Source organism: Hemitrygon akajei, chromosome 5 (genome assembly GCF_048418815.1).
Source record: "Hemitrygon akajei chromosome 5, sHemAka1.3, whole genome shotgun sequence".
NCBI lineage: Eukaryota > Metazoa > Chordata > Chondrichthyes > Myliobatiformes > Dasyatidae > Hemitrygon > Hemitrygon akajei.
In genome coordinates, this window is record NC_133128.1 from 83,206,179 (window position 1) to 83,350,357 (window position 144,179).

A 144,179-nucleotide genomic window follows, 5' to 3' on the forward strand; every position below is an offset into this window, starting at 1 on the left:
ATGTAAGGGATGTCCACAAGTCAGATGTTTAAAACTCGGGGAGAACCTGTAAGCAACATGGTATCTTCTTATTCCATAAACTACTACTTCTATCGAGTTTGAAACCCAGGATTTTGGTGCAATGTGGAAAAAAGGGATTGTTATATTTTGTGGGTACTTTAGGCCTGTGGAATGTATTGTTTGAATCCCTGAGTTCTGAGTTTTGGAGTTTGACCAACAGGTATTTTATGGGTAGCACATTTCAAAAGGCTGTCACTCCACGGCTCTAGAATAGGGCTGGAGGATCACAGGAGCACTAATTCTATGCTGTTGAGTAAGAAGGAAGCACAGATCAGGTAATTACAGACCAGTTGGTTTGATATTAGTGGTGGAGACATTATTGAAATGCATTTTATGGAATGATACAAACCTTCACCTCTTAGATGGATGTGGAGTTGGACTTAAATGCAGACAATGACATTTGTAGATGATACAATATTTGCCCATGTAGTTGATGATAAGGTGGAAAGTATTAGGCTTCAGAATGATATGGATGGTCTAGTCAACTGGGTGTAAAAGTAGAAAATTCAATCCAGAGACATGTAGGAAAATACCTTCAGGTAGCTGCAACAAAGCACGGGAACATTCAAAAATAAGGCAGGATTTTGAAAGGTAAGGGAGACTTTGAGAGGTACTAAGTAACCTTGGTGACAAGCACACCTTTCAGTAATTGGAAATAAGTGATCATTATTTTGAAATAGAACTTAGGATAAAGTTCAGCCCCCCCCCGCACAATTACTAAGTAAATTCAATCCAGACTTATTTTAGATCTGAACCTGGCCCCTGGAAGGTACAAAACTTCCTTTGGGACATTTTGCTTTAGGCAATCAATCCCCACTTGTTCCAATATTGTGCAGTATGCTCCCCAGAGTCTTGCTCTATTTTGTTTTCTTTTCCATCTATTAGCCTTTTCTGGTTTTGTGCTGATAATCACCAGTAAGATGGGAAGAACAGCATGCTGAACTGTAAACACAATTTGTGCAGCCAGGTCTACAACTATGTAAAAGGCAGTATAGACACAACCTCCATCCCTGATGTTTTCCCACACAAGACCTGAAAACACAGGAGCATAATTAGGCCATTCAGCCCATTGTGTCTGTTCCATTATTCCCTCATGGCTTTTTATTATTCCCCTCAATCCCATTCTCCTGCTTTCACCCCATAACCTTTGATACCCTTACTAATCAAGAACTTATCAATCTCTGCTTTAAATATACCCATTGATTTTGCCTTCACAGCCGCCTGTTGCAATGAATTCCACAGATTCACCATCCTCTCGCTAAAGAAATTCATCCTCATCTCTGTTTTAAAGTGGAGTCTTTCTATTCTGAGGCTGTGCCCTCTGGTCCTAGACACCCGCACAATAAAAACACTCTCTCCACATCCACTCTATCGAGGCCTTTTAATGATCAATAGGTTTCAATGAGATTTCCCCCCATCCCCCATTTTTTTGAGCTCCAGTGAGGACAGGTTCAGAACCATCAAGTGCAACTCATAAGTTAACTCTTTCATTCCCGAGACCATTCACATGAATATCGTCTGGATCTTCTCCAAATACCAACACATCCTTCCTCAGATAAAGGGCCCAAAGCTGCTCATAATCCCCCAAGTGTGGTCTGACCAATGCCTTATAAAGCCCTAGCATTACATCCTTGCTTTTATATTCTAGACGTCTTGAAATGAATGCTAACATTGCATTTGCCTTCCTTACCACCAACTGAGTCTGCAAGATAACCTTTAGGGATTCTCCAGGAAGACCCCCAAGTCCCTTTGCAACTGTGATTTCTGAATTTTCTCCCCATTTAGAAATAGTTTTTGACTCTATATCTTTATTCCTTTTGCCGAAGTGTATGACCATACACTATATTCCATCTGTCACCTTTTTGCCCATTCTCCCAATCAGTCCAGGTTCTTCTGCACTGCCTGTCCCTCCATGGAAGTGTTCAGCGGAATAACGAGACTTGCACATACATTCTGGAGAAGCTAGTCAACCTGCTTCTCCATTCAGTCTATGGTTGATCTGCATCTCAATTTTATTGCATTTCTCCACTGATACATGGAAACATCATGCATCTCAGCTCTGAACATTTCAGTAACACCCTGCCTAGACTAGCTAGGAGTGTGTGATAGAACTCAATGATAATCCCCACCCACCCACAGCCTCCAACCCCATTGTTGACTAACTCAGAACACAGTAGGAGACAGCTCATAAAGGCTGCAGAATAACTGTTTACAAACATCAACACTGAGAACTTAGTTTTCTTTGTGCTCTGAATACCGAATCTTATTACATTTCTGTCTGCTTAGATTCTTTGCTATAAACCTCTTTGTGTTAAAACAGCTGGCTGAAATTGTACAGATTTATACTCACATTGATGCAGGTTTATGGTCCTGCTTTAGAAGACCATGTCACACCATCAGAAACAAAGGTTACTTTATGCTGGAAGACATCAGCAGATGCATCTGTCCAAGCCTATCACACGGCAGCAAAGACAGCACAAGATGGTAACCATCCATGCTAAATGAGGACAGATGAGTTAGGAGGCTAAATGAGTTAAAGCAGTTAACTACACACTGGTGTCCTGATGTGTGATTAACACACCCTGGTTTGATCTGGTGCAAGTTGCGTACAATTTTTCTGCTGGCTCTTTATTTGCTACTGAGCACTAACTGTGTCTCAGCACAGAGGCTAACTTTGTCAGAGGTTAGCACTGGTTGAAGGTAGTTAGCACTGAAAAGGCCTACCTCCACTTCCGGATATCTCAGTTATAGCTAGAAGCAGTGGAGGGAATTGTTCCAGAGATCCGCCAGCAGAGGTGAGAGCAATCACACTGATTTTCAGGTCCAGTTTTGGACACCTTGGTCCCTGAAGCCAGATGAGGAGAGAGAGAAACCTTTCAATCAAATGCAATTGCAGCAGTGGAGAAATAGACGCTGAGGTGAATGGAACAATGTTCCAGACCCAATACCACTAATTGTTCAGTGATATCACGTGTGTGGTCAAGATCAGTGAATTCAGGTTTAGAGAAGATATCCCACGAGCTGTGTCCATTTCTCAGGCACTGCTCAGTGCATCATAGACCTATCACTCACTGAAAGGCAAACTCTATCAATCAGCACCAGGGCAGAACAGTACAGCCTACCACACCCTTACACACTACTACTCCACAGGGCACAAATCTCAGAATACTCTATTACAGTCAGCCAGCCAGGAGATCAGCAGATTTCAGCTCTATTCGGATGGTGCAGTCCCCAGCCAAGCTTTTTAGGCCCATGGATCAAAGGGATCTGTAGCCTCCATCAATCATGCTACAGACATTTGGGTAGCTGAATAAATTCATGGTAAAGGCTTTTTAAAATTCAAGCTTCGTGATTCAGGATTCAAGTTTACTTGTCACGTGGTCATTGGAACATACAGTGAAATAAAACATAATAGTGAAATGTTTAGATTTTAAGGGAATGATGAGGTAGAGTTAGTGCAGGAAAGTGACACTGAATAGATCGGCCCGAAACGTCGTCACTACCTCCTCCCATGGGTGCTGTCTGGCCTGCTGAGTTCTGCCAGCATTTTGTGTTTTTATTTATTTCCAGCATTTGCAGATTCACTCGTGTTGCCTCTGAATAGATCACTATCATTGTACTGATTAGAGTTGGCGCACAGGGCTGGATGGCCCACTTCATGGTCCTATTTCATGTCTGTTATTAATATCCACAAAATGCTGGAGGAACTCAACAGGCCAGGCAGCATGGGTCTTGCCCCAAAATCTTTGCTCTTTTCCACAGATGTTGCCTGGCCTGCTGAGTTCCTCCGACATTTTGTGCGTGTTGCTTGAATTTCCATCATCTGCAGATTTTCTCATCTCTATTATTAATATCCTCCAGTTAGCTTTGCAATCTTCCTTAGTGTTGACTATCTCCAAATTCTACTCTCAGTTGTTCAAAAGCAGATTTTCTCCAAACTTTTTACCTTTGCACCATAGTAATGCCCTTTCAGGTGACACTATTAGATGAAGTGTTAAACTCCAAAATGGCAGTCAGGACTACTTCCTTCTGCTAACACCATACCAATACTGTGTCCAACATCACATGTCTTAAGAAGATAAAAATAGGAGCAGAAGGGAATTGAATTTATGCTCAAAAAGCATTCTGAGTGTTTGGGGATAGGGTGTAGAAAGACTAATTGGTAAAATCTTTTAAAGGCGAAATAAAAACAGAAAATGCAAGGAACACTCGGCAGGAAGCATCTATGAAAAAGCAAATAGAGTTAACTATCCAGATTAAAGCCCTTTCGTCAGCTGAGCTTTTTAATTTTATTTTCAAAGCATCAGCAGTTACAAAGGATGTGTACAAATGATTTGACTTGTGCAAGAGTCTCTTAAACAGAGCCTGAGGTGAGGTTTCACTTGCTGACAGTGATCACATATAACAATGGTGAATGACGGCGGATGCTCTGAAAACCCTTAGAGATTGTGTGCACACATACATTTCATAACAAATGTAAACCTCCAGAGTTGTATAGTCTGAAAGCCGAGTTAAACAATGTGCCAGACATCTATAAAAAGCTTGGACAGATTTTTGGACATAGTGACTTGAGTTCTCTATTTTTGCCTCTATCTATTTCAGGCAACAAATTCCATATTGTAACATCTCAGTGCATGAAAGTGTTTCTCGTTTCACCCCTTAGAATTAAACTTCAACAGCTTTTATTTAAAGCAAGCATACAAGAAGATTTACAAAATATATGTTCTCTAAAAATTATCCAGGGAATTAAAATAAACAGAGGATATTCAGTCCATCTAAAACCAATAACATTTCCAGTCATATTCATCTTTACTTAGACTGTCACAAATATACAGTATATGCTTTCAAACATCACATCAGTTACTTATTAAAAGCTCTTCTAAATTCTACTTAGTGTTTTGACAAATAAGTTTCAGGCATAATATTACATATTACAGTTGCTTCAATTACATCAGTAAAGATGAAAACCTTGTAAACATTGAAAAGCAAAGAGATGTAGCAAAGAGGAGGAGTGGTTGGCTGGCTTAATAAAGATGTACCAAACTTTTTTTTCCCATTCTTAGTTATCTTGTAATAAAGCCCATGATCACATGAGCTGCACTGAAGGAAATGACCAGTTTTCAGAGGGGGTGTAAGGGAATTTTTAGTCATAGTTGTGTTAGGATATTAGGGAGAAATTGTTACAAACATAGGGCAAAGATAATGACTCATTAAACAAGGTTAACAAGTCCAATGTTCATCATTGGTACACGTCAGAGTGTACTGTGAGGAAATCATTGCCAGAGGTGGGGGTGGAATTGAAGGAGACATTGGATGTGGCGAAGGACGCAAGGGAGTTAACATTGGTACTGCCATTGAATGTCAAGATGATTGGGTGCTATCTTGTCTGAGACTATATTGTCTCCCACTTCTGCGGCACAAGTGTTACTTGCCATTTATCAGCCCAAGTGTGAATGATGTTTGGGTCTTGCTGTGTTTGGACTTCAACTACTGCACTACGTAAGGCAAAGGACTGGGCACTCTGCAATTATCACAGACCTTATGATGGAGGGATTGCTATTGATTAAATATTTGAAGAGGTTGGGTCTTAAGACACTGCCATGAAGAACTCCTCTAGTGATATTCTACAGCTCTAAAAATCACAACTAACTTTTTTTTTGTGCCAGGTGTGGCTCCATCCAGCCAAGAGATTCTCTCTCATTTTATACTAACTTGAATTTTACTAGCGGTTCTTAGTGCCTCACTTGTCCAAATCCGCTTTGACATCAAGGTCAGTTACATATATTGCATGCCTAGAATTCAGCTCTTTCACCATGTGTAGTGAGTTTTGGAGGTGAGTAACCCTGGTAAAATCCCAATCAAAGCATTTGTGGGCAAGTTATTGATAGACAATAGACAATAGGTGCAGGAGTAGGCCATTCGGGCCTTCGAGCCAGCACCACCATCACTGTGATCATGGCTGATCATCCACAATCTCCATATCCCTTGACTCCACTATCTTTAAGAGCTCTATCTAACTCTTTCTTGAAAGCATCCAGAGAATTGGCCTCCACTGCCTTCTGAGGCAGAGCATTCCACAGATCCAAAACTCTCTGGGTGAAAAAGTTTTTCCTCAACTCCGTTCTAAATGGCCTACCCCTTATTCTTAAACTGTGGCCTCTGGTTCTGGACTCGCCCAACATCGGGAGCGTTTCCTGCCTCTAGTGTGTCCAATCCCTTAATGAACTTATATGTTTCAATCAGATTCCCTCTCATCCTTCTAAATTCCAGTGTATACAAGCCCAGTCGCTCCACTCTTTCAACATATGACAGTCCCGCCATCCCGGGAATTAACCTCGTGAACCTATGCTGCACTCCCTCAATAGCAAGAATGACCTTCTTCAAATTTGGAGACCAAAACTGAACACAATACTCCAGGTGTGGTCTCACCAGGGCCCTGTACAACTGCAAAAGGACCTCTTTGCTCTTATACTCAACTCCCCTTGTTATGAAGGCCAACATGCCATTAGCTTTCTTCACCAGCCTGATCAAGTAAGAAGCATTTAATAGTGCTGTTGAAGGCTCCTTCCATCACTTTGCAGATGATTTTGCATAGGCAAATATTGCAGTATATGATCAGAACAGATTAGACCTTATTGTGAAGAGGCCATTCCTCAGTAACTTTCCGCATTGTTGGATAGATGGCACTGTTGCGGTTGTACTGGAAAAGCTCCTCCACGAAATTGATCAACACCTTGATGTCCTGTGGAGGTTTGAGTGCTTCAAGGACTCCATCAGGCATTGCCAACTCAGGGCCACCCATGTTGGAATGGCTGTGGACAAGATGCCAGACGAAGATCAATCTAACCCTGGCCTCCGAATGGGCAGGCTCATGCCTGCTCCACCTGGGTCACACTTCAATCAGAAGTGTGAACAACTGCCATACGAAACAAAAACACTGCAAAAGTTGATGGCATGGCTAGCTATTGAGCACAAGTCTTCACCACTGCAGCTGGGGTGTTGATCTATTCTATAGTCATTGCTAATTTTAGTTTCTTGATATTACACGGAGTGAAACATGATGGTAGGAATCTCACGAAGAATCCGAATGGATCAACACTTCTGATTGAGGTTGGTTGCAAACAGTTCAGCATTGTCTTTTGCACTTACATGCTGGACTCCATCGTTTTGAGCACAGGAGCTATGTCTGTTCATAGTTTGTATAAATGTCCACCATCATTTCATTACAGAATGCAGAACTATTATCTGGTCCACAAATTATATTATTTAGTTCTGTCTGTGGCATGCTGTGTTAGTGCTGCACTTATAACCCATCACCAGGTGGGGGCTTCAATTTCAAGCTTACTGAGTAGTGCTCCCATCATCTGCTTTTACACACCCAGTTGAATCAAGGTTGATCCCGACTTGGTTATGGCAGAGTAAAGTTAAAACAGGATATAAAGCGGCATGCAGGTTGTTGTGGAATACTGTTCTGATTCTAATGCTCCTGCTTGGTATATATAGCCTGGACGTCTGGTTTTGAGCTGCGAGTTTTTTAAAATCTATTCCATTTAACACTCTGGAATTACTGAATAGCATGATGAGAATTGTCTTCAGTGTGAAGCTGACTTTCATTTCCTCAGGACAGTGCCATAATCACTTCTACCAGTATTATTAATGGGCAGATGCATCTACAATAGATAGGCTGGTGAGGAGAGAATCAATTTGTTTTCAGTAACTGTCAAATGCTGATAATGGCAACAGTGTCACTGAGTCATAAGGAGGTACCGAACGGAAACAGGTCCATAAGCCTACCATCTGCTCTGACCATCAAGCACCTGTTTTCAAACACTGAACCCTGCCCTAATCCATTTTATTACATAGGACAGTACAGCACAGTACAGGCCATTCAGCCCATGATGTTGTGCTGAACTTTTAAGTTACTCCAAGATCAATCTAACCCTTCCCTCCTACTGTCCTCCATTTCTGTCTTATCAATGTGCCTATCTAAGTCTCTTAAATGTCCTTAATGCATCTGCCTCTGCCAACACCACTGGCAGCGTGTTCCATGCACTCACCATTACCTTTGTAAAAAACCAACCTCTGACCTCCTCCCCACACCTTCCTCCAAACACCTTAAAATTATGCCCTCTTATTTTAGCCATTTCTGCCCTGGGAAAAGGTCTTTGGCTGTCCAATCTATCAATGGCTTCTATCATACTATACACCTCTATCAAGTCACTGCACTTAACCAAAGAGAAAAGCCCTAGCACACTCAACCTATCCTCATAAGATATGCTCTCTAATCCAGGCAGTATCCTGGTAAATCTTCTCCGCTCCCTCTCTAAAACTTCCTTCCGATAATGAGGCAACCAAAACTGAGTAAAATACTCCAATTATCTTTTTCCATATTACCATCAATTAGCCCCACAATATCTACTACTCACTTACATACTAGGGGCTATTTGTAACAATCAGCTAACCAGCCAAACAGCATACGTGTGGGTTGTGAGAGGAAGCTGGAACACCTAGTGGAAAGCCATGTGGTCAGAGAGAGTATGTGCAAAATCCTTAAGACAGCACCAGAGGTCAGGCTTGAACCTACTAGAGCTGAGGCAGCAGTTCAATCTGTACCACTGTGCCTTCACGGTTCAGTCAGATAAGCAGTTGGATAGTAAAGATCCCCACCCAGGGTATCTAATCTTAGTGCTTCTTCAAACTGGTATTGAAACTGGAGTGCAAGTTCATCGCCTGAATGAGTATAGCACATTGCAATTAACAGGTTTCCTTGCCTGAAGCTGGCCTCGAGTTAATGCCACATGTCTTCACAGGAGTTGCTTCAAGAACACAAAAGACCAATCCCTTTTGGCTAAGTCCTCTAGAACCATTTCTAGTTGGCTTTCCCAGCTCTCGAAACATACCCAAGTCTGCCATTAGAGCAGTTTGGGACATCAGCTTTTCATTGTGATTGCTTTTAATTTTGACACGATTCTCTCAAGTTTGGCATGTCAACAGATGTAGGCAAGGTTGACTTTATGAAGTTAACTGGGGAAAAGGAATGCATAAATCAGATAGGTCTACTAAAAGTGGGCGATATTTGAAGTAAATGTTGAAATAATAATCAATGTTCATACCCTCATTTATTTTGTTAATTATACAGGCTTTTTGATAGGAAAACTGGGGAATTGATATTGGTGTGTTCTGCATTTGGAAATATGGACTAGGAGTCTCATACATGCTTAGATAATTCGGAAATGACAGAGCCCTCTGAGTGTGTCAAGTGTTTAAAAAGAATACTTGTTCTGTATTACCACAGGTAGTAATTTTCCATGCTGCCAACTGCACCCAAGGTCTCATTTGAAAGATCAAAAAATGAAGTAGCTTAAAGAGTATTGCATCTAGAACCCAGCACCCCACAGCCACAGCTCATAATGGTGAAGGATATCAATGAAAGGGAAATGCAGAAATAAATCTGACAGCAGTTTAAATCTGTTAGACCAAATTCCACAACATCACTCACTGAATTGGATTAAAATCAACACTTCAGGTCATCTTTGCACACTTGTTTTCTTGCGAGTGCGTTGCTGGGCTGCCACCTGGAGGGCGATAGGTAACAAATTGGACAGAGGTTACCAAATGATCACTTAATATTTTTTTAAACGAGCCAAAGAAATGCATTTTCCATGAATTTTTAATCACAATCTTAAAAGTATGAGAAGAATCCACATTGTGTCTAACACTGTAAAATGTTGCACGGTGATTCATGGGAGTGAAATCAAAACAAGATTGACAATAGTTGCCATCGTGAGACACAAATAAAGCTGGCGAAGGTGGTTATTTTTAAGGATGATCTTGGAAGAGTACAGTGAATTGCAGAGGTTTAGCAATCTTAAATCTCAGGCAGCTAAATGTATAACTGAATATTAATACTTATGCCAATATTTAATACATGAAGTAAATTGGTTTCCAGGTATCCTTAAATTTGCATTAGTGTTTAGAGTTTCCAGCAATGCTAGGAAAAATGTTTCCCTTTGGGTTTGTAGTAGCATTTGGTTTAGGGTTCAAATCCGTGGGGAGCAGAACAATTGTCTCTCATGTCTATATTCTTATCCTGAGTTTATTCACTTGTTGGTATTTGTCCTGTTTACTTGGGTTATGCCCAAGATTCTTTTTTTATCCACTTTTACTTGCTATTATCCATCCAACTGGGGTCATGTTAGTTGGTTCAAGCCAAGTATCTAGTTCACAAAAGCATGACTAAAATTAGGTCAAGAACAAGAACCCTGGGAATGCTGTGGGTAGATTAATATGTTACGTTTGGGTTCTAGACTTCTCAGCCAAGGGAAATATTCTTGCAACCAGCCTGTTGAACCCTAATCTGTCAAGTTTCAATGAGATCTCAATCTTCTCTAGAGAATATTGGCCTAGTCTTTTCTGTTTTATGCAAGTGATGACCATACATTTTTCAAATTATTTTCCTGTGGTATGGACTTGTCCACTCACTCAACTCGTCTGCATCCTCGTGATGCTTCATATATCCTCTTCCCTATTCATAATCCCATCTATTGTTATATCATCAGCATACTCTGAAATATAAACTTGGGCCCCTCAGCCAAATCATTGACATAGATTATTAATTTATTCACACTTGTTGCTTTCTGACCGTCAATTAATTCGTAGACCACAACAGTACATTACCCCAATTCCACATGCTTGAACTTGCTGACCAATCTCCTGTGTGGGACACTATTTAAAGCTTTCTGAAAATATCAATACGTTACATCTGCTGGTTCCCCCTGGTTATTTGAGTGCTCGCAACTTCAAACCACAGCAGCTTAGGAACTTGCTCAGAGATAAAATTTTCTGCTAACTTCTTATCCCAAAGTCAATTAAAGTGACTTCTTAGACCAAACACATACTAAATGGCAGTGATCTACATAGACTGCATTTTCTTTAAGCAGAGGGATTACGAAGGACTGTTTGCATTCTGAACAAATGCCTTCATGAATTGGTGCAGTTCACGTGGTAACAGATTTGGCAGTTATGATAAAGTAATGCTGACTCAATTTTCTTGCCAGCCTGCAGTACTTGCAAAGTAGACTTCCAGATGACCTAATCTAGTCTGCTTATTAAAGTAATGAGTGACCATCTTCACTGAATTAGACTCAATCACATAAAGGCTTCCAGGCATCCCTTCAGCTTGCACTTTACCACCCTGAGCTGATACTACCTTACACAGTTGCCTTGGCCTATCAAGAAGTATCATTCGAGTATATTTGTTCTATTCTTTTCACTACCAATCAATGTGGCAAATTTCACACCTGCTTGATTGTGTTTCCAGGGAGAAAAATCATTTTTTCTTAATTCAATGCATTGTTGTAGTAGTGCCATCATTGTCTTGTACACTGGTGCTACCCCATTTTGTACACTGAGCTAGTGCAGGGCCTGGCAACACCATATTTCAATAACTGTTTGTATTAAATCAGTAGGACAGTGGATTCAGGTCCCAATTGAAGGACAAGCTTGAAATTTACCTGATGCATTGGTGTTTCACTGTTAGAGGCATTTGCCTACCACTGCAGCATTATTTGAAGGGCAGAGTTTTCTCCAGTGTGCAGGGCAACAATTTTAACTCACTTTAACTCAACCAGCATAGCTAACCACCAATGGAAACTGGCTCTTGTACATCTTACCACACCAAGTACACTGACTGTAAGGTGCACTCATAATCAGGAGATTATGAAAACTGATTTGTACCCATCAAATCCCATCTACCAGTTATTTAATGGGCACTTGGAACCTTGGTTAGTTCTGCTCATTTAAAATGTACATAATTGCTTGAATACTTCCCAGAAACTTATGCTCCTTCAACCAGAACAACTCAGAAAAGGTAACACAAAATGGATTTGGTTAAAAGGAAATTCCTGAGCCTTGTAATATTGCTAATGTTTTGTTTTTTGTAGAAATGACAAATTCTCAGAAGCTCTTTCTCACAACCAACCCACCCTGATAACTCCATGTTTATCTTAGCAGTACTTGTTCTCTGTAGAACCTTTGAGCAGAATTGCAAGGACAGTATAGGATCAATGCCTACACTTTGTAACCAAGGTAACAGTGTACCATGCTTTTGTGAAGAACAGTTATCAATCTGAAACATTAATTCCATTTCTCTTTCTACAATGCTGTCTAACCTTCTAAGTATTTCCAGCATTTTCTATTCTTGTATAATTTTGAAGCCAAATTTACAAACAGGTTTATGATTTCTTTTAAAAAGGAAGTTTCCACATGGAAAATGTTATTCTTACATAGACTATAACAAAATTCCTGATATAATAAACATTTAACTAACATAGGAGGAAATTGATGAGGTCAACATTAATTGAAGAGTAAGAGTTTTCCACGTAAACATTATTTTTGAGTGCATCCAGTGGACAGGAATCTGGAAGAAACTGTTAGTGACACTTGGAATTTTCTTGAAAATAATAGTGAAATCAATGTCTGCTTCAGGAACTACTGACTCAAAAGTTGAAAATGGATAAGCAAACTGACAATCTATGGCAACGTTGGCTGACCACAAAATGTTAGAAGTAGAGGCAAAGCCTAATTGTACAGAAATGCTTTCAAACAACTTACAAAGAAACAAATTTGTTTAATGATATTCAAATACAAACAATATGATTCTTGAATTACAACCCTCCTGTTAAGGAATATAATGAGATATAACAAAAGCAGATAAACTCATTTATTTTAATCTGCAGCACTAATGCAACAGCAAAATATTTAACTCAGCATTTTTAAAAATAAAAAATAATCCATCAAAAATTATGGTATCTTGTTTGTTCCTTTGTTCTTTGATGTAAAAAAAGCAGATATATTTTTCATTCCACTTTTGTCAACCTTGGACAAGGATTTCTGAGCAGCTGTCATCTTGGTGGGCTAAAAGGGAGAAAGCAGCAGTCAACATTTTTTCAAGAAATTTAACTGGTTAAAGCTTTCATAATAAGTTTTCTGTTTAATTGACATAAATGAGTTACTTCATAGTATGAACTAATATACTGCATCAATTAAAAGGCTTTAAATAATATAATTCTTGGAAATACCAGTTAAGAATTTACACGACACAACTGACTGTTCTCCTGGTTTACTATTTAACATTATTTACATTTTATTTTCAAGAAATTACACAACACTTTTCAGTAACTACAGTACATTTTACCAACCTTGGTTGCAAATGGAAAACACTTCTAGCTAATCCTGGTATTCACTATGCTACTATGTTTATAAGCAATGGGGAAAACAACCCATTACTTGGCTTCTTCCAATCATTTAAGTGTGTTTTTTAAAAAATCCGATTAATAAATCTTTTAACTATCTACCTTAATAAACAAGTCCCTTTTTGGATTTAAAACAAAATTGAAATTATTTTTCCCATTTATTCCAAGGAATCAGTTGCTTATCCAAAACATTCCTTCTTTACATAGAAACATAGAAAACTTACAGCACAATAGAGGCCCTTTGGCCCACAAAGCTGTGCTGAACATGTCCTGACCTTAGAAATTACCTAGGGTTACCCATAGCCCTCTATTTTTCTAAGCTCCATGTACCTATCCAAGAGACTCTTAAAAGGCTCTATCGTTTCCAGTTCCACCACTGTTGATGGCAGCCCATTCCACGTTCTCACCACACCAATCTCTGCGTAAAAAACTTACCTCTGACAACTCCTCTGTACCTACTTCCAAGCATCTTAAAACTGTGCCCTCTTGTGCTAGCCATTTCAGCCCTGGGAAAAAGCCTCTGACTATCCACACGATCAATGCCTCTCATTATCTTGTACACCTCTATCAGGTCACTTCTCATCCTCTGTCACTCCAAGGAGAAAAGGCCAAGTTCACTCAACCTATTCTCATAAGGCATGCTCCCCCAATCCAAGCAACATCCTTGTAAATCTCCTCTGCACCCCTTCTATGGTTTTCACATCCTTCCTGTAGTGAGGTGACTAGAACTCAGCACAGTACTCCAAGTGGTGTCTGACCCGGGTCCTATATAGCTGCAATATTACCTCTCAGCTCTTAAATTCAATCCCACGATTGATTAATGCCAATACACTGTATGCCTTCTTAACCACAGAGTCAACATGCGCAGCTGCTTTGAGCGTCCTATGGACTCGGACCCCAAGATCCCTCTGATCCTCCACACTGCCAAGAGTCTTACCATTAATACTATATTCTGCCATCATATTTGACCTACCAAAATGAACCACCTCACACTTATCTGGGTTGAATTCCATCTGCCACTTCTCAGCCCAGTTTTGCATCCTATCAATGTCACACTGAAACCTCTGACAGCCCTGCACACTATCCGCAACACCCCCAACCTTTGTGACATCTGCAAATTTACTAACCCATCCCTCCACTTCCTCATCTGGGTCATTTATAAAAATCATGAACAGTAGGGGTCCCAGAACAGATCCCTGAGAAACACCGCTGGTTACCTACCTCCATGCAGAATATGACCCATCTACTGTGCCTTCTGTGGGCAAGCCAGTTGTGGATCCACAAAGCAATATCCCCTTGGATCCTATGCCTCCTTACTTTCTCAATAAGCCTTGCATGTCCTTTTCCATAGTGAATACAAAAGCAGTATTCATCAAGTATCTCTGCTATCTCCTCTGGTTCCATACATACTTTTCCATTGTCACACTTGATTGGTCCTATTCTCTCACATCTTATCCTCTTGTTCTTCACATATTTGGAGAATGCCTTGGGGTTTTCCTTAATCCTGCTCGCCAAGGCCTTCTCATGGCCCCTTCTGGCTCTCTAATTTCCTTCTTAAGCTTCTTTCCTGCTAGCCTTATAGTTTTCTAGATCTCTATCATTACCTAATTTTTTGAATCTTTCTTAAGCTTTTGCTTTCTTCTTGACTAGATTTTCAACAGCATTTGTACACCACGGTTCCTATAGCCCACCATCCTTTCCTTGTCTCATTGGAACGTACCTATGCAGAACTCCACGCAAATATCCCCTGAACATTTGCCACATTTCCTCCATACATTTCCCTGAGAACATCTGTTCCCAATTTATCTGGCATGTTAGCTTCATATTTCCCCCTTACTCCAATTAAAGGCTTTCCTAACTTGTCTGTTCCTATCCCTCTCCAATGCTATGGCAAAGGAGATAGAGTTGTAATCAATATCTCTAAAATGCTCTCCCACTGAGAGACCTGACACCTGACCAGGTTTATTTCCTAATATCAAATCAAGTACAGCCTCTCCTCTTGTAGCTTATCTACATATTCTGGTCAGGAAACCTTCTTGAACACATCTAACAAACTCTGCCCCATCTAAACCCCTTGCTCTAGGAAGATGCCAATCAATATTGGGAAATTAAAATCTCCCACCACCACGACCCTGTTATTATTACACTTTTCTAGAATTTGTCTCCCTATCTGCTCCTCGATGTCCCCGTTACTATTGGGTGGTCTATAAAAAAAACCCCCAGAAGAGTTTTTGACCCCTTCCTGTTCCTAACTTCTACCTACAGAGACTCAGTAGATAATCCCTCCATGACTTCCTCGTTTTCTGCAGCCATGACACTATCTCTGATCAGTAGTGTCACGCCCCACCTCTTTTGCCTCCCTCCCTGTCCTTTCCGAAGCATCTGAAGCCTGGCACTCTAAGTAACCATTTGTGCCCTTGAGCCATCCAAGTCTCTGTAATGGCCACAACATCATAGCTCCAAGTACTGATCCACGCTCTAAGCTCATCCGCTTTGTTCGTAATGCTTCTTGCATTAAGGGACACATCTCAAACCATCAGTCTGAGCACATCCCTTCTCTATCACCTCTCCTTCTAACAATCACCTAGTTACCTGTGTCCTGCAACCTAGGGTGACTACCTCCCTGTAGCTCCTGTCTATGACCTCCTCATTCTCCCATACAAGTCGAAGGTCATTGAGCTGCAGTTTCAGTTCCTTAATACGTTCTCTTGGGAGCTGCAACTTTATCTGGGAGAATGGAGGTTCTCTCAGACTTCCCACATCCCATGCACTGCACAAAACACTGCCCCTGGAGCCATTCTCACTAAATTACTATGCCCTAACAGACAACGAATGAACAAATAAGAACAGAAAGAGTGTAGCTTACAAGATGTTTTATCTCACCCCAGCTTGATTTTGCCTACGCTTGATGACCAAAGCCACTCTAAACACTGGCAGACTTAAAAGAACCACTCCACTTGCATCTGTGCTATTGTCATTGGCCCTTTCTAATGAATCCCCCTTGCTGATTAACCCTAGGTAATCTCTGAAGTAAGGACATGTTCGGCACAGCATTGTGGGCCGAAGGGCCTGTATTGTGCTGTAGGTTTTCTATGTTTCTAAATCTATCATCATTAACTCCAAGTCCTGAATTAATTTTGGTGCAGTTGTGTACCATTCCAAGTATACATTTACTTGTTCAAATGCAGCGACAAGAATCAACTGCAATCTATACTACTTCACCCCCATTTATCACATCTGTGACCTATTTAGAAAAAAAATCCAAGGTTATTCAGAAAGATCTTTATCCTACCAAACACCCGCTCTTTGGTCATGTGATCATTTTATACCCAATTTACAGTTTCAAATACCTCTTTACCAATAGGGTGACACTATAGTTTTGCCAGTTGAAGATTTACCCCCTTTGAAAACAAAAGGCCATGGTTCACTTTCAACCTGTCTAATGTTAGACAGTTCAAATGCATTGTGGAAGATCAGTTTGGTGACTGGAATTTTTAATACATTGCGATTGGCCCAAATTAAGGACAAAACACAGAATTAAAGAACAATACAGCACATAAGAATAAATAAATTACTGTTAATATCAATGGCAGTTCTTTGATAAGTCTGCCAAATAGAACCACTCCCAACTCATCTCCACTACCTGCAGTTTATCCAACTCACCAGTGACAGCTGCTTCCATCACCTTTCCAGGCAGTGGATTCCAAAATATAACAACTCTGGAGTGAACAATTTTGCTTCCCTTTTGCTTCCAACTCATCCTGCTTTCTGGTTGAAGACCACTGGAAGAAGTTTATTCTTACTTTTTAAGATCAGTTTATTTCCCCAAGTAAATAGAGGGCTACGTGAGAGGGAAGGGTTTAGATTGATATTAAAGTAGATTAAAGGGTCGGCACAATATTGTGGGCCAAAGAGCCTGTACTGTGCTCTCCTATCTATGTTTTAAAATGGCCTTGGTATCTCTGAATCACTTAGAACTGTTTTTATAAATCTCTTCTTTATCCCCTCTTACTAAACTGTGGTGCCCAGAATAGTACACAATAGCCCACTTCAGTTAAGGTTTACCATAACTTTTATTTTGTACTCAGTACAAATATTTATAAAGCCATGAATCCAATGTGTTTTAAAAATAGCTTTTTTTTCTTATATATACAATTGTCCTGCCACTTCAGAAAAGTAATAATACAAGAAAAAGCTGCAGAATATAACCTCTGAAACCTATTCTGCCATTGATCTTGGTCTCATTTCCACTTTTCATACAGTTTCCTATAATGATCAAATCCTTATACACAAAAAAGTTACTTGGCATATAAAATACTCTCCAAGATGCAGAATCCCAAAAATACACATTCTCACATAGAAAACACTTCTTAGAAAAAAAACTTACTTTATACTCATCTCTTTTGCAATAAAGTCAACATTCCACTTGCCTTTCCAATTACTTAATGTACCATCTCTTTAACAGTGTTTAATTTACGAGGACACCCAGGTCTAGCCTGTGGAAACTGGAGTGACAATTTGGCAAGCAAAACTATAAAAAGGATGATGGAAGGTCGCAGATGTTTCAGCTGCAGTCTGTATTTTCCCATGAAGGAGAAGGGGAGGGGATTAAAGTCAGAATTTCGTGGATGACCAGAAAGAGAGAAAAACAGAGCTTATGAGTACAAGAAAGATGTTAGTTTACTAATGCAAATGAGAAACAAGCTGATTACAAAAAGTTCAAAGGAAAGAGAAAACGGAATTAGAAGAGAAAAAGAGAGCATGAGACATTACCGATGAATAACATCAAAAAGCAATCCGAAATACTCTAAAGGCATGTGAACAGGGAATGATTCATATGTGACATGAGAGTGATTAAATATCAATAAGGAAATCTATTCAAAAGGCAGACAGATGTGACTGAGGTATGATACAAAATCAAAAAGTCTTTAAAAGGTCCTGCTGGAGTCTCAGCAAAAGCAGTAGAGAGTTTGGATGGCTAAAACTGAATAAGTCAACATTAGAAAGGCCAACTGCATTAAAAGTAGAAAAGTCAAAACAGTCCAGAAGGGATGCAAACTAGACCACTGCAGGAAACAATGGAGAAAATTACAGCCGGAAATTGCTGAAATCTTCTAAATGTCTACAGATTCATGGTTGAAAAACTGAAGGTGTTCCCAAAAAGTGAATAGTCAAACTCCAGAACCAGAAAGGGTTGTGAGAAGAAAGCCAGAATAGATTTGTTGAGGCAAAATGAGCCCACCTAAATAACAGAAAAAGTTTTTTTTTAAAAAAAGCAGCTGATGTAATACATAAGAAACATACAAAACAGGATACAGAGTAGGCCATCTGTCCCATTGAGTCTGCTCCACCATTCAATAAGTTCACAGCTGATCTGGCCGTGGATTCAGTTCCACCTACCTACCTTTTCCCCATAACTCTTAATTCTCCTGCTATGCAAAAATCTGTGCCTTAAATATATTTAATGAGGCAACCTCTACAGCTTCCCTGGGCAAAGAATTCCACAGATCCACTACTACTCTCTAGAAAAAGCAGTTTACGCCCACCTCCATCTATACCACCACCACCCCCTCGATCTATCATATATAGACTTCCAAAAGGCATTTGATAAAGTGCCACGTAATAGGGTGTTCATTTTGACTGAAGCCCTTTGAATAAATGGGATTATTGCAGTATGGAGAGAAAGTTGGTGTAGTAACATTAAACAGGTTTTTGGAATTCACTGCATGAAATAGGTTAAACAGTAGCTTTCAAAAATAAATTGGATTAATTACAAATCTGAGGACCTAGACCACAAGACACTGGGGCAGAACCAGGCTCCACCATTCTATCATGACTGATTTATTATCCCTCTCAAACCCATTCTCCCGCCTTCTCCCCATAACCTTTGATGCCCTGACTAACCAAGAACCTATCAACATCTGCTATAAATATATTCAATGACTTGGACTTCACAGCCACCTGTGGCAATGAAGTTTAGAGATTCACCACTCTCTGGCAAAAGATATTCATTCTCATCGGTTCTAAATGTGGTTCCTTAAGTTGTTATAGCCGGGGGTGGTAATGGAGACAAGCTCCCACTACCTATTAAATGCTCCCAAAGGCGTGAGCCTCAAATAGCCTCTGACAACCAAATCCAGAGCCTGGCCTTCATGTGTGGCTTAGCTACCAAGCCTGGTAGAACCATTTCTACTGACAGAAGGGGCAAAAGCAGGTTACTTGCACCTTAAAACCAATCACTTCAGGAAGATGGGGCTCATCAGCCATGGTTGGCAGCTCATTTAGGAGAAGGAAAACTCTGATCTCAAACCTCCGCTGCCTTGTGGCTCTATCCACTCACGAGAAAGGCTTCGGGAGTAAACCCTGAGGGAAAAATCCAGAGCTGGAATCCCCAAGGCAGTCCTATATACTGACTGGCAACTCCTGTGATGCTGCTGGTACCAAACTGTGTCAGTCTCTGCCGTTCCTTTGGGTTCATCAGATGCATGGAGAAGAGGAGCTTACTTCATGGGAAACAGCTTGTTCTCTACATCATACTGCCCAGGATTTCATATCTGGACAGCTAGGATGCAACATCCATGGTCAACCCTGACCGATGGAGGTCTCACTCACTCTCACCTGTGTTCTAAGTAGACGCCCATCTATTCTGAGGCTGTGCCCTCTGGTCCTAGACTCCCCCACTATAGGAAACATCCTCTCTACATCCAATCTGTCTCGGCCTTTCAATATTTGATAGGTTTCACCACCCTCCCCATTCTTCTAAACTCTAGCGAGTACAGGCCCAGAGCCAATCACCCCTCATGTTAACTCTTTCACTCCCGGAATCATTCTCGTGTACCTCCTCTGGACTCTTTCCAATGCCAGCACATCTTTTTAGATAAGTGACCCAAAACTGCTCACAGTACACCAAGTGCAGTCTGACCAAGAGCATGCAATACTTTCTAAATGAAAAGAATTTGGAACCTCTATAGATCCTAGCCTTACATGGATTCTGGACAATAGCATCAGATGCACAGTTAAGTAAAAAGGCTTACCTTTTTCTCTTTAGAATCAGAGTTAAACTTGGTGTAATCCTCTTCAGCCTCCACTGGTTTATCAGACAATTTCCTTTTCTGTAATGGTAGTTTTGTTGAATAAAGATGTACGGTGTTGACAGATTGTACGCTTTATTGCAGGAATTTTAACTGATGATTTAAGGCAACTTAAACATGCAATGTCACGCACACCTTCACACAAAGTCTTCACTGAGCATTGTTAAAAAACACACGGGGCCAGTAATAGATCATCATAAAGCACCATCTTTTCATACTGTGAAATTAACTTTTGCCCACCAAACACCTCTCATATGTATTTTACACTTGAAGAAATCGCTCATTCCTTAATAATCAGTTTAAAATTAGTATTTCATCCTGTCCTTCCCAATAATTAAAGCAACATTTATATCAGAAAACAAAGTACTGAGGAAACCTGAATCTGAAAGAAGTTAATGTTGAAAATCTGTAGGTTGGGCAGCATATGCAGAGATCTAAAATTTCTGACAGTCATCAAGTGAAATATTTTCTTTCAGTGGATGCTGCCCAATCTTTCGAGTAACCTCAATGCTTTCCAGTTATTGCAGTACAGGTGTGTCCCCCTTTACAAAGGTAGAGCGTTCCTATGAAACCTCTCTTAAGCCGAAATGGCGTAAAGCGAAGAACCATTAATTTATATGGGAAAAATATTCGTAAAAGTGAAAATTCTCTTTGTAATGTGAAAACAGGTTACTAATGTAGGTCTTTTGTAAAAAGCGAAGTGGCGTAAAATGAACATTTGTAAAGCGGGGGGCTTTATGTTATTGTGTGTGATTACAAGTACTAAAATAAAGAATTTCTGGTGAAGTTTTCCAGTAATGTTTGTGAAAAATGTAGGTACAGTAGGAACAATTCCATGTATACTTAAAGTCGACAATGGGAAAGAGATCTTGCAATTGGATTTTCACAAGCAAATCAGCTCCATTAACAGAACATGGTTCTATTCAACCAACTTGGATTCATTTCAAAATGTAAGATAGATACAAAGGGAGAACTGAGGTTTTGCTGGCTCAGAAATCACAGTGGTAGCCAGAAAATAATGTGCACAGCATGTGCTAATAACATTTTGTTCTGATCAGCCAGCAATGTTAAGTGATACCAAAAAAAACAAAGCCCTGATAGTGGACTGACAACAGACCTGCCTACATAGGCTGCGGACTAAATCCATCCAGCTTTGCTCAGAATGGGGAGCATGCGACAACATCATCACCATGGAACTTCACATATTATCTTGGGACTTAAAGTGACCGGTATGTTCTCTTCAATGTTGGTGATACAACCTTTAATTATTCTTTATTGCCCAAGCATGTACAGGTAAAATCATAAAACCAGTTAGTGAAGCCCACAGCTTCTCCTTGTGCACATTTCCATCCTTGTATGACATCTGTAGTCTGTTTGGGTTTGAGCACAGTCCAACAGCTCTATAGTAACTTGCTTGGTATGTCCACAAATGTGCAGATGTTTATGAATTCAACTGCATGAATTATACTAGTAGGTATAATAGAACACAAGGAAATTTTATCTAACTCTTATAAAATATAAGGATTGCAAATAGAAGCTGTAGACAAATTAAATTTGTGGTTTGGTGGCATTAGCCAAGGGGAAGTTGGCCATGATGTCAGACCAACAGAGACAGGCTTCCTGTTATAGAGTCAGAGGCAGACAATGTAGAAACAGGCCCTTTGGATCCCTGCCATATCTATGTCAATCATCAAGCACCCATTTACCAGAACTCTGTCTGTATACCATGGTGATTCTGGGGCTCGCTCAGGTACTTCCAAAATGGTCCACCCAAAAGACGACTGTTGCACTTGTGCAATACTTTTTTAATAATGGTCCTCCAAATAAACCCCAGCAAGACTGAACTCCCTCACTACTGCAATACTGCACTATAGGCAGAGCTGAAATTAAATACCAAAATCTTGGAGTGGGAATTAATTCTTAATGAAAATATGAAGCATTTACAATTATTCTGATTAGAATCTCTGATTTACTTGAACTTGTGAGTACCTGCACTCTCTTACTATAAATCTCTTTGCCACAAAGGATAAGCAGATTGGAATGTTCATCTTTCAAATAGAAACAAATGTTCACTCCATTCAAACTAATTATAAATTTTTCATTAAAATTAATCAGTTAAATATTTCCTACCAAAACTTTTACTGGGCATCTATAATAGCACAAAACAAAATGATCAATGCAGAAACAAACCTTAGACGGTGGTTCATTTAATGTTGCTTTGGTTGAAATAGCTGGCAACCTAACAAACAGAAATACAAATAATTCCAATCAGGTAGGTTTTAGGATACAATACTATTATTAAATCAGAATTGGGTTTAGTATAACAGGCATGCAGTATTGTGTAAAAGCCTTAGGCACATATATACAGCTAGGGTGCCCAGGGCTTTTGCACAGTATTGTAATAATTTTATGTATTGCACTGTGAGTGATGATAAACCTGATTCTGATATGGGTCTCCAATGGAGGCTGAGAGTGGGAAGGAGGCAGGGAGAGGGGAGGGAGTGGGAAGCACCAGAGAGACTTTCTGTAATGATCAATAAACCAATTGTTTGGAATCAGATAACCTTGCCTGGTGTCTCCAGGCTGAGTGTGTCAGAACCCCCAGCACTTCTACCCCCCGTGCCCCGGCACCCCTTCATCACCACCTGTCCCACTCACCTCCTGCAGCTCTCCACCATCGCCATTCCCAACATCCTTTGCTCCTGCCAGATTTACAAACTCGCTCACCGCTCCACATTGACGAGTACAGTATTGTGCAAAGTCTGAGGCAACCTAGCTATTTATATGTGTCTAAGACTCTCGTACAGTACCATATTTCATGAAATTTGTTATTTTACTTAAATAAGTAATGCAAAAAGAGAGAACATACTGAGGTGGTGTTCTTGGGTTCATTTTCTATTCAGAAGTCTAACAGCAGAGGGGGAGAAACTTCCTGAGTGTGTGTCTTCAGGCTCCTGTACCACCTTGATGACAGCAATGAAGGTGTCCCGGATGCCGGGGAGGCTAGTGCCCATGACAAAGCGGACAGAGATTAGAACTTTTTGCAGCATTTTCCAATCCAGTGCAGTGGCCCTTCCATACCAGACAGATGCAACTAGTTAGAATGCCCTTCGCAGTACATCTATAGAAATTTATGAATGTCTTTGGAGACTTACGAAGTCTCTTCAAATTCCGAATGAAATATAGCCACTGTTGTGCCTAATTTGTAATTGCATCAATATGTTGGACCCAGGGTAGGTCCTCAGAGATGTTGACAGCTAGGAACTTGAAACTGCTCACCCTTTCCACTCCCGATTCTCAATGAGGACTGGCTTCTGTGCCCTCAACTTCCCTTCCCTGAAGACCACAATTAATTCCTAAGTCTTACTAATGTTGAGTGCAAGGTTGTTACTACATCACCACTCAACCAGCTAATCTACCTTGCTCCTGTACGCTTCCTCATCACCATCTGAAATTCTGCCAACAACAGTTGTGTCATCAGTAAACTTATGGACAGTGTTTGAGCTGTGCTTAGCCACACAGCCGAGGGGGTAGATAAGTGGGAAATGCATGCATTCTTGAGGTGCACCAGTGCTGATTATCAGCGAGGAGGAGGTATTACTCTGACCCACACAGACTGATCTCCTAGTTGAGGAAGTCAAGGATCCAGTTGCAGAGGGAGATACAGAGGCCCAGTCTTTAGAGCTTGTTGATTAGAGCTGAAGGCATGATGGTATTGAACGCTGAGCTGTAGTCAATAAACAGCAGCCTGACGTAGGTATTACTACTGCCCAGGTGACTGAAGCCGAGTGGAGAGCCAGTGAGACTGCATCCGCTGTACAGCTATTGTAGCAACAGGCAAATTGCAACAGGTCCAGGTCCTTCCTCAGGCAGGAGTTGATTCTAGCTATAACTAAACTCTTAAAGTACTTCATCACAGTAGACTTCTTCCAGTACTACGAGTAGAGCAAGACCTCTTCTAGTACTACAGTGGAGTGTCATCTTCGGTTCAGTCTGCAGTGGGGCTTGAATCTGCCTTTTTGATGCACAGATTATATCTGGGCTATGGTTGACCTTAGAAGCATTCTTATTTCCATGGCTGACTAAGGTGAAGATTTCAATTCTTGTTCAAATTACTGTACAAAAGAGATTATTGGTTTACGTAAAGCATCCTACTGAATTCAGGAAAATCCAATCAATGTGGTATTTCTCCAGTGTTGTAGCAAGTGTCAGGAATGGCCCCAATTCTACTCATTGCCAGTTTAACATACTCCAACAGGACACAAGTACTCAAGGCACCCATTTAATGAATCAATCCTCACTGGCTTTAAACTCCATTTATGACATGTTCAGGTCTTTCATCTGATTGTTGCAGGACTAATGCTAACTCTCAACTACCGGTAATACGATATAATGGAGCAGTAGGTAGAATTACACTGGTGGTTGAAGATGTCTGTTATGAATATCCCTTTCACTAGAGGATGGGAAGGGTAAATGGAGTGTAGGTCCTCCAGAGGTCTGCAGATGAGAAATGTTGAATATCAGCAGGTTCAGATTTCTGGCCTGAAGGAAGGTGGGAAGAATGCAATAAACATCATGCTTGCATTGCTCAGAGTCCAGTCAGATCTTTTGAACAAGTTTTAATGTCCCAAAATGGCAATTTAAATTCTGACATGAATGGCAGGTTAGGACAGCCATGTAAATACAAGTTTGGAACTGGCAATTTGAGAAAGCTAAAATTCTTCTATAGGACTTTTCAGATTTTCAACATCTCAAAGCATTAGCATTACATTTTATATCATTGTAATTTATAGCATTCTGAAGGAATATTTCATATCATTCAGAATACTGAAAATTGCTATTTTTGAAAGTGCATTTTCACATTGGTTGCTAATTTCTCTACATTATCCCTTTGCTCAAATTCACTCCCATCTAACCTAGACTTAGATGTTCTAATCTGCTCAAATTCCTATCAAGACTATATTTAAAAAGAAACCACACAACATTGATTTGTGAGAATAAAATCAGGCCTATGAGGCATTATGTAGTTAAACCATTTTCCCCCAGTATGAATCAAATTGTTCCAGCTTATGATTAACAGATGCTGTTATCTTCTCCATTTTGTAAATGTTCATTGTAATTTCCATCCATGCATTTAAAGTTGGGCTCTCCTGTGATAACCATTTCCTAGTAAGAGTCTTTTTACCAGCCACCAACAGTATATTCATTAAATATTTATCTCTTTTCAACCATTCTTGACTACTTGCACATAGTTTTTTCTTTTGCTTGTTTTTTCTTTCCACTCTTTTCTATAAGTGTATACCTCAGATAAATACTATGTGGAGATTTGTGACATATATGATATATATGTACAGTGTCTGAAATACATCTTATGGAAATGTTTGTTTGATGATGAACTTCAATAAAAAAATAAAATTACAAAAAACGAGATCACACTAATAACTGTCATCAATGTGATCATGGTAAACAATTATTTCTTAACCTACCTACAAACCTTTGGTTAACTACACCATCCACCTCCAAACCCTCTCCATTACCTAGCTGGTGAATCAACACACATCTGGTTTCGTTCCTGTTCTTCCATTTGTAGTCAGAGAAATATCTGTGTTTGAGTTTTATGTTTATCTTTATTATCCTATGATTTGACTACTGTAATGCTCTAGATAAATTTGAGGAGTTCAAAACATTGCTACTTGCACACTGACCTAGACTCTCCACCAATTTTATGAACAGCATCTTGTTTTCAATACCATCCCTGGGAACACTCTGTCACTGTAATTTCCTCAGGACCTGCACCCTCACAGACTACTCCAGTTTCTCAATACTGGTCTTTGCAAGATTTGACAACTGACCACTGTGCTTTCTGTGTATCACTTTGGTAAGTTTTATTAACTTTACATCCTATATGCAAACAATTGGTAACACACTGAAGTTCTCACACTGGTTAGTTATCTTAAATACACAAGTGCAGGCTCTATCAACAACCATCTGTCACTATCAGAGGAGTAAATGAATGGGAGAGTACACTAAAGGAACCAAAGGTCTACTTTGTAAAATGACAGAACTTCACAAAATGCAGGAGGAACTCAGCAGGTTAGTCAGTGTCTATGGAAAAAAAAGTACAGTCAGGCTGAAACCCTTTGGCAGGAATGATTAACTTCACAATTAATTTACGAGTAACGTTTCTGTAATCAATCAGATACTCACTTCAAGAACTTGAAGAGCTCTGTATTTAGACCACTGGAAATATAATCTGACAGCAAACCGTGAGCGTATCGAATGTAGTCCTCTGAGGAAATAAAATCCAATATTCACATAGAAAAATCAAAATATGATACCTAAATGCATTACTGAGAATAAGTTACTTGGTTTATTGATTAGTTAGTGCTAAATTAGTGAAAACATTTGGCTTTTTGCTAGCAATTTATGTAGTGTTCAGTATTCCCACTTAATGACCAATTTCCAAGGCTTGCTCAGAAAAATACATCTCATGGTCTCCTGGTCTAACAGCCTCAAAGCTAAAAGAAAAATGTAAGCAAATGTAAGTACACAAGGTTCATAATATAGACTAGGTGTAGGGAAATTCCAGAACATTCCATGGAAAATCACATATGTAGAATGCGCCAGCATTAGAATCAGGTTTAATATCACTATCATATGTCGTGAATTTTTTGTTGTTTTGCAGCAGCAGTGCATTGCAATACATAATAAAAAACAAATTACAATAAGTATAAATATGAAAAATAAATAAGTACTGCAAAAAGAGATCAAGAAAAAAAATGTGATAGTACACATGGGTTCATTGCCTATTCAGAAAAATGATAGTGAAGGGGAAGAAGCTGTTACTGAAACATTGAGTGTGTGTCTTCAAGCTCCTGTACCTTCTCCTTGATGGTAGCAACAAGAAGAGGGCATGTCCTAGATGAGGGTGCCACCTTTTTCAGGCATTGCCTTTCAAAGGTGTTCTCAATGCTGGGGAGGCCAGTGCCCATGATGGAGCTGGCTGAGTTTACAACTTCCTACAGCTTTTTCTGATCCTGTGCAGTGGCCCCTCCATACCAAATGGTGATGCAACCAGTTTGAATTATCTCCATACCAAGTCTCTTCAAACTCCTAATGAAATATAGCTGCTGTCATGCCTTCAATAGTTTGGGCTTAGGACAGATCTTCAGAAATGTTGACGGCCAGAAACTGGAAACTGGTCAGCCTTTCCATTGTTGATCCTTGAGGAGGACTGGATTTATGTTCCCTCGACTTCCCCTTCCTGAAGTCCACAATCAATTCCTTGGTCTTACTGGCATTGAGTACAAGGCTGTTGTTGAGACATCACTCAACCAAATATTTTTATTTCACACTGTATTCCTCTTTATCACCATTTGATATTCTGCCAATAATAGTTGTCATCAGCAAATTTATAGATAGTGTTTGAGATGTGCCTAGTCAAACTGTTTGGGTGTGGAGAAAGTACAGCAGTGAGCTCAGCACTCATTTTTGATGTGTGACAGTGGTGATTGTCAGGAGATGATATTTCCAATCCACACAGACTGTAGTCTCCCAGTGAGGAAGTCAAGCATCCAGCTGCGGAGGAAGGTACAGACCACCAGGAGCTGGTTGATAGGACTGAGGGTATCATTGTGTTGAACACTGAGTTGTAGTCAATAAAGAGCAGCCTGATGTAGCTGTTGCTATTGTCCAGGTGATCCAAGGCGAGTGGCGAGCCAGGGAGATTGAATCCATTGTAGATCTATAGTGGGAACAGGCAAATTGCATTGGGTTCAGGTTCTTACTTAGGTAGGAGTTGATTCAGCCCATGACCAACATCTCAAAGCACAGCATCACAATGGATGTGAGTGTAACCGGGCGATAGTCATTGAGGAAGCTCACCCTGATTTTCTTGGGCACTGGTAATGATTGTCACCCTTTTGAAGCAGGTGGGAACCTCTGACTGCAGCAGTGAGAGATTGAATATGTCCTTTAACATTCCTGCCAGTTGGTTGACACATATTTTCAGTGCCCTACCAAGTACACCATCAAGGCCTTATAACTTGTAAGGCTTTAGCCTCTTCAAAGATGTTGGCCTTCAAGACACAGACCACAGGGTCACCAGATGCAGCAGGGATTTGCAGAGGTGTAGTTTTATTCTCCCTTTCAAAGCGGGCATAAAAGACGTTGAGCTTATCTGGCAGTGAAGCACCAACAGCCATTCATGCTAGGTTTTGCTTCGTAGGAAGTAATAGCCCGCACACCCTGCAAGAGCTGAAGTGCATCAGATTCCATCTCTAACTTCAATTGGTGTTGTTTTCTCATTCTTAAAATAGCCTTCAGTCTTGAATGGCACAAACCTAGCCCTCAACAGAATATGAATCTCCTGGTTTATCCATGGTTCCTCAAATTTATGTAGAGATACACCAACAGAGCATTACTATGGTCAAGTCATAAAGTAATAAAGGCAAGCTGTCCTGTCTTTGCAGAGAATGGCAAAGCCTTAGGCTGCAGGATTGTGCCTGTAATTGTGGATGTGAGTTATGTTTCCATAAAGCAGAGTACACAGCAGATCTGACGTCCTTCTTGTACTACCATCTTGTTTGAAGGTCTCAGATTTTGTTTTCCACTGAGAAGAGCTTTAGAGTTTTTGAGGTTCAAGGAAGACTAGTAGCACTACTGTGAAATTGGAAGCTAAGAGTTTTAATGAATAACATGTTTTAGCACATTGTCATTAAGTTCTAGACTAAGTGGGAACATGTTAGCTTTCAGACAGATCAGGACAAAAAAGAAATAAAAAGAAAAAATAAATCAAGTATACTGTGGGAAACTATACTGCGAAATAAGTAAACACAATATTGTTTACTTTGAACAATACACTATATTGTGCATAGTGTATGAGATTCTGGAAGTCTCATCACAAGCACTATGGGGCTCCTTTTGTTCTATAAAAGGATTCGATGAACAAATTTTAACCTTCATACACAGATCACTGTCAATTTTTAAGTCAGCAAATTCTTTACATGAACTTGGCTCATTTCTATATATTAAAAAAGTTTCATATATTAAACTAGTCCTTGTGAAATACCAGCTTGGAAGCTCAAGGAACATTCATTCAGCACAGAATTCCAACGACACTACTTGACCTCTCAGCATGAACATCTTGTTTTGGGATGAGGTGAGTTACTGAAATAACCAAAGTTGTTTTTAATGCAGCAAATCATTTGATTCAGCAGTGGGGTGCTAAATTTCAAGTACCTCAGCAGAGTTTCACTTGATGCCATCAAACTTTTCTGCAACACAGCTAAACCAGTGGTCTAATACAAATGGACACTCCACCATGAAAGTGAGAAAATTGTCAGATGCCTGAAAATCCAAAGCAACACACACAAAATGCTGGAGGAACTCGGCAGGTCAGGCAGCATCTACTGACAAGAGTATGTAGTCAACAGTTCAGGCCGAAAACCTTCTTCAGGACCAGCCAGGAAGCTCATTCAGTACAGAATATCAGTATCACCACTTGACCTCTAAGCATGAACATCACTTTTTGGGATGAGGGGAGATATGAAACAATCAAGTTGCTTGTAATGAGCAAACCATTTGATTCAGCAGTGGGGTGCTAAATTTCAAGTACCTCAGCAGAACTTCGCCAGGATATTCCACCAGCAGTCTCTGGAAGGCTAAATTGTTCCATGAAGACCCTCTTCCAGTACTCTTCAGCACAGTCTTCCTATTGTCAAATGAAGCTGAAAACTCTTATATAATTTCTAAAAATATTGTCCAAGTCTTCAGGTCCACAAGGAAAGCTGCAGAGTTTGAGAATTGGCTAGCACCAGGTAGTAAATAAGTTTGCTCAATATCTTTGACCTTACTTTACCACAGAATCCATGTAATCTGACAGTCATAAAGCAGCATTTCCAACATAAAAACCAATCATGTGGCTCATCTGGAATCCACGACTAGATACATTTACATCTTTACCTCAAAATGATTTTCATGGAATGCAACCCACTCCCTCACGAGTAAAAACCTTTGTAAGCATCTGTTCGTAAAATGGGGGGGGGGAAGGGAATGGGAATTTCTAAGTGCCTGTTTTGTTCAAGTAAGTTTACTTCCTTGAAGAGCAGTATACATTTCTTTTTAAAAACATTTTTAGTACTTTCACCTGTACATTGTTTTCAGCGAAGAAACATCTGCTACTGGCAAACTTGTTCACACTTTATACCTGGCAGCAAGAAATTTCTGATTTCAACACAACTAATTGACCTCTTCAAGTCATCTGGATAATGGCTCCAATTATCACATGGAACTTGTGGATCAAAGATTCAAGTTTGTCACACGTACATCGAAGCATACAGTGAAACGCATCGCTTGCATTAAGAATCAGCATACCCAAGGGTGTGCTGGGAGCAGCCCCAAGAGTCACCACACATTCTGGCACCAACATAGTGTTCCTACTATGCTGGGCAGAACAACACAGAACATAACAAACAACAACAACAACAAAAACAAGAGCCGTTCCTCCCTCCTGTCCTCACTTGGCAATGCACAGACTGCATCTGTAATGGAAAGTAACCATGAATAACAAACCGCTATCAGTACTGACAGTTGGCATCAACTCTAATCTTTGCAGATGGATATATTTCCTAAAGTGACAGCATTTCCTCACTTAATTCCTCATTTCTCTGACGCAATATCTAGTGGCTCTGTTTCATCATTTACTTCAGCTTTCCAAAAAACAGAAGGTTCTAGTATTTCCTAGAGATTAAAGAGCTGAACACACCTCTCTGCCGGTAACAAAACAGCTTAAAGTGGCATGTCAGCTACACTGTCCTGGTATTTTGAGATTCACCTACAGCAATAGATCTAGAATGATGAATTACATTCATAGACAAGATCAGTAATTTTTTTCCAACATCTTCTAAGTTCGAATCCAAACATAAAAGATTTCCATTATGGCTATGCAATGTTTTAACGTCGAAGATTTGAATATGATGTTCTGCAATCTCCAAATAAAACAAAATAGTTGCTCATACTAAAAAGACCAATATTACTGTAAGAATAACATAGTGAATGCTGGGAAGGATTTGACATCTTATTTTTTTTTTAAATCATTCTCTGAATATTGGGTCCATCTACAAAGATTCAAGTGTTTTCTTAATTTTCGCAGATACATTTGAGCAAGCCAGTATTCTCAGAGGATCTACTGAGGATTATAGTAAAATAAAGAGGCTGGGGTACATTGACAACAAGTTGCAGAGTAACTAATTATCGTGATGCTGAGATAGTAAGTGGATTCATGCCTTTGTTTGAAAGCAGATCTTGCCACACAAATTTCAATAAGACAAAAAAAAATAGCGAGAAGACTCTAAAGTTATCCAGTTGTCTTGGCATCAATGACAGGAACGTAGAAATCAGGATTTTAAGAGCCCAGGAGTGGTTTGGTATCTATAGCAACGAGTTAAAAATAAGCCTGAGAATGATGTTAAAATATATTTTAACATTTTCTCACGGATTTTTTTACTTCACCCTTCACCATCAGGGTCTGAAAGTGAATTTTCAAGCTGCACTCCAAAAGGATCATCTTTCTGGTTAATAATGTCCAATAATCCAATAACATGATAATTTTCCCAGTGGTGTTGGGCTTGGATTCTACACCACACTATACTACTTACACTTATGAATGCATCAGAACCTTTTTCCCCACAACTCCTGCCCCCCACTTTACACTATATAGATGTGGTATAATAATAATCCTCAATGGGCTGAAATAAAGGTTGAAGGGAAGAACAATTCTTCTTTCAACCCCTATCGCTGAGATAAACTTTACCAGGGTAGCTCCAGCTACACCACTTGCATCTACTGACAGTGGAAAATTATTCAGGCATGGCACATCAAAAATGGTAGGTCCCCAAATTGACTAATTGTGGATGAACTTTCTATTATCAGAAAGATGATGGAAAGTGTAAACACCAGAAATCTGACGATGTTGGAAATCTAAAGCAACACACAAAAAATGCTGGAGGAACTCAACAGGTCAGGCAGCATCTATGGGAATAAATAAACAGTCAATGTTTCGAGCTGAGACCTTTCTTCAGGACTGAAAAAGAAGGGGAATGACATGCCATTAAAAGGCACATACGCAACCAACAACTTGCTCACTAACACATAGGTTGAGTTTTGCTAAGGCTACTCAATAATCAGATTTATTAATGTCTTGATTTAATGCAAATCAGGAAGAAAAGCAGATCATTGCTAGATCCAGACTCGAGTATGCTTCAGCAAATGATGACTTAAGAGCTCAGCTTCTGAGTAGGCACATACAGGGTCTGTGCAGCCCTGCAGCTCAGTGACTGAGGCTCCAGAAGCAATGGAGATTGACTGTTTTCCAGTTGGCCTGTGGATGAGTTCCACTTGAGCTGAAGGTCTGCTGGATGGGAGGTGCAGTTCTGCAGTGAGGAAGATTCAGAAGATGGTGCTGTCTGGTGGACCTCGGTCTGCACTGTCATAGCTCATGTGACATCACTGTAATCACAAATGATTCAAGGACATTTAGGAATGGGCAACAACTATCAGCTTGCTGGGAAGCCACAAAGTGAGAATAAATGAGGAATGGCAGCCAGTCGACATTGACCTAAAGAGTAGAATGACTCTCCATTCGCCAGAAGATCTGAGCACCAAAGAAAACATTAGAATCAAAGTCTCAGTACAAAATACAGTAATTCTCCACTTGATCTGATTCCCAAATACTCAGGCTAAGCTGATCCACCTCAGTAAACATTTTAGTTTTGTTTCACATGTGTCGATAAATAGACATCAAGCTCTGGACTGGCTTAGGCATAGAAATTATTTTACATAATAAATTATTAAGTTTGACATATGAAAAATGCATTCAAAATGCAAAAATGGATCAGAATCAGGCATTTTTGTGTTCTTATTTTATTTGCACCTATTTGAAGAAATGAATTTTGATTTATATTGAGCCTTTAAGCAGCTTGATATCATCCATAAGTATTGATCAGTTAATGAATTACCCAAAAGTTAAAACTTGTGAACAGCTGTTAGGCAGTCTCTGTTTACCCTGTGTATGAGCAAACATCACTTTTATTCTCCAGGCTATTCTCCTATCAACACGTACAAACAAGCTGGGCTCCTGACAAAGGGCCCGAAACGTTGACTGCTCATTTCAACGGATGCTGCCCAACCTGCTGAGTTCATCCAGCTTGTTTGTACACATTGATTTGACAACAGCATCTGCAGTGTACTTTGTTTCCTATTCTCCCATCTAATTTATTCTTTAAAACTGACATATACAATATACTAAAATCACTAATTTGGTTGTATACTACATCTAATAAGGCCTGAATTTTGACTTCTCTAGTGCTACTGATACCTCAGCATCTCGAGTCCAGAATCATATCAGGCTCGGTAGCTTTCTTCAACCAAACCAATGTAACTAAATATCATAAAACTCAAGTGCTCCCGATGTGATCTCCTCGACATTGGTAAGACTCATCATAAATTGGGGGTCTGCTTTGTCAAGCACCTCCACTCCATCCGCAAAAACAGAAATTACCGCTGGCCAAACATTTTAATTCCAATTCCAATTCCCATTCCCAGTCTGATATGTCAGTCAATGGCATTTTCTTGAGGCCGCCCTTAGGGAGCAACCCATCTCCGATGATTGATGATTCTGGGCCTGTACTCACTGGCATTTAGAAGAATGAGAGGGGAATCTCATTGAAACCAATTGAACGTTTGAAAGGCCTAGATAGAATGGATGTGGTAAGGATGTTTCCTATAGCGAGGAAAGCCTAGGATCAGAAGGTACCACCTCAAAATAAAGGAACATACATGTAGAATGGAAATGAGGGGAATTTCTTTAGCCAGAGGGTAGGGAATCTGTGGAATTCATTGCACTGGCGGCTATCGAGGCCAGGTCATTGGAAGGTTGATCAGACATGATTAAATGGTAGTGCAGACTTGATAGGCCAAATGGCATAATTCCGCTCTTATATCTTATGGTTTTATGCCAATCTGAACCATATTCTTCACTTTAGTAACCATCAACTCAAAGTCCTTGTCAAATGTTGCTGCCACTTCTTAATTTCACCTAGTCCTCTTTTTATTTCTAACAATTAAAATAGTGGTCATTACAGGTGTCCTCCATTTTTTTCAACGTTCGCTTTACGACACCTTGCTGTTATGAAAGACCTACATTAGTTACCTGTTTTTGCTAACTGAAGGGGTTTTCGCTTTTACGAAAAAAGGCAGCGTGCCCCAAGCAGTCAAGCTCCTCCCCTGGAACTGCATTTTAGCCGGTATTGCTTAAACACATGCCTGTGAGCATCTGTGCTTTATGTCGATTTATATTGTGCATCCGTTAGCAAGATGAGTTCTAAGGTATCGGAAAAGCCTAAAAGAGCTCGTAAGGGTGTTACACTTAACATAAAACTAGCCATAATTAAGCGTTTCAATCGTGGTGAACGAAGCAAGGACAAAGTGAGTTTGGCTTGTGTTATTTGCTATGATTTGTTATTTGGAATGATTTAGCAGCTTCATAGCTTAATGGTTACTGGAGAGAATGCTTCTGCCAAGAGCGCTTGCACCGAGTGTTTCTGCCGAGAACGCTTACGTGAGATTTTCTCGACGGTGGACAGTGCTGCAATGATTGCAGAAAAGTATTTCTACATTATATAGGCTGTGTATTTATCATATCATTCCTGCTTTTACTATATGTTACTGTTATTTTAGGTTTTATGTGTTATTTGGTAGGTTATTTTTTGGGTTGCGAAGGCTCACAAATTTTTTCCATATAGATAAATGGCAATTGCTTCTTCACTTTACGGCATTCTGGCTTATGAACTGTTTAATAGAAATTCTCTACCTTCGGATGGCAGGGGAAACCTGTATAGTCAGCCAATGTCTAATGGACATGAATAGGTTACCGGAAAATAAGTCGGGCAATGGGATGGATTGATAGGATGGCTCTACCAGACTAAGCTGAATGGTTTCCATGATAAATTGAACTTTAGTCTAGCTGACACTTGCACTTTATAGCCATATCCGTTTAGGTTAGTAGAAAACCTAAATGAATGTGTCTGAAGCATATCCACCATCATGTAGAGTCTTTTGCCAAAGTTTGGAGTTCTAGCACATCTTTATCAGACAGCACAGTGCAGCAGCTAACATTTCACTGAGCAACTGGAGGGGCAACTTTGATTCCAGAAGAACATCACTGATCTCCATCCGGATCCGTTCCATTCTCCATATAGAATGTGATTGGATGCCGCTGGTCCTTTGCTCTACTGAAGCCCATCATTCTTGGAAAAAAATTAGGTCAATTGATTGAGCTGTCCACATTTCAGCTCCTCTCTATATATAATGTTGACACTGCCATGGCCAAGTCTTGCATCATTTTAACAGATAACCAAAGAGCAAATCCAAGGAAGTAAATCACAACAATCAAAGAACATTAGTACTCTACCAGTAATCTGATCAAATGCAAAAGACTAACATTCACAAAAATACAAATAGCAAGATCACGTGCTCATTTATTTACTTAACAGTAAGATATTTACTCAGATTCCAAAATATGCCCAAGTACTTTTTCATACCTCATTCCACCCCATGAAAATAACCTGCAAAATAAATGCCTAAACAGATTATGGAAATGTGAACCAACCTTCTGTCGCTTCTGTGACTTGTTTACTTCTTATCAACATACTGGACTGAACACCTCCACCAACAGAGACACCAGTGCTCTTCAGTGCTTTAACAGTCTGTTCAACCTATTTAAAGCAAGAAACACAGCCAATGAATAAAAAAAATGTTGATCCACAAAGCATTATGCTACTTAGTACAAAATCCAAGAGATTGTAAATGCTTAATCAAGCTCTCCATTCCCAATGATTCAAACAATTACAGCTTTTCACTAAGTGCTTTAAAACCAATGAATTATTAAAAAAACATTATCAATTGAGTGAATTAACACTTTTTAAGGCAGTTCTCAAATGGAGTAGACTAAATCAAGAATGAGGACTGAAGCTGTCTGTGCAATGACTTGTCTTAATATTGTAAACTAGCTACCACAGTCACTTCAGAACAAGGTATTGGATCCAACGGTAAGAAAATCCAAACCAATGGCAATGAGACCATGGATGATGTACTAAAATGTAGCAATGACGACACCATCACCTGTAGCACAGTTCACTCACCACCAAGTCAGAAAGCTGAAGTTCAGGTCCCAACCCAGAAACGCAAGCACTAAAAGGGACACTGACCTGAAATGTTACTGTTTCTCTCCACAGATGCTGCCCAACCTGTTGAACACTCTTAGCCTATCCTGTTTTTATTTTAGGTTTTCAGCACCTACAGCTCTTTGATTTGCAAGCACAAAATGTGGGCTGACACAGAACTAAGGAAATGCAGCAGCAAACTGAGGTTTTGTCAGACGTTTTAGCTGGATGTAAAATACCCAAAACACTACATTTAAAAATGGGGGGTCAGTAATTACCCCCAAAATCCTGGCTAATATTTAATTTCTCAATCAATTAACCAAAACTGATTATTTGATTATTTTTACATATCTATTTATACAACATTATCTGCAAACTGACAGCCATGCTTTCTACACTACCATGGTATCTACTCATCAACAGTTCTTCATTAGCTGTCAAATGCTTTGGAACTTCACCAGACACACTAAAAATTGTAAAATCATCTCGGTTCTTAGTTTATTCAGAGGAGTCCAGAAAGAGTAATTAAGTTAGATGGTCAGACAGTACTGGCACCCAGGCAAACTATCTGGCTCTTGTTCAGAGCATAGGCATGGGATCTTTTACAATCACTCAAAAAGAATGGCAAGACCTTCACCTCCAACAGTGCAGTGCTTCCTAATGTAGACTCGAGATTATATACTCAAGTCTCTAGATTAAGACTTGAGCCCAAATGTTCTGATTGGGACAAGGATGCTACTATGCAGCTGATAGTTGTTTAATTAAAATTAAGTCACAGAAATACTTCACGCACATACTGTCAAAATGATTCGCTCTCTGTCAAATGTGTTCATGGAAACGAGTCAGAGCAGACCCAGTCCAACACAAGCGAAACAAAACCAAATTAATTCCTCAGTTCATTCACTTAAAGCTATTCTTTGATGCAAGCTAAGGAGAACAAGAAACAATCCTGTCCATTACTTTTACAGTTGTGATCAACCACAAGGTATAGGAGGCGGGGGACAGTGGTTGAGAGCTCAATTGGATATTAAGAGTAAAACAGAATTCAAACAAATGAATTGCTACAGTCAGTGACTTACAGAGTTCCTTGTGACTTCTGCAAGTGCTAACAAATAGCTTCATTCCTCACTGCTGGTTATATCACCTCTAAAGTTCTTGGCATGGATTAAAGCTTTAACACAGGATGAATGAGGCATAGTCCTCCTGGAAGTCTACACCTTTTATAGAAAATAAAATGTAATTTAATATATCACCTTCTTTTTTAGCCACACAAGGGTTTTCTCTCTGTTATACTTATAAAACTTTCGATCACCCATTTCTGAGGAAAAAAAGACAAAACAAGACTAAATGAAATTATGAGTATGCCAGGGATAACAGAAGAAACAAATATATAGAATTATGCTGGCAAACAAAGTCATCTGCACAGAGTTGTGATCTGTAACGGTTCCTTCATTCAATCCAGGGCACAGCTGGACAATGCAAATACCTACGGCAGGATATTGTTTATTGACTGTAGCTCAACATTTAACACTCATTCCTACAGTCCTGATTGAAAAGCTACAGAACCTAGCCTCTGTACTTCCCTCTGCAACTAGATCTTTGACTTCTTAACCAGAAGAACACAATCTGTGTGGATTAATAATAACATCTCCACCTTGCTGGCAATTAATAAGGGTGTACAGGAGTGAGATATACCAGTTAGTTGAGTGGTGTCGCAGCAACAACCTTGCATTTAGCGGCAGCAAGACCAAACAACTGATTGTGGACTTCAGGATAGATGAGACTGAGCAATTTCAAGTTCCTGGGTGTCAGTATCTCTGAGGACCTAACCTGGATGCAACATATTGATGCAGTTATAAAGAAGGCAAGACAGCAGCTATATTTCATTAGGAGTTTGAAGAGATTAGGTTTGTCAACTAAAATACTCGAGAACTTGCACAAATGTACCACGGAGAACATTCTGACTGGGTGCATCACTGTCTGGTATTGGTGGGGGGGAGAGCTACCGCACAAAATCAAAATAACTGGTAGAAACTTGTGAAATTAGTGAGCACTATCATGGGTACCAGAGTCCATAGTATCCAAGACATCTTCAACGAGTGGTGCCTTAGGAAGGCAAAGTCCATCATTAAGGACCCACCATCCAACACATGCCCTCTTCACATTGTCACTGTCACGAAGGTAGGTACAGAAGCCTGAAGGCACACTCAGTGATTCAGGAACAGCTTCCTTGCCTCTGCAATCTGATTTCAAAATGGACATTGAACCCATGAACACTACCTCACTACATTTTTATTTGTTATTTTGCACTAGTTATTTAATAGATATTTAATACATATAATAGATATATCTGTTTAATAGATATATTATATATACACTTAATGTAACTCAGTTTTTTTATACATTTATTATTCTACTGCTACCGTAAAGTTAACAAATTTAACAAGTTAACGAGATTCAAACAAGAGGACACAAGTTGAGAGTTGGGGGCAAAAGTTTAGGGGTAACATGAGGGGGAACTTCTTTACTCAGAGAGTGGTAGCTGTGTGGAACGAGCTTCCAGTAGAAGTGGTACAGGTAGGTTCGATATTGTCATTAAAAAAAAAATTTGGATAGGTATATGGACAGGAAAGGAATGGAGGGTTATGGGCTGAGTGCAGGTCAGTGGGACTAGGTGAGAGTAAGCGTTTGGCACGGACTAGAAGGGCCAAGATGGCCCGTTTCCGTGCTGTAATTGTTATATGGTTATATTTTAAATGGTTAAATTTCACGACATATGTCGGTGATATTAAACCTGATTCTGTATGTATTAGTCTCCAACACACGCTTAGTATTTTTGGCACAAAGAGTAACTATCTCTACAGATTTTCCTTCTAATCTGTTGGCATTCAAATCTTACCTCCCACCACCACTTCCAAAGTACCAGAGATGTGAACAGGAGGCTGGGCTGGTTCTGCATTGTTTTCAGATTGGTTCCACATGCACTTGCTGCAGGGTATTTGTTCACAACATAATCCCTCACAATGTGATCAAGTCCAGACGATCTTTCAAAATAATTTGGCAAGAGGAAATAGATTTTCACTATGCAATAGGAAGAACTTCCATGTACTTCTTTAAAATAGTGGATATCCTGCATGCTCCTGAAAGGGCTGTGTTTACTGTCTTAATGGGCAAACAGATCATCTGACAGTATAATACTCTCTCAATATTGGACAGCAGTGTAACCTTAGGTTATGTACTCAGGTCCCTAGTGGAGGGCTGGAACCCGAAACTTCTGATTCAGAAGCAGTCAGGCTGATACCCTGCACGGGTTTACATCACAGCATCAAATAATGTACCTGTTTCACTCCATTAAAATCACCACACCAATCACAGAAGTATTTGGCCCAAATCCAGTCATGCATCACAGAGCTGCTATACCTTGACAACACTGACCCGAAGATATTAATTCATGCAATCAAGAAACATCCAACCTTTCTAAAGTAGTCGCTGACATTTACAATTGGGGAAAATCACCAGGCCCAAAGAACAACTGCTGAGTGTGTACTGCTGGGGCCAGGAAAGAGCAATGAAGTTCTCACAGTGCAGTCAATAGGAGAAGGGTTTAGGGAGTTACAAGTAGTTCTGGGTTTCCAGTGCTCTACCTTTCACATCAGTGACATGATGGAGTGATTCCAAAGTTCTTGGACATTTCAGTAGACTGGCACATGCAGGAAATTCTTCATCCTTTACTACTTGATCGGCTGGCTCAAACTTTCCTTGCTGGGGGAAAAAGGCGACTTTTTTTATTGTAAGGAAGAATAAAAACTACTAACTAAATCACAATCTTGGAAAGAAATTAATAATTGTTTGCTACAAGTTTCTACAAAACATGGAACAGTATATGTTTTGTGCAAGTATTTGCTGATATTAGAAAAATCATCATCACCATTTTAGGTCCTTGTGGTTCCTATCAAATTTTGGAATATTCTTCATTTAAGCATTTCATAGTCAAATGTTGACATAGCAGTCATCTAGTACAGGAAAAGACCTCACCTTTTCATTGGCGTTAATAAAGTATGGAAGTACCAGAAACAGTGGATCCAGGGGAGTAACAAAGAGAAGCCTTCCATCTTGAAAGAGAAAGAATAGAAATTAACACCATTTAACTCACCACTGCTCGTCATTGAATCATTCCATTCCGCAACCAAATGCACTTTTAAACAAACATAAGAGTCAGGCTTATTATCACTGACTGATGTCATGAAATTTATTTTTGTGGCAGCAGTACAGTGGAAGGCATAAAAGGTACAATAAATAACGAACACAAAAACAGTGAGGCAGTGTTCATGGGCACAGGGACTGTTCAGAAATCTGACGACAGGGGAGAAGAAGCTGTTCCCAAAACGTTAAGTGTAGGCCTTCAGCAAAGTTGGTTGAAGCACGGAGCACTTGAGTTTATATTGAATGACTCCTTTAAGACCAATAGTTGGGAAGAGTAGCAAACAACTCAGCCAGGGTTATACAGCATGGAAACAGCCCAAATGATCCGGACCAACCGAGGTGCTACAGGTAAGCCCATAATCTTTTAAACCTTTATATCTATTACATGTCCAATTCATGTCCCTATCCAACTGTCTTTTAAAAGTTGTTATTGTACCCGCCTCAACTACTTCTTCTGGCAGCACATTCCACAGTTATATCACCCTTACTGTAAATAAAAGTTGCCCCTTAATTTGAAGTACAGATCACAGCAGGCCCCCTCGAGACTCTCCCACACCACCTCAACGTTTCCCCCCTGGCTGGCTGCAACAGGTGACTCCCACAGCCTTACAACTGAGGCAACGCAGCACCCCTGCCAGTCTCACCAATGAACCACTGAACTGGGCTTGCAGTATTCTACGTTGCCAATGTCCAACAGTGTCTTGCAAATGCGAGAAAAAAAACATTGTGGAGCAGGTTAAGACCTACAAGTATCTGGGAGTACAGTTAGACGAGAAGCTAGACTGGACTGCCAACACAGATGCCTTGTGCAGGAAGGCACAGAGTCGACTGTACTTCCTAAGAAGGTTGGCGTCATTCAATGTCTGTAGTGAGATGCTGAAGATGTTCTATAGGTCAGTTGTGGAGAGCGCCCTCTTCTTTGTGGTGGCGTGTTGGGGAGGAAGCATTAAGAAGAGGGACGCCTCACGTCTTAATAAGCTGGTAAGGAAGGCGGGCTCTGTCGTGGGCAAAGTACTGGAGAGTTTAACATCGGTAGCTGAGCGAAGGGCGCTGAGTAGGCTACGGTCAATTATGGATAACTCTGAACATCCTCTACATAGCACCATCCAGAGACAGAGAAGCAGTTTCAGCGACAGGTTACTATCGATGCAATGCTCCTCAGACAGGACGAAGAGGTCAATACTCCCCAATGCCATTAGGCTTTACAATTCTACCGCCAGGACTTAAGAACTTTTTAAAAGCTATTATTAATGCTTTTTGAGATAGTGATTTAGATGCATATCATATTTTTTTACTGAGTTAAGTATTGTATGTAATTAGTTTTGCTACAACAAGTGTATGGGACATTGGAAAAAAGTTGAATTTCCCCATGGGGATGAATAAAGTATCTATCTATCTATCAACAATTACACAACATCCAATGGCTCGTGACAAGTCCAGGCAAAAAACACAACAATGTTATGTAATAAGTCCAACTCCATCACTATCGAACAACTTGCTTATGGGATAGTTCTGCTGTACTTGATATTCTTAGTAACTGGCAGTGACTCGTGATCTTAAAAAAAAAGACGTACAAATACAACTTTCTTTGGACTCAAAGTGGCTGCTGCATCCGAGTGCACCGGCATCTTACTGAAGACTTGACCAAGTTCCTCACTGAAAGCAGTGACCCACATAAATATGTCAATGAAAATACTGTTAATATTGTCAATGCAAGATTTTTCAGACAACTAAAAGTCTCAGAAATGGAATTCTAGAGTTTCAGAACCTCTGTCTGGATTTTTATGCTTTGATCTAGTCACTAACCAATCACTTTCAATATTTTCTAGTTCATCTCTTAAATTTACACATTTTTACCTCCAAATTGAGCTCCTTTGTAAAATTAACTGCATTTCAAAATTACCCAAAAGAAGTGCTGCAACTTTTCCAAATTCAGTTTTCTCATGTTACAGTGTCTGCATACTTTATGAATTTTGCAGTTCCTTCAAATGACCTGAATTTAGTAACTCTTGAAGAAAATTATTCAATAGTTGAACCAATAATGTTCAAAATTGCATTGGAAGACTCTGAATGCATTTTTTCCCCCAAAAATTTCACCATCAGTTCTGTGTTTATAGGTTTGAGGAATACTTAAAAGTGTTAAATTCACCATCCTGCTTGAATACTTCCAGTTTGATTTCAAAGGCTTGTAATATTATTAAACATAACATTGTGTTGTGCCAGATCCCTGCAATTTGATGCTCAAGTCATTTAAAAGTGAGGAGAAATGGGCAAGAAAAGCATCAGTCTACAAATCCACACAATGCCATAATTTTTGACAAGACATTTTCATTCATTAAGAACGGACAATTTTCATCCAAACATTCAAATCGTAAAAGGACAGTATGTCTACTAAGCTGAAGAACACTGTTGTACACAAGTCATCCTGTGCACACAAAATTCACCTCACTCAGCAATTTCTGAATTTTTTTTCCCCCTCAAAGACCCAGAAATAAAATGAACTACCTTCTTTATAGTTTCTTAAGGTCAGCTTTTGTACACAAAGCCTGTTCATCTGCTATACAGCAAAAGCCTATTTATCAGTCAATGTCCAACATACTTTGCAAACAGATTGACAAAACCGACCTCACTCACCATCTGAGTTCATCATCAGTTGTCATGGAGACTATTCTTTGAAAGGTTAACTTGCTGACCAGTCAATTCTTTTACATATTTCAACCAGTGGCGTGTAAGGGTAACGTGACCAGGTTAATCAGTCCTTCACATATTTTATCACTCCTGCAAACTCACAACTGACAGAAGATAAAAATCTCGCTGCCAACTGGCCCAATCATTTACTATCCAAATACTGATCAGGTCTGTGAGGATTTCAAACACATCACCCAACATCATGTGTTTTCACAACCATCTAGCTGGCACCAAGCCAGCATGCGACATTTTCTGTGAAAACATCTCGCTGCTCTTAGGCTGTTAAAAAAAAATTTGCTGCTTTATATGACTGTAAAGATAATCATTTGGATCCAGAACTGGCTTGCCCACAGAAGGCAAAGAGTGGTTGTAGACAGGTCATATTCTGCATGCAGTGGAGTGCCTCAGGGATCTGTTCTGGGACCCCTACTCTTCATGATTTTTATAAATGACCTGGATGAGGAAGTGGAAGGATGAGTTAGTAAATTTGCTGATGACACAAAGGTTGGAGGTGTTGTGGATAGTGTGGAGGGCTGTCAGAGGTTACAGTGGGACATTGATAGGATGCAAAATTGGGCCGAGAAGTGGCAGATGGAGTTCAACCCAGTTAAGTCTGAGGTGGTTCTTTCTGGGAGGTCAAATATGATAGCAGAATATAGTATTAATGGTAAGACTCTTGGCAGTGTGGAGGATCAGAGGGATCTTGGGGTCTGAGTCCATAGGAAACTCAAAGCTGCTGCACAGGTTGACTCTGTGGTTAAGAAAGCTATATAGGACCCTGGTCAGACCCCACTTGGAGTACTGTGCTCAGTTCTGGTTGCCTCACTACAGGAAGGATGTGGAAGCCATAGAAAGGGTGCAGAGGAGATTTACAAGGATGTTGCCTGGATTGGGGGACATGCCTTATGAGAATAGGTTGAGTGAACTTGGCCTTTTCTCCTTGGAACGATGGAGGATGAGAGGTGACCTGACAGAGGTGTATAAGATGATGAGAGGGATTGATCATGTGGATAGTCAGAGGCTTTTTCCCAGGACGGAAACAGCTATCACAAGAGGGCACAGTTTTAAGGTGCTTGGAAGTAGGTACAGAGGGTTTGTCAGAGGCAAGTTGTTTTTTTTTTAAAAAAAAAACGCGGAGAGTGTTGAGTTAGTGGAATGAGCTGCCGGCGATAGTGGTGGAGGTGGATACAATAGGGTCTTTTAAGAGATTCCTGGATAGGTACATGGAGTTTAGAAAAACAGAGAGCTGTGAGTAACCCTAGGTAATTTCTAAAGAAAGTACATCATCGACTCAGCATTGTGGGCTGAAGGGGCTGTATTGTGCTGTATGTTTCTGTATTATGTATTCTTTTATTATGGATGGAATTTAAAGAGTCAAGGGATGGCACTGCATGCCATTGCCAACAAAACTTTGGCATGTGCTGTCTCGTGCATGCTTGCCATATGTTCACACCGCTGACTAGATGTTCTGCTACTGTGAATTCTCTACACACCTTCAAAATTACTGTGTCTTCTGTGCACCAAATACAATGGAAAACTGTATTGCAAAAAGATAATTTACTGTCTAAATTAGTAGAGCTATTTTTACAAATGTGTCATGCATGACTGTAATCATAACAACAAATGAAGGACCATAAAAAATACTTAACAACAGGAATACTCACCACGCTGAACAGACTGACCAATAAACCAAGAATGATAGTCTTCATCAAAAGCCTTCACTTCATAAACCTGCTTGCAATCACTGCTAAAAAGGTACAAGGCAGCACTTCCTGAAAAAGACAGAGAAAAATTAAATACACTCAAAGCTCTGTTCAGTGTTTGTAACAGTGGTAGAAATCAGAAGACTCAATCAAATGGGTAACATTTAATTCACCATACAGATCAGCAGCAAAACCAAAGCATTGCAGACAAAAAACCAGACTATTAGCAGAAAATGCTGGAAGCACACAAAAGCACAAATAGACAAAAACAGAGATAGAAACAGTACTGAGGTTTCAAGTCAGTGAACAAGTTTAAGAAAATGATCCAAAGAACTAGAAGGAGATGAGAAGTTGTAAGAGAAGTGAAGAATCATGATTTGTCATGTATTGAGTGTCAGGATTTAAAAAAAAAATCAACAATTATGTATGGGGGAAAAGTGAAAATGCACCATTGACTGTAAAATATGACAAAGTGGGGACAAAATGGGCAACTTTACAGCTGAAGTGTGGGGGTAAGGATTGCATTGCCAGAAAGTATATAGGATGGGAGGAGAGACCTTAGCACTTACCCCATCAGAACACCACTGTCTGCTATACAGCAGTCCAACCACTTAAACACAACTTACTAGCTTCTGTCCTTAAGCTAACTGCTTATCCAGGGATTCTACAGTATCAAATGAGAGCATCAAATAACTAGTGTAGTAGATAAGGCTTGGGATAATTCAAGTGAAGTGAACTTAAACAATAATCACAGTATGTTAGAAATGTATACAAGCATAAGAATTGACCTCCAACTAGAGCCAGGGAAAATAAAGCATCCACACCATTCATATCAAGGTAGATGAGCAGAAGGCACAAATAGAAATAAGTAGGGTGTAATCTGTTTAGCCTTTATAGAGGGATAGTTATAAACAGACCAAGGCCTTGAATTCAAAATTCTATAATACTTAACTTATAGTTCAAAGTAAATTTATCACCACCATACAATACCCTGAGACTCATTTTCTTATGGAGAGACACAACAGAATCAATGAAAACCTATAAAGGCAGAAACAACCAATATGCAAAAGGCAAACTGTGCAATTACAGAAAATAAATAAATGCATACATAATATTGAGACACGAGTGGTATAGTCCAATAGATACAAGACATAGGCAAGATGGAGGAGTGGAGAGGTAGCCCTAATTTAGGATAAAAGCAGGAGGGAGAAAGAAACTTAGCATTGGGTGGAGTTAAAATAAAATAACAAGACAGAAAACATTGACATTGTCTTTCAACCCCCAATGTAATATAATGATCAAAGGCACATGTACTATAGTAATACAATAATTATGAGGGAACCTTAACTGACATTTGACCACATAAGTCAAATCAGCAGCAATCGTGCGAAGGGAGACAAACTTACCTTTTGTACACAGGATGGCTTTCTAGATCAGTACAGTCGGTCCTCCTTATCCGCGAGGGATTGGTTCTGGGACCCCTCACGGATACCAAAATTCACAGATGCTTAAGTCCCTTATTCAACCTGTCTCAATGTAGTGGAACAACACACACAAAATGCTGATGGATCACAGCAGGCCAGGCAGCATCTATAAGAAGAAGCACTGTCGACGTTTCGGGCCGAGACCCTTCGTCAGGACCGAAACATTGACAGTGCTTCTCCTTATAGATGCTGCCTGGCCTGCTGTGTTCCACCAGCATTTTGTGTGTGTTGTTTGAATTTCCAGCATCTGCAGATTTCCTCGTGTTTGCTCAATGTAGTGGACCTTAGGACCCAGTGAAACCCCAGACCTTATTTAATGTGTCTCAGTGTGGTGGATATTAGGAGCCGCCAGCAGAGATCTGAATCTGCAGTGTTTCTGTTCACAAAAATAATCATGATAACGAATGAAAATAAAGTAGAAATAATAAAGCGATCCGAAAGAGGTGAAACGCCATCGGTCATTGGAAAAGTGTTAGGCTATGTCCGTCAACTATCGGAACAATTTTAAAGGATAAAGTGAGAAAGGCTGTGCCCCAATGAAAGCTACAATTATTACTAAGCAACGCAGTGGTTTAATTACCGTAGATTCCGGATTATAAGCCGCTACTTTTTTCCCACATTTTGAACAGCTTTGAACTCTGCGGCCTATAATCCAGAGCGGCTAATACATGGTTTTTTTTCATGCCGCCTCGTAAACATTTTGCCTCGTAACAGTAGACCAATAAAATTGATGAGTAGTTCACAGAGGTCCAATGAAATTGTACGATAAATCAAGCGCACTTTCACAATTAAATTATTGTAAATCAGTCATTTGTACTCACCCTCATCAACATGGAAAATACTCGAAGAAAAGCAAGACCCGAGCGCGTCAGACCCGATTAGACCCGATCGCATTGCGCAAGCGCGTCAGAGCCGATTAGACCCGATCGCATTGCGCAAGCGCGTCAGAGCCGATTAGACCCGAGCGAAAACGCTGCTTTTAAGTTAAAGTCGATCAATAACTTTTCCTGGTAAGCTGCAGTATATATATTTTTACCAGTCGCTAGGAGATATTGGAATGTTGTTCGTGCTGTTCAGTAAAAAAGTATATGCAACGTAATTTGTGTTACCGATACGTATGTATATTTAAAAGTAGCGGTGCGGCCTAAAATCCGGTGCGGCCTTTACAATTAAAAAATTGATTTTATTTGTAAAATTAGAGCCTGCGGCTTTTAATCAGGTGCGCTCTGTAGTCCGGAATCTACGGTATTGGGTTTTGGGTTTTTGATCCTCCACATCAACCCAGCACGGTGGACAGCGCCCTCGATAGCGGTCTGTCACTGGATCAAACTCGGGAACTTCCTGAGCCCGGCACTGAAACATACGTTCTCAAGTGTTTTATATGCATAGAAAGGTAAAATATATACTATATACGAATGCAAACGTTTGACAAACTGACGCTAAGTAATACCGGATGTACCTTTTCCGACTTACTTAGTAAGAGAACTTCTGATTTTTTTCGATCCTGATCCACGATAACCCACGCAATCCTCCCGTATACTTTAAACCATCTCTAGATTACTTATAATACCTAATACAATGTAAATGCTATGTAAAATAGTTGTTATACTGCATTGTTTAGGGAATAATGACAAGAAAAAAAGTCTGTACATGCTCGAACAACAAGTGCTGGAAGAGAACTTCCAGATTTTCGCGATTCGCAGATGCGGAATTTGCGGATAAGGAAGGCCGACTGTACTGAGAACTGAATGAGAGAACCAGCTATCTTAAAACTGGTATAATGCAATGAGTCAGTGTTAACGAATAATGCTACACTCAAGGGGATTTTAGGGGAGAGTGGTCATAATAAAACATCAGTTTTTATTAAAAAGCAAATTGATTTCATTCAATCCAAATCAAGGTTTTAAATTAAATTAAAACGTGATGAAAAACATGCAATGGTTCATGCTTAAAGAATGAATAGTTTAGAATATGTACATTTATTTAAAACAGAAAAATCCAACAAGACACACACAAAATGCTGGAGGAACTCAGCAGGCCGAGGCAGCATCTATAGAAAAGTGTACAGTCGATATTTCAGGCAGAGACCCTTCAGCAGGACTGGAGAAAAATAGTAGATTTAAACGGTGGGTGGGGGAGAGAAGAGAAACACAAGGCGATAGGTGAAACTGGGAGGGGGAGGGGTGATATAAAGAGCTTGTTAGTTGATTGGTGAAAGAGATACAGTGCTGGAGATGGGGAAATCACAGGACAGGTGGCCATGAAAGAAAGTGGGGGGAGGAGCACCAGACGGAGGCGATGACAGGGCAAGGAGATAAGGTGAGAGAGGATAAAGGGGATGGGAAATGGTGAAGAAGGGGCGGGGTGGCATTACCAGAAGTTCAAGAAATAGACGTTCATGCCTCAGGTTGGAGGCTACCCAGACGGCAGACAAACTGTTGCTCCTCCAACCTGAGTGTGGCCTCATCACAACAGCAGAGGCGGCCATGGATAAACATATTCGAATAGGAATGGGAAGTGGAATTAAAGTGTGTGGTCACTGGGAGATCCCACTTCTTCTGACAGATGGAGAGTAGGTGCTTAGCGAAATGGTCTCAAAATCTACATCGAATCTCACCGATATACAGACAGACATACTTTATTGATCCCGAGGGAAACTGGGTTTCATTACAGCCGCATCAACCAAGATGAGTGAAGAAATTTAGCAATATAAAACCATAAATAATTAAATAATAATAAGTTAATCATGCCAAGTGGAAATAAGTCCAGGACCAGCCTATTGGCTCAGGGTGTCTGACACTCCGAGGGAGGAGTTGTGAAGTTTGATGGCCACAGGCAGGAATGACTTCCTATGCTGCTCAGTGTTACATCTCGGTGGAATGAGTCTCTGGCTGAATGTACTCCTGTGCCTAACCAGTACATTATGGAGTGGATGGGAGTCCTTGTCCAAAATAGCATGCAACTTGGACAGCATCCTCTTTTCAGACACCACCGTCAGAGAGTCCAGTTCCACCCCAACAACATTACTGGCCTTACGAATGAGTTTGTTGATTCTATTGGTGTCTGCTACCCTCAGCCTGCTGCCCCAGCACACAACAGCAAACATGATAGCACTGGCCACCACAGACTCGTAGAACATCCTCAGATGTTAAAGGACCTCAGTCTCCTCAGGAAATAGAGACGGCTCTGACCCTTCTTGTAGACAGCCTCAGTGTTCTTTGACCAGTCCAGTTTATTGTCAATTCATATCCCCAGGTATCTGTAATCCTCCACCATGTCCACACTGACCCCTTGGATGGAAACAGGGGTCACCAGTGTCTTAGCCCTCCTCAGGTCCACCACCAGCTCCTTAGTCTTTTTCACATTAAGCTGTAGATGATTCTGCTCGCACCATGTGACAAAGTTTCCCACCGTAGCCCTGTACTCAGCCTCATCTCCCTTGCTGATGCATCCAACTATGGCAGAGTCATCAGAAAACTTCTGAAGATGGCAAGACTCCGTGTTGTAGTTGAAGTCCGAGGTGTAGATGATGAAGAGAAAGGGAGACAGGACAGTCCCCTGTGGAGCCCCAGTGCTGCTTACCACTCCGTCTGACACACAGTGTTGCAAGTGCACATACTGTGGTCTGCCAGTCAGGTAACCAATAATCCATGACACCAGGGAAGCATCCACCTGCATCACTGTCAGCTTCTCACCCAGCAGAGCAGGGCAGATGGTGTTGAACGCACTGGAGAAGTAAAAAAACATGACCCTCACAGTGCTCGCCAGCTTGTCCAGGTGGGCGTAGACACGGTTCAGCAGGTAGACGATGGCATCCTCAACTCCTAGTCGGGGCTGATAGGCGAACTGGAGGGGGTCTAAGTGTGGCCTAATCATAGGGCGGAGCTGCTCTAGAACAAGTCTCTCCAGGGTCTTCATGATGTGGGAGGTCAATGCCACCGGTCTGTAGTCATTGGAGCCACTGGGGCGCGGTGTCTTCGGTACAGGGACAAGGCAGGACGTCTTTCACAGCACAGGAACCCTCTGGAGACTCAGGCTCAGGTTGAAGACATGGTGAAGTACTCCACATAGCTGGGGGGCACAGGCTTTGAGCACCCTGGGGCTGACACCATCCGGGCCTGCAGCCTTGCTTGGGTGGAGACATTTCAGCTGTCTTCTCACCTGTTCAGCTGTGAAGCCCACCATGGTGGTTTCAGGTGGGGGAGTGGTGTAGTCTCAAGAGCAGGGAGCAGGGCTGTGAGGAGGGGTAGGAGGGGAGAGTGGAGTATGTGTTGGTTGAGGGCTGACAACAGATGAATCATGTTGGGGATGGGCAGGGGCCACAGTGTCAAATCTGTTGAAGAACAGGTTAAGTTCATTGGCCCTGTCCACACTGCCTTCAGCTCCTCTGTTGCTGGTTTGCTGGAACCCAGTGATGGTCCTCATCCCATTCCAGACCTCTCTCATGTTGTTCTGCTGGAGTTTCCACTTAAGCTTCCTTCCTATACCTGTCTTTAGCCTCCCTGATCTTGGCTTTCAGGTCCCTCTGTATTGTCCTCAGCTCCTCCCTATTTCCATCTCTAAACGCCCTCTTTTTAGCGTTCAGGATGTCCTTAATGTCCTTTGTTACCCATGGCTTGTTATTTGAATAACAAAGGACAGTTCTTGCCGCAACATTGCAGTCCACACAGAAGTTGATGTAACCAGTGATGCACTCTGAGCCCATAAAAGTCCTCTCCATGTGGCTGACAGAGTGCCTCATAAGCCTCCCCAGACCATTTCCTCACTGACCTCAAGGTTGCAGGTCACACCAGGAGCATTGGACAGACAAGTAGCTTAAGCATGGCTAGCAAAAGCAGTTAAAGACAAGTTTCAGCCACTTACTTGTATTCTCCCCAGCATTCTACATTTGAATGTCATAACTGGACCTACTATTAAAATTCATTTTTATTTCAACATAACAAAAAGAGTCATTTGTTTAGCTGCAGTGGCCAAACAGGAAAAGATCTCATAGATCTGTTGAATTTGGCATTAGCTTAAGTAAACCCCACTGGATTTCACTGAAACCTAGTGTCAAATTTAACAGACTAATGCCAAAAGAAACTGGCATCAGTTAATAACACATCAGGGGTGACTGATAAGTTCGTTGCCCAGGGTAGAAGATGAGTTATTAACTTCGAACTTTCTGCATAATCATTCAGAGAGTTGACCTGCATGTAACGAAAGTTATATAACTTATCTCCTTCTACCTTGGGCCACAAACTTATCAATCACCCATCTGTGGACACTTTCTGGAGGTCCAAGATCCGTATGCTCCACGGCCGCTGGACTAAGTGTGTATATGTAGAATGGGACTATGTTGAAAAATAAATGTGCTAGGTTTTCTAAAGTTGACTCCTTCTACCTTAGGCCACGAACTTATCAATTGCCCCTCATATGCCACATTCCTAGAATTGCTATAACATCATACTGATGGGGTTCACTGAAAAGAGGTGGGAAAAAAATCTGGTGTAGAACACAAGCCATGGCATAGACTAGTTGGGGACATAATGGGCTGCTCATGTGCTGTTCATTCAATCATTTCTATACAATAAAGACTTACTTTGATCAGTGCTCATCTGCAAATCAACTGAACTTATTGTCTATGCTCCTTAATACTCAAACTTAGCAATAAATCCACGAATTTGGTCCACCATCCAAAGAATGCATTCACTCCACATAGGTCAAGTATTTTTCAAACATAGTTATTGAAGTTATGTAAGCTACTATTAAAACTATGATACACTGGCTAAACTGTCAGTGCTGCAATTCACTGTTTTGGGACATTTCTTTAACCATTGAATTTTTTTCCCTTCATCTGCAGTCACCTTTCACACATCGGTTACACTCTGATACTTACCTGTTTTAGGATTGCGAAGCTTAGTAAAAACAGGACCGGAGTTCCTTTTCTTTGGTGCATCAATAGCAGACTCTGAAACAGGAAATGAAAACCAAATATATTAAAAAATGCAGATGCTGGAAACCTAAATAAAAAAATAAAATGCTGGAGACACTCAATAGGTCAGGCAGTCTTGTGGAAAGAGAAACAGAGTTAACATGTCACGTTAAAGATCCTTCATTACACTTTTCAGTCTGAAATGTTAATCCTGTTTCTCTTGCCTGCCCTGCTGAATGTTCTTAGCATTTTACTTGAAGTTATTCTAAAATTTGAAAGTCAGAGGAGTAAAAGCAAACATAAATGACCAGGCTGCATCAAGAAGCACAATTTAACCATTTAATATAGAACATGTACTTTGTTGTTGCACCCAGCGACAGCCAACATATAACCCATGATCTGTAAACATTTTTTTTTAAAACTCAGAAACTCCTTTCCAATTTAAATGTGCTATCTTTGAGGTTTCGAAAAGTATAGAAACAACTGACTCTCTTTAATCCCAGGAAGACCAGACAATGCTTTGTCAGAGCTCAAGTGAAGCTGGTGACATAAGCAACTTACTGTATACAATTTCAGTTGACTTTCTTTTGAGTTCTTTACATTTTCTTTTCTCATATTGGTATTATTGAAGTATAACCCAACTTAATTTTCACTTGAGATACTATTTTTTTTAAAGAAAAGTAGATGAGCAGATTTTAAATTCTATTTGCAACAAAGTGACTATTACAAACAAGCATTTCCAGCTTTACCAGTTTAATGTAATGAGGGTTGATAAAAAGCAAACTAGCAAAAGGCAACTCTTCTCCATTCCTTTCCAGCACAGAGGACAGTGTTTCAGATCAGCTAGCAAATTTCAAACCACAAGAAACAAAAAAACCCTCAAAACTACTGATTAACATTGATTAATTTTGTGTTTGGATCATTTTGTATTTATTGCTTGTGAACCTGCTCCCCATTACTTCAACTACCCACTCACTTTCTTCAAGATCTGAGCATTCCGGAACCAACAGTTCCATTTCTTACAGCACATTTCAAGAAATTTCTCATGAGCTTCATAAATTCAAATTTGCTTCCAATGACAAAAGATGTAGCCAAAGGAAACTCTACTTACTGAGGAAAATAAAACCTAGCTGTGAACATCGGTTTAGTAACAAAACAGTACATCAGTTCACCAGCATTGACAACAAGAGACGTCAACCAGCTGGACACAGATGTGATTGATCTAAATGTTATTTTCAGAAATTGAAGCCATTTCACAAGCCAAAGAAGCATTTCAGATTACTGATGTTCCTAAAACAAAATCATCTTCATCCCTTAAGCCTTCATCTTTTCAAAGCAACTGAAGTCAGCTAATTCAAGAATTTACTGATTATCAGACCTGTGATACAGTGAATGTAAAAAGATGTTTCATAACAAATCACCAGAAAATCTCAAGTTTTCAATATCTCTCACTGCCTTCTCTTCTGCTGAAGAATTTTTCCACACTCTAATACTGCAAGAGTACTTCCTAAAAAAAGGAAAATGAAACCAAGCTCCCATTTTGTGAAACCAGTTTGGCTCCTAAAAGGTGAACATAAAAATCAGAGATGTACAACACGGAAACAGAACCTCTCAGTCCACCTCATCCATGTTGACTGTGACACTTGAAATTAACAGATTCAACTTGAAATTAATTATGTGCTACACAAGACGCCTAAATTTCTGTGGTGTTGTTAAGTGCGTAAGAGGTAAATGATAAAGTGACAACTCTACTTGCTGCACTGCAGTACACCAGCAATAATGTGAATACTGGAACTCCTCCAGCATATTTCCCCAACAAGGAAAACACTGCAGAGCTTTGGGGAGGTGTTGAATTTCAGTGCAATGCTAATTTATCAAAAACCATGGATTCCCAAATCTGCCTACTAGTTTCAAGGCCAAGTATTGGTTAAATAGAAAAATATGCCCATAATGCTGTGTACCAAGAATATGTCAGTCAAGTTTATTGTCATTTATGGTTATACATGTATATGACATATATAACCATATAATGTATATAGAGAGGAGACATTTCCATATTAAATAACCTTTCGAGCCAAGTCTCAATCAAAATCGCTCCTAGCATAAACTCTATGCCTCATTATCTTGGTTTTAGCCTTCTGTCCTTTTGGGATAGAAGTAGCCCCATTTCTTGTTATGTAATGTTGCAGCTTCACGAAAGTTTAATTAGGCCATGGCCTTTATTTCTGGTTGCCCCTTTATAAGAAGGACACAATCAAAGGTTTTAGAGATGGTGCAGAAGAGGCTGCCTCCATTAGAGCATGTCCTGACAAAGGGTTTCGACCCGAAACGTTGACTGCTCCTTTCAACGGATGCTGCCCGACCTGCTGAGTTCATCCAGCTTTTTTGTACGTCTTGATTTGACCACAACATCTGCAGTGCACTTTGTGTTTAGAGCATGCACTATAAGGAGAGGTTGGATGAACTTGGGCTGTTTTCTCTGGAGCAGCAGAGACTGAGGGGAGACCTGATATTAGTTTATAAGAATAAGAGGCAGAGGTAGACCACTGGTATATTTTTTCCAAGGCTAAATTGTCTAATACTAGAGGGCATATATTTAAGGTAGAGTAGGGGAATAAGTTCAAAGGAGATGTGTGGGGCGAAGTTCCCCAGTACAGATGCCTGGAGCGTGCTGGAGTAGCGGAGACAAGTATAATAGAGGCATGTAGGAGGCTCCTATATAAGCACATGAATATGCACAGAGTGAACATTGGGGAGGTAGAATTAATTAATTTAATTAGTTCAGCACAACACTATTGTACTGTTTTACATTCTATTTGGATTCCCTGATTGGGTCATGGAGCATAAAAATTGGAAATTCATGTTGCAAAACATGTTCAAGACATGTTCACAACCCTAATCACCAGAGATTAGCAACACTATCACCAATTTGATTATTCTGCACTAAAACAGGTTCTTTCTTGTAAAAATTGTTTTCCTTGTGAGTGCTGCTTATGTGATGCTACATACCTGTGATGCTTCAAATAAAATTTTCCACTGCACCTGTGCATACACATACTTGTGAATATTACAATAAACTCAGCTTTGACTTTTAGTTAGGCCACATTTGAAGTTCTGTGCATAGCTCTGATTGCCGCACTACAGAAAAGTCGCAAGACTTTCAAAGGGTGCACAAGAGGTTCCCTTGGATTGGAATGTATTAGCTAAGGTTAGACAAGCTTAGATATCGGAGACTGAGGGGTGACCTCATAGAAATATGCAAATTTATGAGATGAGTCATTAAGATTTACACAATCAATTACTCCTCCCAACTCCAACCAGAGTGGAAATCCAACCCCCCCCCCCCAACTCCCACGAGTAGAAATCCAACCCCCCCCCCCCTCCAACTCCCAGCAGGGTGGAAATGTCAAATAATGGAGGGCATAATAATATTAGAGGGGATGTTTAATGATGTACAAGTTAACTATTTTTTAAATTACTAAATTGTAACTACTGGGGAGATACAATAGCAGTGTTTTAGAAGGCATTTAGACAGACACATGAACTGGAAAGGAAAAAGACGGATACAAAGTACAGCACATACCACCAGACCAGACTTGAGGACTATCCCTATTATTAGACTCCTGGACAGATCTCTCAAATGCTAAAAGATGAACTCCTGATTTCCCAAATCTCTCATTAGGGGTCTTGCACTCCATTTGTCCACCTGCATTGCACTTTCTCTGTAACTGGAACACATTTTGTATTGTCTTTTTGTTTTGCTACTCCATGTAGTTTTGGGTAATGGGGGGCAGAGATACCTAGGTGTGTACCTAAAGGGGGTGTAAGCAGCTCCTTCCCTCTGCTAGCCCATAGGTCACCCTTGGACAAGGTGTAGCACCTGCTTTGCCCCCCTCCCCCCAAACAGGATCATGCGAAACCACAGGAACAGGTGGTGTACGGTCGTATGAACGGCTGGTGCATATCACAAGTCCTGGTTACGCTACCACTTTCGCTAGGAAGACAATCTCTGATGAGTATTAAAACACAAGAATACAACTGCAGATGCTGTGGATCAAAGAATCGTACACAACGCTAGAAGAATGGTCAGGCAGCATCCGTGAGAAAAGAGTAGCCAACATTTCGGGCCAAGACCCTTCATCAGGAGTGAGGGAACATGGGATGGTCGAGGGGGGATAAGAAGTGGGGGGAGGGATGAAGTAGAGGGCTGGGAAGTGATAGGCTGAAGGGAAATGGGCTAGGGACGCACTTCGCATTTCTACCTCCTACCCAAGATTCACAAACCTGCCTGTCCAGGCAGACCCGTTGTCTCTGCTTGCTCCTGCCCCAATGAACTCATTTCTGCCTATCTCAACTCTGTTTTATCTCCCCTTGTTCAATCCCTTCCCACCTATGTCCGTGATACTTCCCATGCTTTACATCTCTTCAAAGATTTCAAGTTCTCTGGCCCCCACTGCCTTATTTTCACCATGGACATCCAGTTCCTATATAGCTCTATCCCCCACCAGGAAGGTCTCCAAGCTCTCCTTGAAGTGGCTCCTCCCACTTCCTCCAAACTAAAGGTGTAGCCATGGGCACCTGCATGGGTCCTAGCTATGCCTGCCTTTTTGTCGGCCATGTGGAGCAATCTATGTTCCAAGCCCACACCGGTATCTGTCCTCCTCTTTTCTTAAGTTATATTGACGACTGCATCGGCGCTGCTTCCTGCACACATGCTGAGCTCGTCGACTTCATTAACTTCGCCTCCAACTTTCACCCCGCCCTCAAATTCACCTGGTCTATTTCCGACACCTCCCTCCCCTTTCTAAATCTTTCTATTTCTATCTCTGGAGACAGCCTATCCACCGATGTCTACTACAAACCTACAGACTCTCACAGCTACCTAGACTATTCCTCCTGCCACCCTGTCTCCTGCAAAAATGCTATCCCTTTCTCTCAATTCCTCAGCCTCCGCCGCATCTGCTCTCAAGATGAGGCCTTTCATTCCAGGACAAAGAAGATGTCTTCCCTTCGTCCACTATCAACTCTGCCCTCCATCACGTCTCCCGTATTTCACGCACTTCTGCCCTCACCCCGCCCACCAGGGATAGAGTCCCCCTGGTCCTCACCTATCACCCTACAGATCCAACGTATAATCCTCCGTAATTTCCGCCACCTTCTACGGGACCCTATCTCCAGACACATCTTCCCCTCCCCCCCCCCACTCTCAGCTTTCTGCAGGGATCGCTCCCTGTGCGACTCCCTTGTCCATTCATCCCCCCATCCCTCCCCACCGACCTCCCTCCAGGCACTTATCCCTGCAAACGGAAAAAATGCTACACCTGCCCCCACACTTCTTCCCTCATCACCATCCTAGGCCCCAGACAGTCCTTTCAGGTGAGGCACTACTTCACCTGCGAGTCAACTGGGGTGATATACTGTATCCGGTGCTCCCGATGTGGCCATTTATACATTGGGGAGACCTGCCGCAGACTGGGGGACCGTTTCGCCAAACACCAGCGCTCAATCCTCCAGCAGTGGCGAGATCTCCCTGTGGCTACACACTTCAATTCCACAGACCACTCCCACTCCGATATGTCTGTCCATGGACTCCTCTACCGTCAAGATGAGGCCACACGCAGGTCGATGGAGTAATACCTATCTCCCACCTAGGTAGCCTCCTATCTGCCGGCATGAACATTCAACTCACAGACCTCCATTGATACCCCTGCCCCCCCCTTACCCCATCCCTATCTATAATTTTAGTCTGGTTCTCTTTCTCTCTCTTTTCCCCCTCACTATAATCTCCTCCCAGCCCTACCTTTCTTTCTCTTTTATTTCCCATAATTCTCCACCTTCCCCCCCAGCCCATCACTTCCCAGCTCTCTACTCCATTCCTCCCCCCACTTCTTATCCCCCCTTGACCATCCCATGTTACTTCACTCCTGATGAAGGGTTTCGACCCGAAACGTCGTCACTACCTCCTCCCATAGACGCTGTCTGGCCTGCTGAGTTCTGCCAGCATTTTGTGTTTTTATTAGCGAAAGTAGTACAGTCATTTCCTGGGACTGGGAAGCAGGTGTTCGGGGCCACGGTGAGGGATGGGGGCTGTAGGGGGCTTACAGAGGACAACCTCCGCTCCCCGCCGATACCACCCACATGTCCCGCTCTGAGCGGAGCAGACCCTCCCGACGTTACCGCGCATGCTCTGTGACGGCCGCGCACGCGCCCTGGTGTCCCGATCGGTTTGGACCGCGGGCTCCGGCGCCTCAGCCAGCGCGGTTCGGAGTCCGGGACGGCATCCGCCCGTGAGCCGGGAGGCCGCTCCCCGTTAGCCGGCGCCGTTCGCTCCTTACCTGGGGCAAGCACCACCCACTGGTCGGAGGCGGTCGGTGCACGGCTCTTTTTGCCGGGCATCTTGCTGCGCGCCTACTCCAAGCTGCCCGACCGCCGCTGACTCCGCCTCGCTCGGCTCACCGCACTGGCGGGGAGAGCGAAGTCACAGCCACCTGAGGCGGTAGAAAGTCCTCCACTCAGAGGCGCGAGCAGCAGCCAAATAAACTCCTAGCGTATGAATAAAACTGAATAAGAGAACAGTTGACCTCTCTTGTTTCTCCAGTATAATAAAAAGGCCTAGCTCCGCCCACCCCGACCTCGTCCATTTGGTGCAGTCCTCCTTAAAGGGACGCCGTTCCCGCCGGGCGCTAGCCTCAGCGACTAGCAAAATAAAAAAAATGACAATTCAGGAAGCAGCACTGGTGTTGTGTCTGAAAGTTGAAAGGCGAACATACCTGTTCCTGCTGAAAACTTCTAACAAGAAACAAAGACCTTAAGAATCTGACCCTCGCTCTGCCGTTCGACAGGTTTTAAAACTCCTGATGAAGGGTTTCGGCCCGAAACGTCGTCACTACCTCCTCCCATAGATGCTGTCTGGCCTGCTGAGTTCTGCCAGCATTTTGTGTTTTTATTTAAAACTCTCACCTCGTCTCCATTTCCCTGCACTATCCCTTAATGTCTAGAATTCCCATCATCTCTGTTTTGACTTGGCTTAGTTACTCTACCAGATTCCTGAGGTAGACAATTCCAAAAGTTCACCGCCTTAATGTCTCATTTTGGTTCCAAGTGACCTACATCTTATTCTGGGGGAAATCGGAAATGCATTGCAGATTAGCATCAGGGATGGAAAAAAAAGTTAATGCTTCAGGGCAAAGACTTAGCGTCCGAACTCACCTGCATCCTCGTCATTTAGTAATTCTCCCGCATTTCAATCCATCTGCTTCGGCGACCTCCCTTTCATACACTTACTGTCCATCAGTAGCAGCATCACCTGGTTTTACTTCATGTAAAAACGCTTGCCTTCTTAATTGAATATTTTATTTTACTCTAATTAAATATGTAAGAAATGAAATACCTACGTGGACACGTTTGGTATGAAGAAGGGGCTAAATACAAGCTGGTTGGTACCTGTGTTAAAGGAAGTTTTCTCAGGACCATTGACCATGAAAAAAAAATTCTCTTTGAAGTAAAAAAAAATTAAAAGGTGAAAGCAAGATGCAGTATGTTACAAAAGCTCAATGAAGCTTGTGAGTTTCATATAATATAGATTCAATAGAATCATAAAGCACAGAAATAGCTCCCTAGACCCATCAAATGCATGTTTCCAATCCCAACTGCTTGCATTGACTATATCTTTCTATGCCTCACTTGTCTAAATGCATCTTAAATCTAATGATTGTATCTGCCTTCAACACCTTCGCAAGCAGATGTTAGAATCTGGAGCAAAAAACAGTACTGCTGGAGGAACTGAGTGGGATATGGGCCTCTGTATGGGGGGGAAGAGGTGTTGGCCCTGCACCGTCAAGCTAAATCAGACAGACAGACAGACATACTTTATTGATCCCGAGGGAAATTGTGTTTCGTTACAGTTGCACCAACCAAGAATAGAGTAGAAATATAACAAAATAAAAACCAGAAATCAATGTGGTTTATTGAAATGGAGATCATATTTGACAAATTTGCTGAGATTTTTTTGAGGATTTAACAAACAGGATTGATAATAAAAGAACCAGGAGAAATCCTGAAAATGGCTATTCAATAGCATTGTAAGTACATTGCCAGAGGGGAATTAGAGCAGTTCAGGAAGGTGGCTCATCACCACCCGATCAGGGCCACCATGGGATGGACAATAAATGTCAGAATGCTGTGCTCTTGGGTACTGGGAAGGTTGTAAAAGATCTTGAAGCAAGTTCAAAGTAAATTTATTATCAAAATATATGTCCCCATATACAGCCCTGAGATTAAATTTCTCGCAGGCATACTCAATAAATCCATATAGGAATAATAACCATTACAGAATCATTGAAAGACTGCACCAACTAGGGTGTTCAATCAGTGTGCAAAATACAACAAACTGTAAAATACAAAAAAGAGTGAAATTATAATAACAATAATAATAATAAATATGAGATGTAGAGTCCTTGAAAGTGAGCCCACAGGTTGTGGGAACATTTCAGTGATGGGGCAAGTGAAGTTATTCCCTTTGGTTCAAGAGTCTGATTGTTGAGGGGTGATAGCTGTTCCTGAACATGATGGAATGAGTATTGATGCTCCTGTACCTTCTTCCTGATGGCAGCAATGAGCATCAATGTGTTGGATGGTGGGGGGGGGGGGGGTCCCTGATGATGGATGCTGTTTTCCTGCAAAAGTGTTTCATGTAGATGTGCTCGGTGGTGGGAGGGAGGGAGTCTTTATTCATTATGGACTGGGCCATATCTATTCCTTTTTGTAGGATTTTCCATTTGATGGCATTCGTGCTTCCATAGCAGTCTGTGATGCAGCCAGTCAATATACTCTCCACTATGCACCTATAAAAGCCCGTCAAATCTTTAGATTTCATGCCAAGTCTTTGCATGCCCCTAAAGAAATAGAGGCACTGCTGTGTTTTCTTTGTAATTACGCTTAATTTGTGCTGGGCCCAGGACATGTCCTCCAAAATAATAACAGTGAGGAATTTAAAGTTGCTGATCCTCCGATGAGGACTGACTCGTGGATCTTGTTTCCTTCTTCTGCAGTCAACAATCAGCCCTTTGGTCTTGCTGACATTGAGAAAGAGGTCTGGCACCACTCAGCCAGATTTTCCATCTCCTTCTTATATGCTGATTCATCTCCACCTTCGATTTGGTTAGCAACTGTGGTGTCGTCAGCAAACTTGAATATGGCATTGGAGCTGTGATGATCCACACAGTCACAAGTGTAAAGCAAGTAGAGCAGGGTGCTAAGCACACAGCCTTGTGGTGCACCTGTGCTGATGGAGATTGTGGAGGAGGTGTTATTGCCAATCCAAACTGACTGAGGTCTGCAAGTGAGGGAATTGAGAATGCAATTGCACAAGGAGCTATTGAGGCCAAGTACTTGGAGCTTATTGATTGGTTTTGAGGGGATGCTGAGCTGTAGTCGATAAAGAACATGTAGCGTCTTTGCTGTCCAGATGTTCCAGGGTTAACTGATTGAAGAGCCAATGAGGTGGCATCTGTTGTGGACTCCATATATGTTTCAGTTATCAACAAATTGCTGGATCTTCTGCTCTTTCATCACCCTATGTCTGTTCTTTAGGGCTTTTTTTAATGTATCTTAGCCTTGACCCAGTTAGAAGAGGGAGCATTAGTCTGGGCCCCAAGTCCTGATCTCTATCTGATCTTCTTATCATATGGCAGTGCTTGTGTATTGATGTTTGGGAGCTAGGTTATGCATGGCTATGTAAATATCTGCCATACTGGAAAAGATGAGGAAATCAGTCTTTGCTGATATATTCCATTGTTTCATTTATGACACACAACTTGGTTTGAGTTTCCCTTGTTGTAAAATATGTTGTCACCTTCCTTGACTGTCTGGTTCAGTACTATTTATTAAAATGAAGGTCTAGTTTAGGAAATGATTTGGTAGGATTAGTGATTGGGCCTATATTTGGGATATCAATGTTCTTCCATGTTTGTCATTACTACTAAGTGACAGTGGATTCCCTGATTTCAGATGTGTAAATAAACACATTGATAAAACAGGTTTGTTCAAGTTTATACAAAATGTGTTCATATTTCTCATGTTCTGTGCACTGACTGTGTACCTAAATTAAGGAATATTAAATCTATTATATGTATTAAAGTGGCATATTTGTATTACATCCCAATTTCTCATATTCTCTAGATTTTGGTATAAACTGGGACACAATCTAATAAATGTTGGTTGGATTGTTGTTACCACAGAAAAAGTATGAGAGTCTCTGTTAACTTGAGTGGCATATAGTTTGATATAAAAGACCACCTGAATTTTTGACTCATTGGCTTGAAACTTCATTCTGAAAGATAGCCAAACATTGGCACCTCTGTAAATAGAATTAGCAGAATTATTGTCTTAAGTTATTAACTCATTTCCAAGTTTGGAAGGCAGTTATGTGTCTAATTGAAGAATGAAGATATCTGAAGCTTTCATGTGGTTTCATTGAAACAATATAAGAGACCAAGGCAAAGAGGTCAGAATGGATGTGAACGTCCTGGTCATCTGGAAGCCAGGAGACATGTAACCCTTGCAAACTGAACAAGTCTATCCTCAAAACTGGTCACACAGTCTACATTCAGTCTTCACATTGTGAGCAACAAATATGGTAAACCTAAGCATATGTCACACCTTCATTGGTATGAAGCTGTGGATAGTGATGAGAAGTTACGTCTATTGAATGGATGGGTGCTGTAGGAAAGGTGTGCAGGTGTTGATAAAAATGTAGGAGTGAACAGAGGGTCTTTCAGTCTGTTCTTTCTAATATTGCCTGACCCACTGAGCATTTTTGTTCATTTCATGCTTTCACCTGACTAATGTAGATGTGATAGATCAATACTAACTTTAAAGCACCCACATGTTTAAAATTCATTTCCAAAGAAATGTTCTGCATCCAAGCCATATGAATACATTTCTGAAAAACATGTCTGTAAGTACACATGTTTCTATGGCAACTCAGGGAGGTTCAAAGTGTTCACAATGTGGGACTTGCAGCTGCCAATTTAAAGAGCAAGGTCTCCAAGATAAGAAAGGTGTGATCCATCTCTTATGCTAGTGTATATTGGAGTGTAAATAATGGTCAGCACGTTGGAAAACTCTCCAGGGTAGGGATTCTCCTCTGTTTTGTTCTATAAAGATATGCATGTAAGGTATTTTATTATAATCTTAAAATGGAGGCAGCTCAATGAAGAGCTGTGAAAGTAGGCTGACACTGAAGTTAAATTAGAACTGTTGAGACATTTCAGTCACAGACCCGTGGAGATGTACAGATAGATGGCAACAAACAAACAGAGGCACAGGAAGAGCAGAGAGTACCCCTGCAAAATAGTCAGGATGAAATTGTTAACAAATTGATCCGAGGGCACTAAACAGAAAAAGAATGTACTTTTCACATTATTTAGCATAGTTCAGGGTGAAACTTTTATTTAAATTTTCTGATAGAAAAGCAGACCCCAGCAACACTCTGAGGCTTCCATAAGGTTTAGGTGCAGGCTGGGTCTTAACCTCTTCACACCACTAAAAGATCAGTATGAGTAGAACCTTTTCTCTATTTCATCTCATGGCAAAGGCATGAATAACAGCCGAGTTATAATCAGCAGAGAAACGGGTCATTCAGTTCAATTTATCCACACCTACCAGTGGACACGCCTCAGTAATAATCTCATCTTCTTGGTCTGTAGCTTTCCTTAAAAACGCAAACACGAGGAAATGTGCAGATGCTGGAAATTCAAACAACGACACACACAAAATGCTGGTGGAACACAGCAGGCCAGGCAGCATCTATAGGGAGAAGCACTGTTGACGTTTCGGGCCGAGACCCTCCTGTGCTTCTCCCTATAGATTCTGCCTGGCCTGCTGCGTTCCACCAGCATTTTGTGTGCGTTGCTGTAGCTTTCCTTGCTGGAGCAATTTAAGCACTCATGGCGTTAAATGCTATTGGTGACTCCGCTTCCTAGTCTCTGCGACTAGGAGTGTGTATCCATCACTCTCTGGGTGAAAAAGGTCCCTCTCACAACCCTGTGCTCTATCGCAAACACCAACGAGTTGACTGAATTGCAGTTTTAGTGAACTTATGCAAATTCATTAAATACACTACTGATACATATAGTTTGCCTGAAACATTGTCAGAACCACCGAATATATATTTGCAGGACTCATTCCTGACAAATGTTGTTGGCTCCCTGTTCTCCGGCCCGCATTAGATTGGGTAATAGAAGCAAAATAGTGCAGAAGTTGAAATCTGAACCAAGAGCAGAAAATGCCGGGAGCACCTGGAAGGTCGGCGTTGTGGGGAGAGAAGCAGTGTCAATGTCACTGCATCACAACTCACTGGGATAGGTAATCCCGGCTAGTGCAGTATGTTTTAATGTTCAGTGACTCTGACTTTAAAACTGTGTGGGCAACTAAAACTAGTTGTTTAGGTACATTGTTATCAGTTTAAATTACTGACCCCCCCCCCCCCATATAGTCTAATGTTGCAACGCACTAAATGGGCTCTGTACTAATTCTTGAACTCAACTTCTGCGACCTCAACGGAACTAAGCTCAGAAAAAGTATATCGTGCCAGCTATCTGACATCGCACGGATAGTAGATTTTAACACGGGGCGAATTCCTTCCTCACTATCTCAGCCCACAACAATACTGGGAACACCTCCAGCCTGTTCAATGCAGCTCTGATGATGAAGCAGGTCTAGAGTATATATGCAAATCTGTGCAGCCTAAACCCTTTCAGGGGGCAGTGTTACAACTGGGTCAAGGCTGTCACGCCGCAAGCACAGTGACAGAATCAAGTCCATTGATAGCCAAGCACAGGGAAGCAGGTTATTCGCGCACCACGTCCCATCCAAAGTGACACAAGTGATCGCAGGGGCTCCCAACCTTCTTTTTATGCCATGGATCCATTAAGCAAGGGGTCCGTGGGCCCCAGGTTGGTGACCCCTATCTAGAGCAACACATAAAGAGCCGGAGGTACGCAGGGGGTCAGGCGGGAAAAGGTGAGTCGAAGTTTCGGGTCGAGATCCTTCACCCGGACAATATTTTTGAGTGTTATCCTTAGATATTAATGTCATCTTCCAACACTGGCCCAAGCAATTTAATTTTTTATCAACGAGACTGCCCCCACCCTTCTCCGGCACTGTGGGTGAAAGACGACATCCTTAGATCCTCGTGTTCCTGCAGTTCTGCAGCTGGCCAAATTGCCGTTTTATCGAATTTAGGCAAATTCATCGTTGACAGTAGATACTGGCTAGTTTGCATTGTAGGACCCAGCCTATTTGATCGAGAGCAAGAGGCGGGGCAAACTGGCCCACCCTGTGCAGCGACCCGCTGTGAAACCAGCTCGCTCGGTGGAGTGCGAGCGGCGGGAATCCCGACCATGCAGCGACTGCCGACTTTGCAAGGGTGCATCGCGCACCAGCAATCGGCTCTCGCCACGCTACGCCAGTACCTCGAGGATCAGCGGCACCTCGGGGTCGATCAGCCCGACCCCGGTCCGGCTGTGAGACCATCCGCATCCAACTCCCAGCTATCAGCCCCGTCCTCAACTCCTTCTAAAAGGCGAAGAACTATCTTGCAGGTGGCGAGAGAGAGCAAATTAAAGCGTCTAATCGGCTTAACATCAGATTTAGTAAACCTGGAACAAAATTCCTTGCTTCACTTAAAAGGCATATACTTCCAAGTGGAGTTTAAGGTAAGAGGGCCAGTAGAAGTCAATTAAAAACTATGTTGAATGGAATAAAATAGAATTTTGTGTTTTGTTCTAAATGAACATTTAACCCGTGAACACTACCTCACTTGTTAATATATATATTTCTGTTTTTGCACGATCTTAATCTATTAAATTTACGCATACTGTAATTTATTATTATTATTTATTTCTTCTTTTTCAATATTCTGTATTGCATTGAAATGCTGCTGCTAAGTTAACAAATTTCAAGACACATGCCGGTGATAATAAACCTGTCTCTGATTCTTACTCTTCTGAAATATACCCAGCATTGATTCTGCACCAATTGGAGATAAAAGTTTAACGTCTTTAGGTTACGGCGTTCTCGAAAATAAACCCCAAATTATTTGTTATCCATAATTGTTCATTTGTTTTATTCGAGCAAGTTCCATGCTATCAAGACTATTACACTTCTCAAACAGTTTCTGTTTACTTTTTATTCCCAGCTCAGCGTGGATCTCCGGAATACCTGCGAGCGCTTGGCAACCCGGGAAGATTGCCTGCGATTAGACGGAGATTTGAAAGCGGTCGAGGAGTGTCTGCGCAGCCTTGTTAACCAGCTGCTGCTTTCATTGTCCTCCGACAATTCGGGATCACAGCTGGAGGTGACTGACCCGCTGAAAAGACTCTCTCAAAAGTACCTCAATATCTGAAATGATGAAAAGTTCGTGAGCACTTCACATCCACGCGCAACGTTCCTGGGCATCGCGTGGCAAAGCTGCCTGCTGCATGGCCAAGACTCAAAGCCCATCACCAGAAGCAAATTACACCTCGCCCTCGGTTTACTAAGGGGGCGTGTTCCTAAAGATACCTTCTTGTGCGAAAACTCGTTAAACGGGAGGCAACTTACCATTATATCCATAGAAAAAATTAGTTTGATTCCTACTAAGAAAGTGCTAGAGAAGGAGACCAAGACAGTTCTCCCAGCAACAGCTGTTGGCCACTTTTGGAATGGATCCAATAAAATATATTTTTGAAATATATAAAATCGGTGATCACTCATTAATTTTAAGGATGGTTAAGATTCATTGATTGTGATCATTCATTTCAGTGTGGATCCAGTTCACCCACATGTGATCAACCCTTCCATTGACCTGCAGTTGCTGGTCAGTCCTGCTTAGCCAGCTTGTCAGAGTGGGAGCTTGCTGCCCTCCCAACAGGCAGTGATGTCACTGGAGAATGTTGATGATGTCACTGTATGTAGGTGGCTCCCTGTCTGATGTCATTGTACTTATGACCATCATCCCCAATGGTGGCATGGTCCCTGATCAATTTCTACCAGTCTATTTGTATTACTGGAAGCAGGATCTGTCCACAGCCTTCATTTCTAGGGAGTAAGGTCCTCATTAAGCGAAAAAAATAAGATTAAATGAAAGCCTTTATTGTAGCCAAGGTTCATAAGCGGATGCTCACTAACTGTTTTAGAGACATTGTTGTGCATGAACGAACTGCTGCCAATGATATTATAGTGACTATGGTCGAGGCCCAGAGAGATGCGATTATAAAGGAGAATGTTTATTGAGGGCGCCTATTGTCCAAATAGTTTGAGGAATGTTGAGCTTTAACCTAGCTTTAAAGAAGAAGACAGTGCTCATGATCTAAGTCTGTTTTACACATGTCATTCTCTCACTTAGGAATATCCATCCCATCTACCATTTTGCTTTAAGTATAATGTGGCTTGATCTGATTAGCTAGCAGAGATATTGAATGCAAAAGGAGAGGGGAAACTGGTCCAAAACTGGCCACTCTGTGGAGCATCCTCATAATAAAGAAACAGTGGAGGATGAAAAGACAGTGTTGACTATTACCATTATATGCCAATACTTAAATGATCAGTAGCAGCCAAGCATTGTCCAGTTCAAGTGAGAACAAGCCCCTCCTTGTCAGGTCATGAAGTGTGTCTGACAGTGACCTTCCACCACATTCTGATGCTTTTTTTCTCTCTACTGTTGTCAGCTGTATGTTCAACTGTCTACAGAGTCTTACTTCTGGAAGCTTCTCTGAAAATTTCTCTTGTAAGTCACTTATTAATGTCTACCTCTGATCACGAGTTTTAAATGTGACTTTGCATCAAATTTTATTTAATAACATTCATGTGAACAACCTTAGTGGTTTTGCAACTCCCTGTGTAAACGAAAACAGCTGTTGCTCACAGATCTGATAGCATAAAACAAGCCAATCCAGAGTACTGGTGTTGAGTTTAGCAAGGTTTCTTGGCTGCAGCAAAGGAGGAATTTCTTTTTAAAAAACTGATGATTTTATGGTTCCCGCTGTGGGAGTTTGTATCTGACTGATTCATTGTACACTTGAGAGCAGCAATACGAATCTCAAGGTTATGTCATTTTGTGTTTGCTTGGATTTCTGCAAAGTTTTTAAAAAAAGTTTAATTTAAAAAATAAATTTAAGGTCTTGGGTTCACAGAATTCTAAGCTCCTAGTTTTTTTTAAACCAGCTACCACCAAGACATTTCACAGCCATTGTAACAAATAATTTTTTACTTTAATTTCTGCTGGGGAGATCTCAGAAACTTATAATAAAACAGGTAATGCTGCAAATATTCAACAAGTCAAACAGCATCTGTAGGGAGAGAGTTAACAGGACAATGACCTTCCATCAGAATTCGGGGTCCCCGTTGATGCTGTCAGACCTGGAAAATGTTTCCAGTGCTTATCTGAAAAAAGGATCTAGTGCTTATGTTTGTGTTTAGTACTTAGGTTATGCTAGTTTTTGTGTTCATTTCAGATTTACAACATCTGCTCTTCCTAGTTTAAAATATACTTTTGCCATGCAGGCAATCATTGTATTGAGAATTTTTAAATAGCTTCCTTTTCTGAAATCTGCCTGCTCCATTATTGTTCATCTAATCTGTGGAATAAGGATAGTGCATTTCAAAATGGAACCCAGGGAATTCACAGCTTGAGACCACTGACCATCAACACCATAAATAAAACATGACATCGTACAAGTAATGAAGGATTGTTATGCAGTGACTCTAGGATAAGGAAGCCCCTGTGTTCAGAAGATATTGTTACCATTGAGTGGGAAGGGGGCTGGAGATGCACTTATTTAAACTTTATTTTATTATTAAATTACTGCCAGTAGGAAATAAGCCATCACCAACATTACTATTGAAGTGTTTCGAGGTGCTTTGCTCCCAGTTGGTCAAATCACTGTCTTCCTAATACCAGAATATAATTAGCAAGAGAACCATAGAACCACAGAACATTACAGCACAGAAACAGGCCTTTTGGCCCTTCTTGGCTATACCGAACCATTTTTCTGCCTAGGTCCACTGACCTGCACCTGGCCCATATCCCTCCATACACCTCTCATCCATGTACCTGTCCAGTTTTTCTTAAAATGTCAAAAGTGAGCCCGCACTTACCACTTCATCTGGCAGCTCATTCCACACTCTCACCACTCTGTGTGAAGAAGCCCCCCCCAATGTTCCCTTTAAACTTTTCCCCCTTCACCCTTAACCCATGTCCTTTTTTTTTCTCCCCTAGCTTCAGTGGAAAAAGCCTGCTTGCATTCACTCTATCTATATCCATCATAATTTTATATACCTCTATCAAGTCTCCCCTCATTCTTCAACGCTCCGGGGAATAAAGTCCTAACCTATTCAACCTTTATCTGTAATTTCTCAAATCCCGGCAAAATCCCTGTAAACCTTCTCTGCACTCTTTCAACTTTATTAATATCCTTCCTGTAATTCGGTGACCAAAACTGCACACAATACTCCAAATTCGGCCTCACCAATGCCTTATACAACCTCACCATAACATTCCAACTCTTATACTCAATACTTTGATTTATAAAGGCCAAAGTACCAAAATCTCTCTTTACTACCCTATCTACCTGTGATGCCACTTTTAGGGAATTTTGTATCAGTATTCCTAGATCCCTCTGTTCTACTGCACTCCTCAGTGCCCTATCATATACCTTGTATATTCTACCCAGGTTTGGTCTTCCAAAGTGCAATACCTCACACTTGTCTGTATTAAACTCCATCTGCCATTTTTCAGCCGATTTTTCCAGCTGGTCCAGATCCCGCTGCAAGCTTTGAAAACCTTCCTCACAGTCCACTACACCTCCAAACTTTGTATCATCAGCAAATTTACTGATCCAATTCACCACATTATCATCCAGATCATTGATATAGATGACAAATAACAACGGACCCAGCACTGATCCCTGTGGCACACCACTAGTCACAGGCCTCCACTCAGAGAAGCAATCCTCCATTACCACTCTCTGACTTCTCCCATTGAGCCAATGTCTAATCCAATTTACTACCTCAGCATGTATACCTAGCGACTGAATCTTCCTAACTAACCTCTCATGTGGGACCTTGTCAAAGGCCTTACTGAAGTCCATGTAGACAATATCCACTGCCTTCCCTTCATCCACTTTCCTGGTAACCTCCTCAAAAAACTCATAGATTTGTTAAACATGACCTACCACGCACAAAGCCATGTTGACTCTCCCTAATAAGTCCATCCAAATATTTGTAGATCCTATCTCTTGGTACTCTTCCCAATAATTTACCTACTACAGACATCAAATTTACCAGCCTATAATTTCCTGGATTACTTTTTGAGCCTTTTTTAAACAACGGAACAACATGAGCTATCCTCCAATCCTCCAGCACCTCACCCATAGAAACCGATATTTTAAATATATCTGCCAGGGCCACTGCAATTTCAACACTAGTTTCCTTCAACATCCGAGGAAATACCCTGTCAGGTCCTGGGGATTTATCTACTCCGATTTGTCTCAAGATAGCAAGCACCTCCTTCACTTCAAACTGTATAGGTTCCATGACCTCACTACTTGTTTGCCTTATTTCCATTGACTCCATGCCAGTTTCCTTAGTAAATACAGACGCAAAAAAACCATTTCAGATCTCCCCCATTTCTTTTGGTTCCATACATAGCCGACCACTCTGATCTTCAAGAGGACCAATTTTATCCCTTACTATCCTTTTGCTCTTAATATACGTTTAGAAACTCTTTGGATGATCGTTCACCTTGACAGCCGAAGCTACCTCATATCTTCTTTTAGCCCTACTGATTTCTTTCTTAAGTATCTTTTTGCACTTTTTATACTCAAGTACCTTATTTGTTCCCTGTTTCCTATACATGTCATACATCTCTCTCTTCTTCTTTATGAGAGATCCAATATCCCTGGAGAACCAAGGTTCCTTATTCTTATTCACTTTGCCTTTAATCCTGACAGGAACATAAAATTCTGCACCCTCAAAATTTCTCCTTTGAAGGCCTCCCACTTACCAACGACATCCTTGGCAGAGAACAACCTGTCCCAAACCACGCTTTTTAGATCCTTTCTCATTTCTTCAAATTTGGCCTTTTTGCAGTTTAGAACCTGAACCCGAGTACCAGATCTATCTTTATCCATGATGAACCAATGTGTTCCACTACACACACTTCCGTCTCCTGTCCTAACTCGTTTCCTAATAGGAGATCTAATATTGCATCCTCTCTAATTGGTACCTCTATATATTGATTTAGGAAACTTTCCTGAACACATTTTACAAACTCTAACCCGTCTAGACCTTTAACAGTATGGGAGTCCCAATCAATATGTGGAAAATTAAAATCCCCTATTGTCACAACTTTATGTTTCCTGCAGTTGTCTGCTATCTGTCTGCAGATTTGCTCCTCCAATTCTCGCTGACTATTGGGTGGTCTATAATACAACCCTATTAATGTGGTCATTAGCTTGAGTTTACTTTCTATTATTCTTGGTCTGTCCATTTATACAATATTTTCTGTACATTTCTTGATGCTAGAATCTCCAGCTCTTCTGATATTATAGGGTTTCCAGGAAGTGGCATTTTCCATTCGAACTGCAGTCACCCATCTGAGATGTGATGTTTGGTAGATAAGTAATTCTTAACCTGTTGTTGAGTGTCATACTGAGGTTAAACCAGATTTGACTTAAACAATCATTTTCCACATTTTCCAGAGGGGGAAAGACCTCTCAGTGAAGGAATGTAAGAATCGGAGAGTAGCCAATTGTAGCTTTAGCTAAAATAGGGATTAGGGGACTGGAAAATGGGGGAGAACGAGACTGGAGAATTGGGTGTGAGGAAGAGGGAAAGTAGAATCATAGTTCGGGGAGTGTGGAAAAATGTTGGGATTGGAATCAGTATTTCTCAAACACACGATATTTTGCAAATGCTGGAAATCCAGAGTAATGAATACAAAATGCCGGAGGAATTCATCAGGTCAGGCAACACCTATGGAGGTGAATAAACAGTCAATGTTTTGGACCAGTACTCTTAATCAGGATTGGAAAGGAAGGGAAAAGAAGCCGGAATAAGGATGTGAGGGGAGGGAAAGGAAGACTAGCTTGAAGATGATAGGTGAAACCAGGTGGGTAGGGAAGGAGGATGAAGTAAGAAACTGGAATGTGACAAGTGGAAAAGATAAGGGCTGTAGAAGAAGGAATTTGATTACAAGACCATCAGACATAGGAGCAGAAATAGACCATTCAGCCCATTGAGTCCGCTCCGCCATTTCATCATGCCTGATCCCGGATCCCACTCAATTCCATACACCTGCCTTCTTGCCATATCCTTTGATGCCCTGACTGATCAGGAAACGATCGACGTCTGCCTTAAACATACTTACGGATTTGGCCTCCACTACAGTCTGTGGCAAATCGTCCCACAAATTTACTACTCTCTGGCTACAAAAATTCCTCCTTATCTCTATTCTAAAGCATAGCCCCTCAATTTTGAAGCTGTGCGCTCTAGTTCTAGATACTCCAACCATAGGAAACATCTTCTCCACATTCACCCTATCTAGTTCTTTCAACGTTTGGTAGGTTTCTTTTTTTTAATAATTTATTTTTTTATTGGTTCATCAAACAAACATTTCCATAAGATGTATTTCAGACATTGTACATATATATCATATAATCATATATATCACAAAATCTCCACAAAGTATTTATCTGGGGTATACACTTATAGAAAAGAGTGGAAAGAAAAAACAAGCAAAAGGAAAGAACTATGCACAAGTAGGGAGTGATCTTTTTTTTTACAACAGATTCATTGATTAGTGAGAGTAAAATCAGGCCTATGAGGCATTATGTAGTTAAACCATTTTTCCCAGTATGAATCAAATTGTTCCAGCTTATGATTAACAGATGCTGTTATCTTCTCCATTTTGTAAATGTCCATTGTAATTTCCATCCATGTATTTGAAGTTGGGCTCTCCTGTGATAACCATTTCCTAGTAAGAGTCTTTTAACCAGTCACCAACAGTATATTCATTAAATATTTATCTCTTTTCAACCATTCTTGAGGTATATATCCAAAATATATGATCTTACTCTCCAAGGGTATTTCACATTTAAAGATGTCTTGTAGGGCATTGTGTATCCCCCTCCAATAGTTTTTGATAACAGGGCAGTCCCAAAAAATATGATAATGATTTGCATTTTGATTTCCACTATTTCTCCAGCAAACAGGGAGGTTACTATCATAATGGGATTTCTGAGAGGGTGTAATAAAATATCTTATCAAGTTTTTCCATCCAAACTCCCTCCATTTCTGTGAATTGGTACACTTCCATTGATATCTCCATATTGTTGTCCATTCTTCCTCAGATATAATTATCCCTCCTTCCTTCTCCCATTTTGTTTTAATGTATGAAGTCGAATGTGTTTTAAGATTTGACAACCCCTTATACATGCTTGAAATGATTCTACTACCATTATCTGAATTATATGCTTTTCTAAAGAGCTCTATCAAGCATGTATTTGCCTTGGTTACATTTGTAAGCATCTTATTAACATACTGTCGCATCTGTAAATACCGATAAAAATCTTGTTTTTCTAATAAGTGTTTCTCTTTAAGCATTTCAAAACTGAACAGTGTTCCTTCTTTCATTATGTTGCAAAGAACTGTTATTCCTTTAGCTGTCCAGTCCTTAAATCTAGCATCCAATTTATTTGATGTAAAATCAGAGTCATATGCATACCATTTAAGAATTGCTATATCTCCCTCTAGATTATATTCTTTTATAGTAGTTTTCCATACTTTAAGAGTCAATTTCACTCATGAGTTATCAATAGTATTTATGTACCTTTACAGGTTGTTATCAGCCAAAATTGCTTGTATGGGGATGGGAAGTACCCGCTCCTCAATGTTTTTCCATTGAGCATCATATGATAGGTTGCACCAACATATCACAGCTCTCAACTGTGCTGCAAAATAATAATCTCTAAGAGAAGGAAGCCCCATTCCCCCTTTTCCTTTGCTAATTGCAAAGCTTTGAGATGAATTCTAGGCCTTTTATCCTGCCAAATATACCTTGATAGCATCTTGTTCCATTCATTGAATTGATTTTGATTAATCTCTATTGGTAGGGTCTGAAAGAGATATAACAGTCTGGGCAGTATATTCATTTTAACAGACTCAATCCTTGAACTGAGACTGAAAAAAGGAATCAGGTTCCATCTTGCCACATCTTCCTTAATTTTTTTATATAAAGGCTGTTAATTACATTTTGATAATTTTGCCAAATCTTTTGGCATAATGATGCCCAAATATTTGAAAGACTCTGTGTGCCATGCCCAGGCTATCGACTTTCAATTTCTCTTGGTGGGCTATAGTAATATGAAAGTAATTGGGTTTTATCTATGTTGATCTTGTATCCTGATAATTGGCCATATTGTTCAAAGGATTGCATCAATTTAGGTAAAGAGTATGTTGGTTGCCCTAGATAGATCAAAATGTCATCCGCATAACAAGCCAATTTATGCTCTGTCCCTTTAATAGTAATTCCCCTGGTATCTTCATTTTGTCTGATGTATTGAGCTAATGGTTCCAGATATAACATGAAGAGTAGTGGTGACCATGTACAACCCTGTCTCGTGCCCCTTTCTAGGATAAGACTATTTGATAAATATCCTGTTTTTAATCCTAGCAGTAGGATTGTCATATAGTGTCTGTATAGTTTTAATAATTGTGTCTTGGAAACCAAATCTATGTAAAACTCTTAAAGAAAATTCCAATTAACCGAATCAAATGCTTTTTCAGCATCCACGCTTATCACTATTGCTTCGATTTTATTTTTTTGTATATGATCCATAATGTGAAGTGTCCTTCGTATATTGTCTTGAGTCTGGCATTGTCGTCTAAAACCTGTCTGATCATTACGTATCAGTGTGGGTAGAAACTCCTCTAATCGTTTGGCCATGATGGAGGTAAATAACCAATAATCTACATTAAGAACGGATATTGGTCTAAATGACCCGCATTCCATTTTATCCTTGCCTTCTTTTGGTATAGCTGAGATTATCGCTTCCTTCCAACTGGGTGGCATTTGTGCCTTTTTAGAGCCCAGTTCAGTGTGGGGAGTAAAACAGGAATGAACTCATTTTTAAATTCTTTGTACCACTCTGCCGTATACCCATCTGTTGTGATGGAAAATAACTGGTTCTTTGAGTCTCAACAGTAGAGGCCTGGGCACACACAGTTTTAATAATAAGGAATTTATTTACAAGGGGAAGTCGGGTCAACACAAGCAACTACAATACACAGGAAGCAGTGTGGGGACAGGTACGGTTACACATACAAAGAACAAGGGAAAAGCACTACAACAGCTATCCCCCTTGACCTTGGATAGCTGCGGCTCCCTTACCAGGACAAACGATAGACCTTCCCAAACATAAATCAATGCACTTACCTCCAATGAGGTGGTCTGTAAGAGAGACCGAGCCAGGGACGTCTCACCTTTTATAGCATGGGGCTGGGCGAGATAATCCAATTAAGGTGACCAATAATTTAGGTGTGCATTGATTAGTTGGGAGGGACCAAATGTTGATTGGCATGTGGTGTGTCCTCCGACCAGCCAGGTGGCAGTGCATCTGTCACGTGGCCGGTATCTCTGGATACACCATCTGATCCTGGTGACTTGCTTAATTTAAGCCTACTAATTGCAGCTTTTAATTCAACTTCAGTTATGTCAGCAGTCATCCTTCTATTTTGTTCTTCGCTTAAAGTGGGTAACTCTAGAGAATTCAAGAAGGTGTCAATTTGGGTTATGTTTCCCCCTGGAATTTTGGAATATAGCTTTTTGTAAAACACTTCAAAAGCTTCTTGAATTTCACTTAGCTTATTTTTTATTATTTTCATTCTTGGGTCCCTAATTCTATGAATTGTATTTTCTGCTATCTTTTTTTTCAGTTTCCACGCCAGTATTTTCGTAGGTTTCGATCCACTTTCATAATGTCTCTGTTTCAGAAACATTAAGTTTTTCCTGATTTCTTGTGTAGCCAAATTATTTATTTAATTCCTAATTCTTTTAATTTCCCCTAATGTATCCCGAGCCAAATTCAATTTGTGTTTTTTCTCTAGTTCCTTCAGCTTATTTTGTAATTCCTCTAATGTTTTATTCCTTATTTTTTTCCTATATGAAGATATTGCTATAATTTTCCCTCTTAAGACCGCCTTCAGAGTATCCCATAAAATGGGAGGTGAAACCTCTCCATTATCATTAAATTCTAAGTAGAGACCAATTTCTTTTTTAATTTGTTCCTTAAAGTATGGATCATTGAGTAGACTTGAATTTAGTTTCCAAATAGTATTCTTTGGTTGTAGGTCAAAATCAACAGATAAATATATAGGTGCATGGTCACTTACATCTATTGTCCCAATTCCACAGGTGTTTATTTTGTCTTTGTCTTTTCCAAATGTTATGAAATAGTTTATTCTTGTATATACAGAATGTGGAGCAGAATAATGAGTGTAATCCCTTCTGTCGGGGAAAAGGTCCCTCCATATATCAATTAAACCAACATCCTCAAAAAGTGTATTAACTTTCTTATGTAAAGATTTTGTTTCATAGGTTTTTCTATTGGAAGAGTCTAAGTTTGGTTGTAATTGTAAATTTAAGTCTCCCCCACATATCAGGAGACCTTCTGTTTCCGTTACCATAATATCAGTAATTTTCTGAAATAAACCAATATCACTTCCTGGGGGTGTGTATATATTCAATAGAGTAACTGAATTGCCATCTATGTTCCCCCTTACCAGAATATATCTGCCCTCTTTATCTCCCATTTTGAATATTTTTTCAAAATTTAGCTTACTTGAGATAAGAATAGCAACTCCTCTCCTATGTCCTGCTTTATATGAGGAGAAAAACAGATTAGTGAAGCCCATTCTCTTTAGTTTTTTATGCTCATTATCACTTAAACGAGTTTCCTGTAAATATACTACATGGGCTTGTTCTTTTTTCATTTTGGATAAAATTCTCTTATGTTTGATTGGATTTAATGGCCCATTTACATTAAAAGAATTGAATTTTACCTTGTTCTTAGCCATCTGTATTTATCTGTCAATGTATCATTGAAATTAGAATAAAACTTAATCGATCTACTCCCTGAACAAATAAGAACCAAGAAACTCAAATAATAACAAAAATGGCAACGAACGTGTGATTCCAAGGCTGAGGTCTCTAGTAAATGACCCTGCGTTGAGCTGGAGGAAATGTCTAGCTGTGGGGGATAACCCCTCCAACTTGTGAGTTGAGGACCCCCATTGCAGTATTCATAAAAGTCAGTGAACAAATCCATTACACAGAAAAGATTTCCCTGTGTACTCCTCCTATATATATATATATACACACACACACATATATATCTACATATACATACATACACACACATACACATATTGTACACATGCACATATATATATTCTCATTTTGGTGGGGGGAAAGGAGTAAGTGAGCGAATAAAGAATAACAACTAAGTAATATAAAATCCACATTATAATAAGTATTTCTCAAGATAGGTATATCACCGTGTACTTTTGCTTCTGTTTAGCTTCTCAACATTTTAAAAGTTAGCCAAACCTTATGGCTCTTCTGAAGGCTGTGAGGACTGTCTTTGGGAAATTCCCGGTCTCTTCCTGATATGTTTCTCTCGGCCTCCTCCCATCTCCTGCCTTCTTGATTCTCGCATTATTTCCCAAGCTGAGCGAGACAATTCCTCTGCCAGGCTTTCTCTCGGTTTGGTCATGCTGATGGGCAACACTCTGGCCTTCATGTCTGTAGTCGCCTCTTCCACTGTCTGGTACAACTGCATCCCATTGTCATAAAACACTTGAAGTTTAGCAGGGTACGGAGTTTAAAATCTAATCTTATTTTGCTTTAATATTCGCTTTACTTTGGAGTATTCTTTGCGTTTCTGGAGGACCGCGGGAGGGGGGGTAATCTTGGTCGAAATATATTAATTTATCCTCTAAAAACACTCTCTTCTTATCCCAGGCCCTTTGTAGAATCTCCGCCTTGGTGCTGTACCGAAGGAATTTAATTATAATTGATCGTGGCTTTCTATCCTGGGAAGGTTTTGGGACTAACGCGCGGTGCGTTCTCTGGATTTCCAGCTTCATAGCCGGGGGAAGATCCAGCGCGTCCCTCAGCAACTTTCCGACAAACTCCGTCATAGACGGGCCCTCTGCTCCTTTGGGAATGTTGTAGATTCTGATATTTTTCCGCCATGATCTTCCCTCCAGGTCAAGCAGTTTACCTTCTTGGTGATGTATGATTTTTATTGTCTTACTCAGTATCCGTTCCACATTTTGAACGCGATCTTCCACCTTCTCAATTTGATTTTTTGATTAACGCTGGCGAGCTCTGCCTTAATATCATGGAGCTGCTGCTTTATATCTTTCTGGTCCTCCATTATTTCTTTCAGGATTTCGAAGACATTCGCCGCTTCGTCTGAACGAGGCCCAGCATCCGCCTCGCTAGCACGCGGTCGGGTAGGAGAGCCACTCGCTGCACTCCTCTCGGACGCAGGCTCCGCAGTGTCGCTTTTTTAATGTCCATTTCTTCTCCCCATTCTTGCCCCTCTTTTCAGTTCAAATATTTTTCGAAAAACATATTTGATGGGTTAACGGGGTTTAATACGCGTTTTTCCGGAGGAGCTAGTGACTTAAGCTGCCATTCTCGACGATGACATCACCGGAAAACCACGTTTGGTAGGTTTCAATGAGATCCCCACCCATTCTTCTAAATTCCAGTGAGTACAGGCCCAAAGCTGCCAAACGCTCCTCATATGTTAACCCCTTCATTCCTGGAATCATCCTTGTGAACCTCTTCTGGACTCTCTCCAATGACAACACATCCTTTCTGAAATACGGGGCCCAAAACTGTTGACAATACTCCAAGTGTGGCCTGACCTGAATATAAAGGCTCAGCATTATCTCCTTGCTTTTATATTCTATTCCTGTTAAAATAAATGCGCCTCTGTGCCAGGGGTGTATCTACGGAAAATAGCACCTATGGCAAGCACTGAAATTGCTTCCCTGTCCAAACATCTGACCCCCATCTTTTAGATAACTGTACCATAAAATCAGCTCAAAAATACAAGTCAAGCTGGTTAATCTTTTAATTAACAAATTATGGCACTACATGAAAATTATAACTGCACCTTCCTTGCTTTCCCTGATGCAAATTGGTCTATGATGTGATCAAAGTCAGTTTTTTCAGTTTCTTCTCTTTCTACACTCAGCAGAGCAAGATCACAGGGTCTGCCTTGACCCATGGAGGCTCTCAAATACGAAAGTATTAGTTTTAACTTGCTGAATGATCTCTCACAGCTGGCGATGGAAACTGCAATGGTTAGCATTATCTGAATACCAATGTGAAGATTGGGGAAGATGCTCTCATCTCCATTCTGAACAACAAATTCAAGAAGCTCTTCAGGTCTTGATATTTTCATGTTGACCCGCCTTGATAGCAACATTCTGCCATCCAAAATTTCTTCATATAGCTGCTGTCCATCAACATCAGAGCTGTACAATTCGCCCACATTTTCACACTTCTTCTTTAGGTCTTTACTGTTGGCGCTGTAACACAGTCCCTCGACATCGAGAAGGAACCCAAACTTGGCATCAGTGTTGTGCAAACGAGCGAACCTTTCGTCCATTTCTCTGTGAAGATGGTCGAGCGTTCCCTTCATGACTCTTTCCATTTCCTCCTTAGCTGTTAACCCAGCGTCTCTCGAGTTCTCATCAGCCATTCGTTTCTTTCGTCTCTGACGTCTTTCAACTTCAATATTCCATTCTTGACAGAGACCGACTCCTTCTTCAAGTGACTGACTAACCAACACTTCTCTTTCATCATAAAAATGATCTCGGAGGGCTTTCAAGTCCAGGGCAGCATTGTGGAAGTTTATGCTAGGATCCTGCAGCCTCTTTTGAATATGGTCAATGCAAATGAGTACTTTGTTCCAAAATCCTAACAGAATCAGAAAATCGTAACTCAACGTGGTTGTACAGCTGCCTTGCGTCACTTCTTGTTTCACTGGTCTCCTTTTCATTGTCTATCATGTCCTGGAGAATTTGAAGTATCTCCTCAAGGTACTTGTTGACGGGCTTCACTGCTTCTGTCCTTGCATTTCACCTGGTTTCAGACTCCGACTCAGCAACCACAGGCACGGCGTTTTTGAGTTTTTCCCAGCACTGTGTTGAACGAGAGAAAAACAGGTAGAGAGCTTCGATGGTTCCAAATAACGTGACCATCATTGTATCCTGCTTGGCTGCATGTACACCCACCAAGCTGAGTGGGTGATTGTCACAATTCACAAACACTGCCAGGTTGTTTTTCTCACTTATCCTTTGATGAACTCCACTTCTGTGTCCAACCATCACAGCAGCATTGCCATAGCACTGTGACCGACAATCTTGTAGCTCCATTTCGTCCTTCTCTAGCTGTTTCAAGATGTCTTCAACCAAGCTCTCAGCATCCTTCTGGCTTATCTGGATAAAACCAAGGAAGGACTCTCTAACATGGGTTGTTTTTCTCTCAAAATCAACTTCCACATACCTCACTACTTCTGACATCTGCTCACAGTGTGCCTGATCAGGAGTTGAGTCAAACATGAGACCATAGTACTTGACTTTACAAATGCTTCTCAGTAAACTCTGGCGAACAGTGGATACCATCATGTGGATGAATTTGTTCTGGACACCCAGCGAAAGATAAGTCGTGGATCCAGGATGACTTTCCAAATGAGTGAGGTGTTCTTTTATGACAGGGTCAAAGATAGCCAGTAGTTTCAGTAAGCCAAGGAAATTTCCCACATTGGAGTCATCGTCTAGCTGAAGTGACTCCCTGTGTCCTCGCAAAGCCAGGTTCCGAGTCACAAGGAAATTTATGCAGTGAAGGATTCTTGTCAAGATATCACGCCACTTCTACTTTTCCTTCTCAATCTGTGACTGAAATACCGCGTCAATAACTCCTCCGTTTCCAGCTAAATTTCTTTCCATTTCTTTCCACTGTGTGAAGCATTCCCGATGATTCTTGGCATTTTCATGAACACTAATCCTTTCAGGCGCTTTCCACTGGCTGAATCCACTTTCCTGCTCCAATGAGGATTGATGGTCTGATCGGGAATAGAGAAGACAACAGATACAAAACGCAGACTTTTTAGAAGGGGAGTAGACCAGCCATGAGTGAGTCACTTCCTCACCATGACCATTTCACAATTTCTTCTTGAACCAAGTTTTGTTCATTGAGCGGTTATTTGTTGGTAGGAAAGGCTCCTCACTCTTCTGAAAATACTTCGAACCCAGCTTTGTTATTTCTGTTTTCAATGCGGCAGGCAGAATTGCTTTTCCAGTATCCATGTCGAACTTCAGAAGTCCAATGTGTTGCTGTTCAATCACTTCTGGTATGACAATTCGAGGCTCTTTGACACCATCCAGTTCACTAGGTTCAGTGTTGTCAGGTTCAATCTCGTCAGGTAAAATCTCATCAATAAACTCAACATCACCACCACCACCACCATCGTCTTCCCCTCCTGTCATGTCCACGTTCTCTGTGACAGCCTCACTCTTAATCTTATCATACTCGAATTTACCTGACCTGACTTCCTCCTCGGCTTGTGACGCATTTGTACTTGATCCACCTTGGGATTCTAACAAACTTGTAGCAGGTGCAGGCAACTCCACAGAACGTGTCGAACTACTTGTTCTGGGCTTTTCAAAGAAGGGCACAAAGAACTTGCTCGACGTCTTGGCTGCCTCCGCCTCCAACTTTCGTCTCTTCCGTCCTTCAGCTCCATTTTCCTTCTTCTTTGTGAAGAAACATTTCATGGTCTTCTTACACAATGCTCTGGAATAAGGCCATCCTTGTGCTTCTCACCCATGATAATCAAAGACAGGTCATACATCTGAAGAAAATTCTTTTTTCACTATCGGAGGATGGCTTGTCTGACTTTAGTAGAAACTGCTCAGTGGCTCCCTCATTCAAGTGGCGCACAGGGCATGTGCCATACCTGCCGTACCTTAGATACGCCACTGATCTGCACCTCTGATGTTTGAACCTTCTCCTCATTTACATTATAGTCCGCACCATTGTTCCTTTTACCAAATTGCAGTATTATACACTTCCCAACACTGTATTCCATCTGCCACTTTCTTGCCCACTCTTCCTATTTATCTATGTCCAGCCGCAACCACATTGCTTCCTTAGCACTACCTAGCCCTCCACTTTTCTTTGTATCATCCGCAAACTTTGCCACAAAGCCATTAATTCCATTATCTAAATCATTGACAAACAATGTGAAAAGTAGCGGTCCCAATACTGACCCCTGAGGAACACCACTAATCATCGTCAGCCAACCAGAAAAGGATTTGTTTATTCCCACTCTCTGCCTCCTGGCTGTCCAGTATCAATGCCAGTGTCTTTTCTGTAACGCCATAAGAGTTTATTTTGTTAAGCAGCCTTGTCAAACGCCTTCTGAAAATCCAAGTAAATGACATTCACTGGCTCTCCTCTGTCCATTCTGCTTGTTACTTCCTCGAAAAATTCTGACAGATTTGTCAGGCAAGATTTCCCTTTACAGAATCCATGATGACTTTGACTTATTTTATCATTTATCTCCAAGTACCTCGAAACCTCATCCTTAATAATGGACTCCAACACTTTCCCAACCACTGTTAGGCAAACTAGCCTATAATTTCCTTTCTTTTGCCTTCCTCCCTTCTTAGAGAGTGGAGTGACATTTACAATCTTCCAGTCCTCTGGGACCATGCCAGAATCAAGTGATTCTTGAAAGATCATAACCGATGCATCTGTTATCTCTTCAGCAACCTCCCTCAGGACTCTGGGATGTAGTCCATCTGGCCCAGGTGTCTTACCAACCTTTAGACCTTTGAGTTTGCCTAGCACTTTTTATCCTTTGTAACAGCAATGGCACTCACTTAAATGAGAGGAGAGTGCACCATGGAAGGAGCAGGGGTACAAGGGGGAGGTGATAGGCAGGTGAGGAGAAGAGAAGAGGCAAGAGGGAAGCCAGAGTGGGGAATGGATGAAGAAAGGAGGAAAGAGGAAAGGTACCAGAAGTTGGAGAAATCATGCCATCAGGCAGTAGGCTACCCAGATGGAATATGAGACAGTGCTCCTATGACCTGAGAGTGGCCTGATTGAGGCAGTAGAAGAGGCCATGGAATGACATGACAGAATGGCAATGAGGATTGGAATGAGCACGTTTGGTCATCTGAAAATCCTGCTTTTCTTGCAGATGGAGTGAAGGTGGTCTACAAAGCGGTCCCACAATCTACGTCTCAACTCACCAAAGTAGAGGAGGCTGTATTGGAGGTACTGGATACAACAGAAAGCCAACAGATTCGCAAGTGAAGTCTTGCCTCACCAGGAAGGACTAAAGGCTGAATGAAAGTGAGGGAGGAAGTGAACGGGCAGATATAGCACTTCTTCCACTCACAGGGATCAGTGCCAGGAGAGAGATTAGTGGGATGGGATGAATGGACAAGGGAATCATAGAGGAATCAATCCCTGTGGAAAATGGAGAGTGGGAGTTGGGAGGTAAAGATATGTTTGGAGGTTGGATCTTGTTGAAGATGGCGGAAGTTATGGAGAATGATGTGTTGGATGTGGAGGCTCGTGGGGTGGTAGGTGAGGACAAGAGGAACTCTGTCCCTGTTAAGGCAGCAGGAAGATGGGGTGAGGGTGTATGTCCGGGTGATGGAGGGGTTTTGGCTGAGGGAAACATCAATGGTGGAGGAAGGGAAACCCGGTCCTTTGAAGGAGGACACCATCTCTGATGTTCTAGAAAGGAAAGCCTCCTCCTGAGAACAGATGCAACAGAGACAAAGGAAATGAAAAAAGGGAGTGGGAAGAGTTATAGTCAAGATATCTGATGTAGTCAGTAGGTTTAAACTCAGTGAGTTTGGCTGAACTCCAAGGTGAGCGAGAGCAGCTCTGAGAGGGAAACACGGTGTACTTTCTGAGGGTGAATGGTGAAGAATTATTTCAATTGATAGATGAATGGGGAATTAACAAGCAAAAATCAAACATTATCACTGGAAGAAATGAAGAAAGGTCATTGAACCAAGACCTGTGAGAGCATTCATCACGTTATATTGAAGGTGAAGATAAAAATTGTATTTTAGACATCACATAGTCAATATCACATGCTCAAACCTCCAACAAGTGCTGGCAACTCTATTTCACAAGCTCTCATTCAAAATCAGCTGATTACAGTCTAACTGACAGTCTCACAGTCTGATTTGCTCTGCCCGTGTATGAAACTGTTCCCCAATTCCACTCCCAAGCAGCCTTAGCTCTATTTTTTTTTAAAAAAGGACACATTTTCAATTCTCCAGATGAAACAGTCACCCAGATATACTGTATATACACTTCTGAAATCTTTGACATTTTCAGAGATATTACGCTGAACTCACGCAAAACATTTGAGAATGTAAAGGATTTCATTGGCACTGTTAGGAAAACAGATTTTCAACACCAGTTCAAGCGTTCCTGTCTTGCCTTGGCCCCTCAGCTCCCAGTGGAGCACATGCCATTGATGACCTCCCATCTACACTGTCCTCTGTTCGAAGCCAGTTTCTTGATGGTACATCACGTGCTCACTCGATGAAGAGCTTCTCCTCACAAAGTTGATGGTGTAGTTGGAGACCATCAATGTTTCCGTAATCCATTGTATCCACTGTACAGGGGATTGGCCTGTACAAATTCACCAGAGCCCTGTTGACTGGCCTTTCCCATTTCTACCTCTCATGCCTGGGACGTAGGGTTGGAGCTTGAGAGGTGTTCAAGCATTCTACTATGCTAATATAAAAACAATATTTAACTCTTCAAGGACGGATTGGAATAGCTGGAAGTAGTGCTGTTAATTGGGCACTAATCCCTGCAGGTACTTCAGTCGCAAGGTTGATAGCAGCCACTGAGTTCCTAACTGCTGCACTTAAAAAGATCTAATTATCAATAACATGAAAGCAAGCCTGAGTTGCAAACCCTTATGCATATTTTTAAAAAGATGCAACATGATTATTGAGAGCTTCCTTAGATAATCCTTGTGGATCTTATAATCATTTTATTAATGTTTGTGTTCCTCACCTGACCTGTCCAGGCCAACACAATGGTGTGCACTTGCCCCCTTTTCAAAACTGTTCAAACAATAAATGCAGAGTGTGAATCAGCAAGCAAGCTGCTCCTGTTTCCGATGTGTTGTGATTCCAGCTTCCGAGGCAGCCCTTTGCTGTAGACTGGTGTTCATTTGGTATAACTTTCTTTTGATGACAAAATGTAGTGGTTACTTGAAAACAAGCCAAAACCACTGAGAGACTAAACCAGGGCAATTGACACTGTATAATGCACTTCCAGAAAACAAATTTCCAAATCGAAAAAGGTACATTCGATCCTCCATTACAAAACCAGAACAGACAAATGATCTTGTAGTGATAAAAAGCTAATGAAACAAAATTAGTGATATAACTGTCTAACGTGCAGTCTAATGGCGATATTCTTCTTCTGACTTTTTACGGCAGGTTGGCGGTCCAACTGATGAGGGGGACGTTACTGGAAGGTTGAGAAATCGATGTTCATGCCATCAGGTTGGAGGCTACCCAGATGGAATACAAGGTGTTGTTCCTCCAACTTAAGTGTGGCCTCATCATGACAGTGGAGGAGGCCATGGATAGATATATCCATGTCAGCTTATTTTCAAGCCCCATGCTGAGAAATCTTACCATTGACACTTAAAGAGTTTCAATGATTTCAAATCAAGTGCAGGTCTATTGGTCCTCTTTGTAAAACACATAACTTATGTTTTAGCTAGTGAAAGCTTAAAACACCATCTGTTTGCCCACCCCTTGACCTTATTAATTGCTAAATACATCCTATTAACAGTTAAATTGAAATGAGCTCCTCTGATGTATAAAGCTCCATCATCTGCAAAAACTGATTTACCTGCCCCAGTACAAATAATGCCTTATGGGTCCCATTCTCTATCTCATAGAAGCCCAAAAATACCCTACCTACCTTTATCTGCATAGAACTTCCAAATAAAAAACTTTGAACAAAATAAAACATATAGCCTTCCTCTCACTCCTAATTTCCATAATTTAATCAAAAGACAATCACTCCCTAACATATCATATGCTTTTTCAACATCAAAAAATAGTGCTATTATAACTATAGGAGCATAGGAGTCCTGCCGAAGGGTCTCGGCCCGAAACGTCGACAGTGCTTCTCCCTATAGATGCTGCCTGGCCTGCTGTGTTCCACCAGCATTTTGTGTGTGTTGTTGTTTGAATTTCCAGCATCTGCAGATTTCCTCGTGTTAGCTATTATAACTTCTTTATTTACCTGTGCTTTCATAATATCTTCCAAATATAAAACTGGATCCAATGTTATTCCATCATTCTGAAATCCACTCTGATGAAACACTAAATCACCTCTTTTTTCAAAGTACAATTCAACCACTCTATTACCATACGTTTCATAAGTTTACACGAAAGGGACATTAATGATACTGGTCTATAACTGGAAGGATCCGATAAGGGCTTCCCAGGTTTTAGAATAGGCACAACTACTGCCATTTTCCATGAGAAAGGATGGCCTAAGCATTCAAATATGATTCAAAAATTTTAATATTATCTCAAGAGAGTTCTATATGTATATGGCTTGTTAGGGGAAGTGAAGCACTGATAGCCAGGAGCTACAGGGAGGCAGATAAATGGGTGACTGTCAGGAGAGGGAAGGGAGAACGTCAGACAGTGGAGAGCACCCACCCTCACCCTTTTGGCCGTCCCCCCCAACAATAAGTGTTCCATTTTGAGTACTGTTGGGGGGAGGGTGACCTACCTGGGGGAAGCAACAGCAGCCATGCCTGTAGCACTGAGTCTGGCCTTGTGGCTCAGAATGTCATAAGGGGTCAGGAGGCTGGACCCAAGTGCAGGACACAGGCACCGAAGTACTAGGGGCGGGATGGGAACAACTAAACGATAGACAAGATGCGGTGACCGTGGTGTGCATGAGGGACGTGACGTTCAAGGTGATGCTGGGGTTCCGAGAGAGTCTTAGAGTTCAGGCAGGCAAGGAGGATCCTAGAGTTCAGGCAGGCAGGAGGATCCCAGAGTTCAGGCAGGCAGGAGGATCCCAGAGTTCAGGCAGGCAGGAGGATCCCAGAGTTCAGGCAAGGTGGATCCCAGAGTTCAGGCAGGCAGGAGGATCCCAGAGTTCAGGCAGGCAAGGAGGATCCCAGAGTTCAGGCAAGGTGGATCCCAGAGTTCAGGCAAGGCCCCCATGTTCCTGCGTGGGCGGTCCGGGCCCTGCCTAGGAGTTATGTGGCCCGCCCAGAGGTCTCTGCCCCTATCTATTCCTCGCTGCAGATGGGTTGTGCCCCGCTACCTACCCAGGTGCCCCACGACCTGCTCAGGCCCCTGTGTTCCTGCCTGGGAGGTCCGGGACCTGCCCAGTGAACTCCTAGACCCTGCCTGAACTCCAAGATCCTGCCTGCCTGAACACTGGGATCCTCCTTGCCTGAACTCTGGGATCCTCCTGCCTGCCTGAACTCTGGGATCCTCCTCCTTGCCTGAACTCTGGGATCCTCCTGCCTGCCTGAACTCTGGGATCCTCCTTGCCTGCCATGAACTCTGGGATCCTCCTGCCTGCCTGAACTCTGGGATCCTCCTTGCCTGAACTCTGGGATCCTCCTTGCCTGCCTGAACTCTGGGATCCTCCTGCCTGCCTGAACTCTGGGATCCTCCTTGCCTGAACTCTGGGATCCTCCTGCCTGCCCGAACTCTGGGATCCTCCTTGCCTGAACTCTGGAATCCTCCTGCCTGCCTGAACTCTGGGATCCTCCTTGCCTGAACTCTGGGATCCTCCTACCTGCCCGAACTCTGGGATCCTCCTACCTGCCCGAACTCTGGGATCCTCCTTGCCTGAACTCTGGGATTCTCCTTGTCTGAACTCTGGGATACTCCTTGCCTGAACTCTGGGATCCTCCTTGTCTGCCTGAACTCTGGGATCCACCTTGCCTGTACTCTGGGATCCTCCTGCCTGCCTGAACTCTGGGATCCTCCTGCCTGCCTGAACTCTGGGATCCTCCTTGCCTGAACTCTGGGATCCTCCTTGCCTGAACTCTGGGATCCTCCTCCTTGCCTGAACTCTGGGATCCTCCTGCCTGCCTGAACTCACGGATCCTCCTTGCCTTGCCTGAACTCTGGGATCCTCCTGCCTGCCTGAACTCTGGGATCCTCCTTGCCTGACTATGGGATCCTCCTTGCCTTCACTCTGGGATCCTCATTGCCTGCCTGAACTCTGGGATCCTCCTGCCTGCCTGAACTCTGGGATCCTCCTTGCCTGAACTCTGGGATCCTCCTGCCTGCCTGAACTCTGGGATCCTCCTTGCCTGAACTCTGGGATCCTCCTGCCTGCCTGAACTCTGGGATCCTCCTTGCCTTGCCTGAACTCTGGGATCCTCCTGCCTGCCTGAACTCTGGGATCCTCCTTGCCTGAACTCTGGGATCCTCCTTGCCTTCACTCTGGGATCCTCGTTGCCTGCCTGAACTCTGGGATCCTCCTTGCCTGACTATGGGATCCTCCTTGCCTTCACTCTGGGATCCTCATTGCCTGCCTGAACTCTGGGATCCTCCTGCCTGCCTGAACTCTGGGATCCTCCTTGCCTTGCCTGAACTCTGGGATCCTCCTGCCTGCCTGAACTCTGGGATCCTCCTTGCCTGAACTCTGGGATCCTCCTTGCCTTGCCTGAACTCTGGGATCCTCCTGCCTGCCTGAACTCTGGGATCCTCCTTGCCTGAACTCTGGGATCCTCCTTGCCTGCCTGAACTCTGGGATCCTCCTTGCCTGAACTCTGGGATCCTCCTGCCTGCCTGAACTCTGGGATCCTCCTTGCCTTGCCTGAACTCTGGGATCCTCCTGCCTGCCTGAACTCTGGGATCCTCCTTGCCTGAACTCTGGGATCCTCGTTGCCTGCCTGAACTCTGGGATCCTCCTTGCCTTCACTCTGGGATCCTCATTGCCTGCCTGAACTCTGGGATCCTCCTGCCTGCCTGAACTCTGGGATCCTCCTTGCCTTCACTCTGGGATCCTCGTTGCCTGCCTGAACTCTGGGATCCTCCTTGCCTGAACTCTGGGATCCTCCTGCCTGCCTGAACTCTGGGATCCTCCTTGCCTGAACTCTGGGATCCTCCTGCCTGCCTGAACTCTGGGATCCTCCTTGCCTTGCCTGAACTCTGGGATCCTCCTGCCTGCCTGAACTCTGGGATCCTCCTTGCCTGAACTCTGGGATCCTCCTTGCCTGCCTGAACTCTGGGATCCTCCTTGCCTGAACTCTGGGATCCTCCTGCCTGCCTGAACTCTGGGATCTTCCTTGCCTTGCCTGAACTCTGGGATCCTCCTGCCTGCCTGAACTCTGGGATCCTCCTTGTCTGAACTCTGGGATCCTCCTTGTCTTCACTCTGGGATCCTCATTGCCTGCCTGAACTCTGGGATCCTCCTGCCTGCCTGAACTCTGGGATCCTCCTTGCCTGAACTCTGGGATCCTCCTGCCTGCCTGAACTCTGGGATCCTCCTTGCCTGAACTCTGGGATCCTCGTTGCCTGCCTGAACTCTGGGATCCTCCTTGCCTTCACTCTGGGATCCTCCTTGCCTGAACTCCGGGATCCTCCTTGCCTGAACTCTGGGATCCTCCTGCCTGCCTGAACTCTGGGATCCTCCTTGCCTGAACTCTGGGATCCTCCTTGTCTGCCTGAATTCTGGGATCCTCCTGCCTGCCTGAACTCTGGGATCCTCCTTGCCTGAACTCTGGGATCCTCCTTGCCTGCCTGAACTCTGGGATCCTCCTTGCCTGAACTCTGGGATCCTCCTGCCTGCCTGAACTCTGGGATCCTCCTTGCCTTGCCTGAACTCTGGGATCCTCCTGCCTGCCTGAACTCTGGGATCCTCCTTGCCTGAACTCTGGGATCCTCGTTGCCTGCCTGAACTCTGGGATCCTCCTGCCTGCCTGAACTCTGGGATCCTCCTTGCCTGAACTCTGGGATCCTCCTGCCTGCCTGAACTCTGGGATCCTCCTGCCTTGCCTGAACTCTGGGATCCTCCTGCCTGCCTGAACTCTGGGATCCTCCTTGCCTTCACTCTGGGATCCTCGTTGCCTGCCTGAACTCTGGGATCCTCCTTGCCTGAACTCTGGGATCCTCCTGCCTGCCTGAACTCTGGGATCCTCCTTGCCTGAACTCTGGGATCCTCCTTTCCTTGCCTGAACTCTGGGATCCTCCTGCCTGCCTGAACTCTGGGATCCTCCTTGCCTGAACTCTGGGATCCTCCTTGCCTGCCTGAACTCTGGGATCCTCCTTGCCTGAACTCTGGGATCCTCCTGCCTGCCTGAACTCTGGGATCCTCCTTGCCTTGCCTGAACTCTGGGATCCTCCTGCCTGCCTGAACTCTGGGATCCTCCTTGCCTGAACTCTGGGATCCTCGTTGCCTGCCTGAACTCTGGGATCCTCCTTGCCTTCACTCTGGGATCCTCCTTGTCTTCACTCTGGGATCCTCATTGCCTGCCTGAACTCTGGGATCCTCCTTGCCTGAACTCTGGGATCCTCCTGCCTGCCTGAACTCTGGGATCCTCCTTGCCTGAACTCTGGGATCCTCGTTGCCTGCCTGAACTCTGGGATCCTCCTTGCCTTCACTCTGGGATCCTCCTTGCCTGAACTCTGGGATCCTCCTTGCCTGAACTCTGGGATCCTCCTGCCTGCCTGAACTCTGGGATCCTCCTGCCTTGCCTGAACTCTGGGATCCTCGTTGCCTGCCTGAACTCTGGGATCCTCCTTGCCTTCACTCTGGGATCCTCGTTGCCTGCCTGAACTCTGGGATCCTCCTTGCCTGAACTCTGGGATCCTCCTGCCTGCCTGAACTCTGGGATCCTCCTTGCCTGAACTCTGGGATCCTCCTTGTCTGCCTGAACTCTGGGATCCTCCTGCCTGCCTGAACTCTGGGATCCTCCTGCCTGAACTCTGGGATCCTCTTGCCTGCCTGAACTCTGGGATCCTCCTTGTCTGCCTGAACTCTGGGATCCTCCTGCCTGAACTCTGGGATCCTTCTTGCCTGAACTCTGGGATCCTTCTTGCCTGAACTCTGGGATCCTCTTGCCTGCCTGAACTCTGGGATCCTCCTTGTCTGCCTGAATTCTGGGATCCTCCTGCCTGCCTGAACTCTGGGATCCTCCTGCCTGAACTCTGGGATCCTTCTTGCCTGAACTCTGGGATCCTCTTGCCTGCCTGAACTCTGGGATCCTCCTTGCCTGAACTCTGGGATCCTCCTGCCTGCCTGAACTCTGGGATCCTCCTTGCCTGAACTCTGGGATCCTCCTTGTCTGCCTGAACTCTGGGATCCTCCTGCCTGCCTGAACTCTGGGATCCTCCTGCCTGAACTCTGGGATCCTCTTGCCTGCCTGAACTCTGGGATCCTCCTTGTCTGCCTGAACTCTGGGATCCTCCTGCCTGAACTCTGGGATCCTTCTTGCCTGAACTCTGGGATCCTTCTTGCCTGAACTCTGGGATCCTCTTGCCTGCCTGAACTCTGGGATCCTCCTTGTCTGCCTGAATTCTGGGATCCTCCTGCCTGCCTGAACTCTGGGATCCTCCTGCCTGAACTCTGGGATCCTTCTTGCCTGAACTCTGGGATCCTCTTGCCTGCCTGAACTCTGGGATCCTCCTTGTCTGCCTGAACTCTGGGATCCTCCTGCCTGCCTGAACTCTGGGATCCTCCTGCCTGAACTCTGGGATCCTTCTTGCCTGAACTCTGGGATCCTCTTGCCTGCCTGAACTCTGGGATCCTTCTTGCCTGAACTCTGGGATCCTCTTGCCTGCCTGAACTCTGGGATCCTCCTTGCCTGAACTCTAGGATCTTTCTTGCCTGAACTCTGGGATCCTCCTTGCCTGAACTCTGGGATCCTCCTGCCTGCCTGAACTCTGGGATCCACCTTGCCAGAACTCTGGGATCCTCCTTGCCAGAACTCTGGGATCCTCCTGCCTGCCTGAACTCTGGGATCCTCCTGCCTGCCTGAACTCTAAGACTCTCTCAGAACCCCAGCATCATCTTGAACGTCACGTCCTTCATGCACACCACGGTCACCACATCTTGTCTATCGTTTAGTTGTTCCCGTCCTGCCCCTAGTACTTCAGTGCCTGCGTCCTGCACTTGGGTCCAGCCTCCTGACCCCTTATGACACAGAAGGGTTGGGAATTAAAGAGGATGGGTGCACTTATAGGGGACTCTATTTTCAGGGGGACAGGTAGGCGATTCTGTGGACATAAAATAGGAAACACAGATGGTAGTTTGTCTCCTAGGTGCCAGGTTTCGTGATGTTTCTGAATGCATCCACAACGTCCTGAGAAGGGAGGGTGAGCAGCTAGAGGTCATGAGACATATTGATACCAATGACCTGGTAGAAAAAGGGAGGAGGTCCTGAAAAAAACCAAGAAGCAGGACCTCAAGGGTAATAATCTCAGGACAGCTGCCTGTGCCACGGGACAGTGAGGATAGGAATAGAATGAGATGGCAGATAAATGCGTGGCTGAAGAATTGGAGCAGAGGGCATGGATTCAGATTTCTGGATCACTAGGACCTCTTCTGGGGCAGGTTGCACTTGACTTTGCGGGGCACTAATATTCTTGCTGGCAGGTTTGCTAGAGCTGTTAGGAGTGGTTTAAACTAATGTGGCAGGGGGATGGGAACCAGTGTGATAGAGCTGAGGATGGGCCAGCAGGTTTACAAGTAGATGGTGGGTGTACCATGAATGGAAGAAAGGACATACAAATGATTGGATACAAATGCAGACAGAGCAATGAATTAAATTGTACCACAGAGGCAAAATTCAAAAGGGTGAAGAATGCAGAACTGCAGGTGCTGTATTTAAACGCGCATGACATTCGGAATAAGGTGGAAGGACGCATGGCGCAATTGGAGATTGGTCGGAATGACATTGTGGGCAGCACTGAGTCGTGGCTGAAAGAAGGTCATAGTTGGGAGCTTAACATCAAAGGATATACATAGTATTGAAAGGACAGGCAGAAGGCATAGGCAGTGGTGTGGCTCTGTTGGCAAGAGTTGGAATTACATCTTTAGAACAAGGTGACAGAGTCAGGGAATGTTGAATCTTTGTGGGTGGAGTTAAGAAACTGTAAGGGTTAAAAAAAAATTATTGGAATCATATATGCCCCAGTTGACTCCCGTTCATCTGGGGTAAACTGAATTTACCGAATTTAGTCATGCCCTCTTGCAAAAAGCAGTGACATAGCTTCCCAAAACGGTGGAGATCACACCCTGTTCCCCGGGTGCTACATAGGCCAGCCTATCTGGGGGTTCCTACTTCACTGAGACCTGCGTACCCCCTCTTCTAACTCTTCCACCTCGGACACTACCGGGACCCCTTGGAGCTATGGGGTGAACCCTCCCACGAGCGGTCACTCAAACCCCTCTGCACCCCGGAATCCTCTGTCTCGTGTTCAGGCCCCACCCCTTCTCCTTCAGCCCCCTGCATTACCACCAATGGCCCATCACTAGCCCCCCTTACCCCCTCTAACTCAGCGGGGGAAGGGTCAGGAGTGTCTTCCTCCCTCATGGGAGCATCAATGAATGGCAGCGTGTACCGAACATCCGAATCATCATCCTCCGAATCAGTATCCCTCACAGGGCTGGGCCCGGGCCCGTCTCTTCCACCACCCCGCGGGTACACAGAGTCCTTGTACTAGGGGCAGCCGCCGCATCAGGCTCCCGATCTACCTGCACATCTTGCCCCAGGGGCAACAGGTGATTCCGATGGAGAATCTTGACAGGCCCCTTTTCCATCCTCAGGCCTCACCCGGAAAACTGGTAGGTTTGGCAACTGACTCTCCACCACATAGGGCACGGCCACCCAGCGATCAGCCAGCTTGTGCTTTCCAGGTAACCCCAAACGCCTTATGAGAACTCGGTCTCCCAGAAGGAGTTGGGAGAATTTCACTTTCTGGTCATACCTCCTCTTATTTCCCCGATTCTGCTTGGCGGCCGCCTCCCTAGCCAACTCGTTAGCCCTTTCCAGCTCTTTATTCATATCGGACACATACTTCAGGTAAGGCTTCGGCAATACGTCACCCGCGTCAGTCCTGAAACAGAAGTCAATGGGCAACCTTGCTTCGCGCCCAAACGTCAGATAATTGGGCGGGTATCCAGTAGCTTCATTGTGCATACAGTTGTAACAGTGAACCAGATGCCCAATATGTTGACTCCATCGGCTCTTTTTGCTGATCTCCAGAGTTCCGAGCATGTCTAGCAATGTCCAATTAAGTCCCTGATGCCCTCTGGTCCTTGGAGACCATGTTGTGTCTTCTCCACCTGGGCCACGCCCCACTTCTCAACTGCGTACTAAATAGTACCAATGCCCGGGTCATCTCGCTGAGCAGCTGCCACTTCCCCAGGGCTCAGCTCTGGCAGCTGCAGGGTTTTCAGGGCAGTCATGTCACAGTAAACTCGGGGTAGGGTGTCATCGCACGCCCCAATGGGTCCTCGGCACGATCTGGCCTCTCCTTTTCCTCTGCCTGCATGGTGATAGCAAATTGACACATGGCCTTCACCCCGGATGCAGGAACGCTCTCCCACTGCTCGTCCCCCTCCAGGTCCTCATGCCTACGTTGGGACAGCGCGTCTGCACCGACATTCCGGCTCTCTGGCTGGTACGTCAGGCTAAAATCATATACGGACAGGGCGGTGTCCAGTGACCGGTGACCAGTGGCATCCAGTTTCACCGAGGTCAGGATGTAGGTTAATGTGTTGTTGTTGGTCCTCACCTCAAACTTGGCCCCGTAGAGATGGTCACTCAGCTTATCCACCACCGCCCATTTCAACGCCAGAAACTTCAACCTGTGGGTGCAATAGTTCCTCTCGGAGGGCGACAAACTCTGGCTGACAAATGCTACAGGCCTCAACCCGGTGCCCTGATCCTGATACAGGACAGCCCCTAACCCCTCCCGAATGGCATCGGTGTTGTAGCACGTAGGGCAATCGAGGGTCCGCAAAATCCAGCACCGGAGCCTGAGTCAACATCTCTTTCAGTGACTGAAAAACCTCTTCACATTTGTCATCCCAACTCTGTCCGAAGGGCTCTGACAGGTTCAAATACTCTCCAACCTCCTGTCCTCTCCTCCATTTCCCTTTCTGTCCCAGAGGTGGGTTGCCACGCAGAAGCTGGTTCAAGGGACGACTCACCTTGGCGGAGCCCTTCACGAATCTCCGGTAATATCCACAGAACCCCAGGAACGAGTGCAGAGTGCTCACAGTCTACTATTGGAGACGCATAAGGGCTTCGGGACTCGGTGATGATCCCAGCTTCCTTCAATTACACAAATGCTGCCGCACGTCTTCCACGTCTGCAGGGGCCAGTTGCCAAGACCTCTCTTGAAACAGGGTGTGCTCAGTCACCTGGATGGTGTGGCGAGTGCTCCGGGAACAGCCCGCGTCAAACTCATCTAGGGAAAAAACATCTTTCAGCATCAACATCTTCTCCACCAGCCTTCGCTTCCAACTATTTGGCACAGGTGTGGCCCCAAAGTTAAAAGTCTCCACGGTCAACTTATCCCTGTTTTCCAATAGCTCTCCCCCAGCAGGCTTCATGGGGGCACTATGCATCACCGCAACCGGGAAAAAATGCGCCAGGGGCATCCCTCGTTTAAAAGTGACCTCCCGTTGCATGGTGTTCCTGATGTTCACCACCACCCGGCGTGCCTGCACCACCGAGAGCTTCTGCAGCTCAGGCCTCACCAGCACCCCAGCTGGGAATCTCGATTCCCTCTCGAGATCTTCTGGTGTGTGCACTAAAAGGGCTTCATCCTCAGGCACTCCGGAGTATCTGGGGATCCCCATCACTCTCACTACTTCACCGGGTCGTACCACCCTAGACTTCGACTGGGCCCACCATACAGTTCCTCTTTCCAATGCCGTTTCATGCCTGGTGCGACCACATACCTCCTTAAAGGCAGCTTGAAACACGGGGTGCACCGACGGGGTCTCCAAAAGGTCCTCACCCGCCTTCATGCAGGCCCCCAGGGGTGTTGGTGCCCACCAGAACTGACACACCTCCAGTCACAACTGAGTCCGGGCAAACCAGCACCAAGGCCTCATGAGCCCCAGACACTCCCACCTTGGCCTCTAGGAACTGCAGTTTCACTGACAAATAGCCGTCATACGGGTAATCACCAGCAGTGATACCCCAAATTTCCAGGGCACTGAAAGGTGTCAAGGGTAAATGCTGCAAATACTGATCGTAGAACGACCGGTACAGTAACATGACTTGCGACCCAGTGTCGAGTATGGCTTTTGTGTCTATCCCCTCTATCCGTTTTGACACGCTGAATCAGAGTCCCACCAATCCTTCTGGGATAGGGTCTTTTCTTCTCGGGGGCCCTGTGGCACATTGCTGAGAACGTGTTTTCCCAGAGACTCCAGGCTGTTCCCTCACTGGGTTTCCTCTACGTTTCCCGACCCCTCTTCCACTTGGGACACCTGTGGACTCGCTCTCCGGGAGGCTCCTTGCCGTTCACATTCCCACCTGAAGTGCCCCTCTTACCCATAGTTAAAACATACGCCTTATCTCACAGGACCCCGGCCTCTCCCGGGCCGTTGTGCAGTCCGTCCCTTCTGAGAGTGGCCCTCTGTGCTATCCCCCTCCCTTAGAGGAACCCCACCTGCTGTGACCCCCTTTACTATCTCCCGAAGGGAGCTGGCCCTGGTCACTTCACCGAGTGACTGCACCGTACTAACGGAGCCCTCTTCTGACTCCATTGCGTCCTCCTCCTCCTCCCTCACCTCTCGGAGCAACTGAATGAAGGATGGGGGTGGGGGAACCATGTTCTACAGGACTGGTGGAGACTCGTAGCGATCGTATGATGCCTCTGCGTGCCCCTGGCTACCTGGTCTATCCTTATCCGATCCACCTCAGTCCCCGAAATGACCCCCCGGTGCCTCAAACAATTTAGCCTTCACTCTATCTGGAAAAGATACTCGGACAGCTTTTCCTCTTTCTCCTGATGCAAGTTCTGAAGCCTCCCTAAAAGCTCCACCGTGCTCCCCATTAGGCCAAAAGCCTCCTCCAATGTCTTTAGATACTCAGTCAAAGAAGCAAAGGGCTGGTTAACTTTCACGCCTCTTACTACCTCAGCCGCCACCCCTCTCAAACTTTCAACCAATCTCTGTTGCTTTTCTTCCTCAGAACACTGCCACTCACCCAGCAGCTGAGAAACATGTTCTATCCAGGTCTCACACTCATCCTCCCTGAGAAAATTCTCAACTTCTGACGAGGACCTGCCACCTTGTTCACCAGGGAGTTAATGGCAGAGGCCAACTCCGAACCCTCCCCCTTCCGTGGGGGATGGGGACTAATTAAATTTTCCAAATCTGACCACTCCCTTCTTTCATCCCTCAGAAACGATTGGACTGGATCTCTAAAATCTCCGTCCCCAACTTCAGGCAACTCCTCTGGTGTCCCATCAGACCCTTCAGACCTTTCCGCAGTGACAATATGAATGCCCCCTGGCCCCGCCTCACTGGGGTCACCGATAGACGGTGGCAGTCCCACTAATGCAAAGCCTGGGTCCACCATTTTACCAAACTCTCTAGCTACGATCTCAACCTTACCAATAGCTTTACCCGTACTCAACCATTGAATTAACACTTCCTCCGAGGTACGCATATCCACTCCGCTTAATACGCAGGCATGGTTAACCAGTACTTTCTCAATCTCACACCAGCGTTCAATCTTATCCGAGTCCATCTCCACTAATTTAAACCAGGAGAATTACACAGTATCCGACAAAATTCAAATCCTGGACGAGGCCCCACAATGTAGGGACTATGCCCCAGTTGATTCCCATTCATCTGGGGTAAACTGACACCGACCCTGCCAACTCTGTAATCGAGTTTGTGTGGACACGGTGTGATGCACTCCGGTACACACCACAACATAAAATATCACAGTACACAATATGCTAGAAGTGATTACACTTTATAATTTTACTGGAACTAGGAGGTCAATAGAGAAACAAGTGCAAATGCAAAAGTGAAAAAAAAAAGTTGCCACACTTATCAGAGTTTATCAGTTCATGCACAAAATCATTTGGAGCTCAAGAAGCCGGGTATTCTGTCCACCATTTGATTTCCTCCGATCTCCTCGACCCTTGGCCTGGGACCAACCATGGTGGTCGACCAGACTGCTGCCTGCACGTCCTTCCTCTTCGCCTCTCGGCTCTGAAGGTCCTAAAACAGCTTTAGACAGACAAGAAAGAATAACATCTCTCCCATTGGATAAAAGTCCCATTATCATTAATCGTAACCCAAACATGCTGCTCAGAAAACCCATTACCTCAGCAGTTAACATTACAGAGAAGCCATCTTATTATTAACACTACAGAGAAGCCAATGTATTAGCAGTGAACAGTTAACATTACAGGGAATAGTACTAAGAACCCTACAGCTCCAAATAGTAGCCAAGATGTGGGGTTGAGATTGCAAAGAGAGCTGGAAAAGGCATGTAAAAAAGGCAATGGCACAATTATAATGGGGGACTTTAATATGTAAGGGGATTGGGAAAATCAGGTTGTTGTCAGATTGCAAGCAAGGGAATTTGTTTAATGCCTATAAGGTGGCTTTTTAGTGCAGCTTGTGCTTCAGCCTACTGGAGGAAATGCTATCTTGGATTGGGTGTTGTGTAATAGCCCAAATCTTATTATGGAGGTTAATGTAAAGGAACTCTTTGGAGACAGTGATCATAATATGATGGAATTCATACTGCAGTTTGAGAGGGAGAAGCATAACTCACGTGTATCAGTATCGCAATGGAATAAAGGGAGTTACAGAGACATGAGAGAGGAGCTTGCCCAGGTGGATTGGAGAAGGATACTGGCGATGATGACGGCAGAATGGAGATGGCTGAAGTTTCTGGAAATAGTTCACAAGGTGCAGGATAGATACGTCCCACAGAAGAAGAGGTTCTCAAGTGGCAGGGATAGGCAACTGTGGCAAAGAAGGGAAGTTAAGTACTACATAAAAGCCAAGGAAAGGCCATATAAGGTAGCAAAATTGAATGGGATGTTGAATGATTGGGAAACTTTCAAAATCCAACAAAAGGCAACTGAAAAAGCTATAGGAAGGGAAAAGATGAAATATGAGGGTGAACTAACCAATAATATAAAGCCAGATACGAAAAGTTTTTCAGTTATATAAAGAATAAAAGGAGGTGAGAATTGATAACGGACCACTGGGAAAATGATGCTGGTGAGGCAGTAACGGGGGCAAAGAAATGGCAGATGAACTTAATGGTACCTTGCATCTGTCTTCACGGTGGAAGACACTAGCAAATACCAGATATCTGTGAGTGTCAGGGAGCAGGAGTGAGAGCCATTGCTGTTACAAAGGAAAAAGTGCCAGGCAAACTCAAAGGTCTTAAGGTTGATACATCACCTGGGCCAGTTGGACTACATCCCAGAGTCCTGAGGGAGGTTGCTGAAGAGATAACGGATGCATCGGTTATGATCTTTCAAGCATCAATTGATTCTGGCATGGTCCCAGAGGACTGGAAGATTGCAAATGTCACTCCACTCTTTAAGAAGGTAAGAAGGCAAAATAAAGGAAATTATAGGCCAGTTAGCACAACCTCAGTGATTGGGAAAGTGCTGGAGATTATTATTAAGGATGAGGTTTCGGGGTACTTGGAGACTTATAACAAAATAAGTCAAAGTCAGCATGGTTTCTGCAAAAGGAAATCTTGCCTGACAAATCTGTTAGAGTTCTGTGAGGAAGTAACAAGCAGGGTGGACAAATGTGAGGCAGTGGATGTCATTTACTTGGATTTTCAGAAGGCATTTGATAAGGTGCCACACAAGGTAGCTGAACAAGATAAAATCCTATGGCATTAAAGAAAGATATTGGCATGGATAGAGGTATGGCTGACAGGCAAGAGGCAATGAATGGGAATAAAAGGGGGTGTTCTCTGGTTGGCTGCCAGTGACTAGTGGTGTTCTTCAGGGGTCAGTATTGGGACCGCTACTTTTCACATTGTTTGTCAATGATTTGGAAAATGGAATTGATGACTTTGTGGCAAAGTTTGCAGATGATGCAAATAAGTGGAGGGGTAGGTAGTTCTGAGGCAGCAATATGATTGCAGTAGGACTTAGACAAATCGGAAGAATGGTCAAAAAAGTGGCATCTGGAATGCAGTGATGGGAGGTGTACGATAATGCATTTTGGTAAAAGGAACAAAGTGTGGACTATTATCTAAATGGGGAGAAGGTTCAAACATCAGAGGTGCAGAGGGACTTGGGAGTCCTTGCGCAAGACTCCCAGAAGGTTAATTTACAGGTTGAGTCTGTGGTAAAGAAGGCAAATGCAATGTTGGCATTTATTTCAGTGGGAATAGAATATCAAAGCCAGGAGATAACACTGAGCCTTTATAAAACACTAGTCAGGCCACTTGGAGTATTTTCAACAGTTTTGGGCCCCATCCCTCAGAAAGGCTGTGTTATCATTGAAGGGGGTCCAGAGGAGGTTCACGAGGATGATTCCAGGAATGAAGGGGTTAACATATGTGGCTTGTTTAGCAGCTTTGGGCCTGTACTCATTGGAATTTAGAAGAATGCAGGGGGGCTCTCATTGAAACCTACCGAATGTTGAAAGGAGTAGATTGGGCCGATGTTTCCTATGGTGGGGTATCTTGAACTAGAGGGCGCAGCCTCAAAATTGAGGGACAACCTTTTAGAACTGAGGTAAGGAGGAATTTTTTTACCCAGAGAGTAGTGAATCTGTGGAATGCCCTGCCACAGACTGTGGTGCAGATGGAAGTTGATCGCTTCCTGATTGGTCAGGACATCACAGGATATGAAGATCCGGGATCAGCCACGATGGAATGGTGGAGCAGATTCAGTAGGCTGAGTGGTCTAACTCGTGCTTGCCACTTCCTAGAAACTTCTCGGAGACAGCAAAGCTCTGGATCGCTCAACGTCAGTAAGACCAAGGATTTAATTGTAGATTTCAGGAAGGGGAAATCGAGGAATCAGAAGTGGAAATGATGAGCAGTTTCAAGTTTCTGGGCATCAACATCTCTGCGGGTCCGTCCCGGGCCCAACATACTGATGCAATTACAAAGAAGGCACAACAGTGGCTATATTTCATTAGCAATTTGAGGAGAATTGGTATGTTACCAACAACACTTTAAAACTTCTACAGATGTACCATGGAGAGCATTCTAACTGGTTGCATCTCCATTTGGTATGAGGAGGCCATTGCAAAGGATGTGGAAATTTGTAAACTCAGCTCCATCATGGGCACTAGCCTATCCAGCTTCCAGGACACCTTCAAAGAATGATCCCTCAAAAAGGCGGCATCCAGCATTAAGGACCCCCATCACCCAAGACATGCCCTCTTCTCATTGCCACCATCAAGGAGGAGGCACAGACGCTAGTCTAATATCTGTACTAGGTGTCTGCGCTGATTTGCAGTCAATCAAAAGAACAGGGCAACGTATGCTGGATGAATTCCTCTATTGATATGTATTAGGAAATAATATCCAGTTTTATAGTACTTTAGTGATATTGGTAGTGTTCTAATATATTGTGTTTCTTTTGAATACAATTGTTACTCAGTTAAATGGTAGTTTATCTCTTTAGTACAGTACCTTTTTACTTATTTCCATGAGGCAGTTGCTTAATTGGGAAAAACGTACTGGTCTTGATGTGTCCCAATTAACCGGAAACCACTGCAAAACTGTTTCCAGTTTTGTAAACAATAAAACAAATCCCGCAAAATTGCAAGAGCCTAGGTGCAGTCAAGATGGTGCCTGTGTACAATGCTCCTTTCAACATCTTCTGGATAAATCAGAAAATCATTTATTCCAGTCCTTTTACTTCTTTTACATCTATTTTTCATCTTGAATGTGTTTCTGGAACTGCTAGAGCCTGCAATTTCCAGTTTAGACCATAAGACCATAAGACATAGAAGCAGAATTAGGCCATTCAGCCCATTGAGTCTGGCTGATTTCAGATCCCACTCAACCCCATACACCTCCCTTCTCGTCATATCCTTTGATGCCCTGTGATAAGGAAACAATCAACTTCCGCCTTAAATATACCCACGGACTTGGCCTCCACTGCAGTCTGAGGCAGAACATTCCACAGATTCACTACTCTCCAGCTAAAAAAGAATCTTCCTTACCTCAGTTCTAAAATGTCGTCCTTCAATTTTGAGGCTGTGCCCTCTAGCTCTGGATACACGGCCACAGGATAACATCCTCTCCACATCCACCCTATCTAGTCCTTTCAAAATTCAGTAGGTTTCAATGAGATCCCCCCGCATTCTTCTGAGTTCCAATGAGTACAGGCCCAAAGCTGCCAAACACTCCTCATATGTTAACCACTCATTCCTGGAATCATCCTCATGAACCTCCTCTGGACTCTCTCCAATGACAACACATCCCTTCTGAGATATGGGGCCCGAAACTGTTGACAATACTGCAAGTATGGCCTGACTAATGTCTTATGAAGACTCATCATTATTTCCTTGCCTTTATGTTCTATTCCCCTTGAAACAAGTGACAACATATTGCATTTGCCTTCTTTACCACAGACTCAACCTGTAAATTAACTTTCCAAGTCCCATCCCCCTGCACCTCTGATGTTTGAACCTTCTTCCCATTTAGATAATAATCCACAGTATTGTTCCTTTTACCAAAATGCATTCCCAACACTGATTTGCATCAGCCACTTTTTTTGCCCATTCTTCCAATTTGTCGAAGTCCTGCTGCAATCGCATTGTTTCCTCAGCAGTACCTACCCCTCCACCTATCTTAGTGTCATCTGCAAGCTTTGCCACAAAGCCATGAATCCATTATCTAAGTCATTGACAAACATTGTGAAAAGTAGCGGTCCCAATACTGACCCCTGAGGAACACCTCTAGTCACTAGCACAGTTCGGAATTTGATTGAGCGATCCAGAGCATTGCTGTCTCCGAGAAGTTTCTGGAAAGCAGTGAGGGCAAACTTACAGGTGAAGAAACTCCAAGATGGGGCACAGATGGAGTCTGACTCCACTTCACCGATTAAAACTCATATTATTTGCCAATTAAAGCAACGAGGAAGATTGAAACACCGTGGGGATTGCGGAGGGTGAGCATTGATGGGATCTCTCCGCTCCCGAAGAGAAAACCTGTGTGGCCTGTCGCTGTGCCTGAAGTTTCGATAATGCTGAAGAATGTTACTGAGATTTCTGCATATAGATTTTGGGCTGTGAACTTTTTTTAGTCTGGTTTTTATATTCTGTGTTCTCACCATTCTTTCTTGTTTTTGTGTGTGGGCAGGGGTAGAGGGATTGGGGGCAATGTTCTTGTTGTGATTTCTGTGGGAGGAGGGGAGTTTGGGGGGTGTTGATGATCTTGTTGGGTTTGCTGTTTCTCTCTGAACTGACTTTCATGGTTCTTCTTTGTTTCATGGCTATCTGGAGAAGAAGAATCTCAGAGTTGTATACCGCATATGTACTTGGATAATAAATGAACCTTTGAACTTTGAACTTTGAGTCCGCATTCAGTTCAGCTCAGTGTTTATAATCTGCAGGCCACCCTGATTCAAGACATCCAAATTAGCAACAGAGTAAGAAGCAACCAGGAACTACAGTCCAATTCACAAACTGCAGACAGAGAACTTCAGTACCATCCTCCAACATCATCGAGGGACATTCAAACGCAGGGGCCTTCCCTCAGGAGCAGCGAGTGAGGGGGAGGGAGAGAGACCATCACACGCAGACACCTTAACATCGGCACTGAATATCTGCAGGTTGAAGTGATGCTTTTGAAAAGTTTAAGTCCATATTCTCTTCCTTGGTGCTCATTGGATCAATTTATTTGCCATGTTATTTACGACTGATACTAAAACTGAGCTGCCTTTCGAAAAGACCACTACAGTGAGAAGTTCCACTCTCTGAGTGGAGTGTCTGTCTGTTCAGTGAGTACCCAGCTGCTAATAAACAATGTGCAGACTTGCTTGAGTGACACAAGAAGAGCCCAGAGTGTGTGTGGGTTTATTCAAAGACTTCATATGAAGCCTCCTTAGAACCTTGATTAAACGTTGTGCATCTCGGGGTATAATTAGTCACTTGACACAATCCTTACATGAGTGACTGCCTTAAAATCTCTCATTTGGAATAAATATTGAATATTGTGTCCTAGCATTTCAACAGCCAACGGCTGTGATGAAGTGATCAACACTTGAGGTCCAAAAATATACCCATGATCTAATATGGGTAATTTTATACTTTAAACTGAGTTCAAGACTCCAGACCATCTGGGGAGTAAGTACCAAGAGTTTACTTTTGCCAGCAATACCCCAACATGTATGAACCTCCAAAGTACAGAGAGAACAATATCTGGCGTCACCTGAAATGGTCGTAGAGAGAAAGATGCTGACATTCTACTTGGTACAAGCTTCAGGACATCTGGCTTCACCTGAAATGGTCCTGTAGGGAAAGATGCCAATGTTCTACTTTGTACAAGCTCCAGTAGAACACTTAGCTCTTGCACTATAACGAGGGGCAATTTAAAAGGGAGATGGAGAATAGTGGGAAGAGAAAGGGTCAGAGGTCTGGGCAAACAACTAATGTTTTGGGCAGTGACTGGTCATGTAGTTCTTGTCTTTATCCAGATGGATAGCTCCTTTAAGCTTTTATTCACAATGATCTTTTTCACTGGCTCCCTGCATAAAGAAACTGACCTGGATGGAGTCCCCAGCTGTGTCCTCAGATCCTGCGCAGATCAGCTGGCAGGAGTACCCGCTGACACGTTTAACCTCTTCATACTCCATTCGGAGATTTGCATCTGCATAAGAACACCACTATTACCTTGGTGCCAAAGAAAAATAAGGCAACATGTCTTAACGACTATTGCTTGGTGGTCCTGACATCACCATCATGAAGTGCTTTGAAAGGCTAGTCATGGCACACCAACTCCAGCCTCGTTGACAACCTCAACCCACCACACTTTGCCTACAGCCAAAATACTGTATGTCCACTGCCAACACCATCTCCCTGGCCCTGCACACATCTCTGAAGTATCTGGACAGTAAACACACCCATATCAGAATATATTTTATTGACTACAATTCTGCCTTCAATGCTGTAATTTCAGAAAAATTAATTTCCAAATTCTTAGATCTTGGAGTCAGCACTTCCTTCTGCAACTGGATCCTTGATTTCCTTACCAATAGACTGCAATCAGTGAGGAAAGTCAGCAACACCTCTGCTATGATTACCCTCAATATTGGTGCCCCACATAGCTGTATCTTAACCCTTAATTTACACTCAGGACTGTGGGACCAAATTCTGTTCTACCCCCATATACAAGTGTGCAGATGACACCATTGTACTGGACTGGAACTGAAATACTAATGAGACAGGGTACAGGAAGGAGACAAAGGAGCCATGCCAACCTTCCCCTCAACGTCCGCAAAGCAGAAGAGCTGTGTGTATCAATGGCGCTGAGGTGGAGATGCTTGAGAGTTTCAGGTTCCTAGCTGCAAGTATCACTGTTGTTGGCCAACTCAAAAATTGTGATGAATTGGCATATAGGAGGGTGATTGAACATCTGGTTGATTGATACCACAACAACTCCAACTCAACATCAGCAAAACCAAAAAGGGCGAAGAAGCCAGAGATCTATGAGTAGTCCTCATTAGGGGAATGGAGGTGGAGAGGGTCAGTAGCATTAAATTCCTTAGCGCTAGCGTATCAGAGGATCAGTCCTGGGACCAGCACGTAAATGTCATCACAAAGAAAGCACGACCGCACCTCTACTTTCTTAGAAGTTTGTGTAGGTTCAGTATGTCACTAGAACTTTGACAAATTTCTATAGGTGGACAGAGGAGAGTCTCCTGACTGGTTGCATCATGGCCTGGTATGGAAAAACCAATGCCCAGGAGTGGAAAAAGCTACAGATAGTGGAGGATAAAACCCAGTCCATCACCGGCAAAGCAGTATCCATCATCAAAAATGGAAGTCATTCAAGAAATGCCTTCTTTTCACTACTACCATTGGGCAGGATGTTATGAAGATTTCAGTCCCACATCACCAGGTTTCAGGAACAGTTACAGAGTCATAGAACACTATAGCACAGAAGCAAGCCTTTCGGCCCATCTAGTCTGTCCAAACCATTAATCTGCCTACTTTCATCGATCTGCACCCAGACCACAGCCCTCATACCCCTCCCATTCACCTATCCAAATTTCTCTTAAATGTTGAAATTGACCCCCACATCCACCCCTTGCAGTACACTTCATTCCACACTCTCACCATCCTCTGAGTGAAGAAGTTCCCACTCATCAGCCAGATGTCATGGTACACATCGGTACCAATGACGTAGGAAGAAAGAGTGAGGAGTTCCTGAAGAGTGAGTATAGAGAGCTTGGTAGGAAGTTAAAAAACAGGACCTTGAGAGTGGTAATATCAGGATTGCTACCTGTACCACGTGCCAGTGAGGGTAAGAGTAGGATGCTCTGGAGGATGAACATGTGGCTGAGGAACTGGTGTATGGGGCAGGGTTTCAGATTTCAGGATCATTGGGACCTCTTTGGGCAGGTGGGACCTTTACAAGAGAGATGGGTTACACTTGAACTACAAGGGGACCAATATCCTTTCAGGGAGGTTTGTTTGTGCTATTGGGGAGCGTTTAAACTAGATTTGCAGGGGGATGGGAACCAGTGCCAGAGAAGATAATGGAGCAGGGGTGAAAATAAATTATGTTAAAAGTTCATGCAAAGTCACAAATAGAAGGGCTGTGTGTGGTGGTAATAATCTTCTGAGGTGTGTCTATTTCAATGCGAGGAGTATTGTGGGAAAGACAGACGAGCTGAGGGCGTGGATTGACACATGGAATTATGACATTATAGCCATTAGTGAAATTTGGCTACAGGAGGGGCAGGACTGGCGGCTTAATGTTCCAGGGTTTAGTTGTTTCAGACGTGAGCGAGGCAGAGGGATGAAGGGTGGGGGGGGGGGGGGGGGGAAGGTGGCATTGCTAGTCAGGGAAAATGTTACAGCAGTGCTCAGGCAGGACAGATTAGAGAGCTTGTCTACCGACGCCATATGGGTGGAGCTGAGAAACAGGAAAGGTATGACCACATTAATGGGGTTGTATTATAGACCACCCAATAGTCAGCGAGAATTGGAGGTGCAGATCTGCAGACAGATAGCAGACAACTGCAGGAAACATAAAGTTGTAAGAGTAGGGGATTTTAATTTTCCACATATTGATTTGGATTCCCATACTGTTAAAGGTCTAGATGGGTTAGAGTTTGTAAAATGTGTTCAGGAAAGTTTTCTAAATCAATATATAGAGGTACCGACTAGAGAGGATGCAATATTAGATCTCCTATTAGGAAACGAGTTAGGACAGGTGACAGAAGTGTGTGTAGGGGAACACTTTGATTCCAGTGATCATAACGCCACTAGTTTCAACTTGATCATGGATAAAGATGGATCTGGTCCTCGGGTTGAAGTTCTAAACTGGAAAAAGGCCAAATTTGAAGAAACGAGGAAGGATCTAAAAAGCGTGGATTGGGACAGGTTGTTCTCTGGCAGGGATGCCATTGGTAAGTGGGAGGTCTTCAAAGGAGAAATTTTGAGAGTGCAGAGTTTGTATGTTCCTGTCAGGATTAAAGGCAAAGTGAATAAGAATAAGGAACCTTGGTTCTCAAGGGATATTGGAACTCTGATAAAGAAGAAGAGAGAGATGTATGACATGTATAGAAAACGGGGAGCAAATAAGGTGCTTGAGGAGTATAAAAAGTGCAAAAAAATACTTAAGAAAGAAATCAGGAGAGCTAAAAGAAGTCATAAGGTAGCTTTGGCAGTCAAGGTGAAGGATAATCCGAAGAGCTTCTACAGGGATATTAAGAGCAAAAGGATAGTAAGGGATAAAATTGGTCCTCTTGAAGATCAGAGTGGTTAGCTATGTATGGAACCAGAAGAAATGGGGGAGATCTTAAATGGGTTTTTTTGCGTCTGTATTTACTAAGGAAACTGGCACGGAGTCAATGGAAATAAGGCAAACAAATAGTGAGGTCATGGAACCTATACAGACTGAAGAGGAGGAGGTGCTTGCTATCTTGAGGCAAATCAGAGTAGATAAATCCCCAGGACCTGACAGGGTATTCCCTCGGACCTTGAAGGAGTCTAGTGTTGAAATTGCAGGGGCCCTGGCAGATATATTTAAAATGTCGGTATCTACAGGTGAGGTGCCAGAGGATTGAAGGATAGCTCATGTTGTTCCATTGTTTAAAAAATGCTCTAAAAGTAATCTGGGAAATTATAGGTCAGTAAGTTTGACGTTGGTAGTAGGTAAATTATTGGAAGGAGTACTAAGAGATAGGATCTACAAGTATTTGGATAGACAGGGACTTATTAGGGAGAGTCAACATGGCTTTGTGCGTGGTAGGTCATGTTTAACAAATATATTAGAGTTTTTCAAGGAGGTTACCAGGAAAGTGGATGAAGAGAAGGCAGTAGATGTTGTCTACATGGACTTCCGTAAGGCCTTTGACAAGGTCCCACATGGGAGGTTAATTAGGAAGATTCAGTCGCTAGGTATACATGGTGAGGTAGTAAATTGGATTAGACATTGGCTCAGTGGGAGAACCCAGAGAGTGGTAATGGAGGATTGCTTCTCTGAGTGGAGGCCTGTGACTAGTGGTGTGCCACAGGGATCAGTGCAGTAGAACAGAGGGATCTGGGAATACAGACACAACATTCCTTAAAAGTGGCATCATGGGTATATAGTGTTGTAAAGAGAGCTTTTGGTACATTGGCCTTTATAAATCAAAGTACTGAGTATAAGAGTTGGAATATTATGGTGTGGTTGTATCAGGCATTGGTGAGGTTGAATTTGGAGTATTGTGTGCAGTTTTGGTCACTGAATTACAGGAAGGATATTAATAAGGTTGTAAGAGTGCAGAGAAGGTTTACAAGGATGTTGCCAGGATTTGAGGAACTGAGATACAGAGAAATATAAATAGGTTAGGACTTTATTCCCTGGAGCGTAGGAGAATGAGGGGAGACTTGAAAGAGGTGTATAAAATTATGATGGGTATAGATAGAGTGAATGCAAGCAGGCTTTTTCCACTGAGGTTAGGGGAGGAAAAAAAAACAGAGGACATGGGTTAAGGGTGAAGGGGGAAAAGTTTAAAGGGAACATTGGGGGGGGGCTTCTTCACACAGAGAGTGGTGGAAGTGTGGATTGAGCTGCCAGATGAAGTTGTAAATATGGCACGAGTGAATCTGCAGATGCTGGAAATAAATAAAAACACAAAATGCTGGCAGAACTCAGCAGGCCAGACAGCATCTATGGGAGGAGGTAGTGATGATGTTTCGGGCCGAAACCCTTCATCAGGAGGGTAAATGTGGGTTCACTTTTAACATTTAAGAAAAACTTGGACAGGTATATGGATGAGAGGTGTATGGAGGGATATCGACAGCAGGTGGACCAACTGGCGCTCTGGTGCAGTCGGAACAATCTGGAGCTGAACACGCTCAAGACAAAGGAGATGATAGTGGATTTCGGGAGACATCCCCCCGCTATGTCTCCCCTCACAGTCCTCAGCAGCCCTGTGTCCACCGTGGAGAACTTCAGGTTCCTGGGAACCACCATCTCTCAGGATCTGAAGTGGGAGCAGAACATCAGCTCCATCCTGAAGAAGGCCCAGCAGCGGATGTATTTCCCGCAGCTCTTGAGGAAATACGGTCTGCCTCAGGAATTGCTGCTGCAGTTCTACACTGCAGTCATTGAGTCCGTCCTGTGCACCTCCATCATTGTGTGGTTTGGAGCCGCCACCAAGCAGGATAGAACCAGACTACAGCGCACAGTGAGGACTGCCGAGCGCATCATTGGAGCCTCCCTGCCCTCTATTGTGGACCTGTACTCTTCCAGGTTGAAGAAGAGGGCGGGGAACATCATAAATGACTCCTTCCATCCTGCGCACGGACTGTTTGATCTGCTTCCGTCTGGTAAGCGCTTCAGATCCCTCCAGACTAAGACTAAAAGGCACTGGAGAAGTTTTTTCCCTACTGCGGTCACTTTGCTGAACAGTTAACTGCTGGTTAACTGTCGGCTAACTATTACTTGGATTGCACTATCTGTATGTATAATCTATATTTTCATTTATATTTATCATTATTATTGTTATGAGCAGAGAGACAACATCTGCCGGAAGTAAATTCCTTGTATGTGCACAGGTACTTGGCGATTAAAGTCAGATTCAGATTCTGATTCTGATTCTGATATGGCCCAGGTGCAGTTCAGTGGGACTAGGCAGAAAAATGGTTCGGCACAGCCAAGAAGGGCCAAAAGGCCTGTTTCTGTGCTGTAATGTTCTATGGTTCTATGTTCCCCTTAAACGTTCACCTTTCACACTTAATCCATGACCTCTAGTTATAACCTCACTCAAACTCAGTGGAAAAAGCCTGCTTGTATTTACCCTATCTATACCCTTCATAATTTTGTATACCTCTATCAAATCTCTCCTCAATCTTCTGTGTTCTGCAACATAAAGTCCTAACCTATTCAACCTTTCCCTATCACCTAGGTCCTGAAGTCCTTGAAGGTAGGCTTTATAAACTAATTAGTTCAGATTACTGCTTCATCAAAAAATGTGCACCAGCACCTCTACTTCCCCCAGAGGCTAAAGAATGTTGGCATGTCTCCCTGGATCCTCACCAAATTTAATGAATGCACCTGGCATCACTGCTTGCCATTGCAACTGCTCTGTCCAAGACCACAAGAAACTGCAGAGTTGTGCAGACAGCTGAGCATATCATGGAAGCTGGCTTCCCCTCTATGGACTCTGTTCACTGCCTTAGTAAAATAGCTAACTTAATCAAAGACCCCTCACACTGTGATCATGACATTCTTACCTCTTTCCCTTCCCAACAAGCAAAAGATACAAAGGCATGTCCCTCTTCAATTTGACTATTGAATAGTCCCCTAGTTCGATAAGACAGACCCTTGACCTCACAATCTACCTAGCCATGATTCTTGCAACTTATGATCTGTCGATACTGCTCCAGCTATAGGTAAATAGACCCTCTGCCTTGTGGGCAGGGCAGCCTCAGGACAGACTAAGGCTATGGATGTAAGTTCAGATGGAAAATCTGGAGTGGAGCCCCTAAGGCAGACAGACATCACTGAACATCCTTATCCTAAAACCACCAGGCTGCTGAACCAGTGTGGAGAGCATCACTACTCTGAACTGATTCCATGCCCTACAGACTGTTTACAACCTACTATCTCAGTCGTATTTTTATTTGCATAAGTTGTATTCTGCACGTTGGTTGTTTGTCACTCTTTGTTTGTTTATGTATAGTTTTTCGTGTAAGTCTGTTGTATGAATCTCAAGTATATATTAGTAACATATATGTACTTTGATAACAAATTTACTTTGAACTTTGAAGGACTTGCCCTGGTCCAACCATGTAAGTGCTTTGGCCAAGAGAGCACAACAGTGTCTCAGCCTCCTCAGAAGGCTAAGGAAATTCAACATGTCCCCAAGGACCTTCACCAATTTTTACAGATGTGCCACTGAGAGCATTCTATCCAAATACATCACAACTTGGCAACTGCTCTGCCCAAGACCACAAGAAATTGCAGAGAGCGTGAACACAGTCCAAACTGTCACAAGAAACAGCCTCTCCTCCATTAGCTCTCTGATGTTTTGTAACTCTAAATCATAAATCTAACTGAAAGGAAAATGACGGGAGTCCAGGAGAACAGGTCTTAGTTTTGCTTTTACTTTAAGCGTGGTGTGTGTGTATGATGTGGCACTGTAATGACGTACACCATTAAAGTACTTTTACATATAACCCACAATACATTATGTAAACAACAAAGAAGGCTTCATCAAACAACGTATTTACAATACTGCTCAAATGTTACTGATATATTAAATTCACAACAGAATGCCATCATTTCCCACTGCATGTTAGTTAAAGAAGCCTGAAGTCACACACTGCCAAGTTCAAGGACAGCTTCTTCCTTTCAGTCATTCAGTTCTTAAATCAACCTGTAATCACTGTCTCAGTTATAACAGCAACCATGTTTTTTGATCTCGTTGTTTTCTTTCTTGTCAAAATTTTATCTGTTTGATGTAATGCTTTTCTTGTGAATGCTGCTTATCTGATGCAACGAGGCTGTGATGCTGCTGCAAGTATTTCATTGCAACCGTGCATATACATATTTGTGCATATGGCAATAAGTCTGACTTTGACTCTGACTGTCCACCTGCAGTGCACCGTCTCTGTACTATAGCACTATTACTGCTTTTCCCTTGTACTACTTTGATGCACTTATGCTAGGAATGATATATCTGATGGCACGCAGTACAAAGTTTTTCACCGTTCCTCTGCTCAGGTGACAATGATACACCAGTTACCAATATCCCATATATTAGATCATAATCGAGCATACGGAATGCCATAAAATTCAATTGGCCTTATCGCAACCTTGAGTACCTCGGTACTGGCCTCTTATGCCTTTCTGAGTTGCTTAAACTTCCTCGCTTATTTGTTCATTTCTTATTTCACCTCCTCTGCATCTTCCAATGACAACCTTCCACCCTTCAGTCATCCCCTCATCCACTTTATGCCTCCTTTGCTCTTCCCATCTTCCCACCCCTGCATCTCTCTGTGAACCTGGTCACGAATACGCTTCCTTTACAATCTGCACTGTCCTCTCAGGAGACCGCATATGAAAGGATTTTGTGTGAGCTTTCTTGTTTATGACCTGTTCCACCACATGCTAGGGTCAAGGGATTCTGCCCAGTAGACTGTCTGGGCCAAGGGGCCCTCACACTTAACAGGCTTAGGTGTGATTTTTTTAACTTCTACTACAATCTCTTGACAACCAATTCTTCCTTTCAAGCAACCACTGGAAGTAATCCCTTAAGTTTCCACTAGATGGAGCAACCTGTTTACTCTGAGACTGCATAGTTCAAAATTGACCAAATCAGATTTCCTAATGCATCAATGTTATGCATATGTAACCTGTTGTTACTTGCTCATTTAAGTTGCAATTATGAGTTAATTCATTTTTTAAGGCAGGCAACAATATTGAACTACCAGTTATTGAATAGTCCCCTTATATGTTAAGATGGAATCTTGACCTTACAATTTACTTTGCAATGGCCTTGCACTGTGCTTTATTTGTTACTGCAACACTGTCTTCTGCATTCTGTCATTTATTTTCCCATGGACTACCTCAATCTACTGACATGACGAAACTATCTAAATGAATGGCATACAAATTTTTTCACTGCACCTCAGTACATGTGACAATAATAAACCAACTTGAAGTATGTCTCATTTCTACTGGGTGGTTTTATAGTTTTATGTAAATGCAACAAATTGCTATGGTTAGATTGGGTGATATTGTGACCCAGAGGCTCTTTGGAAGACTAGAATGAAGCATAACATTTGGTGGTTATGGCCATTTATTAGGTGTTACAAGAAAAAAGCAGTACAAAGGAAAGACAAAGAACAAGGATGTCATTGTTGGCTGATATGAAAAACTAGCTCCGACGAGAGAGATAACAAGACATTCCAGTGATAAGGAACAACCTATGAGATAATCAGGTTCAGTGTCGTGACACGAGCTGCAGAGAAACTTCTAGAAACGCGCAGCCTCAGCTACATTACAATTACTGAAAATTCACTGAACAATTGCCCATGTGAAGGTGATTATATAAAAATTATAAACAAGTATAGTAAAGTTAAACTACAAGAAAAGCAACAAAAATAACCTTTAAAAAATTAACAGCAGGACTGTAAGGTGCCTGCCTGTAGGTGAAGGAACTCTTGTGTGTAGGTGGAGGGAGAGCAGGGGGAATCTGTAGCTCAGTAACTTGCAATTTTGGCAAGGTTTCTATTTATGTTATCAGTAACATTTAACTACAAATCAAGCTGTTATAGGCCACGGGCAAGTCTAGCATTAGATTTACTTCAGAATGTATTGCTGGGTTCAGAATTGAAATATGAAAATCTGAGTCCCTCCTTACAACAGCTAGTGTTGAAAGTAAGCCGGTATGAATTGGCATGGTATACATGTATGATCGTTACCAAGATGGTTAAAATAGTTTCACTCTTGATAACAATTCCCAATTCACCAGCGCAAGGTAAGAAAGTAAGTTGCGAAGAAAACATTAGGAGGCTACCACATTACGTAGATAACGCCATTTATAAGGCTGAAATCAGGGGTGTAATGGAATACTCTCCACTTGCATTTTCAACAATGCTAAAGAAACTTGACACCATGCAGGAGATGGCAACTGCTCGAAGGACACCTGAGCCACAACTGTTCGTTAGAATCAGGTTTAATATCACTGGCATATGTCGAGAAATTTGTTGTCTTTGCTGCAGCAGTACAAGCAATACATAATATTAGAGAAAGATCTCTGAATTACAGTAATTATGTACTATATATTAAATAGTTAAATTAAATAAGCAGTGCAAAGATAAAAATAAAGAAATATTGAGGTAGTGTTATGGGTTCAATGTCCATTCCGAAATCTGATGGCGGATGGGAAGAAGCTGTTCCTGAAGCACTGAGTGTGTGCCTTCAGGCTCCTGTACCTCCTGCCTGATTTTATAAATGAGAAGAGGGCATGTCCTGGGTGATGGATGTCCTTAATGACGGCGGCTGCCTATTTGCAGCATTGCTGCTTGAAGATGTACTGATCATTTATTCCAAGTGGGACAAGCAGGAGGGAGGAAATGGGCTTGTTTATGTCTGTTGTTGTTGCTTATTGCTCGGTGTGTTCTGTGTTGTTCTGCTGACCATCGTGGGATATGCTATGATGGTGCAGGATGTGTGGTGACACGTGGGGGCTGCCCCAGCACACCCTGGGGTGTGTAAGTTGTTAATGCAAGTGTCACATTTCACTATATATTTTGATGTACAGATGACAAATAAACTTGAATTTTGGGTTTTGCATCCACAGACTAACAATAGCAATGGATAGTACCATCTACAGGATGCACTGCAGTAGCCCCCTGATGGGACTTCTACCAGCTAAAAGGACAAGGAGCGCAAAACCTTGGCCACAACTTACCACACATGATCCTGACTTGAAAACACATCACCATACATTCATAGTCACTAGGTCAAAATTCTGGAACTCTGTCCCTAGTAGCATTGTGGCTATAATCATGACTCAAGCCAGCTCACCTCAACCTTCTCTGGGGCAGTTAGCAATGGCCAGTTAAACAGCTCAACCTACGAAGCCTATGTCCCTTGAATGGATCAAAAAGATAACTTGATGAATGGGCAGCTATCTTGCAAATGGAATACAATATGGAATAGCCTGAAGTTGTCCATTTTGACAGGAAAAAGAAAATGGAGTTGGAATTGTATTGCCTGGAGTTTAGAAGAATATGAGAAGATCCCATCCAGAAACAAAACTCTTAAAGGGCTTCACTCAAAGGATGGTGAAGCTGTGGCATTCTCTACATTAGAGTGTTGTGGAGGCTCATTCATTTGTTCATTTGAAACACAGAGGAGGGGATTTCTGGCCATTAAGGGAATGAGGGGATATGAGGATGGCGCTGGTAAACGATGCTGAGACTGGATGTCAGCTGTGGCTTTAATGAAGGTCGACGGCCTACTCCTTTCTTGTCTTGTATGTTATGCATCACATTGCTCTGAGATGGAGAGGGATCGGAGTTTCCAAGGGCATGATTCACAGAAGACTAGCAAGCAAGCTCAGCAAGTCGTGAGTAATGAGGAAAACCAATGGAATGCTGTTACTTATTCTCGAAGAATTGAATACAAGTCCAGGGAGGTTATGCTTCAGTTACTCAGGGCATTGGTGAGACCACATCTAAGCACTGTGTACAGTAGTGATCTGTAAGGAAAGATGTTAGTATATCTGGAAGCAGTTCAGTGAAGGTTCACTGACTAATTCCTGGAATAGGCAGGTAGTCACGAGAAGAGGTTGGATAGGCTAGGCTTGTATCTGCTAGAGTGAGGCAAGACTAGCTTGAACAAGTGCTGAGTGAGCCTGACAGGCAACAATGTTTGCTGTGGTAGGAGAATGTAGAACTAAGGGGGTCACTGTTAAATAATACTGAGTTGTTCCACTTAAAGCCAAGTCTTTTTCACTCAGCAAGTCTGGAATTCCTTCTTCTAAAATGAGGAAGCTGAGTCTTTGAATATTTTTAAAGCGGAGGCAGGTAACTTCTTGATCAAAGTTCAAAGTACATTTTATAGCAAAGTTTCTATCAATTAGAATAATAATAATAAACTCAGTTCAGTGCAGAGCTGAGAAAAAAATCGCAGAGCAGTGACCAGACCCTCGCCTCTTGTCCTGACACCCCTGCCTTTTCAATCTATCTGGCTCGGTGTTTAAATCGCCCAAACATCAGGAAATTTCTTGCCCTAGGACCCAGGTCCTGTCACATCAATGTATTCTGGGCCTGGATCTCACCGCCATGTTTCACCCTGTACACGACCTTTCCAAATTGGCCTGGTGCTTTGATTGATCAAACCTCACTCTCGCTTTAGGAGGATAGGCCTCGAGTCTGCCTCTCCCCTGCTCCAGCTTTTCTTGGCTCCACTCGCCTTGACCTTGCCTCAAATATGCCTCGACCTCGCCACAAGCTCGCCTCCCACTCGCACGCTTCAACCCTTAACTCAGCCTGGTGAAGTTGGCAGCATAAAAAACCCCACATGAAGCAAACAAAGCTGAACAATCTCGCAATGAGTCCAAACCCTGCAATCCTGCCGCAGTTACTCATGAACGGGAGTGGAGAATTAATATCCAGTGGGAGGAAGAGTGTTGAAGAGAAAGATGAAGCAACTGCAGTCACGTGGGCAAAAATGGTGGTCTACCTCGGACTTCTCCTGCGATCTCCACTGTCTTTGAAACAAGTTTCCAGCTATTTTAGTGTGCACCATGTGCAAACACATTCAAACAGGGAAGGCAAGAATGACAACCGTCAAGCTCAAGGTAGCAGCCAATGGAGTGTGACACCCGCTCAATCTGAAGCCAACGTCTATCAAGGGGAAATTATTTGAATAATACCTCACACAGCCAAAGCAGGCTGTGGTTGTTTTTGGTCAAATACCCCAGTCCCAGGACATTGTTTCAAGATTCCTCAAGGTTAGCGTCTGGTGCAGCTGTTTTATCAACCTTCTACCTTTTCAGAAGTGAGGAGGATCACTGATGACGGCACGATGGTCAATTCCATTTGTAACTCCCCAGCAGATGAGCCAATGAACACCGAGACCCGGACAACAGGTAGATCAGAGGCAAGTGCCATTCATGCCACAAAGTACCAGGTAATATCCATCACTGTCGAAAGAGATTCTAGCCGTTTGAGCATTACCGCTGCCGAGTATTCAGCAGGGAGTCCATTTGCTTGACTGTTCCCACGGCATAACTACCATGGCTCTGAGAGCAGGTCAGAGACGAGATGTTGTGGGACAAGTATCTCACCTCCTGACACAAGGTACAAGTTGGATTGCGATGGAATGCTCTCCACCAGCTTGGAGAAGTGCAATAACTCATGAAGCTCAAACTCATCCACCACACTTACCATTCATTGTGAGCCATCCAGAAAATGAGCAAATGCATATTATTATTATTATTCAGTATGACTGCTGGAACTCCCTACCCCTTCACCAGAAAGAAAGCAGAAGTCCATTTATCACTCCAGTGCACCCATTCAGAAGCACCGAACATTAACCAGTACACACTCAGCAGGTCAGGAAGCTTCTGAAGAGGAACAGAGTTAATGTTTCAAGTCAAAGGCTCTTTGTCTGATGCCGCTTGACCTGCTGAGAGTTTCTGGCATTTTCTATTTTTATTTCAGATTTCCTGCAGTTTTGTTTTTTTTTATTTTCATGAACCTTTCCCTTGCTATTTACATATCCGCTCCTGATGTACAAGCATGTCTTGTGATGAGCTGTCCTAAACCAGTTTGGATCCCAGCCAACAATCCACCGATGTCTCTGGACGTGAGATCTCACAGTTTACCAAAAGCAATACTTCTCTGTACCTGATCAAAGAGGGGATTAGACATAATGTCTGGCGCCACTGTCCAAAGAGAGAGGAACGTGACAGGTTCCACAAGATCAAAGGCAATTCCCTCTGAATCAGATGAAGTGCATTTACAATTCAGCAACAGAACAAAGGAGTCCACCACAAACACAGCTGGCAGAAGCCATTTTATTTCTGAAATTCAGTTCCACCATGGCTTTTCAAAACCACATAAAACACAAACCAATGCTGCACATCTGCTGCGTTAACTTCACATATGAGATATTTATTCCATGATTATAGGTTGAATAAGATATTCCATTTGCCGCTTAACATTTTTATTGTTTTAGGGAGTCATCCTATACTTTTTACAACCTTGTTTGGCTACTTGCAGCGCTGCTGGAATTGAGATGAAGAGGTTTAAATCAATTTAAAAGCTGGTTAGTGAGATTCCAAGTTGAGAGCGAGACTCGTGCTAATCACAGAGGGTTAAGATTCCCACTGTTTATGACTGTAGCATACAGATTCCTGTGCTGAGAACATACACTGGAATGACCTGCATATAGGATGAAACTCACAGGATATCCGTGGTTCTGGGACAAAGAGAATCAGAATTAGGTTTAATATCACCAGCATATGTTGTGAAATTTATTGCCTTTGCTGCAGCAGTATAATGCAATCCGTAATGCATATACAATATATTACAATAAATAAATATATATACAATAGCTAAATTAAATAAGAAATGCAAAAATAAAAACAAAAACAGTGGTGAGGTAGTGTTCATGGGTTCAATGTCCATTCAGAAATCGGATGGCAGAGGGGAAGAAGTTGTTCCTGCATCATTGAGTGTGTGCCTTCAGGCTCCTGCACCTCCTTCCTGATGGTAGCGATGAGAAAAGGACCTGTCCTGGGTGATGGGTGTCCTTAATAATCAAGAAGCATGGGCTTTTTTCTTCCTGGCCCGTAGTTGTCCAATAGTTTCATAAGTAAGCGTTCCAGGGAAATGGAATAAAAGTGTCAGTGTATTTGAATGCCTGCGTGATTTCCGTCTTGTAAGTGTCTGGAGAATTGCCACCAATTCCTGGAGGTATGTCAGCCAGGAAGCCAGTCAATCCTATCACAAGTCGTAAAATTCAATTTAACAAATCCGATCTCTCTCTCGACTTGCGCTGATGTCATTAGCAAGCGGAACAAAGGCTACGCCTGCCCCAGACCTCCTTCCTGACTACCACTCAGGGCCCCAAACAGCCCTTCCAGGTGAGGTGACACTTCACCCGTGAGGCTGTTGGAGTCATCTACTGCGTCCGGTGCTCCTGGGGTGGCTTCCTGTATATCTGTGAGACCCGACGTAGATTAGGAGACTGCTTCACCGAGCACCAACACCTGAAAAAGTGGGATCTCCCAGCGGCCACCCATTTAATTCCACTTCCCATTCCCATTCCGACATGACCATCCATGGCCACCTCTACTGTCACAATGAGGCCACACTCAGGTTAAGAAGCAACACATATTCCATCTGGGTAGCCTCCAACCTGATGGCATGGACATTGATTTCTCAAACTTCCAGTTATTCCCTCCCCCCCACTTCACCAGTCCCCTTCCCCTTTTCCCTTCTTCACCTTATTTCTTTGCCTGCCCACTGCCTCCCTCTGGTGCTCCCCCGTTTTCTTTCTTCCATGGCCTTCTGTCCTCTACGATTAGATTCCCCCTTCTCCAGCCCTGTACCTCTTTCACCAATCAACTCCCCAGCTCTTTACTTCACCTTCCCCCTCCCAGTATCACCTATCACCTTCTGTTTGTCCCTTCCCTCCCCCAACTTTGCTCTGACTTCTCATCTTTTTTCTCCAGTCCTACTGAAGGGTTTCAGCCCAAAATGTCAACTGTACTCTTTTCCATAGATACTGTCTGGCCTGCTGAGTTCCTCCAGCATTTTGTGTGTGTTGCTTGGATTTCCAACATCTGCAGATTTTCTCTTGTTTCTAATGTCATTCTGTTTATTTTGTGGTTTAAGTTCTGTAAAATTTATGTTTACTTATGTTTGTAATGTACTGTGCTGCTGTTGCAAAAAGCTAATTTTCAATAGCACTCATACCCTATGTATGTACAGTATACTTACTGCCTATTTCACAACTGGGTTTTAGGGCATCAATCTTCTCCTTATCATGTCCACAGACAGTCTATACATGGCCCAGCCAGAACTGGACACATTTTTGCGCCTTGTTGCTGAATTCGGCAAGATCTGCAACAGAACAGGGTGCCTGCACGTGGTGGTGGTAGAATTGGTTGAAACAGGGCTGCAACATGAACACTTCTACCTTGGCCCCAGGGCACCAGTGAAGGTCCTCCATCTCCTTCTGTCCTTGGCCACTCACATATAGACAGAATCTGCAAAGCTTGCTTCCATAACAATTTTGTTTACCAGTCAGGGTTGTTAGCTCTGAGCTGAACCCCGAACCTGGAGGACCGCCTGGCCTCTACCATTTGATCTGTTTGGCATGGGTGACCCTACCAAGAGCCAAAGAATGAAGCCCTGACTCCAGCCAATGTAGCTCTCCAAGTCACTGAGGCACGCGAGCCTCAACCACAAAATGGTTGCGGTCCTCTTGGAGGCCTATGTATGCTGATGACTATCATCGAACTTGAAACAGGAAGCTTTTATCCCAAAGAGATATTGCAAGCTAAGTGAACCCTTTTGGAAATCCTATATGACAAAAACAGAAAATGCAGATGCTGGAAATCTGGTAAAAGTAGGGAATTGCTGAAAATAGAACTGCATTACAGGCAGTATCTATGGAAGAGGGAAAGCGTGTGATTGCTTCAAATCAGTGATTCTTCATCAAGACTGATGATAATTTGTGTCTCCTATGACAGCATTGTATTTCCTCTCAAAAATGGACCAGGTATGTTGGAACATTTCGTCATTTAATCTCTATATTAATAGGTAATTGACATTAAGTTCATTCAACACTTCTGGAAGCCCTAGTTAACATTATTACAAATGTACATTCCTACCCAGGGATTTTATGTCCTTCAAATGCTCAGTGCTAATGTGAACACAATAATGCAGTCAACATGACCACTGGCAGCAGTTGAATGGCCTTCAAAATGCCCTCTTTTAACTTTGCATTCTTACAAATGTTCTCGTCTTTGGAGGTGGGAGGGTCAGTCGTTTTGATGTTAACAAATCAGAGGCTCTGTCCTGGGGCCAGCACACAGGAGGCACAGCTGCACCTGTACTTTTTCAGAAGTTTGCATAGATTCGGCATGTCACCAAAAAACTTTGACAAACTTCTGTATGCCTGCACAATAGAGAGTATCCTGACTGGTCGCATCACAGCCTGGTATGGAAGCACCAATGCCCAAAGGAAAAGTCTATGTGAGCACAAGAGATTCTGCAGACACTGGAGATCCAGAGTAACACATGAAACGCTGGAGGAGCTGAACAGGTCAGGTTCCACCTATGGAAATGCATAAACAGTCGCCACTTTGGGCCAAGACCCCTCATAAGGACAGGAAAGGAAGGGAGAAGTTGCTAAACTAAAAAAGCTTGGGGGAGCGGAAGGTGGACGAGCTAGAAACTGAAAGGTGAAGCCAGGTGGGTGGGGGAGGGGGGTGAAATAAGAAGCTGGAAGGTGATGATTGGAGAAAGCAAAAGGCTGGAGAAGAAGAAACCTGATAGAAGAGGAGAGTGGATCGTGGGAGAAAGGGAAGAAAGAGGGACACGAGGGGGAGGTGAGAGGCAGGTGAGGAGAAGAGGTAAGAGGACTGAGCAGAGAAATGAAGAAGAGGGAAGGGGGAGAGCAGAAAAATTACTGGAAGCTGGAGAAATCGATGTTCATGCCATCAGGTTGGAACTACCAGAACCTAATATGAAGTGTTGCTCCTCCAACCTGGTAGTAGAGGCAGAGAGATTGAGAAAGGAGAGAGAGGTGTCGGAAATGGACCGAGCAAATTTAAGGGTAGGTGGAAGCTGGAGGCAAAGTTAATAAAATCGACAAACTCAGCACAGATGCAGCCAATGCAGTCATCAATGTAGCACAAAAGGAATTGGGGAGCATTACCAGGGAAGGCTTGGAACATGTACTGTTCCATGTAGCCAACAAAAAGGCCGATATAGCTGTGGGCCAGGTGGTTGCCCATGGCTACCCCTGAGTTTGGAGAAAATGGAAGGAGAAAAAGGAGAATAATTGAGGGTGAGGACCAGTTCTGCCACACCGAGGAGGACAACAATAAAGGGGAACTGTTTAGGTCTTTTGGCAAGAAAGTAGCAGAGAGCTTTAAAACATTCGTGATGCGGATAGAAGTGTATAGGGACTGGACATCCATGGTGAAAATGAGTAGATCAGGCCAGGCAATTAAAAGTTGTTGAGGAGATTGAGGGCATGTGAAGTGTCATGCATATAGGTGGGAACGGACTGAACCAAGAATGGAGTCAAGGTATGCGGACATGAGTTCAGTGGGAAGGAGCAGGCAGAGACAATGGGCCTACCTGGACAGTCAGGTTTGTGGATCTTGGGTAGGAGGTAGAAGCGAGTAGTGCAGGTTAAGGGAACTATAAGTTTGGTGACAGTAGATGGAAGATCTCCAGAGTTGATGAGGTTTGCAATGGTGCAGGAGACAGTGGCCTGATGGTCTGGAGTGGGGTCCTTTTTAAGTGGTAAGTAAGACGAGGTGTCTGAGAGTTGCTGCCTGGCCTCAGCAAGGTAGAGGTCAGAGCGCCACACTACAACAGCACCTCATTTGCCTGCGGGTTTGATAGCGATGTTGGGATTGGTTTGGACAGAGTTGAGCTCAGTGGGGTGTAAGGTTCGAGGAGGAGAGAAAAGAACTGAAGTCAAGCCGGTTGATGTCTTGTAGTCAATTAGAGATGAAAATATGCAGAGCCAGCAGAGAACCAGAGAGGGGTGTCCAAGAAGAGGAGGAGGGTTGGAGACAGGAGAAGGGGTCATCGGTGCAAAGCAGGGAATCCTTGTTAAAGAAGTGAGCTTGGAGACAGAGGTGACAGAAGAAGATCTTGGCATTGTTGCAGGCATAGAACTCCCTGAGGTGCGAGCAAAGGGGAACGAAGGTAAGGTCCTCGCTGAGGACAGCATGTTCCACCTCACACTGGGGATGGACAGAGGGAATGGTGAAGACACGGCAGGAACTAGAGTTGGGATCAGAGGGGGGAGGAGAGTTGGTAGTGCAAGAGTAGGGGGAGGTTTGGGGTGCTCAGGAAGGTAGTGTGGGAGGAAGGTGGAGGCTCAGAAGACACAAGAAGTGATGGAGGTGCCTGGAAGACCTGGGGTTGGAGAGTGGTGGTGGGGAAAGGGGAGCTCGGGGGGCTAGCTGTAGCGAGGAAGGTCTTGGCCTGGAGGTGAAGGTGGTTGAGGTTGGAGCTCAAACTGGAGTTAGAGGCCGTATAATTCGCAGTCTGAAGGCATCAGGAAAAGACTATAGAAAGTGGTGGAGACTGTCCCGTTCCATCACCGGTAAAGCCCACCCCACCACTGCGTACATTTCTGAGCACTTGCACAAGAAACCCCCATCATCCAGTCCATGCCTTCTTCCCATGACTACCAAGGTGCAAAGGTCCCACACCACTCTGTTCAGAAACAGTTGTTACCCTACAATGATCAGGTTCCTAAACCAGCATAGATAACTGCAATAACCACTACCCTGAATGGATTCTGCGATCTACAGAAACTAGTCATACTTCCATTTCATTTCATTTAATATCAGAGACATGTATACATCCTGAAATTCTTATTCTTTGCAGACATCCATGAAAACAGAAGAGTGTCCCACAGAATGAGAGATAGTTAAAACATTAGAACCCCAGCTCCACCCCCCCCACTTCCCCCACGCAGAACCAGCGGCAAAGCAACGACCCTTCCCTACCCCACCCACTTCTGCAAAAAAGCATCGGCACCCTCCACCCACCAAGCAAGCCATTGCAAAGCCCCCGAGAAAGACCACGATCTGTAGTACAACAAAAACTAATCGTTCACCCAACAGTTTGACATGCCACTGGCTTGGTCTCTTCCTAATAAAGGGAAAAAGAGGCATCTACTTTCACAGAGACATAACAAAACAGTTCACTGATTTACGATGATAAAGGCTGTCACGCCGCTTTTTCCCCTCAATTTCTCCGACTAGAGAATCGGCAATAAACTCCTTCCCACCTCCGAGAGAGAGCGAGCGCGTGTTTTGCTGAGTACAGAGCCCCCGAAGTTCCGCTTTCTCCCACGACGCTTCAGTCAGTGGCACTGGCATAGAATCAGCCCGTCCCCAGCGCTGCGAAAACTTGGAAACCTGCAGGTGCACTCATCTTCTAGGCTGCGTCCTTGGGGTTTTGAAAAAGTGGCTAGTTCTGAGACGCCAGGAGAGGGCCCCGCCACCTCAAAGAGTCAAAGTACGAGTGTGTCTCCAGGTCAGGGTTTTCAACCCTGAAAAGGGAACAGAGACCTCAAAGGTAGACATTAAGCTATTTCCTCAGATGAACTCAAAGTAGTCGCCATTGAGCACCATCGTAACTCCGCCTCCAATTTCAAGGAGTATTTGTAACTCTTTTCCTCAGTATTTTTCCACCAGTAGCTTGTCTTCTTTTCCACATTGGTTGCTTGTCTTTGCAACACACACAATTTCCAGTATCTGCAGACCTTCTCTTGTTTGTGATTGTCTGTTTATGCGTTTTTCATGGAATTCCTTTATCCTCAGAAAATGCCTGAAATAAAATGAATCTCAAGGCATCAAAGGTTACGGGGAGAAGGCCGGGAACTAGGGTCAAGGAGGAGATATTTAAAAAAGGATCAGCCATGATTGAATGGCGGAGCAGACTCGATGGGCCAGTTAGCCTAATTCTGCTCCTATGTCTTATGGTCTTATGGTAACATATACTTACTCGGATAATAAATTTGCTTTGAACTTTGAATTTGCAGGTAAAGTGAAAAAAGCAGTAGAGCCCAAACTAAAAGGAGCATTTGAATGAGCCTAAGACCAGGCTGGCCAGTGCCAGGTGGATTCCAAGGTGTCACATAAAAATTGCTTCAAGTATGAACGTACAGTAATTTTCAGTGAAAGACCTTAATACAAATGGAAAGAAGACGATAGACATGTAAAATGAGCATCTGAGATTCTGATTGAGAATGAGAGAAGGTATCATGGCAATGTTCAAAGGAGGTATGATAAATACTTATGTATATGCTTATGCCATAGAGTGCTAGAGTCAAAGAGGAATACAGCACTGAGACGTGTAGTTCTGTAGTTAATCGAGTGACGGAGTTTCATGCTGTTGAAATTAATAATGTAGCTGCACCTAAAGAGTCTATATAGTTCGGATGACAGAGTTAGCTGATGAAATTGGGAAAAAAAGATTAAAGGGTTAGGCAACAGAAGACATTTACATAGAAACATAGAAAACCTACAGCACAATACAGGCCCTTTGGCCCACAAAGCTGTACCGAACACATCCTTACTATAGAAATTACCTAGGGTTACCAATAACCCTCTATTTTTCTAAGCACCATGTACCTATCCAGGAGTCTCTTAAAAGACCCTATCATATCCGCCTCCACCACCGTTGCCAGCAGCACATTCCATGCACTCACCACTTTCTGCATAAAGATTTACCCATGACATCTCCTCGTACCTACTTCCAAGCACCTTAAAACTGTGCTCTCTCATGCTAACCATTTCAGCCCTGGGGAAAAAGCCTCTGATTATCCACATGATCAATGCCTCTCATCATCTTATACACCTCTATCAGGTCACCTCTCATCCTCCATTGCTCCAAGGAGAAAAAGTCAAGTTCATTCAACCTATTCTCATAAGGCATGCTCCCCAATCCAGGCAACATCCTTGTAAATCTCCTCTGCATCCTTTCTATGGTTTCCACATCCTTCCTGTAATGAGGTGACCAAAACTGAGCACAGTACTGCAAGTGGGGTCTGACTAGGGTCCTATATAGCTGCAACATTACCTCTCAGCTCCTAAATTCAATTCCATGATTGATGAAGCCCAATGCACCATATGCCTTCTTAACCACAGAGTCAACCTGTGCAGCTGCTTTGAGCATCCTATGGACTCGGACCCCAAGATCCCTCTGATCCTCCACACTGCCAAGAGTCTTACCATTAATACTATATTCTGCCATCATATTTGACCTACCAAAATGAAACAATTCACACTTATTTGGGTTGAACTCCATCTGCCACTTCTCAGCCCAGTTTTGCATCTTATCGATGTCACACTGTAACCTCTGACAGCCCTCCACACTATCCACAACACCCCCAACCTTGGTGTCATCAGCAAATTTACTAACCCATCCCTCCACTTCCTCATCCAGGTCATTTATAAAAATCACAAAGAGTAAGGGTCCCAGAACAGATCCCTGAGGCACACCACTAGCCATCAACCTCCATGCAGAATATGACCCATCTACAACCACTCTTTGCCTTCTGTGGGCAAGCCAGTTCTGGATCCACAAAGCAATGTCCCCTTGGATCCAATGCCTCCTTACTTTCTCAATAAGCCTTGCATGCAGTACCTTATCAAATGCCTTGCTGAAGTCCATATACACTATATACACTACATTTACTAAGGAAATATTTTTATAAATCAGAATCAGAATCAGAATCAGAATCAGACTTTAATCGCCAAGTACCTATGCACATACAAGGAATTTACTTCCGGCAGATGTTGTCTCTCTGCTCATAACAATAATAATGATAAATATAAATGAAAATATAAATTGTACATACAGATAGTGCAATCCAAGTAATAGTTAGCCGACAGTTAACCGGCAGTTAACTGTTCAGCAAAGTGACCGCAGTAGGGAAAAAACTTCTCCAGTGCCTATTAATCTCAACAAAATGTATATTCAGTGAGAATGAAAGGCTTGATGAGAAGGTTGCACTATCTAGGACTAACAAAGGAAGCTATAAGATGGCATCTAGAACAAGAGGTTGTCAACTTAATCATGAAGGAGAAATTTCTTTGCTCCGAGGGTCTTTGGAAGTCTACACCCAAGACAGCTGTGGAGGCAAAGTCAGTGACTGCACACAAAGTGGAGATGGAGAGATCTTTGAACTTTAAAGGAGTTGAGGACTATGGAGAGAGAACAGGAGAGTGATGTTGCCTCAGCTGAACCCAAAGAGAGGTTACCTAGTACGGCAGCATATATCTCCACTGGATGACCCTTCTCAAATGTAAGGGTACATCCCTGTGAGTGTTCAGACCTCAGGACCAAGAACAATATCATGAATCAGTGCTCTGCAGAGCTGCCTAAGGGGAATAGCAGCACATTCCTCTACAGAGAGTAAAACAACTGGGAAGCAGGTCCTTGCTCATGCTGACTATTGTGTCCACCGAGTTTTCTCTCTTTAACCAAGCGTGTAGAAGTCTGTCATATTTGTACAGGTGGGAAATGTAGACGTCACAGTCACTTTGGTATAATGTGCTGGGAAGGTCAAACAACCATCCCTTTCTCATTTCTTATCACTTTCACACTAGGGGTCTCTCAGCTTCATCCTCTGCTCTACTAGTGTTGGCGTTCAACTGCTCATCACCCTCGCCACCATAATGGCACCACCACACCCTACTCCCTCCCCCCAGCTACATCTCCCTTTCTGCAGAGGCTATCTATTCCATCACTGCACTCCTCAGTTGCTTCTAATAACCTAACCCCTGCTGCAGCACCTTTCCCTGTAGGTAGAGTACGTGGAGCAGTTCCCACTCCACACTTCTTCCAAGTGAAAGAACTGTTTCTAATATGAACTCACAGCACTTCATGTCTGATCACAATTCTGCCTGCACCTCTACTTCCTTACAAGTTTCTTCCCACAGGGAATGCTGGATAGCCAGCAGAGTGATTAACTTTTCTTGTCATCGCCAGGTGCCATGCAGACCACTTGTACCTCTGATAGAAACAGAAGGTACTGAAACACTCAGGCAGCATCCGTGGAAGCAGAAACTGAATTTCCCTCTTTCTTTCCACAGATGCTGCCTGTCATGCTGAGGTTTTTTTTGTTTTTACTTCAAAATGTTAGCTTCATGGGCTGAAAAGTATTTAATTGTTGTAAGACCATAAGACATAAGAGCAGAATTAGGCCATTCAGCCCAATATGCTGCTATTCCATCATGGCTGATTTATTATCCCTTTCGATACCATTCTCCTACCTTCTCCCCATAACCTTTGACACCCTTATTAATCTAGAACCTGTCAACTTTTGCTTTAAATATTCCCAATGACCTGGCCTCTACAGCTGTCTATGGCAATGAATTCCATAGTTTCACCACCCTCTGGCTAAAGAAATTTCTCCTCATCTCTGTTCTAAAGGGACATCCTTGTATTCTGAGGCTGTGCCCTCTGGTCGTAGACTCCACTCTTTGTAGGTTTTTCAATATTTGATGGGTCTCTATGATATCCCCCACCTCCCATCTTCTAACTTCCGAGTATAGGCCCAGACCATCAAACACTCCGCATATGTTAACCCTTTCATTTCCAGAATCATTCTCATGAACCTCCTCCTCGACAAAGTCAGCACACTCTTTCTTAGATAAGGGGCCCAAAACATCTCATGATGTTCCAAGTGTGCTCTGACCTGTGCCTTATATGGCCTCATCCTTGCTTTTATATTCTAGTTATAGAGTCATAGAAAAGTACAGCACAGAAATGAGCCCTTCGGCCCATCTAGTCCATGCTGAACCATTAAAAACTGCCAACTCCCACTGACCTGCACCAGGACCAAAGCCCTCCATACCCCTAACCAATTGTGTACCTATCCATAATTCTCTTAAACATCGAACTCGAGCTCACATGCACAACATGTGCTGGCAGCTCATTCTGCACTCTCATGACCCTCTGAGTGAAGAAGTTTCCCCTCATGTTCCCCTTACACTTTTCACCTTTCACATTTACCTCATGACCTCAGTGGAAAAAGCCTATATGCATTTACCCTATCTATACCCTTCATAATTTTGTATACCCCTATCAAATCTCTCCCCGATCTTCTACATTTCAAGGAATAAAGTCCTAACCTATTCAGTCTTTGCCTATAACTCAGGTCCTCCAGACCTGGCAACGTCCTTGTAAATTTTCTCAGCACTCTTTCAACCTTATTTACATCTTTCCTGTAGGTAGGTGACCAAAACTGCACACAATACTCAAAATTAGACCTCGCCAATGACTCATACAACTTCAACATAATATCCCATTTCCTGTACCCAACACCTTGATTTATGAAGGCCAATGAGCCAAAAGCTTTCATTAAGAACCTATCTACCTGTGACACTACTTTCAATGAATTATGGACCTACTCTGATTGCTCCTATCAAAGTACAACACCTTGCACTTGTCTGCATTAAATTCCATCTGCCATTTTTCAATCCATTTTGTTTCAGTTGGCCCAGATATTGCTGCATGCTTTGATAGCCTTCCTTGCCGTCCATTATGCCCCCAGTCTTAGTGTCATCTACAAATCTGCTGATCCATTAACATCCAGATTGTTGATATAGATTACAAACAACGGACCCAGCACCAATCCCTGCGGTATTCCACTGGTCATAGGCATCCAGTCAGAGGGAACCATCTACTGTCACTCTCTGACTTCTCACACAAAGCCAGTGTTTAATCCAATTTACTACCACATTTTGAAACATTAAACCTTGTTTGAGAAGCCCTCAACTTGTCTCAGCTGTTTGTCCTGCATACTCCTTCTGAGATAGGGTTTGAGGAGATCCACGCGTGAGCGCTGGGGACAACCCAGGGACAGCAGAGCTGGTGAGTTGTTGGGTGTGGAGTGTGCTGCGTTGCGATATGCAAAGTGGAAACTGGTGTTTGTGCAGTGCGTTCTGCTGACATTGCTTGCAGTGCGTTCTTCAGACTCTGGACAAACCTTTCCACCAAGTCATTCGTAGGAGGGTGGTACGGTGCAGAAGTAATATGTCTCCTCCCATTCATTTGAAGGAACTGTTCCTTAACACACTGAGGTCTATTTTCACTGACTAAGTGTTCTGGAACACCAGTCCTTGAGGAGAGGCTGCTCAACACATCACCAGTGTGCAAGGCTGTAGTGGAGGCTATTGAATTGAATTGAAGATCTTCATTGTCATTATACATAGGTACAATGAAACTTTGTTTGGCTTCCTCTCAGGCAATTAAATAAAACAAGACAGTAATAGAAAAACAGTATTAAATAGATAAGTAGCAGAAAATAGTTTGCAGCAGCATCAGAATATCACAGTAATGCACAAAGTGCCGTTAGTGCAAGTATTTGAGTCCTCGTGTGTGCTCACAGTTTCAGTCATTGTTCTGTGGGAGTGGTGTGATGGAGGCCACAGCTCTGGGGTAGAAGCTGTTCCTCAGTCTATTTGTGCTGGTTTTTAGTGTCCTGAACCTTTTGCTGGATGGCAGCGGGTCAAACGGGGAGTGGCCGGGGTGTGTGGTGTCTCTGGTTATGCTGATTGCTTTCCTCCTGAGTCTGCTGGAATAGATGGTGTCCCAACCTAAGAGCTCCATCCTGACAATTCGCTGGGCCGCCTTCACCACGCGATGCAGGTCTTGTCGCTCAGCGGCTGTGCAGCTGGCACACCACACTGTGGCGCTGTTGGTCAGGATGGTTTCAATTGTGCTTCTGTAGAAGTTAAGCAACAGCTTTTGTGAGAGTTTGGCCTGTTTCAACTTTCTGAGGAAGAAGTCTTTGTTGTGCCTTTTTTACAAGCAGCAACATGTTGGTGGTCCATGTCAGCTGCTTTGACAACATAACTCCAAGGAACTTTAGGTGTTCCACACTTTCCACTACCTCTCCATGTATATGGGGGGGGGGGGTGTACTCTCTCCTTTGATCTCCTGAAGTCAATGATCATCTCTTTTGTTTTAGAAGTGTTAAGGACCAGGTCATTGTCCTTACACCACTCCGTCAGATGATCCACCTCGAGCCTGTAGGCTGTTTCATCCTCATCCGAGATCAGGCCAACCACTGTGGTATCGTCTGCAAATTTAGTTATGGAGTTGGAGGTGTAGATGGGGGTGCAGTTATGTGTGAAGAGTGTGTAGAGCATAGGGCTCAGCACACAGTCCTGCGGGGTGCCTGTTTTTAAGATGAGGGTGATGGAGGTGCGCTTACCAACTCTGACTTGCTGTGGTCGGTCTGTGGGAAAGTCCATGACCCATGAGCACAGGGAGGAACCAAGGCCGAGAGTGTTCAGTTTGCTGACCAGTTTATGGGGGATGACTGTGTTAAATGCAGAACTGAAGTCCACAAATAACATCCTCACATAAGTGTTCGGTTCCTCTAAGTGAGTTAGAGCAATATGGAGGGCTGTTGTGATTGCATCCTCTGTGGAGTGGGGTGCCCGGTAGGCAAACTGGTGTTTGTCCAGATCAGGTGGGATTATAGCCTTAATGTGTGAGAGCACAAGTCTCTCAAAGCACTTCATGGCTATGGGTTCAGCGCTACAGGGCGATAGTCATTTTGGTCGCTTCGTAGCTACATCCACTACACCCAAGAAATTTGTGCTCATGACTGGTCTGACAAAATCTACATGAACCCTCTGCCTGGACAATGCAGGCCAGTCCCAGGGATGGAGAGGCGCTGCTCTTGGCATCTTCTGGATGTGTTGGCATCCCAAACAGTGCATGGTGAGGCACTCAATCTGGTGATCTATCCCAGGCCACCAGACTAAGCTTCTAACCAATGCTATCATTTTGACCATGCCTAGATGACTCCTCCACCACTTCAGCTCTCAACTTTGATGATACAACTCTCAATCCTCACATAAGGCACATAAGTCAAGGGCAAGTTCCTCCTGGCACAGTAAAAGGGGCAACTAGAATTTCTGCTGCACATTCCAGACATTTAGGGTGGCCATGCAGACTTGAGACAGTGTGGGGTCTTTTCTGGTTTCCCTTTGGATCATCTGTGTTGCAACAGTGGGCCTTTCATATTGCATTAGGCAGAATACGTTAAGAGAAGTGTCCTCTTCTGTAAATTTTTCAGCTGTTTTCTTTTGCAAGGGTAAACAGGACAATCTGTCAGTATTTCCATGATTAGATGCCCTCTTGAATTCAAACTTGTAATTGTGTCCTCCAAAGAAACTAAGCCAATCATTTGTGCTGCTGCTGTTAGTGGAACACCCTTCTGTGGATTGAAAATGGACACCAGTGGTTGAGGATCAGTATGAGGGTAAACCCTCTCCCGTACTGGTTGAAACATTTTACATCCCAAACCAGACTTAAGGCCTCTCTGTTAGCCTGTCCATAATTTTTCTTTGCAGAGGGAAGGGAACGTGATGTCAAAGCCAAGCTCACTCACACATAGTATTGACTTGACTACATCTATACCTGGACAATGTGGATGATAATGTGTAAACACAGTCTCGGATGCCAGCATTTACTTTGCCTGTTTGAAAACTACCTCACACTGCTTTCTTCATTGCCATTTCTTCCCAATTTGTAGAAATGATTTCAAGGAGTTGAGCATATAGCCAGCTCTGGCACGAACCTGTTATAGTAACTAAAAAATCCTAAGAAAGACCACAACTATGCATGTCCTTTGGCCTTGAGGCACCCACCACTGCTTGAATTTTATCAGCATACTTGTGTAATTCTTGTGCGTCAATGGTGTGACCACAGTAAGTGATGTTTGGTTTAAAGAATTCACACTTGTTGCATTGAGTTCAGAGCCCATAATCTTCTCATCTTTTTAACACTGTCTTGAGATTTTACAGATGTTTTTTGTTATCCTCACTGGTGGCAATGATGTCATCACTGAGTGCCTGGACAGCCTTGTAGCATGTGGTCCATAGCTTTCTACCAGAGTGCAGGTGCAGACTCTACTCCAAAAATAAACCTATTATAGCAACAAAGCTTTTTGTAAGTGTTTATGCTGAGAAACACTTTGGACCTTTCTTCCATCTACCAACTGTATGTAGGCCTCAGGTAAGGAAGTCCACCTTGCTGAAGTATTTCTCTCCAGAAAGCTTTGCAAAGATATCCTCTATCCTGGGCAGAAGGTATTGGATCTACCTTCAGTGCTGGGTTGATGGTGACCTTAAAGTCACCTCAGATCCTGACAGACCCATCCTTCTTGGCTACTGGGATTATTGGCATTGCCGATGAGCTCCACTCCACTCAACAAGAATTTCTTCAGCCTCAATATGATCTAGCTTACTGGCTATTTCCTCATGGATGGTATATGGAACCAGACAGGCTTTGTAAAACTTGGGCATTGCATTTTCATTTGGCACTATTTTACCCTTGATACGTTTGGGTTTTCTAATGCCATCCATGAACACATACCACATACCACCAAAGTGTCTTGTTGATTGTTGTATTTCACTATTACAAATGTCATTCCCACAGGAGTTATCTTTTCTCCAGTATAAGTTCTTAGCTGGGTATCTCCAGGCTTCAGTTTAGTATCTTTGAAATGCAGATCGAGCTCATTTTGTGGAATGATTGAAATGATCGAGCCAGTATCCAATTCCATTTCCCTTATAATTGTCAGATTTTTAATCAATAGCATGCAGATTATTTCTCTTTTTGAAACTGCAGCTTGACTTTTCATCTTTTTCTCTTCCCTGTGCAGAACATTAATTTTTGTCTGCCAGACGTGCTCTTTGCATGTTTCCTACTTTGCTGCATTTTCTGCGGAGCCCCTGCCACGATGGTAAGACATATGTGAGTCCCTGCCACGATGGTAACACATATGTGAGTCCCTGCCACGATGGTAACACAAATGTGAGCCCCTGCCACGATGGTAACACATATGTGAGCCCCTGCCACGATGGTAACACATATGTGAGTCCCTGCCACGATGGTAACACATATGTGAGCCCCTGCCACGATGGTAACACATATGTGAGCCCCTGCCACGATGGTAACACATATGTGAGTCCCTGCCACGATGGTAAGACAAATGTGAGCCCCTGCCACGATGGTAACACATATGTGAGCCCCTGCCACGATGGTAACACATATGTGAGCCCCTGCCACGATGGTAACACATACGTGAGTCCCTGCCACGATGGTAAGACAAATGTGAGTCCCTGCCACGATGGTAACACATATGTGAGCCCCTGCCACGATGGTAACACATACGTGAGTCCCTGCCACGATGGTAACACATATGTGAGCCCCTGCCACGATGGTAACACATATGTGAGCCCCTGCCACGATGGTAAGACAAATGTGAGCCCCTGCCACGATGGTAACACATATGTGAGCCCCTGCCACGATGGTAACACATATGTGAGTCCCTGCCACGATGGTAACACATATGTGAGCCCCTGCCACGATGGTAACACATATGTGAGTCCCTGCCACGATGGTAACACATATGTGAGCCCCTGCCACGATGGTAACACATATGTGAGCCCCTGCCACGATGGTAACACATATGTGAGCCCCTGCCATGATGGTAACACATATGTGAGTCCCTGCCACGATGGTAAGACAAATGTGAGTCCCTGCCACGATGGTAACACATATGTGAACCCCTGCCACGATGGTAACACATACGTGAGTCCCTGCCACGATGGTAAGACAAATGTGAGTCCCTGCCACGATGGTAACACATATGTGAGCCCCTGCCACGATGGTAACACATATGTGAGCCCCTGCCATGATGGTAACACATATGTGAGTCCCTGCCACGATGGTAAGACAAATGTGAGTCCCTGCCACGATGGTAACACATATGTGAGCCCCTGCCACGATGGTAACACATACGTGAGTCCCTGCCACGATGGTAAGACAAATGTGAGTCCCTGCCACGATGGTAACACATATGTGAGCCCCTGCCACGATGGTAAGACAAATGTGAGCCCCTGCCACGATGGTAACACATATGTGAGCCCCTGCCACGATGGTAACACATACGTGAGTCCCTGCCACGATGGTAAGACAAATGTGAGTCCCTGCCACGATGGTAACACATATGTGAGCCCCTGCCACGATGGTAACACAAATGTGAGCCCCTGCCACGATGGTAACACATATGTGAGCCCCTGCCACGATGGTAACACATATGTGAGTCCCTGCCACGATGGTAACACATATGTGAGCCCCTGCCACGATGGTAACACATACGTGAGTCCCTGCCACGATGGTAACACATATGTGAGTCCCTGCCACGATGGTAAGACAAATGTGAGTCCCTGCCACGATGGTAACACATATGTGAGCCCCTGCCACGATGGTAACACATATGTGAGCCCCTGCCACGATGGTAAGACAAATGTGAGCCCCTGCCACGATGGTAACACATATGTGAGCCCCTGCCACGATGGTAACACATATGTGAGTCCCTGCCACGATGGTAACACATATGTGAGTCCCTGCCACGATGGTAAGACAAATGTGAGTCCCTGCCACGATGGTAACACATATGTGAGCCCCTGCCACGATGGTAACACATACGTGAGTCCCTGCCACGATGGTAACACATATGTGAGTCCCTGCCACGATGGTAAGACAAATGTGAGTCCCTGCCACGATGGTAACACATATGTGAGCCCCTGCCACGATGGTAACACAAATGTGAGCCCCTGCCACGATGGTAACACATATGTGAGCCCCTGCCACGATGGTAACACATATGTGAGTCCCTGCCACGATGGTAACACATATGTGAGCCCCTGCCACGATGGTAACACATACGTGAGTCCCTGCCACGATGGTAAGACAAATGTGAGTCCCTGCCACGATGGTAACACATATGTGAGCCCCTGCCACGATGGTAAGACAAATGTGAGCCCCTGCCACGATGGTAACACATATGTGAGCCCCTGCCACGATGGTAACACATATGTGAGTCCCTGCCACGATGGTAACACATATGTGAGCCCCTGCCACGATGGTAACACATATGTGAGCCCCTGCCACGATGGTAACACATATGTGAGTCCCTGCCACGATGGTAACACATATGTGAGCCCCTGCCACGATGGTAACACATATGTGAGTCCCTGCCACGATGGTAACACATATGTGAGCCCCTGCCACGATGGTAACACATATGTGAGCCCCTGCCACGATGGTAACACATATGTGAGTCCCTGCCACGATGGTAACACATATGTGAGCCCCTGCCACGATGGTAACACATATGTGAGTCCCTGCCACGATGGTAACACATATGTGAGCCCCTGCCACGATGGTAACACATATGTGAGCCCCTGCCACGATGGTAACACATACGTGAGCCCCTGCCACGATGGTAAGACAAATGTGAGTCCCTGCCACGATGGTAAGACAAATGTGAGTCCCTGCCACGATGGTAACACAGCCAGGTGGGTTTCTGTTTTGACATTGCAATTTTGTTGATGCTCACTTCCTTTCCTGACTGCAACTCAATTGTGTCTCTCGCTGCTTTTTCCATTGATGCAGCGATTTCACCTGCTTTTTTAAATGTGAGTTGTGCTTCAGTTAGGATCTGTTCCTGTACGTTTTCTCGTAAGTTTCCACAAGCTAAACAATCTCTCAGTCCATCATTAACCCATCACGGAAGTGACTATGCTCAGACAATCTTTTCAATTCAGTCATGTAGGCTGGAATGGACTCCCGTTCCTTTTGATTTTGTTTATTAAACCTAAAGCGATCTACAATCAACAATGGTTTCAGTTCTAAATGTTCCTGCATTACATTCATGATATCAGCAAAGCTCCTTTCGGGTGGTTTGATTGGAACAGTTAAACTTCTAAGCAAACTGTATCCTTTTCTACCTATTGCACTCAGTAGCACTGGAACTCACTCTTCATTGGCTATTTCATTTGGTTCAAAGTACTGCTCAATTCATTCAGTACAATTCATCCAGTATATTGAACGTGCCCACATTCTTTCTCTACAAATGCAAATCCATGCATTTACCTAGGGAAAAGTGAAAACGAATAAATAAAAGAGAATGCAAAAGCTTCTTTGGAATGTATTATTGAAGGATTAGAAAATGTAAACATGCTGGCAGGGAAAAGAGATATTATACTGGGATTAAAGACACGACAAAGGGATCAAATGAATCCTTTGTGCCTGATTTCATGGTTCTTTAAATACGAGGGATCCAAGGGTCTAGTGAGAATAAAGGACATAAAAGGAAGTTGTATTGGTGAAGAAATGGAACAGCAGTCATTAACAGGACTAAGAGCTGACAAATTCCTTAGACCTGATCACTGACATCACTGTGCTGAGCCTCTGGCACCTCTACGTAAGAGAGGACATGTCTTCCAGAATTCAACAGATTTCAGAATGGACATTGTGCTTGGCAGATGAACAGGTGTAACTACTCAGGAAATGAGGTGAAGAAGATATCAAAAATGATACGTCATGAGTGGGGTAAATTCTAGAATTTATTGTGAGGATCGTGAGAATGGGGCAGGTTGCTTGGCGCAGAGAAGTGGAGGCAGTCCCAGACTGTGCTTCCCGAAGTTTGTGTGTGCCTGGACATAGAGCACAGGAGAATCCAGACACTAGTGAGGAAGTGCACCTGACCTCCTACTCCACCAATGGACTCAGAATCCAACTCAACACCATTCAGCAGAGCAATTTTGTAACAGTAAAGCACAGTATTATACATAACACCCATAACTCATGATAACGTATGAAGATAAGGATAAATTCTACAGATGAATCACACATAGATAACAAACTAAAGTGCTTTAAGATTAAATATTACAAGTTAGCCAGTGACACTTTGAATATGATGCAGTAGGAAGTTCAGAAGCCGAACGGCCTGGGAGAAGAAACCGTTTCCCATCCAGACCATTCTTGTTTTTATGTATCAGAGTCTCCTGCCTGATGGTAGGAAGTCAAAGAGGATGCTGGATGGATGGGTGGCATCCTTAATAATACTAAGGACTCTGCCCCATGGACCCTGTGATCCTCTCAGCTGTTCTCACAGTCCTTTGTAGGGACTTCTGGTCTGATGCTTGACTGCTTCCATATCAGATGGGGATGCAACCTGTCAGGACACTCTCAATGGTGCTCTTGCAAAACACAGTTAAGATGGGAAGGGGGAGCCTTGCTTGGCTCAATCTTCTCAGGCAGGGAGGTGCTGCTGTGCCTTCTTGTTCAGGGATGTAATATTAAGGGACTAGATGATGTCATCTGTGAAGTGAACAGCCAGGAACCTGGTGCACTAAGCTTTCTCTACAGAAGAGCCAAGTATTTGCAGAGGGGAATGTCCACAGTGATCTCCTTGGTCTTCTCCACATTCAGGCTTAGGTTGTTCTTTTCTCAGCAATCCACTAGCTGCTCCACTTCCTCTCTATACTCCATCACATCATCATTCCTGATAAGACCAACCACTTAATTAAAAATAAAACAGTCACAGTCTAATTCTCTTTATCTTCCTCACAGAAAATCCTGTGCTACTCCGACCTCCCTCAAGGTCCACAAATAGAATGGTTTAGTTGCTGTGAAATTCGGGAAGTTTGAATCCACCACTGTTGCAAAGCACAAGACTGCGCAGTGGAAACCTGTCACTAAAACTAGACCTTTGAGTTATGATATACACACATACACTAGTCCCGAACTTGCTGACATTTACATGTTAAATGCAACCAGTCTACTAAGAGACATATGGCAAAACATGGCAAAATCCCAGCCAATACAATCTCTGTCAGAATCAGAATCAGGTTTAATATCACTGGCATATGTCGTGAAATTTGTTGTTTTGTAACAGCAGTACAGTGCAATACATAATAATTTTAAAAGTCTATAAATTACCGTAAGAAATATATACAGTATATATATTAAATTAAGTAAGTAGTGCAAAAATTGAATAAAAAATTCCTGAGATAGTGTTCATGGGTTCATTGTTCATTCAGAAATCTGATATGCAGGTCCTTAATGCTGGATGTCGGTATCTTGAGTGACGGCCTTTTGAAGATGTTGTCAAAGGTGGGGAGGCTGGTGCCCATGATGGAGCTGGCTGAGTTTACAACTTTCTGCAGCTTTTTCCACTCCTGTGCAGTGGTCCCTCTGTGATGCAACCAGTTAGAATGCTCTCCATAGTATACCTATAGAAATTTGCCCGAGTCTTTGGTGATGTACCGAGTCTCCACAAATTCCTGTTGACATGGCCACTTTGTAACTGCATCAGTATGTTGGACCCAGGATAGATCTTCAGAGATATTGACTCCCAGGAACTTGACACTGCACAACCTTTTCACTGCCGATCCCTTGATGAGGACTGGTGTGTGATCCCTTGCCTTCCCCTTCCTGAAGTCCACAATCAATTCCTTGGTCTTACTGATGCTAAGTGCAAGGTTGTTGCTGCAACACCACTCAACCAGCTGATCTATTTAGCTCCTGTACGCTTCCTTCTCACCATGTCATAGAGTCTTCTGTAAACATTTACATTGCAGCCTTGCAAAGACCTACATTCCTTTCCCGGCCTTAATAGTCTTGATTCTGCTTTGCCCCAAACAGGTTGAACTAGTATTCAAATTGAAATATACGAGTCCAATCCTATTCTTCAACTTTATTAGGTAATAGTTGAACTGCATCTATCCATCTCCATTCTATTTCCCTTAGCACTCTTCGCCAATGAAGAAGTAACTTATTTTCAGTTCTGTCATTTTCAACAGATTTTCAGTTTCAACAGTATTTTAGAGGCAGGAGGGAACTAGGTTTTCCACACACACACACACACACACACACACACACACACACACACACACACACACACACACACACACACACACACACACACACACACACACACACACACACACACACACACACACACACACACACACACACACACACACACACACACAGTAAAGACGAGTTTCCCAGCTCTGTACAGCCTAGTTCTAATTTGAAGATGTTATCCTCTTGTTGATGGTTTCCCATGTATTAACTCTACTTATCCTATCAGCCCCTTTCACCATTTTAAGCACCACAATCAGCTGACTCATTAAGAATAATGTATAAGTAAAATTGAGGGAAGGGTGCGGGGGGGGGGGGGTGCAGATGAGGAGAGTAGGTTTGATGAGAAAAGTTGCTGGGATTGGGGGACTAGAGCCAGACAGAATAATAGAAACAAAAATTTGCAAAGGGGAATCACATACTGTAAATACATGGGAAAACTGCGGGGCTAAGGGGAATGAAGAATAAGGGAGAATTGAACAGTTCTTTCCAAACACAGACCAGGAGATCTCTCTATCAGCTGTAGGACCAGTTGTAAACCAGGGCATTACTGGGCTATTTTAATTGAATAAGCAACAGGTGAGTATGTAGCCGTCTGTGAGGTGTCAAGAGTGTGAGTTCACAATTGCTGGTTTTTGCATGTGTTATTTTCAGCTGGTGTATTGAATAACGTCACAGTTCTAAAATTAGGAAAAAAAGCAGAAACCTGGGTGCGTATATTTCATTGGAAACTTGAGGAAATAGCTAAAAATGCATGTGTTGATCCTGGTCTTTATAAACAGAGGTAAAGTATGAGAAGTCATGACGATACTGTATTATACAACCATTAGTTTTTGATTTAAATCCACCTGAATATGATCTATTTTACAATTTAACTATAAATAATTCGGCTCTAGTTATAAATGTTGTAATTTCTTAATCCTTCTCATATGTATTCAAACCTCCATAAGATCTCCAACTGAGACCTTCACCACTTAACTCACCTCATTTCCCCAGAAACAGATCCAATAACACTTCCTTCCTTGGAATGGAATATGGTAATCAAAAAGTTTTTCCTGTTCATTTAGTCCTGATGCAGGCTTTCAATCCGAAACCCCGACAATTCCTTTCCCCCCACCGCACAGATGCTGCTCAACCTTTCGAATTCCTTCAATAGATCATTTCTTACTCTAAGTTTTCCTATACACTTCACTTAAGTTCCTCTCCTTTTGCTCTTGGTCCCCTGTGGTCCCAATTTATATCTCTCAATATATCTATCATACCTTTCTGTAATTCATACCAGCTCTTCAGTATCATGTCCAGTATCTGGTGGCCTATTCTGTACACTAAGTACTGTGACAGCTCCCTTCTTGTATCATTTCCTATTGGACCCATTTAACCAAACGGATCCTCTTTTACCTTGTAACTACTTTGTCCTTCTTCAGGGTTACTAAATTTTTCAGGATAACACTGCCACTCCTCCCTTTTCTTCGTTCCCTCCTCTATCTTACTTGAATGCTGCGTAGTCAAGAATCTCCTTTCTTTAAACAAGATCTCTGCTATTCCAAGTATATTCTGTACCCAAGTACAGACTTGTGCCGGCTACTTGCTAAATTTATTTACCACTCTATGTAAATGAACTCAACCATTCACAGTAACACACAAAAGCTGGAGGAACTCAGCAGGTCAGGCAGCATTCATGGACCATTGGCATTAAATTTCCCTCCACAGATGCTGAGTTCGTCCAGCATTGGGTTTGTTGCTTCAGATTTCCAGCATCTGCAGTCTTGCTTGTGTCTCAACTAATCTCAGACTGCATCTGATTAATGTTTAATGAATAATGGTAAATGATCAATGGTTCAAATTACTTCACATTCCACTGGACGTTCTGTCCCTCAGAAATCTCAGTCCTACTCGGACATTTCAGTTCGCTGCCATTGGTCCATGGATGGATAAATCTTGAACTCAAACATTGAGATTTATTGGTAACAATAATATGAAAGATAATGAAAGTCAATGGAAATGTACATTTGATTTATATATCCGCTGGTAATGACACACATCAGAAGCTCCATTCCTGCCACATTTGACACTCACCAATACATTTACCGACAGGACTGCTCTACATCAGCATCTGTCATGCACCTGGCCCTGACACACCTAGAAAGCAAGGAGATTGATGTCAGAATGTTGTTTCTGGATTTCATTTTGGCATTTGAAACTATTTCCCCACTGACCTTGGTGAACAAACCCCTACCTGGTCGCTGTGCAAGGGGGTGATGGACTTCCTAACCAACAGAGCTTGGGTACACAGGGGGCACAACCCCCACCCCGCTCGGCTGCATGCTGAGCCCACTGCTGTACACTCTGCTCACACGTGACTGCACGACCAAACACCCGAGTGATCACATCGTCAAGTTTGCCAGCGACACAGCAGTGGCGGGGCTCATCACAACAGCGAGGATACGGCCAACAGAGAGGAGGTGGAAGAGCTCGAGGCCTGGTGCCAGGTAAGTAACCCCTTCCTCAATGTCAACAAGACAAAGGAGATGGTTACTGACTTCAGGAGAACTGGCACCACTCACACCCCTCTTTACAACGGCGCCACGGCAGAGGAAACTGCGAGCAGTTTCAAACTCCTGGGAGAGCACACATCTTGCAAAACCTCTCATGGTCCCAGAACACACCCTACACAATCAGGAAAGCTCACCAACTCCTCTGCTTTCTGAGGAGATCGAAGAGAGCTGGACTGTGCACATCCATACTCACGTCATTCTACAGATACGGCAGCAGAGAGCATCCTAAGCTGCCCGCTACATGGTGCTGAAACTGCTCCCCCAAACCAACCCAACACCATTACTGTATCTGTTTCTGTCAGAGTCACTTTATGTACACACAACCAATCTATCTGTATAAGCTATCTTATGTGTTTATATTTATTGTGTTTTTTGTTATTGCATTCTTTATCTTATTGTGCTTTTGTGTGCTGCATCAGATTTGTAGTAACAATTATTGTTCTCCCCTTTACACTTGTGTAGTGGAAATGACATTAAACAGTCTTGAATCAATTATCTGTATGAAAAGCACCGATTTAATTTCATATATGATAGAACAACTTCAATAACTTATAAAGCCCAAAAGCATTTTGCCATTTTTATTCCTTGCTTTCTCTGGATAAAACGTTAAAATATGATTACAAGCAAAACGATGAGCTTCAGTTAATCGTCACTTGGGCGACAATTCATGTGTTAAAAGGTCCAAAAGAAGAGCAACCTGCCAGTAAGCGACTAACACAACACTGTCAACGTGCCCTTCTCATGAAAGAATATCTATTAAGTGATATGTTTGTGCTTATGAAGTTCGATTTTCATTGAGTAAAGTTACTGGATTTGCAATATTTTCCTTCAAGAAGCACAAATGCCAAAAGATTCCTTAATGACAATTCCACAGCTCAAATTGAGGAAATCAAAAATTGGAAGAGATTCATTAATAACTTTGCCATCCAGTGCAGAACGTTTAAAGCAAAATCAGATCAAACAAAATCATACTTGGAAAGCAGTAAGTGACCATCATCTTTATTCAATAATACACCAAATTTCTTGAGAATATGGAAAAATAAGTGTCCTTTTATTGTGTGAGATTCAGTTGCCTTTAGAGAGTTGTGATGAATGAATCCATGCTGGATTTAATTAGTGACTCAGCGTTTTATCCAAACATCAGTGATATTAATAATCCAGTCATCAAGATCCCGCCATGGCTTCACCAGTGCAGTCCAGAGGAAA

At 43.0% G+C, this 144,179-nt stretch overlaps 2 protein-coding genes across 3 annotated transcripts; one reads left to right on the plus strand and one right to left on the minus strand.

Moving 5' to 3' along the window:
• Positions 1–4,725: 4,725 nt before the first annotated feature.
• On the minus strand, positions 4,726–59,155 carry rnaseh2b (ribonuclease H2, subunit B). Of its 2 annotated transcripts, XM_073045905.1 has the most exons (11): positions 58,952–59,128; positions 52,581–52,652; positions 45,180–45,287; positions 40,660–40,736; positions 40,269–40,386; positions 37,878–37,942; positions 36,072–36,177; positions 26,612–26,693; positions 22,595–22,643; positions 20,348–20,425; positions 12,669–12,975 (listed from the first exon to the last, which is right to left on the minus strand). In XM_073045905.1, exons 1-11 carry the CDS (start codon positions 59,010–59,012, stop codon positions 12,862–12,864), a joined length of 930 nt encoding a protein of 309 aa, XP_072902006.1. In that variant the 5' UTR covers positions 59,013–59,128; the 3' UTR covers positions 12,669–12,861. The 2 variants fall into 2 exon arrangements, with proteins under 2 accessions (XP_072902007.1, XP_072902006.1); XM_073045906.1 differs by lacking the exons at positions 12,669–12,975; positions 20,348–20,425 and adding an exon at positions 4,726–9,635 and having other exon boundaries at positions 58,952–59,155.
• Positions 59,156–66,001: 6,846 nt separating this feature from the next.
• dleu7 (deleted in lymphocytic leukemia 7) lies at positions 66,002–68,793 on the plus strand. Its single transcript, XM_073045907.1, has 2 exons — positions 66,002–66,334; positions 66,817–68,793. The coding sequence occupies exons 1-2, from the start codon at positions 66,020–66,022 to the stop codon at positions 67,021–67,023; spliced, it is 522 nt and encodes a 173-aa protein (XP_072902008.1). The 5' UTR covers positions 66,002–66,019; the 3' UTR covers positions 67,024–68,793.
• The last annotated feature ends 75,386 nt before the right edge of the window (positions 68,794–144,179 follow it).

Excerpts from the sequence above, each read along its gene's own strand:
- rnaseh2b (XM_073045905.1), bottom strand. The coding sequence starts at position 59,012 with ATGCCCGGCAAAAAGAGCCGTGCACCGACCGCCTCCGACCAGTGGGTG. Across the intron at positions 45,288-52,580 it reads GCTTCGCAATCCTAAAACAG|GAAGTGCTGCCTTGTACCTT; the intron begins GTAAGTATCAGA and ends TGTCTTTTTCAG. Across the intron at positions 22,644-26,611 it reads GAGCTCTTCAAGTTCTTGAA|GTTGCCAGCTATTTCAACCA; the intron begins GTGAGTATCTGA and ends TCTGTTTGTTAG.
- dleu7 (XM_073045907.1), top strand. The coding sequence starts at position 66,020 with ATGCAGCGACTGCCGACTTTGCAAGGGTGCATCGCGCACCAGCAATCG. Across the intron at positions 66,335-66,816 it reads ACTTCCAAGTGGAGTTTAAG|CTCAGCGTGGATCTCCGGAA; the intron begins GTAAGAGGGCCA and ends TTTTATTCCCAG.